Raw genomic sequence first — 123,389 nt, 5'->3', positions numbered from 1 at the left:
CCCAAGGTGATTTTTTTTGCAAAAACAGATAAATTCAGGCCTTGCCTGCCTTCTGAGATGGGTAGAGAAATATTCAATGATAATATTTCTTAAAAGACAACTTTTCCCTGGTGCCCAACAGTAAGCCTCATACCCTCAACCTCCAATGGTTGGAAAGATAGGGCATTAGTCGAATTTTGTTCCCACCTTTTCCTCACCATATTGAATTGCCATAGTCAGCCTTTGACTGACATTGATCACAGAAAGAAGAAGTAGTGCATCAGAGATGCCGCCTACCATACAAACACACTGCCGTTCCCCTCAGGTGGGTGAGAGGAATGTAGTATTATAGAATCATAGAAAACACGATAAATATGTGGATTTCAAATATGTCTGAAATGTTACACCTGGAAGACATGAGATTCCTCCTAGCAGGCAAACCAGACCATTTCCAAAAGATTTGGTCTCCATTTATCGACTTATTACAAGTATAGGGTGCAACATAACTTTGAAAATAAATGGTTTCAGGACCTGTGAGGGGTGAGTAAAAATACGAAGTAGGTATATCCCTTTTATCTTTTTTTACTTTTATATATCTTCTGTTCTCTTTTTCTCTCTTTTTCTTAGGCTTTCTTCTTAACTCTTTTTCGAGTTTTACGTTTCTAAGGGTCTCTCTTGATCACTCTTTCACGCACTTATTATCCTATCTAACTCTCTTTACTTTTCTTCTTTTTAAAGTTTAAAATATGAAGTGGTACAGGAAATGTATTATGTTATTTTTGGCACACACTACTTCTAATAAAAAAATAAAAATAAAAATAAATAAAGAATCATAGAAAACCTACAACCTTCAAGCCTTCAAGTCACAAGAGAGCTCCCCAACCCTAATCCCATATTCTGGCACTGGGTCCAAACCCTGTAGATAACAGCTAATCATGTACAACTCCAAGTATTGTTTAACTGTAGTTATCCAGAGAGCAAGACTCGCTTTATAGCACTGCCAATGACTCCTTCCATTACCCAGTTTTTGATTATGAGTTAATTGATTGGGTAGTAATTAGTTGGATTGGATTTTCCCGCTTTTTGTGAACAAGACATACCTGGGACAATTTTTTCCCATTGTCAGATAGATACCAGAGTCATAACTACACAGGGTAAGCTTGGTGACAAACACGCTTTTTTCTGGTGTGTAATTCTGTTGTCTGGTCCCATGGGTTTTGCTGCATCCAGTGTGCTCAACCCTTTTCAGATAACATATGGAGTAAATGGAATTGGTTGTAGGCTGGCATCTGCGACGGTGACAATCACAGGAAGAATCAAAGATGGATCATCCAGTCAGAGTTTCTGGCTGACTGTGGTCACAAAGATCTCCAGCATTTATACGCTGGGCCCCAATCCCATCAAGGATGGGGATGTTGTTGATGCCTCCTAATCCTGTCCAACACTGTTGTTAAGCTGCAGAGAAAGTGCTGTAAGGGATGGAAAAAACATACGGAATAACTCTGATAGGGTGAGGCCAGGTCAGGTGAGTCAATGGGGCAGTTAGATAGTGAAGATGACAGTGACATGCTTTGTTGATGGCAGGGCTGTAGGACATGGCCAGGAGGCAGCCTGTACTTGGGAAAAGAGAAAAACTAAGCCAGCAATCAAAGGATGGATGCTTCACAGCAGAAATAACATAAATCTGACTTGGATAGGCGACGTTTCAGAAGGGTTCTCATCCGAAAAGTCATCTATCCATGTCTTCCAATATATGCTTCCTGCAATTTTCCTGCAGATTATTCCAGCACTTTTTTTTTTGTAAAATAGCATCTACGGTTCCTTGCGTATACATAAATCTGGCTGACCTAGAGTTAGAACATTTGATAATGAGCCGCGAAGGCTCGAACGTGCCCAGATAGCAGATGATGTGGCGTTTCCCAAGCTTGTGTTGGACCTCACTGTTTCAGTGCTGGAGGCCACTGACAAAGATAACTGTGGGTGTGAGATGGGGAATTAAAGCAGCCCCTCTCCATTGGTCTACAGGCAGGCTTGATGGTCATGTCTCATACAGCATAACAAAGAAGTGGTTGGACAGCTCAGTGCCACAGTAAGAGTTGCTGCCTTAGAGCAAGGGTTTGCTCCTCACTACGGATGCTGTCGGTAAGAAGTTTGTACGTTCTTCTCCCGGTGACCATGTGGGTTTTCCCTGGGCGTTCCGGTTTCATCCCACACTCCAAAGATGTGCAGATTTATCGGTTAATTGGCTTCAATAAAATTGTAAACTTTCCCTTGTGCGTGGGATAATGCTAGTTTATGGGGATCGCGGTCGGCGTGGGCACGGTGGGCTGAAAGTCCCTTCTCCACAGTCTAAAGTACAATCATCCTCCAATTGCTTTATTAACCCATTTGACTTGATCCCACCTTATCATAGATATTCCCTTTGTCCTATCCATTCCTCTAGCCATTTTCTCTCCAATTTTAAAATTATTTCTGCCTCTCTTTTGCAGTTCGTGACAAAGGGTCTCAGACCCAAAACATCAGGGCTGTTTCTCTTCACATAGATGCAGCCTGACCTGATTTTATTCCAGATTTCCTGCATCTGCAGTGTTTTGGTTATTCTCAGAGCTGATTGGCTGGATATGGTGGGACTGCCGACCTTTGACTCTGTTGGCTGTGGAGGTAACTGAGCCGCGACCATCGCAAGATAACAACAGAATAACCCATTCTTCTGATACTCGTTCTCATCACCTCCAATCCCACCCTCCAACTGGGTGAACGATTAAAGGCCCTGTACTTGAACAAGTGAAGGGCTGTAGGGTTTCCAAAGGCACCTGTGGTACATGTGGAACTGCAGGGTGCGTACGCCGATACCTTCCATCTGTACATGTCGGCCAGACTGATGTCGTGGTCAATCTCCCCGTCTTCAAACTCATTGCTGAAACGAGGAAACAACAAGGGGTGAACGTAGAACATAGAACGGTACAGCACGGGAACAAGCCCTTTGGCCCAACATATCCATGCCGAACATGATGCCAAGACCAACTCTTATCTGCCTGCACATGATCCATATTCCACCATCCCCTGCCTATCCAGTGAGTTCCAGCCACCCACCACCCACTGTGCAAAAAAACTTGCCCTGCACTTCTTTAAACTATGCTCCTCTAAAAACATGGAGAATAAAATCAAGCGAAAATTGAGACAAGCATAAACGAATGAATGAGAGATCCTGTTTTCATAGAACACCAGATATATTTGACAATAGCTCAAAGTCATTCACATCTTGAGGTTATTACAACATTCAATGGCTGAACTTTTCAACTCCACTCAATGCGAGATTTTCACCATTGTCCCAAGTCTGGAGATAGTCACTGACCCATCCAGGTCAGGTGGACACTGCCCGAGGTCAGGCAGACATTGCTCTAAGTGAAGCGGTCACTACCCAAGGTCTGGTCACTGCCATAACTCAGGTAGTTACCGCCCCAGGTCAGGTAATCACTGTCTCAGCTCACTGTCCTTTGTCACATAGTCACCTGCTCCATTATTCCAACACTTTGTGTCTTTTGTAAATCAACAATTGCAGTTCTTTGTTTCTACAACCTACTGGAGGAACTCAGTGGGTCAGTCAGCATCTGTGGAGGAAATTGGACACACGATATTTCAGGTCTAAACCCTTCCTTGGGATTGAAAGATTGGCTGGGAAATTGACAGTATAAAGTAGCAATGTTACAAAATTTTGAGATTTAAAAAATCAAGTCTGCAATTTATCCCATCAGATAAAGCATAAAAAGAAAGACACCTAATTCACTTTCATATCTTCAGTATTAAAAAAGTTATGGCCATTTTCATACTCTGAAATTAGCATCTTGTTCCCTATTGCTTTTCCATTGACTTAACTCAAAAGCTGTGATCGAGGACAGTCAAAAGCTCATAACTTTCTTAAAAATTTAGAGAACTGAAAGAAATGTTCAGTTATTATAGATTGAAGCATTCTGAAACAAATATGAAACAATCTTACTTGGATGACCTGAAATTAAAGCATATAATTAGTTAGTTACCCAGTTGTAGCTAATTACAAAATTCAATTACTAGATCTAAACATCTATCCATTTCTTAAGAAAAGGTTAACATTTTTAAATAGCGTAAGTGTCCAAATAACATTCACACAAGGATTCACAATATAACATGATTTTTAAATCTCATTGTCATGAATTTATAGGCCAAATGGAAGGAATTTAGTGTTTAATTCCTGTAAATTAATGGTCATTTTAATCATCTTGCGAGTGGGATTTTGTGGAATGCGATCGATTGGAACGTTGCATTTGCGGTTAATTTGAACCCCATATCGGCAGGAAAAAAACTGCCGGTTTGTATGGGGCCCAAATCACATTTTCGCAACGTGAAATTTTGATTAAAAGCATCCTAAGAAGCAAGTTTATATGTAAAATAAACAACTTACCTTGCTTTGTCCCGTACGTGAGATCCGTCCCGTTATCGGCGTTGACGGCGTTAGAAGTCAATTTTTATTTTACTCCAGCGCTGAAATTGTCCCGCGGTTTAAAAAAAAAAATTCCGAGAACGGCAGTCGGAACGAATTTTGAGCATTAGGTAGCAGCCCAAGAAAATATATCTCGGACAGGCAGGAGAAAACGGCATTTTAATATCGCCCCCTTCCTCAAAGGTGCCAAAGTCGCGCACACGGCCAGTGACAGAACTGCAGCGCCGCTGAAGGTAAGTTTTGTAACATACCTATATAAAGAGGGGAGGGGATGGGGCCAGAAGTGGTATGTAAAGGTAAGGGAGAGCGATCAGTGGAGAATGAGTGGGGCGGAAGAATGATTTGTGGCCAGTGAGAGGGGAGGAATCATGATCAGTGGGGAGCGAGACAGGAGGAAGAGTCAAGTCATTCCTGGGAAAGTCAGTGGGCTGAAGAGTGACCACTAAACAAGCGAGATGGGACTATTGCCATTGAGACAAAGTTTTGCTTTTCTTCAAAGAGACTAGCAATAAACCTTATGAGCTGCTAGCAACAAGGTCAAACTGCACAGAGGGATAAGGGTCACTTCTAATTTCCTTTGTACATATCAGCCTGCAAAATGTGCTGGGATCAAAGAAACCACATGAAAGAATGGGTTCTTTTAAAGACTGCAGTAACAAGCTGACCTCGTTGGTTGTGTTTTGTTGACTTATTTTGCTTCAGATTTAGACTGATAAATGACCTAAAGATTTTTAACGTTCTACTTAAAAGACGAATAAGTGAGCATTTTTCCTGAGTGTTCAATTGTGAACAATTTTGAAGTTAGTTTTGAAAAGGAGGAATTTAATACAGTCTGGAGTTTGGCAAGACCAACTTTATTCTCCTGAATCAGAGACTGACAACAACAGGCTGGTTATTGAGCAAAACCATAAACGACTGTGAGCGGTGTAGCTCAACAAAATGTACCAGCATTGACTAAAAAGCAGGAGTTCTTTCTTTAGGAGAACTAAACAGCTGCTGCCAAAGGAGATAAGGGATAACATGAAGATAAAGGATAGAATGTATTAATGTTTTTTTTTTTAAATTGCAGATCAAGGGCTTAGAGATATAAAGAACAGAAACATTCCCTGAGAGGAACACAAAAGAGAATTGCGAGGGACATCTCGAATGACACGGTAAACCTTGATATCACATCATTGCCGAAACATGCACCACAAAAAAAAGCGAAATTGTCACTCATTTCACTCCAACTATTGGGAAGCAGATTTAAGAATCTGAAAATCATGACCTCCAGGTTCAGGAACTGCTTCATCCCAACCACCATTAGTCTATTGAACAACACAAACCTTATGTGGCATAATAAAAACTAAAAAAGTAAAAACTAAAACTAATAAACAGGCAAATGAAGAAAAATTGGTAGCATTCTCTAAGTCGAAACATAAAATTAAAGAATGATGTTTATAAGCTGCACCAGATAATTTGCCATGGACATCAATCATCAAAGTCGAGGTCAATCCCAACATCTACTGACATAATAATGTTAGGAATACTGGACCTCCAAAGAGATATATGGGTCATATTTGCTGATCACTTAAAATTAGATGTTAGATCCCAAATATAATTAAAAAGCTAGTGAGGGGGGGGGTGAGTTTGCTATACACTTGCAAAACTGCAGATACTGTTGCAATATTTAAGAAACATTTAGACAGATACTAGATTAAGTTGGGTCTGCTCCCTCAACGCATTATTCCACCACTCACCCATTCCCCTAACACAGCCCATTCCCCCGATGCAATATTCCACCACTCACACATAACCCCCAACTGCACAGGCACGGCTCATTACCCCTCATCCCACAGCACTACCTCCCCCTCCTTTACACGCCACGATTGGACCAGTTTTGGGGGGGGGGGGGGGGTGTTTGTTTGTTTGTTTGTTTGTTTGTTTGTTTGTTTGTTTGTGTGTTTTACTCAAACTCCATGCAAACTGCTCGGCCACCATGCATCCAGAGTCTCTCTCTGCCCACTCCGGCCCATCCCCGCCCTGCCCACCCACCTACCTGCCTGCCTGCTCGCTGCTGTCGCTGGGCCGGGACGCGGGGGGGGGGAGATGGAGTTGGTGTTCGTCACGGTGGGCATCACGAGTTTCGACGAGCTGGTGAAGAAGATCTCCTTCGAGAAGCCCATGAGGGTGAGTTACCGCAGCGGCGGCGGAGGAGACGGAGGGTCGCAGCCATTCACCCGACGGGAGGGGTATATGGGACCTCCATTGCTGCAAAGGGCGGGCAGGGTAGAGTGGTGAGTGAGGGAGTGAGAGACGGGACCAGGACCTCCACTGAACCTGCGGCCTCCGCCGGTGGTGGGGAAGACGGTAGCCAAGTTACTGCAAGGAGGGGAGAGAGAGGTTTGTGAGTGAGGCGGGATTAGAAAAGCTAAAAGAAGATATGAGGTTGCTTTGGCAAGTAAGGTAAAGTAAATCCGAAGGGTTTCTACCGCTATATTAATAGCAAAAGGATAACTAGGGATAAAATTGGTCCATTAGAGAGTCAGAGTGGCCAACTATCTGCAGAGCCAAAAGAGATGGGGAGATATTGAACAGTTTCTTTTCTTCGGTATTCACCAAGGAAAAGGATATTGAATTATGTGAGGTAAGGGAAACAAGTAGAGTAGCTATGGAAACTATGAGGATCAAAGAAGAGGAAGTACTGACACTTTTGAGAAATATAAAAGTGGATAAGTCTCCAGGTCCGGACAGGATATTCCCTAGGACATTGAGGGAAGTTAGTGTAGAAATAGCAGGGGCTATGGCAGAAATATTTCAAATGTCATTAGAAACGGGAATAGTGCCGGAGGATTGGCGTACTGCGCATGTTGTTCCATTGTTTAAAAAGGGGTCTAAGAGTAAACCTAGCAATTATAGACCTATTAGTTTGACGTCAGTGGTGGGCAAATTAATGGAAAGAATACTTAGAGATAATATATATAAGCATCTGGATAAACAGGGTCTGATTAGGAACAGTCAACATGGATTTGTGCCTGGAAGGTCATGTTTAACTAATCTTCTTGAATTTTTTGAAGATGTTACTCGGGAAATTGATGAGGGTAAAGCAGTGGATGTTGTGTATATGGACTTCAGTAAGGCCTTTGACAAGGTTCCTCATGGAAGGTTGGTTAAGAAGGTTCAATGGTTGGGTATTAATGGTGGAGTAGCAAGATGGATTCAACAGTGGCTGAATGGGAGATGCCAGAGAGTAATGGTGGATGGTTGTTTGTCAGGTTGGAGGCCAGTGACGAGTGGGGTGCCACAGGGATCTGTGTTGGGTCCACTGTTGTTTGTCATGTACATCAATGATCTGGACGATGGTGTGGTAAATTGGATTAGTAAGTATGCAGATGATACTAAGATAGGTGGGGTTGCGGGTAATGAAGAAGAGTTTCAAAGTCTACAGAGAGATTTATGCCAGTTGGAAGAGTGGGCTGAAAGATGGCAGATGGAGTTTAATGCTGATAAGTGTGAGGTGCTACATCTTGGCAGGACAAATCAAAATAGGACGTACATGGTAAATGGTAGGGAATTGAAGAATGTAGGTGAACAGAGGGATCTGGGAATAACTGTGCACAGTTCCATGAAAGTGGAATCGCATGTAGATAGGGTGGTAAAGAAAGCTTTTGGTGTGCTGGCCTTTATAAATCAGAGCATTGAGTATAGAAGTTGGGATGTAATGTTAAAATTGTACAAGGCATTGGTGAGGCCAATTCTGGAGTATGGTGTACAATTTTGGTCGCCTAATTATAGGAAGGATGTCAACAAAATAGAGAGAGTACAGAGGAGATTTACTAGAATGTTGCCTGGGTTTCAGCAACTAAGTTACAGAGAAAGGTTGAACAAGTTAGGGCTTATTCTTTGGAGCGCAGAAGGTTAAGGGGGGACTTGATAGAGGTTTTTAAAATGATGAGAGGGATAGACAGAGTGACGTGGAAAAGCTTTTCCCACTGAGAGTAGGGAAGATTCAAACAAGGGGACATGACTTGAGAATTAAGGGACTGAAGTTTAGGGGTAACATGAGGGGGAACTTCTTTACGCAGAGAGTGGTAGCTCTGTGGAATGAGCTTCCAGTGAAGGTGGTGGAGGCAGGTTCGTTTTTATCATTTAAAAATAAATTGGATAGTTATATGGATGGGAAAGGAATGGAGGGTTATGGTCTGAGCGCAGGTATATGGGACTAGGGGAGACTATGTGTTCGGCACGGACTAGAGGGGTCGAGATGGCCTGTTTCCGTGCTGTAATTGTTATATGGTTATATGGTTATATGGGATGGCCGTGATGCAGGACGGGGTGTCGCCATCCTGGCCGCAGCGTTGATGGACTGGAGAGGAGACCAATCTGCATGGCGCTGAATGACAGGAGATGAGACCAATCTGCGTTTTTTAAGATTTTTAAACCTTAATAACTTTTAAAACATACCATCGATCGAAACAAAACTTGTTGCACTTGCAGCACAGGAGAATGGTGAGTAAGGTGGTGATAAAATCATAGTGTTATCATGTACTGTTTTTGTGCAAATAGCAAAATCATGCAAACTGAAAGAGCACAAGATCAGTTTTAATTATGTACATATACATGGATAGGATAGATTTAGAGTGATATGGGCCAAACACAGCCAGGTGGAAACTAGTGTACTTGGGACATGTTGGTCGGTATGGGCAAGTTAGACCACAGGGTCTGTTACCATGCTGTATGGCTGTATGATAACCCTGCTTTCACCACACCAGTTCGGGGCATAGCTCAGAAGGGTGATACCGGTTGAGAATGAGTGTGGTGCAGTTTCACCAGATAGGATCCGATTCAAAGGATTAAATTACACAAACAGATTAAATAGTCGTATTCCATAAAATTAGGAGGAGCAAGAGATGACATAATTGGTTTCTTTAAGATTTTAAAGCAAATTGCTATGTATCTCATGAAAAATTGATGTTTATTGGCTAAAACATTAACTGTTGTATTTTCTCTGCTGCCTGAGTGATTCCAGCATTTTCTATTTTTCTTATTAATGGAGGCTTCCAGAATTTTCTATTTTTCTTATTAACAAACAGTGCCTGGTGCACTGTGGTTGCACTAAGGACTTTAGGGTTTTTTCCCCCAATAGTATTGGTGTTATTGATTTTTAGAACATTTATTTATTATATATTACCGACTAGTATTGTGTTTACAAGCCGGGGCAAGTAAGCTGCTGCATGTAAGAATTTCATTGTTCCGTCATTGGTACATATGACAATTATGGACTCTTGATTCTTGGATGTTAAGCATTGGTAGGTTTGTTAAACATGATATGAAAATTTAACTTTCCCTAACTCCGTCAAGCTGCTCAATTGCTGCCCCTGAAAATCAATTTGTTCATCAATCTTCACCAGTTGTAGTTAATACACTATGTTCTTGCTGGCCCAGAGGGGTGGAAATTAAAATACTACATCTGTGTCCAATCTTCTTCTCACAATGTTCAATCCTGCCACTCATCAAATATTCATCACATAGAGAGGTTTTGCCGAGGACAAAAATTCCAAACTCTAGTTTCACTAACTTCACTTGTCATCTAAATTGGAGCTCGTGTCACTGTTGCGCTGTGCTTAAATAGCTGGTTCCTACCACAATATCATGCCCTTTAGCAGCTTACATACAACATCCATCTTAATTTAAGACTTAACAAAAGGAAAATTACAACAAAATCGCTATGGGGAAAATGAAAGAGAACACAAAGACTGGTCTGAACTCCCATACCCCTTTATTTTACATCTGAAGCTCCAATTTCCCACCACCAGCATAGTCTGGTGAACCACCACATCACCTGTCCCACCACCTCTGAAACCTCTACCACCCAGGCTGGCTCTGTCAGCACTGACCTCTTGACATGGCATCTGTAGAAGATGTTCTATTTCCCTTTATAATTCGTCCAAGAAAATTTGTAACGCCTTTCAGTTGGCACAAGGATTGATATTCATATAATGTAACATCAAGTCTATGCTGGCTCACAAAGCAATTCCATCCCTCCACTAACTTCCCACCTAGCTTTAGACTTTAGACTTTACAGATACACCGTGGAAACAGGCCCCTCGACCCATTGAGTCCGCACTGACCAGCAATCACCCCTATACGCTGGCACTATCCTCCTATACACCAGGGACAATTTTTACAATTTTACAAAAAAAAATGTACAATTTTACCGGTTAATTAACCTACAAGCTTATACGTCTTTGGAGCGTGGGAGGAGCCCCCGGAGAAAACCAATGCGGTCACAGAGGGAACGTACAAATTCCAGTACAGACAGCACCCATAGTCAAAATTGAACACGGGTCTCTGATGCTGCAAGGCAGTAACTCTACCACTGCGCCACTGTGCTGCCCCTATTCTCACAGTGTCTCCATCAGCTCTTTCTATCCACCTCTCCCCGATTCTATTATCCACGTACACTAGGGGCAAGTTATAGTTCCCAATTAACATAAACCTGCCTGTACTTGAAGGAGGAAACTGGAGCTCCTGGAAGGAAACCTACGCGGTCACAGAGAGAACGGGCAAACACCACACACACAGCACTGGAGGTCAACCACTCATGCCACTGGACTGGCAACCACTCCATCAACACTGTGCTGCCCATGGATCAAAGATAGATTATTGCATTGGATCCACGACCAAAACAGTCGACGATGCTCTACAAAGTGACCATATTTAACCTATCAGAGCATTAAACAATTTCTCAGCTATGGGTGTTCAAGAAGGAACTGCAGATGCTGGAAGATCGATCCAGCATTTCTCAGCTATGGGTGTCGTTTTCATTTTCGGTCACATTTATTGCTTTTAAAAACATTAGAAACTGAGAATTTGTGGATGTTTGGGAAGAGTGAAGTGGCTGGAGTAGCTCATGGGATGAAACCTTCAAAGATATATTGGACCAGAGGTGGTAACCCTTAAACCACATTACAGAAGCATGGTAAGTGATCCATCCAATGTTGTTTATTAAATCGTCAGGCAGCCACCAAGTTGAGTTTGGGAAGGTGGGGCTCCATAGACAATGGACAACCTTCCACATCAGTGCTTCCAATTCCCTTCTACCATGCCCATGGAAAATCTGCCTTTTAAAAATTATTATGTTCTCAAAGTTAGATCTCTTTCCAAGCTGCTGGCTGACCTGACATTAAGCATGCATTTGACAATGAGTAGCTTAGTGATTTGGGCAAGGTTGATTCGGATTACAATGTTACAACATCAAGGAAGAATGTACGTCTAAATCAGTAATGGCCAATGTAAAGATGACCTCTTTAACGTATGATTGATATATGCTATCATCTCTCACTCTGCTATGTATTTCTCCCTTGGATTTGGATATTAGATTCTGCTGTATATTATTAATATTTATCTGACAAGCTGTGTGCTTAGAAACAAACACCTTCTCCATTTCAGACACACACTGTCACCACAATAGCTACAGGTTAATGTTCCAATAGAGGTCCAACAATCCATAGTCACTATAAGACCATAAGCCATAGGAGCAGAATGAGTCCATTCTGCCCTTCATGTCTGCTCTGCCATTTGATCATAGATGATCTATTTTTGAGCCGGTCTATTCTGAAGCCAAAATTATCACGCTTTTTATGTCATAGAGTAAAACGTGAGGAAATAGGATTAGCTTAGATGGACACTTGGTTGACATGGACTAGTTGGGCCGGAGGACTTATTTCTGAAACGGGTTCAGCCCAACCCATCCATGCCGACCATCCAAGTGCCCGTCTAAGCTAATGTCATTTTCTCATGTTTAGCCTGTACCCCTCTAAAACCTTCTTATCCGTGTGACTGTCCAAATGTCTTTTAAACACTGTTGGAGTACTTGCTTCAACCTTTGGAGATTGGGTCTGAGAAATTCCTGTTAATCATTTCAGATGCTGCCCGGACAAAATTCAGGCACCAAATACTGCTCTCCAAAGCAAACTTGCCAAATGTTGTCCCTAATCATGTTCATACCAGCCTATCAAAAGCTATGTTCATCAATTGATCCACTGATGATAAAATAATATTTTTCAATTATTAATATTATTTGGTCCACTGAAGAGATCAAAATGATATCTCAAATATTAAGGTAGAACAAAAACACCAGTCCACATCTACATTCCTGCTGTTTTCTACAAACAATCCTTAGGTGAGCACTACATTTTCTGCATAATGGTTGCTTTACAGCTGTTACACAAAAGTGGCCTGTCTGAGTCAAGAAAAAAAATGGAAGTTGCCTCTTACCTTTCAGTGTCCGGTGACTGCACTTGTTCAGTTCTGTGGTTATTCACAAAGTTCAAAAGGTGAAACGAGGTGGAGTTGGACAGTGGGTAAAGTGAATCAGTTAGCAGGCTGTAGCTAAACCTTTCCTCAGCTCCAGTGTTAATGCCGGGCTCTGAACCCGTATGAAGCTGTTCAAGAATGCGCTCCTGCTTTGGCTCCTCCAGTTGTTGGCTGTCGAGTCCCGTTTTGGAGTGGCTGGTGAAGTTCTCAGTCCTGAGTCTGGCCGACAGGTTGGCCTGCATCTCCGTACACAGGACAGGCAGAGCAGCGTTCAGAGAGCTATTCCTACACATCTCTCGAAGACTGCTCTGCTGTGAACTGCTTCTAAAGTTACTGTGGAAGTGGGGGTGGTGCAAAGTGCTTGTTGTATTCCAAGGTGTCGGACTTAGACTGATCATGTTGGACTGTAGCGCTGAAGAAGAAACATGGGGTTACATTTATGTTCCTGACATGACTGGTTATCCAAATGCCTGTGCTCTTGTGCAATTCAGACCAATATAACAAATATAACAACATAGGCTCTAAGACCAGTCCCAACATTATTTTACAGTGTAGCTAATTTTAATTCACATGCTTGGTTTGGTAAACCTTGGTGATGATAAATTATATTTAATTGCAGCATTATTTTGACCATTTGTAAATCAGGCTCACCATTCTGAAATGTTTGTTTAAGAGGGGGGTGGGAGGTTGAAAGACAAAGGTTTCTTACTCTAACTTTCCCATCTGTCACTTCCACAAGGAGGTGAAGGATACAACAGACAGACAGTCCACCATTCCATAACACCATCCATTGGAGCATACTGACAAGGTGTACGTGTTGGGAGAAACTTATAAAGGTGTGGAACTTTATACGCATTCAAAAGAGCAAAACACATTGCAAACAATCATACTCTTTACTCAGACTTTACTGGACTATCTTCCACTAAACGTTATTCCCTTTATCCTGTTTCCATTCACAATGGATGGCTCGATTGTAATCATGTATGGTCTTTTCGCTAACTGGATAGCAGGCAACAAAAGCTTTTCACTGTACCTCAGTACACGTGACAATAAACTAAACTAAACCAACTGCTTCCACTTCTTCTGCAATGGTGCAAAAATTGATACATTTGATCAATTGCCAGAAATTAATCAATATATTATCAAAATGTAATGCCATAATTATTTTTTTTTTAAATTTAAATCTCAATTAAGATATTATTTAAATGATGGAATGAGAAATGTTGATTATATACGGCCAGCTAATATACGGTGCATCTAGTAGAGTCTCTCAGTGCCAGATACTCTGGGTCGATCCTGACTTCAGACGCGGTCTGTGTGGAGCTTGCATGCTCTCCATGTTGCTGTGTGGGTTTACCAGGTGTGCTCCGGTTTTCTCCCACAAAGGTAGGTTAATTGACCACTGTAAATTGCCTCTAGTGTGTAGATGAGCAGTAGGCCCTGGAGGGAGTTGATGGAATCAAGGGATCAAAGCAATATTAGTAGAAATAAGTCAACATGGGCTCAGTACCCGTTTCTGTGTTGCACAACTCTACGGGGTCTGTTGTCACAGTAAACAAACATGTAGGTGAGGTAAATAATTTAGAGAGCAAATATGGTATTGGCCTTCATTGCAAAATTGTCAAACTATAATTACACAGGGCCACATCTGCAGTGCAGTCTTGCTCTCCTTATTAAATATTTATTGCTGTAGAGGGAAAGAAAGAAGGATTCCTGAATGGTGGGACTGTCCTATGTAGAGAGACTAGGCCATTAGAGGGAAGATAAGTATACGCAATACGTATACATAGAACATAGAACAGTACAGTACAGGAAGAGGCCCTTCAGCCCACAATGTCTGTGCAGAACATGATGCAAAGTTAAACTAATCTCTGACTGTGGTGATCCATATCCCTCCATTCCCTGCATATCCCATATATACAGTACCTATCTAAAAGCCTCTTAAACATCCCAATCCTATCTATCTCCAATATCACCCCTGAAAGCGCATTCTGGGCACCCACCACTCTGTGTAAAAAAACTTGGCCTGCACTTCTCCTTTAAAGTTTGCCCCATAAACCTTAAAGCATGTTCTCTAGTCTTATTCCATTTCTGACAGGATGGGATGTGAGGAAGATGCTTACTCTGACTGAGGGGATATCAACAACCAGGGCTTTCAATCCCAGGGTGTGGGAAATTTAAGACTGAGGAGAAATGTCTTCACTCAAAAGTTGATGAAACCGCAGAAGTCTCTGCCACAGATCAAGTCACTGAATATATTTAGTTAGATTCACGTAGCACTGAAACCAGACCCTTCGGCCCATTATGTCTATGCTGGCCATCGAGCACCCATCTATACTTATTTCATTTACCAACACTTAGCTTATTTTCTTCGATACTCAATATTTAGTTAAGTCTGAAGAAGGGTCTCAACCTGAAACGACGCCTATTCCTTCGCTCCATAGATGCTGCCTCACCCGCTGAGTTTCTCCAGCTTTTTTGTCTACCTTCGATTTTTCCAGCATCTGCAGCTCTTTCTTAAACTTTTAGTTTAGTTTGAGATACAGCATGGAAACAGGCCCTTTGAGTCCACGCCAAATCGTTCATATTAGTTCTATGTAAAACTGAGTATCAGAATGTCAGGCAAACTGATTCACTGTTTGACTCAATGCTACTGTGCTACTGTGTTCCAGTACTGAGTCAGAACTGAAGCTGATCTTGTTTAGTTTAGTTTAGTTTAGATTAGGTTAGAGATACAGCATGGTAACAGACCCTTCGGCCACCAAGTCCACACTGACCATCGATCACCCATCCACAATCGTTCTATGTTATCCCACTTTCTCATCCACTCTCTATCAGAGGCAATTTACAGAGACCAAAGACCTACATATCTTTGGAATGTGGGAGGAAATCAGAGCACCCAGAGGAAACGCACACGGTTACAGGGGACATCGTGCAAACTCCACACAGAATGCACCATAGGCCAGGATCGAACCAGGGTCTCTGGCGCTGCGAGGCAGCAACTCTATCAGCTGTGCCACCGTGCCGCCTATTGTGAACTTCTATCCATTTGACCTAATTGAAGCTGGTGTAAGCAATAACATTGGGAAGCAATGTCTCACCATTAGGGCCTGAGTGGAGCTTGACTCGATGCCAGCTGTTGTCATTGTCTTCATACTTGGATTTGGGGACATTGAGGTAGAAGGGACGTTGAACAGGCGGCGCAGACTTCAGGACGGGTGGCCGCGGGATCGTGTACTCGTACGTCACGTGAGGCATCTTCCCGTTGAGGTTGTAATACTGGTACAGCACAAAGAGAAGGAATCGTAACCAGACAGTAAATGAACCACCATGCAATAACTTTACACTGCTATGAGACCACTGATACAGGACTAAAGCCAAGCAGATGAGTGGAGATGCAGTGACATTTACAATCAAGAAGACTATAAAGAGTTGGAGAGTGAAAAAGGAAAATTGAAAGGTTGTTAGTTGATCATTCACTTGAGTTCAGTTTTGGTTAGGGATACAACATGGAAACAGGCCCTTCAGCCCACCAGGTCCATGTCAACCAGCAATCACACATACACTAGTTCTATCCTACGCACTAGGGACAATTTACAGAAGCTATTTAACGTACAAAGTCTGCAGGTCTTTGGAATGTGGGAGGAAACCGGAGCATTCTGAAACAGGAGAAACTCCACGCGGTCACAGGGAGAACGTACAAACCCTGAACAGACAGCACCCGTAGTCAGGATTGAACACAGGTCACTGGCACTAATAAGGCAGCAACTCTACCACTGCACCACTGTGCCACCCTTACGTTTTTTTAAAGTCCATGGGCATTAGAAGGGAGAGCAGATGACGAAAGGTTCAAGTGTTTTGTGATATTCAAGGGACTCACTCGCAATGAGTGAAGCATGATTGTGCCCATGTTTAGTGAACTCTATGCAAAAAAAGGAATTCCACTGAACCTGGGCACATGTGACAACACAATACCATTCACCTATTGTGAAGAGGATACTGTGTAACACATTTCAGAAACAGGGAAGAAACAAATTATATTATATCAATATTATAGGACACATGCTACTGGGAAAGCAGAAAATCAAAAGTAAGATTGTGATAGAGATGTAGGTGGCAAACAGATTAACGCTCCATTGACTTTTCTTGTTACATGTCCTTAAGGTGCAAGCAAAGGTCTTAAAGAACCTATCCCTCAACTAACGAAAACACTTCTCCCTTCTCCTAAACAGATGTATGAATATTTTGCTCATTTGCAACAACCTTAGGGCCGTTTGGAGAAATGGTGCTCGAGTGCAAGATTAATTTATTTGAGTCAATTGTAGTTGTGTTTGTGCTCACCCCCCTATGGGTGAGGTTGCAGATTCACATCTCATCACATGCAGCTGAGCAGGGTATCTAGGCTGAACTGCTAGTTCATGCTGGAGGGAATTCCACATGTGATGTCGAACCAGTTCAACATTAAAGATCCCTTGGCATCTTTGCCATCTGTGAACCCATCTGCAAGATATCAAACTTATTGGATGTGCCAGCCACAACCCATTGAGAAAAACATCAGACTTTATGAATATACTGGGTGTGGATAGAGGGCATCGAGAACTTCTCCTTAGTTATTCCTCCTAACCCACCTCACAAAATCATCTGGTCATGACCACACTGCTGTTTGGAGATACAAAGAACTGCAGATGCTGGTTTACAAAACAAGACAAAAAGTGCTAGTCCATCTCTTTCTGCCTTCTTTTGTTGTTTGTAGAACCTTATGCCGCACACAATGAGCCTACCTACATGTTCTTCATTACAACAGTAACTATTACACTCACTGTTATAATGATGTGAAGGAAGGAACTGCTTACACCAAAGATAGACACATAAAGCTGGAGTAACTCAACAGGCCAAAACAAGTTTAGCAGCAATACATAGCTTGTATGACCTTATTCCATTTTAGAGCACTAGTAACACCTGCTTTATTGAGCACTAAATGAATCATTTTAATACAAGCTGAAACCACAAAATATGCAGCTTCTTGATTCCACGATTATTTTTATGGCACAACATAGTGCAGAAGGAGTTTATTTGGCCCATCATAACTGCTGACTCGCTCAAGGAACTATGTGAATGATTCCAGTTACGTTTTCTCTCCCCACATCCCTTCAAATATTTTGTTATCACCTTCCCTTTTCACAGTAATTATTGAATCAGTTTCTACCACTACTTCAGGCAGTTAGTTCTGTGTCACATCCCGTTTTGTGAAATAATTCTTCCTTATCTCTCCAATGGTTCCATTGCTGATCATCTCAAACCTCTGTTCTCTGGCTCAACTAACTGCTCTGTCAATAAAAGATGCTTCTCCTCACTTAATGCGGGTACATAGTTCCTTAAAAGTAGCATTACAGGTAAATAGAGTGGTCAAGAAGGCTTGTGGCACATGGACCTTCATCCATCAAAGTATTGAGTATAGAAGTTGGGAAGTCATGTTACAGTTGTGTAAGACATTAGTGAGGTCACATTTAGAAACATAGAAACAGAAAAATATGTACAGGTGTTGGCCATTCAATATGATCAAGCCAGCACTGCCATTCAATATGATCATGGCTGACCATCTATAATCAGTACCCCGTTCCTGCTTTTCTCCCATATCCCTTGATTCCATTAGCCCTAAGAGCAAAGTCTAACTCTCTCTTGAAAATATCCAGTGAATTGGCCTCCACTGCCTTCTGTGGCAGAGAATTCCACAGATTCACAACTCTCTGGGTGAAAAAGCTTTTCCTCATCTCCGTCCTAAATGGTTTACCGCCTTATTCTTAAACTGTGACTCCTGGTTCTGGACTCCCCCAACATCAGGAACATTTTTCCTGCATCTAGCCTGTCCAATCTTTTAAGAATTTTACTGTATATGTTTCCATAAGATTCCCTCTCATCCTTCTAAATTCCAGTGAACACAGGCCCAGTCGACCCATTCTTTCATCATATGTCAGTCCCGCCATCCCGGGAATTAACCTGGTGAACCTACGCTGTACTCTCTCAATATTAATAATGTCCTTCCTCAAATTAGGAGACCAAATTTGCACACAATACTCCAGGTGCGGTCTCACCAGGGTCCTGTACAACTGCAGTAGGACCTCCTTGCTCCTAAACTCAAATCCTCTTGCAATGAAGGCCAACATGCCATTAACTTTCTTCACTGCCTGCTGTACCTGCATGCTTACTTTCAGTGACTGATGCACAAGCACACCCAAGTCTCGTTGCATATCCCCCTTTCCTAATCTGACTCCATTCAGATAATAATCTGCCTTCCTGTTCTTGCCACCAAAGTGTATAACTTCACATTTATCCACATTATACCGCATCTGCCATGCATTTGCCCACTCACCCAACCTATCCAAGTCACCCTGCAGCCTCTTAGCATCCTCCTCGCAGCTCACACTGCCACCCAGCTTTGTGTCATCCGCAAACTTGGAGATGTCACATTTAATTAACTCGTCTAAATCGTTAATATATATTGTAAATAACTGGGGTCCAAGCACCGAGCCTTGCGGCACCCCACTAGTCACTGCCTGCCATTCTGAAAAGGACCCAGTAATTCCTACTCTTTGCTTACTTTCTGCCAGCCAGTTCACTATCCATTTCAATACCCTATGCACAATACCATGTGCTTTAATTTTGCACACTAATCTCTTGTATGGTATTAAGTCAAAGGCTTTGTGAAAGTCCAGATACACCCCACCCACTAGCTAACACTTATCCATTGTACTTGTTACATCCTCAAAAAAATCCCAGAAGATTAGTCAAGCATGATTTCCCCTTCATAAATGCATGCTGACTTTGACCGATCCTGTCACTGCTTTCCAAATGCGCTGCTATAACATCTTTAATAATTGTCTCAAGCATCTTCCCCACTACCGATGTAAGGCTAACAGGTCTATAATTCCCCGTTTTCTCTCTCCCTCCTTTCTTAAAAAGTGGAGTTACATTGCCTTCCCTCCAGTCCACAGAACTGATCCAGAGTCGAGAGAACATTGGATGATGATCACCAATGCATCCACGATTTCTAGCGCCACCTCATTGCGTACTCTGGGATGCAGACCGTTAGGCCCTGGGGATTTTGGTATTCTTGGTATTCTTGGTATTTTGGTATTTTTGGTATTTTGCATTTTAGTTTTAGTTTTTTAGAGATACAGTGTGGAAACAGAACCTTCGGCTCACAGAAACCACACTGACCAGCGATCCCCGTACACAAGCACTACCCTACACACAAGCGACAATTTAACATTTTTACTGAAGCCAATTAACCTATAAACCTGCAAGTCTTTGGAGTGTGGGAGGAAACCGAAGCATCTGGGGAAAATCCAAGGTATCAACTAAGGAGTCTTATCAGCTTTTTGTGTCTATCTTCGATTTAAACTGTGACAGGAGAACGTACAAACTCCGTACAGACAGCACCCGTGGTTAGGATTGAGCCCGGGTCTCCGGCGCTGTAAGACAGCAACTCTACCGCTGCGCCACCGTGACACCTTCTACTATTAGGTATGAAATATTCCGTAAAATATGTAAATAAGCAAAACAAACCCTTTCAACATCTCGTGTAAGAAGGAACTGCAAATGCTGGTTTAAACCGAATATAGACACAAAAGCTGGAGTAACTCAGCGGGACAGGCAGCATCTCTGGAGAGAAGGAATGGGTGATGTTTTGCATTGAGACCCTTCTTCAGACTAGTCTGAGTTACTCCCACTGAGTTACTCCAGCTTTCTGTATCTATATCTTTTCAACATCTCAACAAATCTACATATATTTTGCCTGATGCGAAATTTACCACTAATTTCATTTGATGCAAAAGGTGGCCACTTTACAAGTTATTTGGAAAATTGATTTTATTATTTTATTACCAATGGGGCACCTATCAAAACCAAAGGTAATGGACTAATATATTAAACCCAGGAATGAAAGACATGTAATAATCACAAATTTACACATTCAAAATCCTCAATATATACCTTAAATTTTATTGCCAAAACAGATGTGGCTCCCCTCCTGTCAAATGAACTGCTCCTCAGGGCTTCTGACCTATAACATCATAAGATGAAGAGATTGTTGTCAGAAGCACAATCGAAGAGTTAATGTTGGATTCACATTGCATGTTAGCTCTTCAGTGGCAAAGGCAACATTCAAAACTTTCCACAAGCTGCATTTGAAATATAGTAGCCGGTTTTAGAGGGGGGTGGACCTACACAAGGAGCTCCTTCCTTGATACGTTTTTGTCTCTCCATATTTTAACAAATCTCTAAAGAATGAAGAGTCAAATCTCTAAATAAAGAGGAGTCAAATGAAAGCTATCTGTCTGCTCTGTCTTAATCTCCATGTGCGACCTGCCTGAAGCATGCATCAGAGATAACAGTTCCAGCCTTAGCAATGGGTAAATCTTGCCTCAACTCAACAAAGAATTCTTCCCCTTTAATTCCAGGCGCCTAGAAGGGCTGCTGTTGTCTCTGACCAGGGCTGTTTATGGGGTTCATGTCTCAGTTAGAATGAAGGACATCTTTAACCACTTCCTATATATTCAACGACTGAGATTCAGGGCCACGCTAGTAAAACTTGCAATTATTGGTGTATGTGGTCATTTTTTGAGTCAATGCTGTTGGTGGGTTCCTTCTTGAACCAATGCAGTCCATACAGTGGAAACCCACAGAGCGACTAGGATACTCTAAGGTACCTGACTGGCATGACCAATTTTGTTTTAAACAGCAGGCTGTCGTTAACTGCATCTCAGTAGAGGTCAGGACAATTAATCCAAATCAGGATTTCTCAAGGCAAATGGGAGAGAGCAGCCATGTGATGGAAAGCATGTATCGATAGCATGTCACTGTCCTGTATTTGTTCCTCTTTAACCTGGTTTACTTGGTGGCTCTCTCACTTTCTGCCACGCTCCTCTCAAATGGTCTCTTCAGCTTTTGACACCATGGATCAATAACCCAGTACAGCAGTTCATTTGACAGGAAGGGGGAGGGGGAGAAAGCAACATGAATTTGGCAGCAACATTTATAATGTGTAAATTCAGCAGTCTGAGCTCAATGAATGTTTGGAACTCATTTATTGGAAAATAATTCTGAAGAACGATATTAGTTGGGGAATCATTTGGCACCAGGTGAGATCTAGCGCTGACATTCCTTCACAATGTTTGCAAAAGTAATGTAAAGTTTTGAATGTTCCATTTTGCCCAGAATCCACTGTTAATAATGGACAAGTCACAGCCTTGTCTCCTTTGTATTTCGCCATGCAGTGAAGTGCACAGATTCCTAATTCACTAATCATGTACCTGAAGGAAAAAACATGGCTGTTACGGAAAGCGTGAAAGATGCAAGTTTTCAATATTCCTCGATGACCTAAAAACGTCCAACTTTAGAACTTAACAATTACTTCTCCAGTGGATTCACTGTTGTAACACAGGCAAACAGAACATCAATTTAAACATAGCAAGGCCTCATAAATGACAAAGAAACAAATCTCGAGTTAATTTGGTTACCTCATAAATGTAGGCCTTGCTGTTCTTTGATTGTGTCACGTTGTTTATTATAACCCAAACAGGAAGATAAACAGTTTTTTTGGGTTAATACTCATATATAAGATGCTTCTCTCCAAAGATGCATAACTCCGTCAGTATCTGTAAAGTGTATCTAACCATAGCAGGGAGCAGTTGAACCTGAAACTGTTTGGTTTAGTGCTAAGAGTGTTATAAAACTGGCATTCTGCATGGTGAAACAGTCAGTGGCTCAGGGCGGGATTGGCAAAACTCTTAGGATGACCCCAGGGACATCAAGAATTACAGCCTAACTTGAGTGCACTGGTTGTATAGGCAACAAAAGAAAATTACTTCTTTAAATTTTAATGTTATAAATTTAAAAAATGATAGATGCCAGGAAAATGGCCAGCTCGATTGAGGTAAAAAACATCCAACCTTAGACAGGAGTCTATTCAACTTTATAATTAGTGTGGGAAGCTGGTTCACCCTGGGCATGGACACACTGGGCAACCAATGGCAGGAATGAGGAGGCAGGAGGTCCTGTGATAGCATTTCCCAAATCCCAGACTTACAACCACAAGCCCACGGGGATATTCCTTGGCATACTCCCCCATTCTTTAGCTAACAAAGGTTAGCAGAATGAAACACAGTGGAAAGTTGGTATTTCTATCCTAAAGGATCACGGTACCTCCAGATTCAGGCACACTTTCTTCCCAGCTGTTATCAGGCAATTGAATAGTCCTTTTATCAGCTGGAGAGTGGTCCTACTGGAGACCTTTGAACTATCTTTAATCAGACCACCTTTTACCCTTTATCTTTTATCTGTACACTGTGGACTGTAATCATGTGTAGCCTGTTCTTTGACTGGATAGCATGCAAACAAAAGTGTTTCACTATACACATGACAATAATAAATTAAACTCTTTGATTAGTCTCTTGAATTAGTTGAACAATGAGATATTGATTGCCATTGCAAACGGCAGTTTTCTGCAGAATAATTGGAATTAACAGATTCCTCACAGTTAGGGAGGTGGTGGATTTTTAATCCCTCATTTTCAGCCAGCCAGTATTATCCCGTCACTCATGGTCTTAAGATAATGCAATATCCCAAATACTTCAACTCCTGGAATTCTGAAATCTGCTATCATCAGCAAATGTTTTAGGTTAACGTAGAAGATAACTGGAGCTTGTAGTCAGATAACCTTACAATCCCAGTGGCATAGAGATAAGCAGCTTACTATCTGTGAGGATGTGGTCAGTCATTTAAGATGTCTTTAGTTTGAAAAACAACCTTTCTTCAAACCTATAAACTTCGAACTACATCGATTTCAAGAGAATTGGCTTCCAGTGACTCTGAAACATCAGTGAGTAGTTGGAGAAACAAGGAACTGGTTTACAAAAAATACACAAAGTTCTGGAGTAACAGCGGGTTAAGCAGCATCTCTAGAAAACATGGATAGGTGATGTTTCAGGTAGAGACCCTTCTTCAGACTGTTTGTGGTGGGGAGTACGAAAGTTGGAAGAATGGTGGGAGCAAGACAAAGCCTGGCAAATGATAGGTGGATATGGGTGAGGGGAGATTTTGCAGATGGTTGGACAAAGGACAGAGATGAAAAGACAAAAGGCATGAGATAAGGATAGAAAAGGTACAAATTGTGAAGCCAGAGGAAGGAACATAGGTGGAAGGAGAGGGGGAGAGGAGAAGTGAGTGGTTGAATGGCTGACCCATACATGGCAACCATATCGGATTTTACTCATTTGATTGTTTACTGATGAAGTGATGGTTAGGGCTTACATAACTTCATAGTACTTAATTGTACAATTAATTTTCTATGACAAATTATACACGTTAATAGATTTGTAAAGGTATGGGGACAAGTTTGAATGGTCTGCATGGGTGCCTGAAAGGGTGGTGAAAGTTTTCAACAACTACAAAAGTACTTGAAGGGAAAAATTACATACTATTGTTAATTATAAATATTGGGTGGGATACAAATAGTTATGCATCCTAAGGTACAGAGAGGATGGGGGGGGAGGCTAGAAAGGATGCTGCACATCAATGCTTGATAGCAATGCACAGTTGGAAAATATGGATTTGTTATATTGTGGTTAAATATTCTATCAAATCAGGAATATAACTTACCAGTTGGAACAGAACCCCTGTAGGGATTTATATTTACGTATAAGGGAAAAGAGAGAAAGTTTGCAAATCAAAAGATGAATAGCAACAATCATTCAAGGCAGTACTCATCTCACCCAGACTTTATAGAATGTCACCTTATCTTCACACATAGTCTACTGACCATTCCTTTGTAATCCTCACCCTCCACTGGTTCCAATACCATGTATTTGTGACCATGACACGGAAGTTTAACTGTGCATTCATGTGACTGGTATTGAGAGCTGACAGGGTACACAATGATGCGGCTGAGGTCATGATGCCTGCTCTAGGCGTTATCTGTGTTACGTACCATTACGTTCAGTCCCTGGTTTGTAGGTCCTTGGGCAATGATGTACTCAAAGCCATCAGACAGTGGGTTTGCAGGCCGCCTGTACTTGAACACTGTTCCCGCTATTCGGAAATTCCGAGGATTATCAATTGCAGTGTTCCCATTAAAGAAGAAGTAGCCCCCTTCATCTGCGAGAGCTTAGGGAGGAAAAAAGGAAAGCAGTGATACATAAACTCATGGTAAATAAAGGATAAATAGGTGGAATGGTTAAGAATGAATGATTTCACAGAATTACCTAAAATATTTTCTGTTTTCCTCCTTTCAATTATTTGAATGTCAGAAGCACCAACTGGAATGTTTGTTATAAAGAGGTAACCTGCAGAGCAAAGAAGAAATGTAGGTAAAGCTTTCATCACCTCCTAATGCATCCATTAGGGGTGCACTTCTGCAATTCATCCCTAGCCGAATGATGGTGACCTTTGGATTTCTGAGTCTCAATTGAATGTTTTCAAGGTGTAGACTAAAATCCCTGTGTGAGGTCCTTCAACAAGTCTTGCAGACAAGCTTTGCTGCGTTTGTGTGACAGATTTGTCAATACCAGTAACACATTTGTGTTGCATTTGCTTCTCAAGAATACCTCACTCCCTTCACCTCAGAGTTGACAGCTGTGCCTCCAGCCATTTCGGATCAACATTCGGGAAATCCTTTCCTCAAAGCTCCCTGCATCTCACCTTCAATTTCTCCTTTTAACCTAAGCATCTGGACACCGAGCCAAACCACACCAGTTTGTTGAGACACAACATTTTGTTCATTTTTTAATCTGTAAATAATCCTGTGAAATGTTGCAGTGTATTTTGCGATGCTCATGGCACTACATACTGTAAATCCAAGCTATTGTTCTTGCACCTGGTGACTTGAGTCAATCCACAGCTTTCATTCAACGCTGATCTTAGATAATAACGTGGAACAAGAGGCCCCACTGAGCCTATGTTGAGATGGTCATGGAAACATCGCCTCTGAGGCCAGCTGCCCCTTTGCTCCCACTGTTAACCTGCAGCAAAACACCAGGCTCAGCTGCACTCCTACCTAAGTGTGTGATGCCTCGTCGGTAGGTGCCTGAGATCCGGAAGCAGGTGCTGCCATCCCCACCGCACAGTCCACATTTATCGAGTCTTTTGGAGGAATACAGGAGACCATCACATCCAATGGGCTGCAAAGAAAATATGTGTAGGAAGGAACTGTAGATGCTGGTTTAAACCGAAGATAGACACAGAAAGCTGGAGTAACTCAGCAGGTCAGACAGCATCTCTGGAGAAAAGGAATAGGTGATGTTTTCGGATTGAGACCCTTCTTCGGACCCAGAAAATAATGTCATGTTTATTGAGATGACTGGACAAGCCGACAATTTATTCAGTACCAATCACCATCCCTCATCCTAATTTCCTGCGGATGATTTTTATTCCATTGTGTCTATTCAATTCCCTTTTGGATCTGCTTCCACCACCATGACAAACGGTGACTTCCAGTGGTAGCGTCACTGAATCATACAGCGCATAAACTGGTCCTTCAGCCCACCGAGTCCCCATTGGCAATCAAGCATCCATTGACACTAATCCTACTATGGATGACATTAACTGCTGCTGTTATACCTCAGTGATGGAGTCAATGGTGGTTGTGGATGGGGCACCAATCAAGTGGCTGCTAGGTCCTCTACAGTATGAGGCTTCGGATCAACGTGACCGTAAGTGTCATCTATCCATGTTGTTCTGAGGTGCTGCCTGACCTGCTGATTTACTCCAGCACTTTGTGTCCTTTTACAGTATCAAGCTTCTTGAATATTTGTTGAAGCTGCACCCATCCAAGCATGTGGAGAGTATTCCACTCATTCCTGAGTAGTTTACTTTAGTTTAGAGATTCAGTATGACGCCAGGCCCTTTGGCACATCAAGTGCGCTTAACCATTGATCACCTGTTTGTACTAGTTTCATATTATCCCACATATCACTGTACCTTAATTGGTACACGTAACAATAAAAGACCTTTGAAACCTTTTCTTGTATAGGGGTCAAGAGAAGAGCGTTCCCGTTGCGGCCCTGTTTCCACCAATCTTTCCACCACTGCGCACAAGAAGCGCAAGACACCATTGTATGCACATGCCTAGAAGTGTGTTCAGCTCTGGCTGAACAATTTCAAATCTTGAGATGTGGACTCGATAAGAAGACTTTCTTATCGACTACATGCACATTAGGGGCAATTTTTACACAGGGCAATTAACTTACAAACCCGCGCGTCTTTGGAACGTGGGAGGAGACCAGGGGATTCCAAACACAAGTTCAAACCTCAAACTTAAATGAGCTTACCTCACATCGTCCAGTGATGCACACACCCTGATAGGTTCTGTCCCGGCAAGAGGTACCATCCTGAGCAGGGACCATTAGCTGCCGCTCTCCATCAGTAGTGGTGCATTGCAAATCGCACGGCTTGTTTGAAATATTAATGTAGTCATCTGTTTGACAACAAAATGGAGTGTTGTACACAGAGTCCGGGCATTCCTCATCATGAAAAACAATTTTCAATCAGCCTTAGTTGGGTGAGTTTTTGACAGTTAGATTTCTTGCTGGATTTCTGACCTTGGCAGGGAGCCAGAGATTTACACGCCACCACCAAACAGCAATATCTCATTCCATCGCACAAAATAATGTTGATGCAGGACCAAGAATGCCCACGCACACACACTCAATGCTTGTATGCACATTGCCATAACATGATTGTTATAAGTGGACACATTGTGAGGTCTATGGCAGGCAAGTAGTATACAATACAATACAATTTATTTGTTGTCATTTGAACCCAGAGGTTCAAACGAAATTTGGTTTCTGCAGTCATACAAACAACAAGAAGAACCAAGACACAACACAATTTACACAAACATCCATCACAGTGAGTCTCCTCCTCACTGTGATGGAAGGCAAAGTCTTATCTCTCCCCTGCACTCCTCGTTCTCCTCCCGATGTCAGAGTCAAAGCCCCCGGCGGGCGATGGTAAATAAGTCCCGCGGCAATTATAAAGCCGGGCCGGGTGATGCAAGGCCCCGCTCCAGGTCTTGGTGTTGGAGCCCCCGGCGTGCGCTAACAAGTCCCGCGGCCATTTAATGCCGCGTAGGGCAATGTAAGGCCCCACTCCAGGTCATCCTCAACCCCGCAACTCGGGCGGGAGAAGTCGCCGTTGCGGAAGCCCCGAAAAGCGGTCTCCCAGCAGGGACCCGCGGGCTCCCGGTGTCACCGTCCACTGGGCCGGCGGTTGGAGCCTCCGAATCTCCTGGGTCGAGCCGCAGCAGCGCGCCACCACCGCTCCTCCCTCTCCGAACTCGGCCAGTGGTGGTGGGTAAGTCCGCAGCTCCGCGACTGGAGCCCCAGGTCGTTCCGGTTGGAGGCCGCTCCACGGTGCTAGGCCCCAACGACAACGGAGACCCGACAGAGAAAAGGCCGGGTTCTCCGTGCAGGGGAAAGATTTTTAAAAGTTTCCCCACCCCCCACACACATACCCAGTTTAAAAAATAAATAAAAACTACATTCAAACGAGACAAAAAAAAAAAACAAAAAAAAAAAAAAAAAAAAAAAAGACAGACGGACTGCAGAGGTCGCTGCGACGTGAGTCGCGCTGCCCAGTAATTGGGCTCATCAAGTCCAAAGTAACATTTAACTGATCACCTGATGCGACCTCTAACAAATTGCCTGCAATAGACCTCACAATGTGTCAGCTTACAGCAAATAGATGTTACGGCAAACATACAAACAAGTGTGCATATGTGTGGGGACACAAGGAATTGCAGATGCTGGTTTACAAATTTAAAAAAGTGCTGGAGTACTCAGCGGGTCAGACAGCATCTGCAGAGGACATGGATAGCCGACATTTTCGGGTGGGGACCAATCCTCAGACTGAAGAAGGGTCTCGAACCAAGATGTCATCAGTCCATTTCCTTCATAGAGGCCAAATAACCTGCTGAGTTTCTTCAACACTTTGTGTGCATGTATGTTCATGATTTTGCATCAAAATTATTTGGTGTAATGCAAATTAGATACGAGCTACCATAACTATCAATCACGTAGCACCTTCAACATACTTGGTCTCATTACAATTGGTGACCCAAGGCTTGATCAGAGAAGTGGATTTAAAGGAGCATCTTAACTGAGAAAGCAGTAGAGTAGCAAGATATTTAAGAACTGTAATTCTGGAGTTCAGGAATTTGGGATTTGTGGAGCTAAATGCTTGTCTGTTAATGGGGGATAAATTTAAATCAGAAGAATGCAGAAATCAAAAAGAGATGCCAGTCTGGAAAAGTTCCGAAGAGTGGTACTTTATATATCAGTTTTAAATTCAATGCACAATGCAACCAGAATCCTATTTGTTTCTATTTTTTATAGTAAATTTACAGTTTCTTACCTGGATACAATGGAACCCAATGATAATATCGGCCACTGAAGGCTTTGGCATTGAAAGCTGAACATTGCTGCTGTTTGAAACTGGCACCATTGTTTGGACAGGGCTGTGTGGAACCAGAAAATTATTATTAATGCAAAGAAAGGAATATCCAGCATTGTTTTAGCACCTTTCACCTTCGCAGGGCACCTTGGACACCTTATGGTAACCAAGTACATCTTCTTGGTTACCATAAGGTAGGGATTGTTGTCATGTGGAAAACACAATGGCTAAGTCGTATGTTACAAGCTCCCACTAAAAGAATGTGATAATCCATTTTTGTAATGTTGTTTGATGGTTAAGTATAGATCAGTATCAGACAGAACGCACAGTTTTATCTGAAACTAGACTAAGTGGGACCCGTTGGGTCCCAGCATCACACGGGAGGGCTGGTCACCAACGCAATATTCCACCTCTCCACCAATTCCAATACTGCTCGCCAGTGGGGGGGGGGGGCTGTCTGTTGCGCTAGTATGGGTGTTGCGGGCTGAAGGTACTGGTTTCCAGAAGGCTAGTATAGACATTGTGGGCTGTATGGATGCTTGGGCAGGCATCCAATTGGGCTGCAGACACCCGACAACCAAAATTATTTTTGTGAACACAAACTTGTTAAAAAAGGCGAGGCAAACAATTGGGCTGCAGACACCCGACAACCAAAATTCTTTTTGTGAACACAAACCTGTTAAAAAAGGCGAGGCAAACAATTGGGCTGCAGACACCCGACAAACAAAATTCATTTTGTGAACACAAACTTGTTAAAAAGGCGAGGCAAACAATTGGGCTGCAGCCACCCGACAACCAAAATTCATTTAGTGAACACAAACTTTAAAAAAAGGGCTGCAGCCACTTTACAGCCGCATCGAGGGGACTCACAGTGGAGTAGACGTGCGTTCAGTGTTATTCGCAGCTCAGAGAGCCGTGACCCTCTCGCTTCCTGGTCTGGCAGAGACCGAGTGAGGCACGACACTTCCTGGTTTTATAGTCCCTCCCCCTGCTGCCAGAGGGGGCAGCAGAGAGAATGGGGAATTTTGTATAAACATTAATATCTCTCTTGTTTTTCATCGACGGAAAAAATCCTCCGCACTCATATGGCGGAGGGGGGCTCTGAGCGAGGTGACCAAAAATGACGGCCGTAGGTCGCGGCGTTCTCTCAGAAATCGCAGCACAGTAGGCCAAAAGCGGTCAAGATCAGAGATTTAGTAATATAGATAATGCACTAACGCACACAATGTTCACCCAGAGAGCATGTGTGAAGCCTCAGTTTAACTTATTCCTACAGCATGGAAACAGGCTTTTAAGGCTACCATATCCACATCAGCCATCAAGTAACCATCTACCCTTTCTATTTAGCAGCACTTTGGTCCATAGCTTCCTATACCGTGACAATTCGAGTGGGTATCTGGGTACTTCATAAGTGTTGTGAAACTCTCTGCCTTCACACACCTCAGGCAGGGAATTACAGATTCCAACCACCCTTTGAGTGAAATGAAAATCGTCATTATATCTCATATGACCGTCTTACCTCTTCCCCTAAACTTAAACTTCAGTTTTAAACACTGCCAGCTAGTTTTAGACACAACTTCCCAATGGTTCTCAACACCACCATTTTTCTGGAGTAAGATCCGTACTGACAACATGAAGGAAAGTGCTATGTTCTGCATGGAGAGAGCTTCACATAATGCATCCCATTCAGCCAGTGAACAATGTTGTCTATTCATCCCCAAATCCCCTTGTCGTCAGCTATAGAGAGAAAAAATAAGAGCCGTCCAATTTTCTGAAGGATGTGAGATCAGTATCTCAGGGCTGAGATACAACTCTAAAACTTCAATGCAGACTCTGCTGTTTTTCAATGGGCCTTTCGTTAAGTACCAAGAATAGGGAAGGGAAAGTGGTGGCTTTACCCGGTCTATCACAGGAACTGACCTTCACATCATTGAACGGAGCTACACAAAGCACAGTCTCGAGAAGGTAGCTAATATGCAATACAATCATACTTCATCATCAAGGGCCTACACCATCCTAGCTAATGTTTCATCTCACTGCTACTATAGGGAAGGTGTAGAGGAGCCTGAGAATCATTATCTCCAGGTTCAAAAACAGCCTCTTGCCATTAACCATTAGGTTCTTGAACTACCCTGCACAACCCTGACTACAACCACTTCAATCTTATCAAACTACAGACTTTGTACCACCACAGAGCATTCCAGACTTCAGCCTCCCTTTAAGTGAAGAGAAATACCTCATTATATCTCATCTGAGCCTCTTTCTGTGCAATTATCATAGAACAGGCCCTACGGCACACAATGTCTATGCCAAATATGAAGACAATCTCTTATCTATCTGCACATGAATCTTATCCTTCCATTCCCTGCATATCCATATGCCTATCCAAACGTATCTAAAATGCTACTTTCGCATTTGCCTCAACCATAGTCCCCAGCAATGCAATCCTGGCACTCACCACCCTCCGTAAAAAAAATTCCCCCGCACATCTCCTTTAAACTTTGTCCCTCTCACCTTAAAGCTGTACTTTCCAGTGATTGATTTTTCAATTCTGGAGAAAAGGTTCCAACTGCCTACTTTATCCATACCTCTCATCATTGTATATATTTCTTTCAGGTCTCCCGCAACCTCCAGCGTTCCACAGAAAACATTCCAAGTCTGTTCACCCTCTCCCTGTAGCTAATACCTCCCAATCCACGATTTATTTTGGTAAACCTCCTCTACACCTTTTCTAAGCCTCCACATCGGTCCTGTAATGGGGTGATCAGAACTGCACACAACACTTCAAAGTCCTATAAAGCTGCATCATGACTTACTGACTCTTATACTCAATACCCCCGACCTATGAAAGCAAACATACCATATGCCTTCTTAACCACTCTGCCTACTTTGTGAACTTGGACCCCAAATCCCACTGGACATCAATGCTATTAAGGTTCATGCCCTGAATTGTATAATTTCCCCTTACATTTGACCTCCCAATGTGCAACACTGCTCACTTGCTTGGATTAAACTCTATCTGCCAATTCTGTGTAAATATCCGTAGCCGATATATAATCCCGCTGCATACATTGACAGCCTTCCTCACAGTCTGCGACCCCAGCAATCTTGGTGTCATCTGCAAATTTAATAACCAACCCATTTACATTTACATCCAAGTCATTTATATATATATATATATATATACAGTGGCTTGCAAAAGTATTCATACCCCTTGAACTTTTCCACATTTTGTCACGTTACAACCACAAACGTAAATGTATTTTATTGGGATTTTATGTGATAGACCAACACAAAGTGGCGCATAATTGTGAAGTGGAAGGAAAATTATACATGGTTTTCAAATTTTTTTACAAATAAAAAACTGAAAAGTGTGGCGTGCAAAAGTATTCAGCCCCCCTGAATCAATACTTTGTAGAACCACCTTTCGCTGCAATTACAGCTGCAAGTCTTTTGGGGTATGTCTCTACTAGCTTTGCACATCTAGAGACTGAATTTTTTGCCCATTCTTCTTTGCAAAATAGCTCAAGCTCAGTCAGATTGGATGGAGAGCGTCTGTGAACAGCAATTTTCAAGTCTTGCCAGAGATTCTCAAGTGGATTTAGGTCTGGACTTTGACTGGGCCATTCTAACACATGAATATGCTTTGATCTAAACCATTCCATTGTAGCTCTGGCTGTATGTTTAGGCTCGTTGTCCTGCTGGGAGGTGAACCTCCGCCCCAGTCTCAAGTCTTTTGCAGACTCTAACAGGTTTTCTTCCAAGATTGCCCTGTATTTGGCTCCATCCATCTTCCCATCAACTCTGACCAGCTTCCCTGTCCCTGCTGAAGAAAAGCATCCCCACAGCATGATGCTGCCACTGTTTCACAGTGGGGATGGTGTGTTCAGGGTGATGTGCAGTGTTAGTTTTCCGCCACACATAGCGTTTTGCATTTAGGCCAAAAACTTCAATTTTGGTCTCATCTGACCAGAGCACCTTCCTCCACATGTTTGCTGTCCCCCACATGGCTTGTGGCAAACTGCAAACGGGACTTCTTATGGCTTTTTTTCAACAATGGCTTTCTTCTTGCCACTCTTCCATAAAGGCCCGATTTGTGGAGTGCACGACTAATATTCTCAGATTCTCCCACCTGAGCTGTGGATCTCTGCAGCTCCTCCAGAGTTACCATGGGCCTCTTGGCTGCTTCTCTGATCAATGCTCTCCTTGCCTGGCCTGTCAGTTTAGGTGGACGGCCATGTCTTGGTAGGTTTGCAGTTGTGCCATACTTATTCCATTTTCGGATGATGGATTGAACAGTGCTCCGTGAGATGTTCAAAGCTTGGGATATTTTTTTATAACCTAACCCTGCTTTAAACTTCTCCACAACTTTATCCCTGACCTGTCTGGTGTGTTCCTTGGGCTTCATGGTGCTGTTTGTTCACTAATGTTCTCTAACAAACCTCTGAGGCCTTCACAGAACAGCTGTATTTATACTGAGATTAGATCACACACAAGTGGACTCTATTTACTAATTAGGTGACTTCTGAAGGCAATTGGTTGCACTGGATTGTATTTAGGGGTATCAGAGTAAAGGGGGCTGAATACTTTTGCACGCCACACTTTTCAGTTTTTTATTTGTAAAAAAATTTGAAAACCATGTATAATTTTCCTTCCACTTCACAATTATGCGCCACTTTGTGTTGGTCTATCACATAAAATCCCAATAAAATACATTTACGTTTGTGGTTGTAACGTGACAAAATGTGGAAAAGTTCAAGGGGTATGAATACTTTTGCAAGCCACTGTATATATCACAAACAGCAGAGGTCTCAGCACAGATCCTTGCAGAACTCCACTGGTCAAAGACCTTCAGCCTGAATATTGTTCTTCCACCACATTATCAGTTAGACAGTCCTGAATCTATATGACCAAGTCCCTATTAATTCTGCGCATCTTAATCTTCTGGATCAGCCTTCCATGGGAGACTTTATCAAAAGCTTTACTAAAATACATGTAAACAAAATGAACCTCCCTACTCTCATCGGTCATGTTAGTCACCTCCTCAAAAAACAAGCAAGTTAATAAGACAAGACCTGCTGTGGTCATCACCATGCTGATCATCCTTAATTAACCTATTCTCTTCCAGATGGGAGTAAATCTATTCCTGAAGAATCCTCTCCAATAACTTTCCATATCATGGTCTAGTTTTCTTGGAATAACTGATAAGTAAAGGGCAGGAAGCTGGGGAGTGTTGGAGAGCAGAGGGATCCAGGGGTGCAGGTAGAGAGTTCCCTGAAAGTGGTATCCCAGGTAGATAGGTTGGTCAAGAAAGCTTTCGGTACATTGGCCTTCATCAGTCAGGGTACTGATTATAGAATTTGGGATGTTATGTGACAGTTGTACAAAATGTTGGTGAGGCAGTATTTGGAGTATTATGTCCAGATATTGTCACCGTGCCATAGGAACGTTGTCGTCAAGCTAAAAGGTTTACGAGGATATTGCCAGAACTTGACGGCCCGAGCTGCAGGGAGAGGTTGGGCAGGCTAGGACGTTATTCCTTGGAATGCAGGAGGCTGAGGGGTGATCGTATAGAGGTGTATAAAATCATGAGGGGAACGGATAACGTGAATGCACAGTCTTTTAACCAAAGTAGGGGAATCAAGAACCAGAGGATATAGGTTTGAGAGAGGGGAGAGATTTAATAAGAACTTGAGGGTTAACCTTTTTTTACACATAGGGTGGTGGGTATATGGAACGAGCTACCAGAGGAGGTAGTTGAGGTAGGTACTATCAACATTTAAAAGACATTTCAACAAGCACATGGATAGGAAAGGTTTAGAGGGATATGGGCCTAACAGGGGTAGGTGGGACTAGCGTAGATGGGGCATCTTGGTCCGCATGAGAAAGTTGGGCCAAAATGTTTGTTTCCATACTGTTTAACTCTGTGACTAAGTTATTGCATATTTATTTTTGTTGTCACACCTAATGCACCTGTAAAGATGCAGGAAATATGAATCTGATTGTTCTGGTTCAATATCGATTGCATATGACAAACAAACAATTTGTACACCTTGAAGAGAAAAGCAATGGAAGGCAAGCCAACAAGTCAGGAAAGGTAACTGTTACCTGGATTTGGCACAAGTGATAGCGTCGTGGTGATCCAGTGCAAAATGTACCATTTTTACTTTGTGAAATTATACGTCTGCAAAAAAAACAAACATGTTTTGATAAACATACTGCAACATAGCTTTGCAATTCCAATCCAAGTTAAGGACTCAGATGATATTCAATATTGTCTGGTTCAAGTGCTTCAGCATCTCACAAACCAGTTTATGCACCATGCTGCTGTCGAGCAAAGTTTTTCTTTCTTTCGTGTGAAGGAATAATTCACACATATTAATTTGTACAAAGAAAACGGCTAATGATTCTTAGAACATCAGGTGCTGGAGTAACTCAGTGGGCCAGGCAGCATCTCTGGAGGATATTTCGGGTTGGAACCCTTCTTCATACTGGAGAAGCTTAAATTGGTGCGAAGAAGGATCCCGAACCGAAACGTTGCATGTCCATGAACTACAGAGATACTGCCTGACCCACTGAGTTACTCCAGCACTTTGTCTTCCACGCTTCAGTCTGGAGAAGCTCAAAATGGTTGAAGAAGGTTCCTGATCCAAAACGTCGTCTGTCCATGTCTTTCAAAGAAGTGCCTGACCCACTGAGTAGTCCAGCACTTTGTGTACTACACTAGATTCCACCATCTGCAGTTCCTAGAGTCTCCACTAATCCTGAGTTACTGCCCATCCTTATTTCTGTTTGAGTTGTTGGTGGTAAGGCAAGTCCTGAACCACAGCAAACACCGTGTTGCAGATATTCGTTTCACAACGTTAAGTTGTAAGTTCCAAGATTTTGCCCAAAGGACCAGCCATATCAACCAAGAAGATATGCCACATTGAAGAGGAAGCTGCAAGGAGGTGACGTGCCCATGCACCTGCTCTTCATGTCATGGTCAGTTAGTGTCCCACATCCAGGAGATGCTATTGAAGGAACCTTGGAGAGCAGCGACTGCCGATCTCATACCTGGATAGACTGCAGTCATGCAACCCTAGAGATGGAGGAAGTGAGTATATAATGCAGCAGATGGAATAGTAATCAGTCTGAAGAAGGGTTCCGACATGAAACGTCACCCATCCTTTTTCTCCAGAGGAACTCACTCTCATCTCAATGCTGGAATTCATCTCATTTGTCCTCAACTAATAATGTTGTCTGGACCCAAATGACTTGCTAACATTTATGTTTATGTTTAGTGAAACAGCATGCAAACAGGCCCTTCAGCCCAGAGGTTACTCCAGCACTTTGTGTCTATCTTTGGAATAGTAATCAAGCAGGTTGCTTTATCATGGATAACATTAAACTTCCCGACTGTTGTTGAAACGGCACATGTCCGAGATGTTCCGTTGTATACGTGCCTCTTACCTTGCAGATCATGAAAAGATTCCCAGAAATCAAGTATTAAAACGATCGGTGCAGGGTACCCAGCTTCTTAGCTGCCTCCATGATCAACATAGTTGTGCCTGACCGGCGGATGACTATTAAAAATCCAATCCAATCCAATCCAACTTTATTTGTTAAGCACTTTAAAACAACCAATGTTGACCAAAGTGCTGTACAGAAGGACATCAATAACATCATAAACAGACAACATAACAGCAAAGTGCTTTACATAAATTAATTAATAAGTTCCATTACAAACCATAGAAAAAGGTTAAAAAAAAATGAATAAAATGGACACAACACATTTTAGAGTTCAACACAAACGTCCCCCCACAGCAGAATCAAAACTTTCCACTGTGGGGAAAGGTACCAGAAAGTTAAGTCCTCTTCCTCTGTGAGACACCCGAGGTCGGGGCCCATTTGTGGCCTTGCAGCCAGTCCGATGATTTTCAGAGCCCTCTTGCCGTGAAGATGGAACTTCGGCGTCGGGTGAAACATTCCTCAGCGGCTTGGAGAAGTCTGGAGCGGCTGCCTCCTCCCTGGGGACCGGGGCACTCGTAGTCCTCAGGCCGCGCCGGTTGTAGCTCCGACCCTGGCGAACTCGAACCCTGGCTTTGCGGCACTCCAAATCCAGCGCCGCCCGCGGCCGGACGCCCGCAGCCCCAGCTCCGCGATGTTGGGATCGACAGCCACAGCGTTCTGGAGCTTACCGCACGGCGACCCGGTAAGGCATCGCCCGCTCCCTGTTGGTATCCCAGCGCTGCACCACCGCCGCCGAAGCTGTGGTCCCGGCCGGTCCCGACAGGAAACGCCGCTCCATTCTCGATGGTAGGCCGCGAGGACGGGGTGAAGAAGCATCTTGGAGGAATGCTGCCTCTCCGACCAGGTAGGGGACTAAGAAATAAAGTTTCCCCCTTCCCCACCCCCACCCCCCCACATAGAAGACCTCCACTAACATTTTTTAACAGGACTTAAAATAAAATAAAATAAAAAAGGAGTAGAGACGGACTGCGGGCAGGCTGCCATACACTGACGGCGCCCACTCCCGCACATCCGGGTCTAAAAAGCCAAAATGTTGCTAAATGATCTCATTGTAGATATTCCTAAGCATGCACTTGGGGGCATGAAGACAACTCGCCACCATCTGAATAATATCTAGATCTCTCTGGAGGTGAGAAGAGGTTGCTCCAACACAAACAGGAGTTGCAAACACAAGCAAGTGTTGCACAAGCATTAACATTTATTGCAGTGGGATGGTCATTCATTTAACAGCGGAAACGTTTGGTCAGCAGGCACTGCTCTGAGAACCCTTCTATGCAGATGTACAGGAATTGAGATGATTGGCCTTCAACAACCACAAAGCATTTTCCATTGGACTCCAACTCCAACACATTAAGACCATTCCTCCTGTATCCTGGTGTCACACTCATGCAAATGTTATCCCAATGTGAAATGGAATCACTCATCTCAACACTGGAATTCATCTCATTTGTCCTTAACTAATAATGTTGTCTGGACCCAAATGAATTGCCAACATTTTTGTTTCTGTTTAGTGATACAGCATGGAAACAGGTCCTTCATCCCACCGAATCCACACCGACCATCGATCACCTGATTACACAAAGTCTATGTTTTCCCACTCTCTCTCTCTCTCTCTCTACACATTAGGGGTCAATTTACAGGATCCAATTAACCTTCAAACCCGCACGTCTTTGGGAATGTGGGGAGAAACCGAGCACCCGGAGGAAACCCACGTGGTCACAGGGGGAACATGCAAACTCCACACAGACAGCATCAGCGGTCAGGATTGAACATGGGCCTCTGATGCTGTGTGGCAGCAGGTCCACCCACTGCACCACTGAACCCTTGCGCAATCCTCCAAACATTATTGGAAAATATGTGGCACAGACTAGTTGGTCATGAGTCCTGTTTCTATGTTATAACCATAAGCTTTCTTAAGACACTATCTCCTATGTCATTTTCTGTTAATTAACCCCCTACATTTTCTCTTGCACCATAACATGTTGAAGCCACCTTAGAGTCGAGTGACCCTGTGGTGAAAATTAACAAATTTCCAAAGAATATCTGTTTGAAATCACCTCTTGTCTGTGAAACATCAAATGTCCAAATGATTAAATGCTTTTGAAAGAAACACAACACAAGGAGCAATTAAGCTGCAGGAAACATCAGCACATGCAACCTTGAATACAAACCTCAGTCTGGCAGGAAGGAGAAGGAAAATCAGACTGTAAAATAATTGTGTTAAATTGGTTTGATTGGCAAGCTCAAATTTTTTGAAAACAATCCAATAATTTAACAATAGAAGCAACATTTAAAATACAGGAAATCCACTGTGTACATCATGCAATTCAGAACAAAATGTTATTCTTCCAGGAACAGTTGTATTCATTGTGTTATTAATTCCTGAAGTATATTTTCTTAGAAAAGCCTAATCCTGTGTCAGGAACCTGGAGCTCGGTATAAAGCACCTGACTAGAAAGTGAATGATTTGGTTGAACTTTGTTCTGTTTTCAGTTTTGTGCCTTCTGTGTATTGGCCAGAAGCCAACATTGCTTCGTTTTGGAGAACCAATCCAATTAACTGTCGTCTGCTGCTTTTAACCCCATTCCCAGCCCCAACTCACCCCAAACACAATAACACAGACCAAGGCTGCCACAGCCCACATTGATTCCTGTGCTGCTTTACACAACACCACAGTGGAACCCCTACCTGCCTCACCGTCAGCCCGACCAACACCTATATTGCTCTTGGTATTTCCCCAACCCAATGAGCTCCCCCAAAACCCAATCAAACAGCCACCCACTCTGAAGAAGTGCTCCGAGCTGAAGTGTCATTGATCCATTCCCTCCCCAGATGCTACATAACCCATTGAGTTCATCCAGCACTTGTGTGCTACCCAGTTGCCTTTGAGGCCAATCCCACACCCCAACTAGCTCTCCACTCTGCCTTTTACAGCACTGCCAACCACCCATCTTCATCACACCTCCATTTCAAACTCACCCACGTCTCTCCGTGCTGCTTCTAAACCCCCCCCCCCCCCCCCCCCCCCCCCCCCGCAACCCTGCCTGGTGGCCTCAAATCCACCCCCAACCACTTTCCAAGTTGCCTTTACACCACCCCCTTCCGTGCTGCTTTCAGACATCCCTCAACACACCCATGCTACCTTCAAAAACACCCCCCAACTCCTCTCCACGTGCCTTCAAACCCAGCCCCAACTCCTCTCTATGTACTCCAAAGATGTGCAGCTTTGTACGTTAATTGGCTTGGTATAATTTTTAATTGCACCTAGTGTGTGTAGGATAGTGTAAATGTGCGGGTAGGATAGTGTAAATGTGCGGGGATTACTGGTCGGCGTGGACTCAAGGGCCTGTTTCCCCACTGTATCTCTAAACTATCTGTACCTTCAAACACACAGCAGCACATCTCTTTCTGCCTGCAAACCCACCACCTGCAAGCTTTCTGCTCAATCCTTAAACGATCCTTGCACCCAATCAATTCTTCGTACTGCTTTTGCAACTAATCCTCTAATTGGTATTTCTTAAGGGGTTGGACAGGCTAGATGCAGGAAGATTGCTCCCGATGTTGGGGAAGTCCAGGACAAGGGGTCACAGCTTAAGGATATGGGGGAAATCCTTTAAAACCGAGATGAGAAGAACTTTTTTCACACAGAGAGTGGTGAATCTCTGGAACTCCCTGCCACAGAGGGTAGTCGAGGCCAGTTCATTGGCTATATTTAAGAGGGAGTTAGATGTGGCCCTGGTGGCTAAGGGGATCAGAGGGTATGGAGAGAAGGCAGGTACGGGATACTGAGTTGGATGATCAGCCATGATCATATTGAATGGCGGTGCAGGCTCGAAGGGCCGAATGGCCTACTCCTGCACCTAATTTCTATGTTTCTATGTTTCTAATTACTTTTAATATCTACCTTTTCTTGTGACTGTTAGCATCCACACCACCTAATCAGCAACATGCGCTACTTTAAACCAATCGTTCAGCCAAGCCTCCATGCTCAGATAACTGTATGCCAGCCCTCCCATCCCATCTCCCTATTCTTCCCTTATTTCTCCATATTCACTTGAGACCCAATCGAATGGGATGGTTGTACACTCCCAGTTGGGGTCCACCACATCTCTAACTCAATGGTCTCTTTTCTGAGCTCACTCTGATGTTCCTTCAGTGCCTGACCTAGAAAGATCCTTTATTACTCCAAGCACCAGATCGACTTGGTTATTTTTCAAAAATAAACTTATTTCGGAATATAAAATATACACAAAACAAAAAATGCAGAAAACTCTTCATACATTCATACAATCTAGTTCAGGATTTAGCTTGCGTGCAGCAAGGTTACACGAATGAAATAAATAACCCGCTAATCTATTTGGTCATTGTTGCGAGACACAAGTGAAATGGGATTAATCCATGAACTACCAACCAAGCGATCTCAGTAAGCATTCTGCAGACATCGCTTGATCTTTCACTGGAAAGTGTGTATTACTATAGACATTATTCCATAGCCCCTGGTAAATGCTGCCATAATTTTCCAATTCTTAATATAATATAATGGCATCTAAAGAATGTCATATAAAGGAAATAAAGGCGTACTTCTAGAACATGAGATAAAAACTTGCCAGAGTAACTAAAGTTCTGCTCACCAATTACCAGTCAGTGGCAACACCACCTGGTACCTGGTCTGCCCTCCCAATGCATGGCTCCTGCAAACACTGCCAATCAATAGTTGGATGGAAAAGAATATTTAAAGAAAATGAATAATGTTTATGCCCCAAGCCTCCCTGTTTGCACTACAATGTAGTTCTAGCCAAGCCACCAGATGTTTATTCCAAGTATAATTAATCCAACTCCGGCCAGTTCATGGAAACCATTAGTACACCGGTTCTTGGGATGTTGAGTGGAGGGATACGGTCGAGGCAGTCATTTATTGTTATGGCAAATCCTGTCTTAATGTTCAATCACATGTGAGTGAGAGATAATCATAGCAGTAGTGGTCTGCACAAGTGTGCGCATAATGCAAGGACCTCAGCATAATGTACAGGTGGATTCAAGACTCAAGTCAAGTGTGTCTTATTGTCATATGTCCCTAAATGGAAAATTAAAATTCTTACTTGTAGCAGCACAACAGTTACAGTATGTGAACATCGTACTCTGTAAAGACCATAATAACCAACAACAAAAAAGTTCAGTTTGGTTATATAGATATGTAGATGTATATATAAAACTAATTCAAACAATTAATATTAGTGCAAAGTCAAAAACAATGTCCATGAGTCTATGTAATTTGGAGCTTCTTTCAAGGTTGCAATGTTTCATAGCCCAATGGTTGTAGGGAAGAAGCTGCTCCTGAACCTGGACGTTACAGTTTTCAGGCTCCTAAACCTTCTTCCTGATGGTAGGAGTAAAATGAGAGCGTGGCTTTGGTGCTGCAGGTCTCTGAAAATACTGGCTTCCTTTTTGATACAGTGACTCTTGTTAATCCCTTCGATGGTGGGAAGGTCAGTACCCATGATGGCTTTATTGAGAGAACACTGGACTGTTGGGAGATTGTCTCCTTCAAGTATCTGAAAGAGGACTTAAATCTACAACCTCCAGATGAAAGGTTAGAATATCACCAATGGAACCACAAAGATCAATCCCTACAAACATACTCTTGAAGAAAAATGATGTGTTGGATGGTCACACAGGAGCTAACCCATGTGGTACATCTGACCGACAATGTCAAAGCTGACACAAAGTGCCTGAGGTGCATCAGGATGGCAAAGAGTTGTCAAAAATGCTAGCTGCACGTGAATTAAAGCGTATGCAGACTGATTTCATCACTGAATTGAACCACAAAGACAGCGTGGGATCAGTTCCCATGCATTTTCAATGGAAGTTTACATGGTTCCCAATCCTTCTTGAACCTTTTAAAACCGGCATGTTGTGTTAATTTTCTTTTATGGTGTGAGCAAACTGCGCCAAAATCAAGGCCATGTGAGATGAACTGCAAAGAGGTGTTAAGTGGGCCACATAAATTTCACATGCAGGAAGCTGCAGGATTTCAACTTTAAAGTTTTTCAGACTAGATTTGATTGCTAGGGATCATGACCAGCTCTGCCCCAGAATTAAGGGGCGAAAATAATCTTGCTGTTGCCAGGGTCTGGCAATGGTGCAGAACTGGGGATGTGGGAATGAATAGTGAATTGAGCGAATCAAGATCTATGCAGAATAGACAAATATTACCTGCAAAATAGAATCTGTGCCTTTCTGTTGTTGGAATTGTTTTATGATTATTCCTTAAGCAACTACTAAGAAAAGCGAGTTCTCACTCCCCTCAGTACTTGAAACGGATCTTAATTTTCATCTTATTCCTGAAGATAGCTTGGCTAAGTATGAAAAATCAATTTTCCTGTGGTAGAAAATCAAAGGCTGTTCAAATATTGCTGTCATACGTGGTTGTACCACTTCCACTGGCAGGTTATTGCACACATCTATCACTTTCTAACTTGCAATTTACATTGCCATCTAAAACTTGAAAGGTAAATATCTTTTAAAGTTTAAACTTTCCCACCTCACCTTAAACCTATATAAATTTGACATTTGCATCCTGATAAAAGAGACTCTATTTATCCTATGTATAGTATGATTTCACTGAATTGTCTGCACAACAAAGAATTGCACTGCATCTAGCTACAAGTAACAATAAAGTACCATTGAACCATTGTCTGCAAACTTACTAATCAGTCCACCATCCAGACAAGGCACAGAAGGCTTACGGGTGTAGTGGAGGTAAATGGGATCTTTGTAGGTGGATACAATGGGTGGCATGGACCTGGTAAACTGAACGGCTCAATAACTCTTTAGCCTCCCAAGAGCCACTCCAGTCAAAATTCACCACATTGTTACCTCGGGTACCGCACTCTCCCTTCCCTCCAAACCCACTTAAATCTTTATTCACAATTGTCTGCCAGCTACTGCTCTGAAAAACTCTCCCAAATACTTATAGAAGGGAACTGAAGCTCATTCTGCACCCTGCACACAGAGCTAACGCCCAAGTGTGTTACCACCACTGACTGTTGACTTTGCAGGAGGGTGTAGGTGAGAGAGAGTTGATAAACCGATGCCTCTCACCATCCAGTCTGGACTCTAATCAAGGCTACAGCAGGGGGCTGTGCAATTCTAATGCTGTTGGCAGTTCAAGACAACTTGCAATTATTGACATGACCAATGCATGAAATTAGACAGGTCGACACAGAGTGTAAAAAGAGTAAAATAAGATTATGGAGGCACAGTAAGGTTGGGAGAGGAATTAATTAAAGAAAGGAACTTTGGAAAGCAGTTAGAGAGAGATCCTGAGTGTGCTGATATAGCAGTCTATACACAGCCATCCCAGGTTTTACACATGTTTGATATATGCATTTTTGGAATAACACACTTGTGTAATTAATACGAAAGCCTAATTTACGTATGTATTTGTGAAATAACACTCAAATGTATGCCTGGCAGCGCAGTCTCGGCCGATGCCTGGCAATGTGCTGTACAGTTGTGCTGCTGCAAATATGAATTTTGTTGTTAGTTTCTGGACTTTTGACGACAATATAACACTCTAGCAACAGTACAACAGTGATGGCATTCAGCCTGCTGCCACTTCTTACCCCTTCCTCAGTTTTAGTCCACACCATCTTCGCTTTGTGTGCTTTTTTTCTTTATTAACTTTTTTTCTTTATTAATCAGTAAGGTATAAGAATAGTGGCAGTCATAAGTGGCAATCACAGTGGCACAGTGGTAGAGCTGCTGCCTCACAGCGCCAGAATTCCGGGTTCGATACTGACTACAGGTGCTGTCCGTGCGGGAGTTTGCAGGTCCTCCACGTGATAGCGTGGGTTTTCTCTGGGTGCTCAGGTTTCCTCCCACATTCCAAAGACGCGCAGGTTTGAAGGTAATTTCCATCTGTAGTGTGTTTTTGTCCCTAGTGTGTAGGATGCAAAACTGAGATAACATAGATCGGTGGTCAGCGTGGATTCAGTCGGCCGAAGGACCTGTTTCCACACTGTTTGTCTAAACTAAACTAACTGAATGGTTTATTCTGTAATGTAGACAGTTTTCCCCAAACCTGTATGATTCTTATGATAAATGTTTAATTTACACCTTTTTGAGATACAGGCAGCTTTTCAAGAACGTAACCCCGTGTAAAATGAGAGGTCAAAGCTGCAGTCAGGCCAGGAGCCGGTGGGAAAGTACAAACCCAGTAGAGAAGTGATGACGGTGCATAAGTACACTCACCATCACCACAGATGCAGCACAGTGACAGTCTGATAAAGAGACCCTACAGAGTGCACACAGAGACTTCAGGATCAGCAGCATTTCAAAAGTAGTACAAAAAACTGGACTTTTTGTAAATGATGCCAAAATATGGTGACTCGTGAATGTGTGATCTATGTAAAATAAAACACCATTGAACCTGGCCAGCTTTAGCTGTGATTGGTGTGCACTGCGTCTGGGGAGCTTACACCTCCTTAATTTGAATCAAACTACATTTGATTTGCAGCAGCAAAAAAAACTGCAAAAAGTGGCGAACACTGCACACTCCATCACAGGTACTGACCTCCCACCATCGAAGGGATTTACTGTTGCTGTCTCAAAGGCAGCCGGCATCATCAGAGACCCACACCACCCGGGCCACACACTCATTTCACTCCTGCCATCGGGAAGAAGATGTAGGAGCCTGAAAACTGTAACATGCAAGCTCATAAACAGCTTCTTCCCTACAGCCATCAGGCTATTAAACACAACAACCTCCAAATATGCTCTGAACTACATAGACTTGGGGGCATTGATTTTCTCTTTTTCTGTCTTTTATTGTTAAGTATATGTGTATGTTTATACATATTCATGCCTCCAGCTTTTTAGATCCTAAATTCCAGAATTAAACCTTTTCACAACGTTATAAGATACTCCTTAAAACCTACTTCTCTGACAATACATTTGTTCACCTTAAGGTGGACACAAAATGCTGGAGTAACTCAGTGGGACAGGCAGCATCTTTAGAGAGAAGGAATGGGTGACCTTTTGGGTTGAGACCCTTCTTCACCTTTTCTGCGACACCCTTTCTTGTGGCCCATCTTTACACTTTGTTAGATAGCACTTCTGTGGGGCACCGTGGGGTATTTTGCTGAGTGAAGAGCGCCATTTAGAAACATAGAAACATAGAAATTAGGTGCAGGAGTAGGCTATTCGGCCCTTCGAGCCTGCACCGCCATTCAATATGATCATGGCTGATCATCCAACTCAGTATCCCGTACCTGCCTTCTCTCCATACCCTCTGATCCCTTTAGCCACAAGGGCCACATCTAACTCCCTCTTAAATATAGCCAATGAACTGGCCTCAACTACCCTCTGTGGCAGAGAGTTCCAGAGATTCACCACTCTCTGTGTGAAAAAAGTTTTTCTCATCTCGGTTTTAAAGGATTTCCCCCTTATCCTTAAGCTGTGGCCCCTTGTCCCAACATCGGGAACAATCTTCCTGCATCTAGCCTGTCCAACCCCTTAAGAATTTTGTAAGTTTCTATAAGATCCCCACTCAATCTCCTAAATTCTAGAGAGTATAAACCAAGTCTATTTAGGAATTACTTGCTGCTTCGTGAGGTGACAGTCAGTGGAGGCTGCGTGCATGTCCGTTGGCAGACGAGATACACAAGGCTCGGTGACTGGGAGGGAAGGGAGCCTCTCCGCTTGTGAACAGACCGAATGGCAACAGCCTGGGAGGTCGGCAGTCACACTACTATGGCAAGGGAGGAAATGAACCTTCACCCTTCCTTTTACATATGAAAATCATCAGAGGGGGGATTTTTATTATCGAGAGTTCAAAGTGGGCCACACGCTGTGAGCAAGTCGCATTGCGTCAGGAGCTTTTCACTTTGAGGCTGCACTAATGATCCCAAAGGCTACAATGCACACAAAGCTTCCTTCCTGTGAACTTCAGAATTATTCCTACTTTATATGGTGCGCTGAAATACGTTTGTATGTCCAAACCTATTTGATTCAATATTTGCATTTCTATAAACCCTTTATACACCACGAGGTGTGTTGTCTTCCAGGAAAAAGACTGAACGATTAGAGATTAACCTTTGACCTGGTAAACTGAGGGATATTTTCTTTAAACCTCTAACAAAGTTCTGCTTTTGATCTCTATTTTGTGCCTTCTTTCTAAACGGTAAAATCATCTAAGATAGACACAAAAAACTGGAGTAATTCAGCGGGTCAGACAGCATCTCTGGAGAAAAGGAAATAGGTGACGTTTCATGTCGAGACCCTTCTTCAGACCGTCATCTCGTTAGCTTCTGTTGCCACACCACCCTGGGAAGAAATTCTGTACAGGTCTTTACAACTAGGGCCAGTGTCTTTGCTACTCTAAAATACTACTTTAAAGGATAGGCAAGTTTGAATATAAAGTGATGGAGTAACTAAAGGGCATGTCCCACTTAGGCGATTTTTTAGGCGACTGCCGGCGACTTCACCAGCTCGTTATGCAGGCGGGGGACAGGGCAAGCAAGGGGAGCGCTGTCTGAGTGAAATTCACACGGTGCAAAGCCAAGGTGATATAGACACACACCGCGATGAACAGAAAGGTTGGCGCTGTAATTAAGACGGCTAAAGCACAGTGTACGGTAAGTCCTATAAAAGAGGGGTGGGAGGGGGAGAGAAGGAGTGGAGACAATTTTTAAGTAGCCAGAGATACACGCTGTGAAGCTCGGAGGACATTTAACATTACCGGTCGGTTATCCTTGGTTCTGAAAACTACTGCTTACCGTTTTATTTTCCCCCAATGAGCTAATGAAATTCACCGGTCAGCACCGGCTACAACCTACGAGAACTTTCGACTTCCTGGCAACCCACTAGGACTTCCTAGCGACCCACCTACGGCACGAGAATTCTCGTTACTCTCCATGGCGGCTTCATTCTAGTCGCTGCTAATTTTTCAACATGTTGAAAAATTCGCGCCGACCATAATGAGGCTGCGACTAGTTCCCAAAATGCGGGAACTCCTCACGACCACGAAGGCGACTCCCCAGCAACCATCCGCGAACATGTGGCGACTGCATAGTCTCCTGCAGTCGCCTAAAAGGGACAGGCCCATCAGCAAGTCAGGCAGTAAATCTTCTCCAGACTGAAGAAGGGTCTCGACCTAAAACGTCACCTATCCATGTTCTCCAGATACTGTCTGACCTGCTGAGTTACCCCAGGGCATTGTCCTTTTGTATATTAGCCAGCATCTGCAGTTCTTTGGTCAACAAGGCTTTCGATATGTTGGCCTTCAGTCAGTGTAATGAGTCTAGAAATAGAGATGTTACAGTTGTACAAGTCATTGATTTCCTCCCGCGCTCCAAAGACTTAAAGGTTTGTTGGTTAATTGGCTTCGGTAAAGGTAGTAAATTGGCCCTAGTGCGTAGGATAGTGCTGGTGTACAGGGATCGCTGGTCGGCGCAGACTTGGTGGGCTGAAGGACCTTTTTCCGTAATGTATCACTAACCTAAACTTTAGCCAATCCGAAACAAAGCCACTGGTACTGAAATCATTAATGAAGAATTTGTGGGGTGGCTCTGTTATAAAGTGACCATAGATTCATTTGCCACTGTTTCAAAGTTGAAAAAAAGACTGAAAAGGCATCCAAGTGGGATGTATTTGCCATTCGGAGCGTACACTTTGCTGAACTGCTCCATCTTCACAATGATCGACCGTCTGCCCCTGTGCCTGGTGTGCGAAACTTGAAAGGCTTTTCACAGTGCGATTGATCATCATGGTGATTAGCGTCTCGACATGTTTCACTCTCTACTGACCCGCTGACTCTCTTATCGCCCACCAGAACAAGTCCCAAACCAGCCAGCAACCCTTGTTTGTAACCCGATGCTCAAAAGTTGCTGCTTGAATAGCTTTTTGTGCTTTGAAGAGCAACAGAAAGAGATTACAGCCTGGGCCAGCTCTGGTTTTAATTTACCAACCCGACTTGTGCATAGTGTGGAATTCTTGGTATTATTGTTGAGCTCCATTTACACTGAAAAATAGGGCGACTGCAAATCTCTTTTCTGAGAAGTTATTTTCTTTTTACTCTCTCACCATTAGCAATGAATTCATAATCAGTGCTGGTCACTGCAGACCCCAAAATTGCAGTAAGCCCTCTGTAACTCCTAAATGGCAGCTTGTTGTTTATGGGCTTTTGACCAAATAGCCCTGTGAGTAGAATTTTAAATCCCAACATTGTGAAACCAAATGCAATAGTCTGGTTAATTTGCAGACTGTTAATTTGTGGGATGGCACCAGGCGAAACCATCAGGAAAGTCTGTCTGGAAACACAGAGTTCTAACTGGTCCATATCTGGTCTTTCAGGGGCATTAATTTATCACATGCTTATAAACCATTACCTGGAAGTTCAAAAGGTATATGAGCAGAATTAAATGATTCGGCCCATCGAGTCTACTCTGTCATTCAATCATGGGTGATCTATCTTTCCCTCAACCCCATTTTCCTGCCTTCTCCCTATAGCTGTTGTTTTCCTGGTATCTGTTATACACCTAATGACTTTGCAAGTCATACCCCAGAGTTTCCACACCTGCATAAGTTGGAGCTTTTGGGTATCAACTACAATGCTGGTTAAAGACTCACAGTAATGGAGCAGCACATTGAGCTGAGATTGCTGATGAGTGATGAGATATCTTGAAAGGGATTCCATGCTGATATCTTTAACATGCATACATTCTCAGTTTTAAATCATGAACCACCTGTTCCATCACTGATTGCAGCCTTTTGATAACGTCTTAATGAACAGAGATGAGCTTCTTAATGAGCTGTGCCCTTGCCCTCACCTTTCATGTCACCCCCCCCCCCCCCACAACCTCTCATCCGGCTTTCATTACCACCCCCCTCCAGCCCACCCCCCCCCCCCCCATATCAACACAATCAGTTAGAAGATGGGTCCTGACCCAGACCATCAGCTATCCGTGTTCTCCCGAGATGATGCCTGACCCGCTGAGATTCTCCAGCACTTTTTTTGTACATCAGCAACTGCAGTTCTTTGTGTCTCCGAAAGCTGAGCCCTCCTGGTTAGGGAGGATGCAGCAGAAAACAATTTTAAATAAAAACACCCTCCACAGGCAGTAGAGCAGATGCTGGAATCTCATGCAGGGAGCCCCAACACCACCTCCACCGGAATCCTCATGCACTCATTTCAACGTTATAAAGGTGCTCCAGAGGAAGTGCAGATAATCGTCAAAAGGAGGATATATCCCTTCACCAATGTCTAACCACCAGTGGATTAGTAGTTTAAAGATTGACTAACAACACAAAATGCAAGAGAGTAAAATCATCAGGCAAACACCTGAATAAAGAATATTTCAGCACAGAAACAGGCTCTTCAACCCACATCTGTGCCGAACATGATGCAAAGTTCAACTAATTTCCATCGCTTTCACGTAATCTGTATCCCTCCATATCCAAGTGCCTCTCTAAAAGCCTCTTCAATGCCACTATTGTATCTGCCTCTACCACCACCCCCGGCAGAGCATTCCAGGCACCCACCACTTTAAAAAAAAAAAAAATCTTGCCCCACACATCGCCTTTAAATGTTTTTCCTTCTCACTTTACTAGCAGCAATCATGCTGAAAACCTTTATATGCTGGGGATTGTATCCAGGACCTCATACACATGAACCATGGGTTCTACTACTGATCACTGGGATTGACCACGAGCAGTAAGTCACTGCACACGAGTTGAGGATTCTGGATGTAATGGTGCTTCCAATTCATGAGCAGGTCTTGCTTCTCAAGGGTAGTCTAATGCACCTCATGCATGCAGTCCGCCACTTCAACCTTTACAAGGCTACATAACAGACAAGTCCACATGTTGTTTCAGCCTGAGGGCATCAAGTAAAGGACGTGAAGGAGTTCTGAAAATTCTGTCCGAGGACAAATTACACAAGGTCTGTGAGAGGCAACCAACTCGACCAGAAGATTTTGTAGGAAGGAACTGCAGATGCTGGTTTAAACCGAAGATAGATACAAAAAGCTGGACTAACTCAGTGGGTCAGACAGCATCTCTCGAGAAAACTGGCAAAAAGCAGCACCTATTCCTTTTCTCCAATACAATTCAATACAATACAATACAATATTTATTGTCATTTGAGCCTCAGTGAGGCTCAAACGAAATTCCGTTTCCACAGCCATACAAACAAAGACAATTTCCTACAGACATACACACCAGAGATGCTGTCTGACACGCTGAGTTACTCCAGCTTTTTGTGTCTATCATCGACCAGGAGATTTCTACTTCTCTTTAATGCAGTGCTGCACATCCAAGAAAAATGGGATTGATTATCCAAATCACTTCTGAGGCCCATCAATGTTTTATTTTATCCAAGTCATTTAGAAAAACATAAATGCAAAGTACTATAAAAAGGTGTCCATGCCAGCCAGAGAACCAATATTTCACTTTCGCCAGGTCAGGAAGCTGTACACTTTTCCCCCCTCATGTTCAGCCTCAATAATCAGTGTACATCAAAATCAGGTATTTATTTAATAGCTATAGGATTACATTTGTTATTGCAAACCAAATATTCTAAAGATTATATTACATGAATATGTCCCACAGACCACATCTGGTCAATAGCATAGGTCTACTCCCCCACCTCCATCCAAGGCTCGTTTCTTGGTGCTCATCATGTAGACTGCCGTGTATTTTGGATACATTTACCAAATTAAACTCCATCTGCCATCGCTTGGCCCATTGGCGCTGTTGGTCAAGATCCCATTGAAATATTAGGTAACCTCTTTCACTGTTCACTATACAAATAGTTCTGCTATATGCATTTTTATAACACAAATTAGATACGACTTCTGGTAGGAAATAGAGAACCGCACAAAAAGGCACTTTGAAAATTGACAAGCAGAAAAGAAAGCCGTCTTGGAAAATAAAACAGTCCAGGGAAAAGAAAATGTTTCAATGTAACCACCCTGCCGTAATCAGACACCATTGTCTTTCAGGAAGACAGTCTTTCAGATTCACCATGGGTGGCCATTGAAATTGACAAAAAATTGCTTCCATTGAGTCATTGTTCCGTTCCGGTACATATGCCAATGAAACACTCTTGACTCGTGCCTACCATGTCTATTAATCAATGTAACATACAGCCTTTAGAAATTTTAGCTTGCAGTTTCAAAAATAAACTATTATTTAATTTTGGAAAATCCTGCAGGGGCCAAATAAAACGGTTGTTATTGCGAGTCTGAAACTCTCCAGACCCTAACTTCCTTTTACCCAATTGACACAATAGTTTTTATAACATTAATGGACCAAGTGGGACCCATTGGGTCCCTGTCACATGGGAGGCCTGGTCCCCCAATGCAACCCATTCCCCCAAACCAATATTCCACCATTCACCCATTCCCCCAACGCAATATTCTACCACTCGCCCATAGACCCCAACTGCGCAGGGTCTGCTCATTTTGCCTTATTCACCCTCCCTCATTTTAACTTTAAAAATAATGCAATTGCACTTGCTAGGGCTGGCAGGACTCAGTGTCCTGGGATGGCAACATTGTAGCGAGCAGCGTAACACTCCCATTGTGACGTCATAACTGTAAGTGTCAGTGCAGAGGGAAGAATTTTTTCTCAAATTGGGATTTTGTAAATTTTAAAATGTGATTAACATGTAAAATATAACACAAGTCTCTGACACTGTGAGGCAGCATCTCTACCAGCTGTGCCACTGCACTGTACCTTTTCCAACTTCCTGCAGATCATCCTGCACTGTGTATTTGCTTCAATTCCTGCCCTCAAGCTCATCAGCAATGACTCAATTTCGACCTCAATATTCCACCTGTCCAGAAGGCTTGAATATTCCCACTAAATTGACCACTCTGAACCTCTTTTCCAGCTCCTGCACTAGAAACTGCACCATCCAGCTCCACCCTCCACCCTTCCTTATAAAGTAGTTTCTATCCAATTGTTGTTTACCAGCTGCTGTTCAAACGAGCAAGAGAAAGGGTGGGATATAACTTGAATTGGGGAAATTAAATGTTCAGACCATTGGGTTGAAAGCTATCCAAGCAGAATACGAGGTGTTGTTCTTTAGCATGCATGAAAGTCTGAGAAGTGAGAACTGGGCAAAACTAACTCTTTCACGAGACCATGAGTGACAAAACTGTCCTGAATTTGCCAACTGCTCTGCCTGTGGCAGCTCAGCACCTTGCTGGGCACACCTCAAGCCACTTGGAATGATTATTTAAGAGAAAATAGTGAGGCCCTACTCGAAAACAGTCTGTATCCTTGAGCCATTATCATCAACCTCTCCAATGATGTAATGCCCCACAAACTGGGGTGTATCAGCGCAGAGGGAGAACAAGAAGGGAAGAGACGGAGACTAAGACTTTGCCTCCATCACAGTGAGGATGTGCTTGGTGAACTCACTGTGGTGGATGTTTAATTTGTGTTTATTGTATGTTTTGTTATTATTGATTCTGTGTATGACTGCAGGCAACATAATTTCGTTCAGACCGAAAGGTCTGAATGACAATAAAGGATCTATCTATCTATCTATCATGTAGACCCATCTGGAAAGGTAAAAGAGGTTGGAATGACCTTGCAGCCTATGCCCAGTGGATGTTTATGGGTGCATGGCGGTTGTTGGGGGGCAGGTTAGGACAAATTTCAGGGTGGAGGGCATTGTCACCGATCTGGGAGTTGATTGAATAGGGCACATTTATGGGCAAGATCAAGAATGTTGGCATGTAATTTATTTAACTTGAAGATCTATCAGCTTGCCACTTAAGATAATATTGGCCAGGGAGCACTGAAAAACAGACACATCTCGCTCAATGCGGTCCAAAGGGAGCATTACACAGGGAACAAAGTCACTCCGACATGAAAATGGTTACAAAGGTGACTGAGAACAGGAAGTGCCCAATCAAATTTTCTGCGTGATGCAAAATGGCCCAGACATCACTGTTACTATATTTCATGCCAAACGAAAATAGATTTCCAATTGCATAATACTGAAAAAAATGATTAATGCAATTCAATTTCCAGGTAACAGCATTTCAGAATCTATTTTCTAGGTATAGGCATTCTCCTGTAATGTTTGTCTTGTCTCTGTTTCCACTGTGTAAACAGTCCAATTTAAGTAGTGAATTAGCAGCATAAATAAAGGAAGATCCAATTTAAACAATTCTAATTCTAGACAATCCATCTTCTGCATATGAGATATGGTGTAAACAATCCGTCTCGCCACAGGGATCACAGCCGAGCAGTATTGAAAGCGAGCACGCCACGAGGAAATGGTTGTTTGAGAGAGCAACGTACGCAAGGTTAATGACATTAGCCACACATGGATATGCAAGGAATGGAGGGATATGGATCATGTGACAGATTGGCGAGATTAGTTTAACTTGGCATCATGTTCAGCATGAACACTGTGGGTCGAAGGGCCTGTTCCTGCATTGTTCTAGCCCAAGGACATAGAATTGTTAATAGTTCAATGATCTGCCTTTAGCTAAAAAGAACTTTGAAATAGCTTGATGTACAGCATTTTATTTTACATCATTTATTATCCTGAATAGAATGGAAATGTTCATTTGGTTATAAAATCTTACCATGAAAAGTTAATGCAAGATGTATCAAAAAGCATTCTAGTTGCTGCAAACAATGTAATTTGGTGTTTGCAGTGCAGAATAGCTAGGTTTCATTTATCAGCCATTTACAAAAGAATTGAAAAATCTGTCTTGCCAACTAAATTGCCGTCACCTGGAGAAACTGCCCTCAGTTGCAGCGCAAACCATGCATGAGTGCATGACTGGAGCTCCACCTGCAGAAAATGGTAGCTCTTTGTCGCCATTACCTTCATAGGTAGGAGCGATCATCCCAAACCAAACCTTGAGGGACAGGCTGTCCGAATCAGTGGCCTTGTCCCCTTCCTTCTTCACCCTCCTGTACAAAAGAACCCATGCCTTCAGTTCTCACTCCTTATCCAAGGTCGCTCCAAAGCCTTAACAACAACAAGTACATTTGCAACACAGTGAACCTTCTAGCTTGATTGACCAAAATGTAAGTTTGGTCACTGGTCAGCCTTCATAACATCCACGGTCGATGCAGCTTCCAAAGTTCACCATAACTTTACCTAGGTGCTACAATGGCTCAGCAATAGAGTTGCTGCCTTACAGCACCAGACACCCAGTTCGATCCTGACTACCAGTGCTGTCTGTGTGAAGATAGTATGTTCTCCCCTGAGCGCATGGATTTTCCCCGGGTGCTCCAGTTTCCTCCCACACTCCTAAGATGTAAAGGTTTGCAGGTTAATTGGCTTTGGTAAAGATTGTAAATTGTCCCTAATGCATAGGATAGTGCTAGTGTACGGGGGTCACTGGTCGGTGCGGTATGATGCCACCAAAGGGCCTGTTTCCTCACTGTATCTCTAAATTAAATAAATGTCCTTAGCAAACCCCCTTCCATCTGGATCTTCAATAATCCTGCAAGCAATTGATGTTGCTGTTGTAAATAGTCCACAGCGTAAACAGTAAAGGACATTTCAGTAGGTTTAGAACATGGGTGGGTGCATGGATGTCAGCGTACATTAGCTGCACATACATATACTAAAAGATCAAGTGACAAATGTTCATTTGAAGATGCAAGGAACTACAGATGTTTGTTTACAGGAAAAGACACAAAATGCTGGAGTAACTCGGCTGTTCAGCTGATATTAATCCTGCATGAGACACAAACTGTTCTTTCAAGATGTACCATGCTCAATAATCAATCAAACACCATTGATTTTACACAGCAATTCAGGCGTCCAAGTATTTAAAACACATAGATATGCAATTGAATTTCTGTGCCAAGGCATGTTAACTGACCAGCGACCAAACCTGTACTTTGGTCACTCCAGCTAGAAGGTTCATAGAGCCACAAAGGTTCTGGGTCACCAACAATACCCCAGCGAATGAATGGGAAGGGGAACGAGGCACATCTATGGGTTGTTATGGCTGCTCTGATTACTTGCACATGCTTCAGAGGCTGCATGTGAAAAACAACTACAGAAATCAGAGATGATCCAGCGCAGTGCAAGGCTGTAATGTCAGGCTTTCCAGCAAGACAATTAGTTAAATTGTCTCATTTCTGCAATTTACTTACTCGAGATTTAAAAAACCATCTGTGTCAGGGGCTCAAGAATCTGCTGTTTGAGAAAATTATCGTTATTGCTTCTTGGTCCACGGTTCTCCTACACCAGTAGAGTTAATTCATTTTGATGGTACAGCCACTGGAAATGGTTACAAATCGTATATCGGGCCTCAAATGGGAAATAGCTGAGTTAGCCAAGACCCTGCGGTTAAATCAAGTGTGATTTTATAAATCTCTTGTTTGGTTTCCTTTCTTTTGTGCCTGTTAGGTATCAACTGGGAAAGGGGTTTTACACAACTTGGGAGAACAGGTGACAGTGTGCTGGCCAGGGATAGGGACAGAATGTTGCCCCTTACCGAGGTAGAGGGACAAAATGCAGTAATTTTTAAAGGACAAAGGACAATGGACATTTATTGTCACATACACCAATTGGTGCAGTGAAATTTCAGTCACCTAGTGTTATCCCCAAAACCTCTCCTACAAGCACCAGGATTATGTTGAGGAAAGAACTATTGGAAAACAACACCAATAGGGCAAACAAAGCACTGACCTACACCAGACTCCTCACACCACAACCGGAGCTGCATCAGCTATCATTCCAGGTCAGAGAGTGAGGAGGGTTGATGAGAACGATGGGGAGACCCGGCAGGAAAGAGGGGAGGGGGTGAGGAAGGCTGCTGCCACATGCAGTGGGTAAGAATGTTCGGCGAACTATTGTTACTTCGCTGGCGCCAAAACGTGGTGGCACTTGTGTGCTGCCTAGGTGAGGACTACTACATGATTTTGCCAAGTTGTATACAAAACAAAGGATTTTATTGTACCTAGGTACATGTGACAATAAAGTATCATTGAATCGTTTAATCATTGAATCTTTGTACCAATGCTGAGCATCTTTTGATGCTGTCTGTAACAAATCAAGATAATCAATTTGCATCCATGATGTTAGTCACAGTTCTGCACAAGCACCACTCATTAGGGGTTGAAAAGTGTGCTTTTCAAAACACGGCAGAGCTTTGAGTGGAGATGGTACACAGAAACACACAGTTACACAACTGCAGAATTAAATTAATATGATAGTAAAGCACTTATCCGAGCCACTTTTCCAGTTGAGTGCCCTAAATTGAATTCTCTTAGACTTCTCACAGAAGCAAATGGTGTTTGCTCATTGATCAATCCAAGCCATTGTACCCATTATTGTTTTTGATATACAGGTCCACCACTTATTTTCCAACACCCTTGGTTCCAGAGCTTTTCTGGATTATTCGTTTTTGCTGGACCTACAGAGGTCACGTTCTTGGGCAGCTGCTATACCTGCAAAGTCGGCCACGGAAGTTGGCTATGGAAACGGATCTGCTGACTCCGGCCGGGCCAGAGATCCAGAGCCCCGGTCACCACCGGCAAATTCAACCCACCGATCGGCATGGAACTCCTGATGAGGTCGGGATCAGCTGCTTCCCCCATCCTAGCTGCTACTTTTTGGGGGGGCACTTCCGTGGTAGGTTTAGTCCAGATTAAAGGGGACGCCAGACCACCTGTTGCCGGAACATCAGTGGTGGACCTGTACCAGGGTGTCCTTGCACCAATGTAGAGAGATAAAACTATTAATTCTTTCTGAAACAATAAGTTCTTCCACTATGCCAAGTCTAGGTCATACCTTTTGACCAAGATCTTTCAACTTCAGCTTTGGAGAGCCAACATCTCCAAACCTTCTGGATATGGCTTCATTAAGGACCTGCCATGGCGGCTGACAAGACCAAGTAATCTTTTCTTTCAGAAGCAGTAAGTAATTCCCTGAGAAACTCGACACCCTCTCCAATGACCAACTGAAGAAAACAATGACACGTACCGCTGTTGTAAACAGTGCCTCTCCTGCGACATAACTCCTCCGCCACAGCTCCGACTGCAGGTCGACCAAGAGCTCCATTCTCCCCACCACTTCGCCACATCCTCTTCTCTGCTTTGGTCCCGGTCCGGGACTTCACTGCTGTCCTGACAAAAAGAAAAAAAGAAAAATCCATTGGCATTCATCGACCATTAAGTGGATCAAATGCTTTTGAAACCAATAGCCAAGGAAGGTGCAGCAAAGTTAGTAAATATAAAGTGCAGAGATAAATAAAAGAATGAGTAGAACAACATGGTGACAGAGCCCCAAGCTCCTTCCACCATTCAGAACATGACTGATGTGTGACCAAATCCATAGATGTGCCTTTGCTCTCTATCCGTGATTATCACTCCATCTCAACTGTAAAGTGATCAACTTCCTTGCATTTACTGCACTTTAAAGGAGATAGTTGCAAATTTCACCAGATTAAATTTTAAGCAAAGCCTTTTCCCAGGTTGTAGCGGCACAATTGCATATTGGCAGAGATGCAGCACCAGGGACCTGGGTTCAATAACTGATCTCGGATGCATCCTGCATGGAGTCTGCATGTTCTCCCTGTGATTGTGTGGGTTTCGTGCAGGTGCTACTGTTTCCACCTATATCCCAAAGATGGGCAGGTTCGTGTTAGTTGGCCGTTGTATGTTCCCCAGAGTACACACATCGTTAGTAGCTGGATCTGGGAAAACAACGGCTTTTTTGGCTACTGCAGATGCAATGGACCAATGTTTACATATAACATCTCTCTATGACTTTATACCTCTATGTTTTTCCTGCAACCATATTTGTTATCTATTATTATTATTATTATTATATATTACTAAAACTCTGATCTTGTTTGTTTGCAGGTTTGTTCTTGTACCTCCATTTGTGCAAAATCAGTACACGATAGTGCTACAATTTTTGCCCCACCTTACTCACCACTATCCTGTGCTGTAAATGAAACGTTTTGTTCAGATTGATGGTATATTTTAAAAGTTATTAACGCTTTAAAAAAAAAACTTAAAACAGCTACCCCACTCGCGCAAGCGCAGTTGGGGGAGGGTTCCCATGCGCATCTTTACTGGCGTCACAAATGGCACCCAATGGGTCCTCAGCCGTGCCTGCGCAGTTGGGGCCTTTCCAGAATTTTTTTCACAACGGCGACACGTGTATTTTTTTTTTTACTGTTGCTCCGGGCCTGCGGGGACATCGCCTTGCAGTTGAGGCTGGAGCTGCATCTGCCAGTGCCAGACACCACCGGCTCCGGCAGCGGGAACAAGCCACGCCAACCGCAGGGATCCACTGCCTTGGCGCTGAGGCTGGCACAACGTCCACCGGCTCTGAGGGCAAGTAAGGCCACGCAGACGATCCAGGGCCTAGGTGCTGAGGCTTGCTCCAAGGCCGACGACTGCTGCTGCTGCTGATCCGGGCCCTTGTGGTGGCCTGAGACCGTGCCGAGGATCCAGGGCATGGGCGCTGAGGCTGGCTCTGAGGCCGACAGCTGCTGCCCCTCCGGGCACGCAAGGAGGGAAAGGACCGGCACCCTTGAGATCCTGGGGAAATGAGGAGGGAGTGTGGGGGGAATAAGGGAGAGGAGGGGGTAAGAAGGGAGGGGGGGGGGGGGAGAGTGGGGGTGTTAATCCCAGCTAAATTGGAGCAACTAGGACTTCAAGATGGGGTTAAGTTTCAGGGTTGCTGGGAGATTTGATCAAATTGGAATTACTCTCTGCACATGAATGATCTACTAAGATCATTCATGTGCTGCACCTGTTGATCAGAGCCTGGCTCTGGAATGTAATTAGGAATGTAATTTAGCCTAACATCATTCATAGCTAATCCGATTTAAAGCATAAATATTGCATTCAAGTGTAAGTTAAAAGACTCACTACAGTATGCACCAGATTGCACAATTTCAAGCTGAAAAATGCAAAAGCTCCATAGCAATGGGAGGGGGGTACACCCTCACCCCTTCCCCCCCCTACCTCCAACACCCTCCCCCCCTTCCACACACACCCCCACACCCTCCCCCCCCCCCCCCGTCCCCTCACACCCGCCCCCCTCCCTCCCACGGGCTTGGTCTTTCGCAATTTCTCACGCCCAACTCTCACCCAATGTTGGCAGCCCTGGGATTAGTGAGAAATAGATAAGAATCACAACTCAATTCCACCTTCAAGAAGCAAGCTCTGCAAGTACTAATGAAAGTGGTTTTACCTTACTTTAAAATGAGATTGCTCTGAACACGCTGGGGGTAGGGCATGCAGAGAGTGACCAAACTGAAGACCAAAATTAAACCTGACAATGTACAAGCATAGAATATACATGCAATTAAGAAGCTACAAGAGATACATGATAACACAAAAATACAGGTTATTATAGTTGCAACAAATATTGATGTATTCAAAATAGAATTGTGAGATGTCAATGGAAGACGTTGTGCAGTTCAGGGTATATAATGTAGTGCAAATACCATGCACATCATTTAGCTTCAATCCACACTACTTGAGCTTCAAAGATGGGCATGGCAAATAATTAACAGGCAAAGTACGGCAACCGTGGTGAATTGATCAGACTAGAAAGGGGAAGAATATGTGGCAAGTTACATCTCAATCATTTTGTTCAATCATCTACATAATGTGTTGCAATTGAGAGATGTCAGTTTATTTTAAGTAAAATGTTATTTATTAAAAAATGTTTCCAAAATAACTAAATTTAGGATGATAAGTCTCTTTTCCCAAATGACTGAATGTTCCATGATTGGAGCACAAATCTGTAGAAAGCAAAGACCATATGCTCTATGATCTTTGGTAGAAACTGACATGTTCTTACAAATTATGATGTATACCACCTTACAGCATTGTGGTTTAGTTTAGTATAGAGATACAGCATGGAAACAAGCCCTTTGGCCTACCGAGTCCGCAACAACCCTCGAGTACTCATACACTAGCATTACCCTACACACTAGGGACAATTTACAGAAGCCAATTAACCTACAAACCCACACATCTTCGAGATCTGGGAAGAAACCAGAGCACCCGGAGGAAACCCTCGTGGTCACAGGCAGAAGGTGCAAACTTCATATGGACAGCACCCGTAGTCAGGATCGAATCTGGGTCTCTGGTGCTATAAGGCAGCAACTCTTCCGTTGTGCCACTGTTCCAACTGTTGTTGAGACAGATTCAAGTTCCACCATGGCAAGCTGAAGCAATTATCTATTTGAGTTTGAGACAGCTGTAGCTCAGAGTTCAACTATACAGCCACTCACAGCTCAGCTTCCAGCAGCGATCACTGCAAGTGGCAGAGTGGCGCAGCTGATACTGGGTGCTCCGGTTTCCTCCCACATCCCAAAGGCGTGCAGGTTTGTAGATTAATTGGCCTCTGTAAATTGCCCCAGGTGTGTCGGGAGTGGATGAGAAAGTGGGATAATGTATAACTAGTGTGAACGGGTAATTGACAATCAGCATGGACTCTGTGGGCTGAAGGGCCCGTTTCCCTCCTCTATCTCTAAACTAAACTGAGTTCATCTATGACCAGTTAAGGTGGGAGGGAAAACAGATACAAAGAGAAGGAAAGATGGGCTATGACAATTGCCTTACAATACAACTATGGTCTTTAAAAAGAAAACTAAAAAATGTAATAGGTAAGGGGAGAATGACAACATAACTGTTCACCCACAGGCCGGAGTGCAATGCCCCATCGGATGCCAAACATCCTTCGCACCACCTCGCCCAGGACTCACAGCAACTGGAACCTCAATACCCGTCATCTCGTCACCCCTTCTCCCGTCACGCAGCGACCCTCGGTGGCTCTGGTTTTAACACACTAGGAGCATGGATAACCAGCTGGGAACAGACTTCACAACCTCCTCAATTCACTGTTGCACCAAACACCACAGCCTCACCTGGCTCGCACCCACCCCGCAAAGAATGGGTCGCCCTTAACCGGCTCTGTACAGGGGTTGGCCGGTTCAACGCCAACATGTATCGCTGGGGGCTGTGTTCATCAGAGGAGCAGACCAGCAAACAGCGCAGCACGTCATTTTCGACTGCGCTGTCCTCCGCCCCCCTGGTGGAGGGGTAGACCTCACTGCCCTCGACAACAGGACATTGAACTGGCTACAGCGCCTGGAGGGCATTACATAACCTCTGCTGCCTCAAACGCAAGAGGTTAGTTTAGTTTATTATTATATGTACCGAGGTACAGTGAAAAGCATTTACTGCATGCTAACCAGTCAGCAGAAAGACTACACCTGATTATGATCAAGCCATTCAGTGTGCAGAGACATAATAAAGGGAATAAAGTTTAGTGCAAGATAAAGTCCATGAAAGTCTGATTAAAGACAGTCCGAGGGTCTTCAATGTGGTAGATAGTATTGGATCAGAGATATGTGCATGCATCTGACTTGCCCATTCAAAACCAGCTACATTTAAGTTGATGCCTTCACTGCACTTCTCATTACTTTGTGGTTGTTGATTGTGTGCAACTTTATGGATAACACTCTGTCATAACAAAACAATGCCAAAGGCCTGAAACAATCCCTACTGTGCAATGTAAATTATATCCATTAAGACTGGTCGTGTTTCTTTGGTCGCCCCTCTAGGTTGTTTCCACTTGAGATCCATGGAATCAGGGGTGGCTCTCGAATCTTATGCAAGATCTACAGACTGTGATGGAGTAGTTGGAGCCTGCTCCATGGTTTGCACTGCTCTTACATTCCTTTCACTGTTCGTACTTGATATCCATTTGCCCTTGGATAGGATCAAAGTCCTTACTTCTCTATCAGTTTGAGCAAGGAAGAAAGTGCAAGGAAACCACACACACACACACACATGGCCATGGCAGATTTCTGAAGAGATACTTTTTTTTCCCCCTAGAGGCTGCTGTCAGCCATACAGACATTGTGGCCTGAAAGAGGACATGGACTTTGGTCTTGAAGAAGTCTGAAGGGTTTCGGCCCGAAACTTCGCCTATTTCCTTCGCTCCATAGATGCTGCTGCACCCGCTGAGTTTCTCCAGCATTTTTGCGGACTTTGGTCTTGTTTGGTTTGTTTTAGAGATACAGCATGGAAACAGGCCCTTCAGCCCATCAAGTCCACGCCGACCAACGCTCACCAGTGCACGTTCTATGTTATCTCAGTCTCGCATCTTACACTCTATGGAGAAGTTACAGAAGCCAATTAACCTACAAACTTGCACGTCTTTGGAATGTGGGAAAAAAGAATAGAGCACGCACAAAGTTCGTACAGAGAGCACCTGTAGTCAGAATCTAAACCAGATCTCTGGCGCTACAAGGCAGCAACTCTACCACTGCACAACCATGCCACCCCATTTTGGTTTTACTCCTGGATGATTTTTGGATTTTTCAGAGAGAGCACTGTAGAAAATCCACCAATATTGAGGAGGTGGAGAAGCTATTCCGGAAACAGAAAAGCCAGAAATCTCCAGGACCGGACAATGTTTCCCCCTCTACCCTCAAACTCTGTGCTGAACAACTGGCACCAGTCTACACAGACATTTTCAACTAGTCCCTGCAAACCTGCACTGTCCCTGCCTGCTTCAAAGTCTCCACTATTGTTCATGAACTCAAAAAGCCAAGGATTACTGGTCTTAATGACTACAGTTGTAGGTTAACTGACCTCTGTAATCATGAAGACACTTGAAAGACTAACACTGGCCCACCTGAAATATATCATAAACCCCCTGCTGGACCCCCTGCAGTTTGCATACCGGGCCAATAGATCAGTGGACGACGCAGTCAACCTAGGCCTGCACTTCATCCTCCAGCACCTAGACCGCCAGGGGACCTATGCAAGGATTTTGTTTGTGGATTTTAGCTCTGCATTCAACACCATTGTGCCAGAGCTACTACACTCCAAACTCTCCCAGTTGACTGTGCCTGAACCCCTCTGTCAGAGGAAGCAGCATGTGAGACTGGGAAATCACATCTCGGCCACGCTGACCCTCAGCATAGGAGCACCACAAGGCTGCGTACTCTCTCCCCTCCTTTACTCTCTCTACACCAATGACTGCACCTCCACAGACTCCTCTGTCAAGCTTCTCAAGTTTGTAGATGACACAACCCTGATTGGACTGATCCAGGATGGGGAGGAATCCACCTACAGACAGGAAGTGACACAGCTGGCGTCTTGGTGCCATCAAAACAACCTGGAGATCAATGCTCTTAAGACGGTGGAATTGATTGTAGACTGCAGCACATCATTCGATCAGCCCAGAAGGTTGTTGGCTGCAACCTTCTCCCCATCGACGTACTGTACTCTACAAGGGCCAGGAAGCGAGCCTGTAAGATCATCTCTGACCTCTCTCACCCTAACCACAAACTCTTTGAAGCACTTCCCTCTGCAAGGTGACTCTGAACTGTCAAAGCCGCCACAGCCAAACAGCTTTTTTCCATGAGCAGTAGCTCTACTCACCAACCAAAAGTCTGTAGCCTCCCTTTGCTCTGGTATTTTATTTCATTCTTCACATGTTTAAATTATATTCAACAATATAAACAATTCTTAATTGTTTACTGTATATCGTGTTGTTACTTGCAAGCAAAGCACCAAAGCAAATTCCTTGTATGTATACATACTTGGCTAATAAAATGTATTCAATTCAATTAACATTTCAAGGTACTTGTGCGCTAGAGTAACCCAATGGGTCAGGCACAATCTGTGGAGAAAAAGGAAGCGTGACATTTCGGGTCGGGACCCTTCTTCAGTCTGAAGACAGGAACTGACCCGAAATATCACCCATCCTTTTCTGTGGAGAAAATGCTGCCCTATCCGCTGAGATAATCCAGCACTTTGTGTCTATCTTTGCTTTTACACTTTCTCTGTTCCGATGGAAAGTCTTCGACCCGAAACATTTCTCTTTCCCCATATGCTGCCTGTCCTGATGAGTTTTTCATGGCACAGCAGTAGAGTTGCTACCTGACAGCACAAGAGAACCGGGTTTGATCATGACCATGGTTACTATCTGTACAGTGTTTGTATGTTCTCCCTGTAATCGCATGGGTTTTCTCCGGGTGCTCTGGTTTCCCCCACACTCCAAAAACATAGGTTAATTGGCTTTGGTAAAAATGTTAACATAGCGCTAGTGCACAGGTAATCGCTAGTCAGCATGAACTCGGTGAGCTGAAGGGCCTGTTTCCACGCTGTATCTTTAAAGTCCTTTCAAAATATATACAAGCAATTTGAAGGCAATACCCTCGCCCTGCCAATTGTGCTGAGAGCCCCACGAGACATTGTTTTCATTATCCATTGGGTTGAAGATGGCAAAATAATCCCATTTGCTATCATGCGACTTTGGTAAAAACAGACAAATCAGAGTTCTGCGGCCCACACACAAACACCTATCGCTGAAGAACTCCATTTATCCCTGACGTTGAATTAGTGATCCTATCCTAGACAGCAATACGGCCATTCTTTCATCATCAGTTAACAACACTCTTCAGTCTGCAGCCCATCTCCATTCTAAATATTTATACCACGCTTCAGTACAACTCAAATATATTCCAAACTGTTAAGCACACAGCAGTCTATATCAGCAGTGTGCCAACCATGAACATGCATGCCAAGATCCCACAAGAAGCAGACTAAATAATTTGTTTGTTGTTGCTGGCACTGATTCAGGAAGATATTGAGAATGCATGCTTACCATTCTAAAGTGCTATGGACTCAGTAACATTTATCTAACAATCATTACCCATACAGATAGGCAAGGCTAAATTCTGGCAGTTAGAGGAACAAGCATTTGGAGGAATTCAACAGGTCAGGCAGCATCTCTGGAGGCAAAGCAGCGATCAACATTTTGGATTGAAATTCAGAGTCTCGCCGTGAGACGTCAACTGCCTCTCGCTACCTCCACAGGTGCTGCCTGACCTACCAAGTTTATCCAGCAGCATTTTTTAAATATTACTCCCAGCATCAGTAGTCTCTTGCGACAGCAATATGAACTCAGTTTTCCCTTTCCTTTCCCACAGATGCTGCCCCCCTTTTCCTGTTTTGTTATCAAGACATATCCCCTTGGGCTGCCATGCACCTTGCAGCACTGCCCATTTTGGTGCAGATCCTCTTTATTTGCCACTTTTTTTGATTAAGATGGAAATAATAACTTTGGTAACAGAAAACTTGGGTCTATTTATTATTTTCCATCAATTCCTTCCTCGCAAACTGCAAGAACAAAAATTATTTCAGTGTGTCTGCTGAGGCCGGTGTGAATCGTGCTCTCTGCTGAAGAATGACTGGCTGCCTCATGACACTTTACAGAAGGGGTGTGTGTGCCTGTGGACCCAGTCAGACAACATATAGAGAGTACAGCAGAAGAGGAAACTACTGCAGTTACCATTTGTGTAAAGGGTCTACCGAAGTAATTGGGAGGAGGGGGGGTGGGATGAAAGGGGGGACACAAAGGGGTAGGGGCAAAGATGGGGAGGTAAGAGAGGGGGATAAGGTGGGGAGGGGGTAAGGTCAGGAGGGGGGTAAGGTGGGGGAGGGAGGTGAGGTGTGGGAGGGGATAAGGTGGGGGAGGGGATAAGAGAGAAGTATAAGGTGGGGGAGGGGGGCAAGGTGGGGGAGGGGGGTAAGGTGGGGAGGGGAGGGTGTCGTGAGGGGCACTCTCCGCTGCTCCCATCTGCTCCTGATCTGAATGCGGATGTTCAGTACTGATGTGGGGGCAAACGCTGTGTTCCGGACGCCGCGCAGCGGTTGGGGAGAAATAGCACTAATATATATATTTTTAAACCACAGCAAATAATCGCTTGTTTTTTTGCCATGGAGAAATATTTAGCTAATCGCTGGAGTTAATGATGCCCGGGTTTGCGCAGGCAGCCAACAATTTAAGTCTTTAAGTGCAGTTGCAATCGCAGTTGGATCAATCACACACTCCTCACCACCCCCCTCCCTCTTTCTCGCTCTCTCTCTCTCCTTCCCCAGTCTAACAGCTTCTCCCTCCTACCCTCGGGGTTTGCAGTTTAAGAGAGAGAGGAGTGAGACAAAACAAATCCCACGTGATGTGCCAGAGTTTTAACACTCAGCCGAGCCGGGCCAGATGAAAGGCCTGACGTTTGCTGCAACGTTAATACGCTTCTGCTCGTCTAGACAAGGCAGAGAGGGGCTACACACACAGTGCCCTGCCCGGCCTCTCAATCCTGCACTGCCCGCCCGGTTCCCACTCGCAACAACCACGCACCACTCCACTTTATTTTAATCTACCAAGGCTTCGACCTTAAAAAATCTTTCACCTCAACCGTTTCCATCCGATCCTATCCTCTCCTTAAATAAAACAAAAACATCTCTTCATTCCAACGGTTTAAAGTCAATTCAAGGTTTTCTTTCCATCTCTCAAATTCCAATTCTCAACTTGTGCAAGACAACTTTTAATGGAACAGCGAGGTCTGAGAGAAACTGCCAGGCAGATGAAGGGTGGGTGGGGGGTAAAGGGTGGATGGAGCATATTTTAAAACAAGAAAGCTGCTGCTGGTTGCGAGAAGGATCTGCCTTTGGAAAGCAGCGGGAGTTAATTCAGAAATCTACATTTACAAACTTCGATGCAGGGAAGTGCGAGTGGAGTTAAACACGGCAATCAGTTCGTGTAGACAGACTCTGTAATCCTAAACACACATACAATGTACATATAACCTGTTTATAGTGAATAACTTGATTTATAAGCTCACTAAAACGTTTTAAATTATTTTTGCCAACAAAAAGCGTTCTTTCTAAAATCTGGAAAATATAAACCTTTTAAGCTCATGCTTTAAAAAATGAAGCTAAAAGCTGAACAAACTAAATTGGAGAATTTCTTCTTAAAATATTTTTGAGACTTTAGAAAAAGAACCATCGAGTCACACACCAAAGATACAAAAATATGTTCTCAGCACCTCGCTCGCTCACTCTCACACACACACTCATTCACACACACGTGAGGACAGTTTCTGCCTGTGCTACTGCCCTGTGAAATAATGCTGTTAGTAAAGTTGCAACGGGAGGAGAGAGAGAGAGAGAGAGAGAGAGAGAGGGGGGGAGAGGAAAAATGCACCAAAGCCCTCGGGTGTGCAGGACAAGGAGTGCTAAAACTTACCTGATAGCCGTGAGCTTCGACCCGCCGCAGAAGCAAAAACACAGAATAGGTGAAAAGCGCAGCAGACCTGTAGCTGAGAGTCCTAACCCTGGCAGCCATTCTCCGGCAGAACTGCAGGAGGAACACATCAAGGGAGAGCTTGATGAAACCTGGATGGAGAGCAATTAATGACTTTACAACCTGTGGGTGCAAGCGAGGGGAGCAGATCGCTCCATTTACCCTGATTTACAAGCTAGCTGAGCAGTGAGTGAGCAAGACCCAAGCTGTAAAGCAAAGACACCAATTCTCTCCCTCCCAGTGCTCAGACTTAGCTTTGTATCACTACACATTCTTTTTGAACGTTTATTCTCCCTCCCCCCCCCCCTCTCTCTCTCTCTCTCTCTCTCTCTAATTCTCTCTCTTACCCCCAAAGCGACACAAAAGAGGAGGCAGACTGCCAGTCAGGAAGAGAGCGGTCGACCTGAATAAGTTACACGCCTGTGGCTGCAAGTCACTCACTCTCCCAGCAAGTCACAAGGGGTTGCGACCAGGAGCTACTTCCAGGCTGCCTGCCTGCCTTTGAAGTTTGCGCAGCAGGTTAAAATAGGAAATGTTTCCTCTTCAATGCCATGCGCTAAAGAGAATGGACAAATCCCTGGGTCTTTATTTCTCATGTGTGGAGACAACCTGGTGAATCAAAGCCAGCAGAAATGAAAGCCACATGGCACCTCTCTTTAAATCGCGCGCCCCTCCCCCAGTCCTCCTGCCCCCATCCACACACACACACACGGATCTAGAATGCATCTTCCTTAAGACAAAACGTGGAAAAAATAGTTTGCGAAACAATCCAACAGTTCTCACAGAAACATTATCTGAAATTGCATGGTAGAGAGCGGCAAGTTCTTGCTTTTAAGAAAAACCTCACCGTTGCCATAGAGGGAGTGCAGAGAAGGTTCACCAGACTGATTCCTGGGATGTCAGGACTGTCTTATGAAGAAAGACTGGATAGACTTGGTTTATACTCTCTAGAATTTAGGAGATTGAGAGGGGATCTTATAGAAACTTACAAAATTCTTAAGGGGTTGGACAGGCTAGATGCAGGAAGATTGCTCCCGATGTTGGGGAAGTCCAGGACAAGGGGTCACAGCTTAAGGATAAGGGGGAAATCCTTTAAAACCGAGATGAGAAGAACTTTTTTTCACACAGAGAGTGGTGAATCTCTGGAACTCCCTGCCACAGAGGGTAGTCGAGGCCAGTTCATTGGCTATATTTAAGAGGGAGTTAGATGTGGCCCTTGTGGCTAAGGGGATCAGAGGGTATGGAGAGAAGGCAGGTACGGGATACTGAGTTGGATGATCAGCCATGATCATATTGAATGGCGGTGCAGGCTCGAAGGGCCGAATGGCCTACTCCTGCACCTAATTTCTATGTTTCTATGTTTCTATGTTTACACTGACTCCATTTACACTTCACGCTGCCTTGGCAAGGCTACCAGCACAATCTAGGACGGGTCTCATCCCAGTCACCCCCTCTTCTCCCCTCTCCCCTCAGGCAAGAGTTACAGAAGTGTGAAAATGCATACTGAAGAAGGGTCCAAACCCAAAATATGACCATCCTTTTTCTCCAGAAATGCTACCTGACCTGCTGACTTACTCCAGCGTTTGTTGCCTACCTCCAGATTCAGGGACAGTTTCTTCCCAGCTGTTAGCAGAAAACTGAGCCATCCTATCTAGTGAGCTGTTCTGAGCTACTATCTACCTCAATGGAGACTTTCAGACTATCTTTAATCGGGCTTTAATGGATTTGATCTTGCACTAAACCTTATTTCCTTTATCATGTATCTGTACACGGTGGATGGCTCGATTGCAATCGTTTATAGTCTTTCCGCTGACTGGTTAGCATGCAACAAAAGCGTGTCACTGTACCTCGATACACGTGACAATAAGTTAAACTAAACTACACTAAACATTGTTCACCATTGAGGCCATTGCTGAGCACAGTTCTCCCTCTATAACTTACACCCTTCAGCCCTCAGCCAAGAAACACCAGAGATCTGAACACGAAATCTGGGTTGATGCACTCAATCCAGTACTGGAGGTGATCTGCCCTGTTGGAGGTGGTGTCTGTTTAATACAGATTCAAATGGCCAAATAGCATCTTTCAGTGACAACAAGTCTACAGAATGATGATGTGTCAAAGCAAAACCTTTTTATCCCTCCCATGTGGATGTAAAACGCACCTTTTAGTATTTATAGTTTTAGCTTAGTTTAATTTCACGTGTATTGATATTGATCTGTCCGCACATTACAAATACATGATAAACGGAATACCGTTTAATGCAAGATAAAGTCTGATTAAAGATGGTCTGAGTGTCTCCAATTAGGTAGATAATAGGTCAGGTGTCTCTAGTTGTTGATAGGAAGGTTCAGTTGCCTGATAACATAGAAACATAGAAAATAGGAGTAGGCCATTCGGCCATTCAATACGATCATGGCTGATCATCCAACTCAGTATCCCATCCCTGCCTTCTCTCCATACCCCCCGATCCCTTTAGCCACAAGGGCCACATCTAACTCCTTCTTAAATATAGCCAATGAACTGGCCTCAACTACCTTCTGTGGCAGAGAATTCCACAGATTCACCACTCTCTGTGTAAAAAATGATTTTCTCATCTCGGTCCTAAGAGACTTCCCTCTTATCCTTAAACTGTGACCCCTAGTTCTGGACTTCCCCAACATTGGGAATAATCTTCCTGCATCTAGCCTGTCCAACCCCTTAAGAATTTTGTACGTTTCTATAAGATCCCCCCTCAATCTTCTAAATTCTAGCATGTACAAGCCGAGTCTATCCAGTCTAACAGCTGGGAAGAAACTGTCCCTGAATCTGGAGGTGTGCACTTTCACACATCTGTACCTCATTATCGTCTTGAAGAAGAGTCGGGAAGAAATATGAAAGAAAATGAAGGAACTGCAGATGCTAGTTTTGAAAATAAAGGTCGCATAGTACTGGAGTAACTCAGTGGGTCAGGCAGCATCTCTGGAGAATATGGACAGGTGGCGTTTCAGATCGGAACCCTTCTCCAGTCTCTTCAGAAATGTATCTATTTCCTCCAGAGATTCTACCTGACCCACTGAGTTACTCCAGAACTTTGTGCCTTTTTTTGTAAACTAGCAACTGCAGTTCATTGTGTCTATATCTCTCAGAAACGAATCCCATTGTTGTTAGTGGCACCTTGATGTGTTTCCTTATTGCAACAGTGTCTAAGCTTTAAAAGGTAGACAAAAATGCTGGAGAAACTCAGCGGGTGAGGCAGCATCTATGGAGCGAAGGAAATAGGTAACGTTTCGGGCCGAAACCCTTCTTCAGACTGATGCTCAATGCCCGAGGCATCCTGTGGTTGTGATTTAAATCACTTACTTTTGCAAGTATCTTTCTCAAAGAGCAGCATAAAAAGTCCACATTAATTGGTCAATTTGTCTAAATAAATGCACGTTCATAAATCACAGGAGCAGAATTAGGCCATTCGGTCCATTGAGTCTACTCCGCCATCCAATCATGCTGATCTATTTTGACCTCTTTACCCCATTTTCCTGCCTTCTCCCCATAACCTTTGACACCCTTACTAATCAAGAACCTGTCAATCTCCGCTTTAAAAATACCCAATGAATTCCACAGATCCACCACCGTCTGGCTAAATACATTTCCTGCCCTGGTGATGACTCTCCCACCAGTGGAAACACCCTCTCAACATCCACTCTATCCAGGCCTTTCATGATTCAATACATTTCAATGAGGTCCTCCCTCATCCTTTCTAAACTCCGGTGAGGACAGGCCCAGGGCCGTCAAACACTCATGATCCCAAAAAGGATCAACTTCTTAAATCAGAGAACATAGAACTTAGAACAATACAGCATAGGGACACACCTTTAGGCCCACAATGTTCATGTCGAACAGCATGCCATCTTTCTATCTTTCCTGTGCCAAGTCACAGTGTGGCAAAGAATTTTACTCAAGGTTTTTTGGAAAAAACTGAAAACTCTTCCACACAAATCTCGTAAGTATTAGCATGATCTTGGGAGTTGCTTGCAGTTTGCAGCCAATCCTTGTTCTTCATTCCAGAAAGATGTGAGGGAGTGACAAAAGCAAAATGGAAATTGTGGAAGTTTGCAGATTGACGGTATGGTGGATAATGAAGAAAGTTATCTAAGATTACAATGACATTTTGATCAACTGTGTCAATGGACTGAGGAATGAAATTAAGTCCTCCCTCCACCACCTCCAGTTTAAATTCCATTTGGAATATTTTGGAGGACCAAGAAACCAAGAACCAAGAATGGCACATTCAGGTAAATGTGAGCTATTGAACTTTGGTGGGACCAATCAGGTTAGAACTTACACAGTAAATGGTTAGGACATGGAGAGTGTTGTAGAACAGGGAAGCCTAGGGGTACAGGTACTATGAAAGAGGCAACACAGGTAGACAAGGCATGAAGACAGCATTTGGCAGGCTTGGTATACACAAGGTATGCAAAGAGTCGCCACATATAGGAAGCCGACAAAGTTACAAAATATTCCATTTAGTCCCCAAATGTCCCTTTTTGTTCTCGGTGGCTTCCCCACACCGGGTCCCCCTTTGTTTTCAGTGATCCCCCCACTAGAGGAAGTATTTCATTAAACTGGAAAAGGGCTCAAAAAAGATTTCTGAAAATGTACTAGGAAGGGTGGAGTTACAAAAAGGGTCTGGAGATTTTATGGAGGTTTATAACATTATGAAGGGCATAGATGAGGTGAATAACCATAAACCTTTGCTCAGGTAAAGGGTTTAAAACTAGAGGGCATAATTCTAGGGTCAGAGGGAAAGAGTTAAAAGAGCCATGAGGGGCAATTATTTCACACAGAGGGTGGTAAATGGAACGAGCTACCAGAAGAAGTGGTAGAAGTGAGAAAATTAGAATATTTAAAAGACACTTGAAAGGACATAGGGATATGAGCCAGGCACAGGCAAGATTAACTAACTTGGATGGGCAACTTGGTCTATAAAGGACCTGCTTCTGTTGTGTGTCATTCTATGTATGAGAGAATTTTGATGCATGTACCCTGAGGTCTGACCCTGATGTCTATATAAATACAGTGTGATAGACTTTGTGTAGGCTGAAGGCCCAACCATGCCAACCATGCGTGAAGACCAAGATGCAGACCAAGCTATGCCGACCAAGCTATGCCAACCAAGCTATGCCGACCAAGATGCCACATTTAAGATTGTCCCATTTGCCTGCACTTGGCGCATATCCCTCGAAACCTTTCCAATCCATGTACCAGTCCAAGTGTGTTTTAAATGCAGCTATTCTTTTGAGAGTTCTTCGGAGGTAAAGAATTTTAGTAGGGGTGGGGAATCATGTTGACATATTGTGTGGGAAGATGTGGTCCTTCAGTTACAGTCATTATTTGTAACCCACCTGGAATACGGCATGTAATTTTTAGCTGTCAAACACTCCTTCGTTCTCATCCAACTCACTCCACATGCAGAAGCTAAAATCAAATGACATCAGGTGTCTGTCCATTTCTGCCAGAAATTGTTGGAGGTGGCTGCGGTTAGACCAGCCTTCCAGTGTTGGAGCAGGAAAATGGGAGCTCTGTGGATTTTCAGAGCTTTGCTGCTCATGCACAGACTTGGAACATGGCCAGTTGGATATGTTTCCAGTCTAAATGTGTGACTAAACCAATGACCACCGAACAAGACCACACAGGACCACATAAGAGGCTCTTAATACAGATTGGCTCATGCATGGAATCCCAGGTACAGTGAAGGAAAGAACTCCAGCATAATTTCAGAAACAGCTGAAAGTAATGAGGGATAAATTGTAGATGGGTTGGGGGAGCGGGGGAGTTTTGACATAGAACAGTAGACCACAAGAACAGGTCCTTCAGTCCACAATGTCTGCCGAACATGATGCCAAAACCAACTCATATCTGTGCAAACAAAGAACTGCAGATGCTCGTTTACAAAAAAGGACACAGAGTGCTGGAGTAAATCCGTGGGTCAGGCAGCTTCTCTGGAGAACATGAATAGGTGACGTCTCAAGTCGGGATCCTGCTGCAGACAACTCTTATCTGCCTGCAAATAATCCATATACCTCCATTCCCTGTATATCCATATGCCCATCCAAAAGTCTATTAAGTCTATATCGTATCATATTTTCCTGAAGGATATGGTGCATAGATATCCACTGAACAATTTTCCTCACACAATTCAATCTTATGATACAGTGTCAATCTTTGTTCATTGGATACCATACTCAACTAAGTTAGGGGTTCTTGAATTTGAACCCAATCCAAAGATGAAAGAAAACAGTCAATGCAGTACTGGGAGATTGATAAACAACTGCAAATGGGGTTCTTCGGGTAAGATGAGATCCTGCTTGCACCCTTACAGGATGGGTAAGATCAAAAAGCAACATTTGCAAAAAGAGAAAGAAGTTTCTCCTAGCATCCTGTGTGTAGGAGCAAAGTGGAAAGGCCACGCAGAGTTGGTGTTACAAGCAACGGTGCACACCAGTTTTATTAAATCGTCCATTACTTCAAACACCAACTCTGCATGGCCTTTCCATTTTGCTCCAACACCATGCAATATTTATCCATCAACAAATGTCATTTTAACAGACTACCTGGCTCAAAACACAAATGACTGGGGGGGTCTAGAACCAGCGGCCACAGTTTAAGAATAAGGGGTAAGCCATTTAGAACAGAGATGAGGAAACACTTTTTCACATAGAGAGTTGTGAGTCTGTGGAATACTCTGCCTCAGAGGGCGGTGGAGGCCGGTTCTCTGGATACTTTCAAGAGAGAGTTAGATAGGGCTCTTAAGATAGCAGAGTTAGGGGATATGGGGAGAAGGCAGGAACAGGGTACTGATTGTGGATGATCAGCCATGGTCATATTGAATGGCGGTGCCGACTCGAAGGGCCAAAGGGCCAAATGGCCTACTCCTGCACCTATTGTCTATTGTCTAAAAATGTAATTTATATTTTTTGTTAGTTTATTGTCACATAATGTTGTGAAGCTGGAATACTTGTAAATCTTTTTGTTGCTTGCTATTCAGTCAGTTGAAAGATTATGCATGATTGCAATCATGCCGTCCACAGTGTACAGATACAGGATAAAGGGAATAATGTTTAGTGCAAGATAAAGTCCAATAATTGTAGGGGCTAGTGGAGTCAAGGGATTAGGGGCTAGTGGAGTCAAGGGATATGGGGAGAAGGCAGGCACGGGTTATTGATAGGGGACAATCAGCCATGATCACAATGAATGGCGGTGCTGGCTCGAAGGGCCGAATGGCCTCCTCCTGCACCTATTTTCTAATAAAGTCTGATTAAAGATAGTCCGAGGATCTCCAATGAGGTAGATGGTAGGTCATGACAGCTCTCCAGTTAGTGATAGGATTGTTCAGTTGCTTTAGGCTCTGGGACATTCTGAGGGTGTCAATGTTCAACATAAAAGTATTTTATTTTTCTTAATTGTTTCTTGACAATTGTCAGAGATTTTAATGAATGGGACATCTTTTGGTGTCTGTGGATTGTCCCCGCCCCCACACAATCCATTCCCTGAGACATTATGGCTGCATGTAACAACAACATGGCTGTAATAATAACAACAAGAGATTGAAGGTTTTAATGTTTCTCACAAAACATTAGTCGTTTATATCTTAACAATGTGCTAGCTGTCCTGCCTTGAGAATATTATAACCTCATAAGCCAGTCTCCAGTTCTGAAAGCTATAAAATTAATTAGGACAGAAATTCAGTTACTTCAGACTTGCAAAAACATCTTTTCCAATTCCTTGTCAGAGATTCAGTGCTCCTAAGATATTAATATAGTCTAACTCACAAGTAAATTCTGAGTAGAATATTAATAAAATCAGCATGGGCCATGGGTCCCCTTGGGACTAGTTCCAGGAATTCCCCTTTGAGTTTTGGGATACGTGAATGGCCTCCCATCAAATGTGGGCCAAGTCCAAACTACTTTACAAAAAATGCACCTCTCCAGACTGGCTGATCTCCAAAAACTCCAAACTGTTCGAAAAATAAGAAATCACATTTTATCCCGGCCCAAACTCTCCTCTTGATTGAAGAGTTTTATGTTGAAGTGAAACAACCAAATAAGCCTTTATATTCAGGCTTGATCTCACTACACACCTAAAATAGATCAGAGTTAATCTGGTGCAATAAAATAGTTTTTTTGTTGAATATAGATTCAAGGAACCACAGATGCTGATTTACAAAAAAAGGACACAAAACTGCTGGTGTAACTCAGCGGGTCCGATAGCACCTCTGGAGAACATGGATAGGAGATGTCTTAGGTCCTTTCCTCAGACTGATCTAGGGGGTGGGGAGTGGGGGGAAGAAAGCTGGTATAGACATCTTCCAGCCCTTCCAGTTGCAGCTTTCTTCCCCCCCCTGAAAGAATCAGGCTGAAGAAGAGTCTCGACCCATAACATCAACTATACATCTTCTTCTTCTGTCGTATGTCTTTTAGACCTGCAGCTCCGTTGAGGCGAGCCAGGCCAACGTGTCATCGTCCAGGTCAAGCAGACCACGTTCACCATTCGGTGGCCGGTGTTTGGGGCAACTGGTGACGATGTGCTCCACTGTCTGTGTTGGGTCCCCACACTCGCAGGAGGCGCTGTCCACGAGGCCCCACCTCTTTATCGCTACTCCATAGCGTCCGATGCCTGTCCTCAAGCGGTTGAGGGTTGTCCACTGCTTTCAGGGCAGGTCCTGGCAGGGACGTCCATGGGGTCATCGATGTACTGGTGTAGCCTAGATGACTCCGCTGACTTCCACTGGTCTCTCCATCTCGTCTTGACCCAAGCGGCCTTAGAAGCGTCAGCTGGTGTTATGCAGAGCAGCTCTTGGGCCTGCGTGGCAAAGGGTTGCTGTGACTTGAGGCGTACTCATCGTGGTGTCTCTGTGACAATCTGATGGAGGAGGTGGGATTCACTGGTCTGTGCCTTTCGAGAGAGGGCCAGCGTGGATGCTTCTTGTCTGATGTTGGCTGGGGCGATGCCAGCGAGGACAGGCACTTGGTTTACTGGGGTGGCTCGTAGGCATCCGGAGACAGTCCGCAGGGCGCTGTTGAGGGCAGCATCCAGCTTCTTGGCGTGAGGGCTACGGCACCAGATCGGGGCGCAGTACTCGGTGGCTGAGAACACCAGGGCCACTGTGGACATGTTCTCCAGAGATGCTACCGGACCCTGTGAATTACTTCAGCACTATCTGCCTTTGTTTGTTGAACACATTATCTATATGGATATACAGTATTATTTGTATTTGGGCGACACAGTGGTGCAACGGTAAAGTTGCTGCCTTACAGCGCCAGAGGCTCAGGTTTGATCCTGACTGGACGGAGTTTGCACATTCTCCCTGTGACTGCGTGAGTTTTCTTCCCTTTCCTCCCACATTCCAAAGACATGTGGGTTTGTAGGTTTCTGCAAAATTGCCCCTATGTGTGTGGGATAGAACTGGTGTATGGGTGATCACTGGTCGACAAGAACTCCGTGGACAATGGGCCTGTTTCCGCACTGTATCTCTAAAACTAAAAACATTTTTCAATAAATTTGTTAGGATAATTTGATAATCAGGTTTCTCGCCCATTTTCCTGCTTTTAACACCCCTGCAGGCGGGGTCACATGTGTTCAAGCTAAGCAGTGTGTCCAGGTGATAATTACAAAGCACCAGATGCAGTGTGGACAGGCACAGGTTGCTGGAGGAACTCAGCAGATCAGGCAGAATTTATGGAGAAAAGGAATAGGAACAGATGCAGTGTGGAGGTCCAGCATGCTCAAACAGCTGACAAACCATTGCTGTTGGGTTGGGACAGGTGGCTTCCCTGGGTGGTAGCAAAGGTGAGAATGTGGTGAATCGCACTAGCGCTAACGACAATGCACCAGATGGATGACGGACGGCAGCAGGAAAGGCCTGATGCTATTCTTGGCCATTGTTTTGAATCACCTGTGGGATTTATTTGCAATGCTCTTGCCCCATGCATTGAAAGACAAACATCGGACTGATCACAGCGTCGATGAGCCAGATTCAATATGCAGGTTATGCTGAAATAAAGGTCAGTCGGGCTAGGAGGGAGGATGCTCGATGAGAGGTAAGGGTCCTTGGATGGAGTCGAGGAGTGAGGTATAGAGACAGGTATTGCATCTCATGCGGTTGCAGGGGAAAGTACCTGGGGATGAGGTGATTTGGGTGGGAAGGGACGCGTTAACCAGGAAGTTGCGGAGGGAACGGTCTCTGCGGAAAGCGGAAAGAGGTGGAGATGAGAAGATGTGGCATAGCCATGGGCACTTATGGGCCCTAGCTATGCCTGCCTCTTTGTAGGGCATCGGACAATCCCTGGCGTACACTGGCCCTATCCCCAAACTCTATCTCGGCTACATTGATGACTGCATCGGTGCTACCTCCTGCACCCATACAGAACTCACTGACTTCATTAATTTTACTACTAATTTCCATCCTGCACTCAAACCTCCATGGACGATCTCCGACATCTCCCTAACGTTTCTTGATCTCACCATCTCCATCACAGGAGATAGACTATCGACTGACATTTATTGTAATCCCACTGACTCCCACAGCTATCTTGACTACACTTCTTCCCACCCAGCTTCCTGTAAAGACTCTATTCCCTGCTCCCCATTCCTCTGTCCATGCCACATCTGCGCCCAAGGTGAGATGTCCTCATTCTTTAGGGACAGGGGTTCCCCTCTTCCATCATAGATGAGACCCAGCTTCGCTCTTGCTCCCCCTCCCCCCGTCGCAACAGCGAGTCAGCCCCCTTAGACCTCAGCTTTCTCCCCATCAGCCATCGCATACAGCACATAATCCTCCAGCATTTTCACCATCTCCAATGGAATCTCACCACCAGCCACTTCTTCTCATCTCCACCTCTTTACACAGAGACCGTTCCCTCCATAACTTCCTGATTAACCCGTCCCTTCCTATCCAAACCACCCCCTCCACAGGTACTTCTCCCTGCAACCGCAGGACCTGTCCCTATACTTCCTCCCTCGTCTCCCTCCAAGGACCCCGACAGTCTTTGCAGGTGACGCAGAGGTTCACTGTACCTCCTCCAACCTCATCTACTGTATCCGCTGATCCAGGTGCGGGCTCCCACAAATCGGCGAGACCAAGCGCAAGCTAAGCGATCATTTCGCTGAACACCTCCGCTCAGTCTGCCTAAACCTACCTGATCTCCCAGTTGCTAAACAGTTTAACTCCCCCGTTCCCATTCCCACACTGATCTTTTTGTCCTCGGCCTCCTCCATTGTCAGAGTGAGTCCCAGTGCAAATTAGAGGAACAGCACCTCATATTTCACTTGAACAGCTTACACCCCAGCAGTATGAATATTGACTTCTCTAACTTCAGGTAACCCTTTATTTCCCTCTCTCTCCATCCATCCACCCTTCCCAGTTCTCTGACCAGTCTGCCTGTCTTTGTTTACATTTTATCTCTGTTTGCTTTGTTGTTACCTTCTCCTAGCTAACAATGATCTATTCTACATTTCCTTGATCTCCATCCCGTGTCTCGTTTTCACACCTAACACTTCCTTATCACTGTATCTCCCTCACCCTTGACTCAGTCTGAAGAAGGGTCTCGACCCAAAACGTCACCCATTCCTTCTATCCAGAGATGCTGCCTGTCCCGCTGAGTTACTCCAGCATTTGGTCAAGCTTCTCACTATACCTCGGTGCACATGACCATAAAGTAAATAAAACTAAACTATTCTTTGTAACACGCACATTTGCACGCTGTGGTCTCAGAAAGTTGGGACAGTCTCCAGATTGTCCTGGAAGAGGAAAGGCCCTGGAGCCTTCACAAAATGGCACAGAGATTTCCAGCTGGTAAAGCTGGACATTGCCAAAAAAAAGCGAGGAATCTCCATTCTTTGCCAAAGCATTGAAGTCTCTTTTGCATTCGACAACAACTTGAAAATGTGTAGTAATAAACATCCATAAAAAAAGGTCAATCATACTCTAACATTGGAACAGTCTGCTGACATCCAGCCATACGGTGAATAATGTTCTCTCACTGGCAGTTCAGTGGGCACAGCCACTCCCTCTTGGGTCGAACACTCTAGGTTTAATGCCTACTCTAGAAACTTGAACAGAAAAATCTAAACTGCATTCTAAAATGAAAAGTAATGTATTTATATGGTGAATAAAACATCTCTTTAAAAATATCCCTTTTTTTAAAAAAAGTCAATGAACCAATGTAATGTTAATAATCACCGAACCAATTTCTGCAGTGTAAACTCCCAGGTGTGCTAGTAACCAAATAACAAGATATTAGAAATGTTTATGGTGAATAAAACATCTCTTTAAAAATATCCCTTTTTTAAAAAAAAGTAAATGTAATGTTAATAATCACCGAACCAATTTCTGCAGTGTAAACTCCCAGGTGTGCTAGTAACCAAATAACAAGATATTAGAAATGTTTATTGTCTATGATTAAGGACACCAGTAATAAATTATCTGTTCTTCTTTGACAGGTTTAAGTGCCTCCAAAAGAAGGGACAGGGCTCTGTTTTGGTTAAAAGCCAAATCAGCATTTTTATACCGTGACCAACACACCGCCAGCAGTGAGGATAGAGGACAAAACATCCTCCATGATAATTCTAAACACTAGTTCCTCAACAAAACATACCCCTAAAGCGACCACTTTTCTGAATTACACCATAATTCAAGGTCAAGTTCAAGTGAGTTTATTGTCATGTGTCCCTGATAGGACAATGAAATTCTTGCTTTGCTTCAGCACACAGAACATAGTAGGCATTTACTACAAAACAGATCAATGTGTCCATATACTGTAATATAAATATATACACACATGAATAAATAAAATGATAAAGTGCAAATGACAGATAATTGGTTATTAATAATCAAAGTTTTGTCCGAGCCAAGTTTAATTCACAAGAACATACAGTATTATGCACTAAACAACTTTCCATTGGGTATTCAAATGACGTCACGCGCACCAGACGGCTGTGCTGACGCATGAAGACACGCGCGACAGTCACTACCGGCCTGTCGCGTAAATGACGGCCAAGTGGGACAGGCCTTTAACAAACAGCTAACAATGGCCTGTTTCCTTTATCATCGTTACTTTTTTGCATATCTTTCATTCATTGTTTTTTATCTCTCTACATAATCGTCTATATTTCTCGTTTCCCTTATCCCTAACCAGTCTGAAGAAGTGTCTCGAGCCGAAACGTCACCCATTCCTTCTCTCCAGAGATGCTGCCTGTCCTCCAGTTTTTTGTGTCTTTCTTCCATTTATTAGCTTGCAGATTATGCCACGGGAAAGAGGTGGATCTTGATCAATGACGAGTAGGAGTACAGGAGGAGATAGAGAACTTAGTAGCATGGTGTCAAGACAGCTACCTCTCTCTCAATGTCAGAAAAATGAAGGAGCTAGTCATTGACTTCAGGAAGCTAGATGAAGTATATGCTCCAATCTGCATCAATGCTGCTGAAGTGGAGATGGTCAGGAACTATTATCTTCATCATCTGGGCCATGTCCTCATCTTGCTGCTATCATTGCGCAGGAGGTAAAGAAGCTTGAACGTCGCACACCACAAAATTGAGAAGGGTTTCGGCCCGGAACATTGCCTATTTCCTTCGCTCCACAGATGCTGCATCACCCGCTGAGTTTCTCCAGCATTTTTGTCTACCTTCGATTTTCCAGCATCTGCAGTTCCTTCTTAAACATGTTCCTACAACTATCAGCTCCTTGGACCAACCCACACAACCTTAATTCTGCATCAACAACAGAACACTACACTCTTTCACTACCATGGACCTAAAAAAAAATCTAATTGTGTTTTGCATCAATGTCTTGTTTTTTGCTCAGTATTTTTTTCTCTTTCTACTCCCTTGCAGAATTTTACAACATAATAATAATAATAATAAATTTTATATTTAATGGGCGCCTTTCATACAAAATCTCAAGGACACCTTACATAGTAATCGGAATAAAAACATATAATCGGAGTAAAACAAGTAATTAAAGACATCACTATGACACAAATTAAAAACAGAATTCAATCCAAAAACAGAAAATCAAAAACACAGTGTGAAGAGAGAGCAGCGGCAACCAATTCGTGCCAGCGTCCACTCTCTCTTCACGGCAGCCATCTTGGACACAGACCTACAGGACTACAATTAGACAAAAAAAAAAATAGAAGATAGAAAGGTATAGCACAGGAACAAATCCTACGGCCCACAATATCTGTGCCAAACACGATACCAAAACTAACTCTTATCTGCATGCATATAATCCATATCCCTCCATTCCCTGTATATCCATGTGCCGATCAAAAAGTATCTTAAATGCCACTATTGTATCTGCCTCCACCACCACTGCTGGCAGCGGGTTCCAGGTACTCACCACCCTCTGCGTACAAAATGTGCTTGCACATCTCCTTTATACTTTGCCCTTCTCACCTTAAACCTATGCCCTCTAGTATTTGTTTTCTCCATCCTGGGGAAAAGGTTCTGACTATCACCCTATCTATGCCTCTCATTATTTTATATACTTCTATCCAGTCTCTCCACAACCATCAGCTTTCCAGAGAAAACAATCCTAGTCTATCCAACCTGTCCCGATAACTAATACGCCCTATCTAGACATCATTGTGGTAAATCTCCTCTAAATCTTCAAAGCCTCTACAGCCTTCCTGTAATGGGGCAACCAGAACTGCATGCAATACTTCTAATGAGGCATAACCAAAGTCCTATAAAGCTACATCATGACTGCCTGAGACTTACATTATATTCAATGCCCCGACCTATGAAAGCAAACATATGCCTTCTTTACCACCCTATCTACTTGTGTTGCCACATTCAAGGAGTTATGGACTCTGTACAGCAATGCTTTTAAGGGTTATGCTATTAATTATGTATTTCCCCCCCTACATTAGACCTTCAAAACCTCACACATGCTCGGATTAAACTCCATTTGACATTATTCCAGCCATTTCTATGGCTGATCTATATCCCGCTGTATACTTTGACAGCCTTTTTCGCAGTCTGCAACCTCAGCAATCTTGGTGTCATCTGCAACCTTACTAACTGATCCATGAACATTTATGTCCAAGTCATGTATATATAGCACAAACAGCAGAGGTCGCAGCACAGATCCTTGCAGAACTCTACTGACGGCAGGTGGCATTTAGGGCTTGATCTTGGTTTATATTTAGAAATCTTTTTATTTTTTAAATGTGCAGATGCTGGTTACACCAAAGATATACACAAAATGTGGGAGTAACTCAACGGGACAGGCAGCATTTCTGGAGAGAGCTATCTTTCCAGAGATGCTGCCTGACCCACTGAGTTACTCCAGCATTTTGAGTCTATCTTTTTAAAATGGATTGCTAAGTGGTTTTGGTGTGCAGATTATTGGAGCCTTCAACTGCAAATGAAGTTGAAAAAATTGTAGATGCTGGCAATCTAAAATAAAAACAGAAAATTCTGGAAACACTCAACAGGTCAGTCAACATCTGTGGAAAGAGAACCAGACAACATTTCAAGATGGTGGTGTTTCATCAGAACAAGGAGAGCGAAAAACATCTAAACGAGTTTTACGTTGTAGAGAGAGTGAAGGAGGAGGGTTGGGTAGAATGTTTCTACAATGCTCTCTATCATACAACCTAATAGCACAGTTGTAAATCTTATGGGGTTGGGTGAAAAGTGATACTATTTCACTAAATTAACATTATCTCCTTCACAATGCACCTTTTTCAAGTGTCAAGAGTGCTTTATTGTCATATGTCCTAGTTAGAACAATGGAATTCTTACTTGCTGCAGCACAATAGAATATGTAAACATAGTACACTGTAAATAATATTATAAACGAGAGAGAAAGAAAAAAGTTCAGTGTGTATATATACACACATACTCACCAGTACACACACATACACACACACATATACATATACACATATATATATATATATACATACTCACATACATGCACATATGCAAAAAAACAAACAATAGTAGTGCAATAATAATAATAGTAATAATAATGTAGTCTATTGTACTTCAGAGCTTATTTGAGGTTTTAGTATTTAATAGCCTGATGGATGTGTGTAGGGAATAAGCTGTTCCTGATCCTGGACGTTACAGTTTTCAGGCTCCTGTACCTTCTTCCCGATGGCAGTGGTGAAATGAGTGTGTGGCCAGGATGGTGTTGGTCTCTGATGATGCTGGCTGCCTTTTTGAGGCCACGACTCCAATAAATCCCTTCGATGGTGAGGAGGTCAGAGCCAGTGATGGACCGTGCAGTGTTCACAACTTTTTGCAGCCTTTTCCGCTCCTGGACGATCAAGTTGCCGAACCAGGCCATGATGCAACCAGTCAATATGCTCTCTACTGTACACCTGTAAAAGTTCAAGAGAATCCTCTTTGACTTACCGAATCTCCGTAACCTTGTCAGGAAGTAGAGCCATTGATGTGCTTTATTTATGATTGCATCAGTGTGCTGGGTCCAGAAAAGATCATCGAAAATATGCACGCCCAGGAATTTGAAGCTTTTGACTCACTCCTGGTATAAATTCCCCAACTAGCTATGCAAAATAAAAACAAACAGAAGAATGAGGCAGCAAATTTCTAGCTGGTAGTGGCAGCAATTCTGGTGCTATGCCTGCAACTGACTTGCTTACAATTTGGTTTGTTAACCTGAGACTGCATTTTTAGCAGACTGTGCCATTCAGAAAATGGGGTAATAATACTGGAGCAACCCAGCACATTGGAAACCATAGTAAATATGCAACTTATGGTACATGTTAATTGTTCTATTTCTTGTGTTCTTAAATGCTTTTACACAAGAAGCGTACTGATTTCCAGCAGAATAGTATATCCCAACTTTGCTATTTATATAGTCATGCATGAAGTAGACTGGCAAATGATGTTTAAAGGGTTGACGGTGGATATGCAATGGCAAAGATTTAAAGATCGCATGGATGAATTACAGCAATTGTTGATCCCTGTCTGGCATAAAAATTAAACAGAGAAGGCGGCTCAACCGTGGCTAGTGAGGGAAATTAGGGATAGTGTTAAATCCAAGGTAGGCCATTTAGGACTGAGATGAGAAAAAACCTTTTCACCCAGAGAGTTGTGAATCTGTGGAATTCTCTGCCACAGAAGGCAGTGGAGGCCAATTCACTGGATTTTTTCAAGAGAGAATTGGTTATAGCTCTTTGGGCTAACGGAATCAGGGGATATGGGGAGAAAGCAGGAACGGGGTACTGATTTTGGATAATCAGCCATGATCATATTGAATGGCGGTGCTGGCTCATAAGACCGAATGGCCTACTCCTACACTTATTTTCTATGTTTCTATGTTTCTAGTACAGAAGCACCCGGTGGCGCGACTCACCCGTTGCAGCGGCCCCTACAGCCTGTCTGTCTTTTTTTTTATTTTTTGTCTAGTTAAATGTAGTGTTTGGTGTTTTTTAATACTGGTTTTAAATGTGTATATGTGGGGGGCGGGGGGAGGGAGGGGGAAACTGTTTGAAATCTCTTCCCTGTCCGGGAGACCCGACCTTTTCCCTGTCGGGTCTCCGTTGTCGTTGGGGCCTAGCACCGTGGAGCGGCCTCCAACCTGAACGACCCGGGAGACTGAGGAGCTGCGGAGCTGCGGGCTACTCACCATCGTGGGGCTGGCCGGCCTCGGACCGTGGGGAGCGGTGGTGACTCGCTGCTGCGACTCGACTCCTGGGGCTCGGAGGCTCCAGCAACGCAGCCGCAGGTCCGGTGGACTGGGACATCGGGAGCTCGCGGGTCCGGGGGGAGAGAGAGACCGCTTCCCGGAGCTCCCGCAACGCGACTTCTCCAGCCCGTGTCGCGGGGTTGGAACGACCCGGAGCGGAGTCATACATCACCCGGCACGGCTTCATGGCCGTGGGACATTACAGTGCCCGCCGGGGGCTCCAACTTCGAGACTTTTAGACCGGGAGCGGGGCCGTAAATCGCCCGGCACGGCCTAAAATGGCCGTGGGACTTATCATCGCCCGCCTGGGGCTTGGACATTGGGAGAGACATGGAGAACAGGGGAGAGAAAAGACTTTTGCCTTCCATCACAGTGGGTTCACTGTGATGGATGTTTGTGTGAATTAAATTGTGAGTATGTCTAGGAATTGTCTTTGTTTGTATGGCTGTGGAAACGAAATTTCGTTTGAGCCTCACTGAGGCTCAAATGACAATAAAATTGTATTGTATTGTATTGTATCAAGTCTGCAAGCCATTAATTGTGTACTTACACTAATCCCAATTTTAATTCCCCTCACATTCTCATCAACTCTTCCCAGATTCTACCATTCACCTACACATCACGATGGGCCAAATGGCCTAATTCTGCTTGTTTGTCTCATGGTATTTTGTTGCAATAGGTGAGCAATTGTCCGTCAGACTGGATCAACCAGTATTTCAATGCAATTCTCACATCTCAATGCTAAATTCTTTGCAGACTTGTCTCAGATTAGAGGGCCTGGGTTATCAGGAGAGATTGGATAGATTTGCCTTTTTTCCCCAGGGCAAAAGTGGCTGAGAGATGACATGATAGTTTATAAAATCAAGAGGCATAGATACAGTAGATAGCCATAATCCATTTCCCATGGTCGGAAAACAAAAGCGTATAATTTTAAGGTGAAAGGGTTTTTAGTTTAGTTTAGTTTAGTTTAGTTTAGAGATACAGCGTAGAAACAGGCCCTTCGGCCCACCGAGTCGCACCGACGAACAATCACAGTAGACTTGTTCTATCCTACAGACTAGGGACAATTTACAGAAGCCAATTAACATCTTTGGAAAGAGGGAGAAAACCGGAGCACCCAGAGAAATCCCAAACGGTCACAGGGAGAACGTGCAAACTCAATACAGACACCATACCTAGTCAGATTCGGAGGGGTACATTTTCATTCAAAGCGTAGCTGGTATCTGGAGTAAGTTGCCAGAGGAGGTGGTGGAGGTAGGGACTGCAACAAAATTGGAGAGGTATTTAGACAGGTACTTGAATGAGAAAGGCATAGATGGATATGGAATGAATGCAGGCAAGTGAGATTAGTATAAATAGATCTGATGGTCGGCATTGACACAGTGCGCCCAAGGGCCAGTTTCGCTGCTTTTCAGCTCTAAGACTCAATAACCTTCCCCATCTCCTTAATACTTTGCTCATATCATTAGGTATGCTAACAATGCTCTGTTGTGCGTGCTTTGTCTGCATGCCTGTCCTATCGCGGTTCTCATCTGGATTCCCCTGAACAGAAATTGTGTGCGGCCTTCCTAACCAGGTCATGGTGGTCGACCTAACCTTAGCTCTGCCCAGTACAGCAGCCAGTGGCTCACATTTGCATGTCCCACATGTAAACTGTCCAATACCATGTGTGAACTGTCAGGTTGTGTGATGGGATACCTTCTCTTAATGGACAGTTTAGTGAGCCAGTGCACATAGTTACAGTTCAAGTACAGAAGATAGAGCAAAAGGGAAGATACAGGGTGCAGAATACAGTTCTTAGAATTGTAGAGCATCAGTTCCATCGGCAAAGTCCAATGTCCGCAATGACATAGAGGTGAAATGGACAGTACCCAAGTCGACCGTTCAAAAGCCTGATAACAGATGGGAAGAAGCTTTTTCTGAGTCTGGTGGGTGCACATTTCAAGTTTCTGTACCTTCTACCAGACATGAGCAGGGAGAAGAAGGAATGATTGGGGTGGGATAAATCTTTGATGATGTTAGCTGGTTTTCTGAGGCAGCGTGATATGCAGTTGCAGTCACTGGTGGGGAGTCTGGAATGTGCGATGGACTGGGTTATATCTACAACATTGCAATTCTTGAGATCTTAAGCAGAGCTGTTCCCAAACCAAGCTATGTTGCATTCCGACAATATTTTTTCTATGGTGCATCTGTAAGAGTCATTGGAGACATGCCAAATTTCTTCAGTCTCATAAGGAAGTAGAGGCATTGGTGTGCCTTCTTGGCATGGCAGTCACATCCATGTGGTTGGTCCACAACAGATTTTCTTGATTAGTAATGGTGCCAAAGCTTACGGGAAGGTCAGGAGAATGGGGTTGAAAGGGAACCAAAAATCAGCTATGATTGAATGGTGGAGTAGGCTCGATGGGCCGAATGGCCTAATTCTGCTCCTATGACATGAATTCTATGGTGCATCTGTAAAAATTTGTAAGAGTCATTGGAGACAAGCCAAATTTCTTCAGTCTCATAAGGAAGTAGAGGCATTGGTCCACAACAGATTTTCTTGATTAGTAATGGTGCCAAAGCTTACGGGAAGGTCAGGAGAATGGGGTTGAAAGGGAACCAAAAATCAGCTATGATTGAATGGTGGAGTAGGCTCGATGGGCCGAATGGCCTAATTCTGCTCCTATGACATGAATTTATGAGAGCATCAATAACCATTCAGTAATTGGAAGTCTACCTGTGACCAATGTCTCTGGAGTTCTAACAGTGTGAATCTTTTAATGATATCTCTGACAATTACCCAAGGAGCCCAAGAACCAGCTTCAAGTTCCTTGGTTGAAAGCCTAAAATTCCTTGGTGTTAATACGACCAATTAACTATCATGAACCAACCACGTTGATGCAACTGCGAAGAAGGCATGCCAATGCCTTTACTTCCTAGGAAAGCTGAGGAAATTTGGCGTGTCTCCAATTACTCTTATATTAGGTATGTTACAATACTTACCTTCAGCGGCGCTGCAATTCTGCCACTGGCCGTGTGCGCCTTTGAGGGGGGGGGGGGGGGCAGGGTTAAAACCTTGTCCTACCTTGTCCTGGATTATATTTGGTTGGAGTGCAAGCTTTTGCTGAAGAATCGTTCCGACGGCCGTTCTGTGTTTTTTTTTGTTTTTTTTAAATCGCCCGACTAGTTCAGCGCTGGAGTCATTTTAAAATCAGCTTCTAATGCCGTCAACGCTGACAACGGGGACGGATTTCATGTAGGTGACAGGTAAAAGAAAGCCGTTTATTTTTATGTTTAAAAGTGGTCCTTAAGATGCCTTTAGTTCACATTTTAAGTTGCGAAACGGTGATTTAGTCCCCATATATGATCCGGCATGCCGATATGGGGGTCTAAATCACCGCAAACCGCAACGTTCCAAATGATCGTGTTCCAGAAAAACCCACTCGCAAGTTGATTTAAATGGCCATTAATTTACAGGTATTAAACATTAAATTCCTTCCATTTGGCCTATAAATCCATGACAATGAGATTTAAAAATTATGTTATATTGTGAATTCTTGTGTGAATGTTATTTGGACACTTAGGCTATTTAAAAATGTTAATCTATTCTTAAGAAATTGATAGATGTTTAGATCTAGTAATTGAATTTTGTAATTAGCTACAATTAGGTAACTAACTAATAATGTGCTTTAATTTCAAGTCATCTAAGTAAGATTGTTTCATATTTGTTTCAGAATGCTTCAATCTACTGAAACTGAACATTTCAGAAACTGAAAATTTCTTTTAGTTCTCTTAATTTTCAAGAAAGTTATGGCCATTTGACTGTCCTCGATCACAGCTTTTGTGTTAAGTCAATGGAAAAGCAATAGGGAACAAGATGCTAATTTCCGAGTATGAAAATTGCCATAACTTTTTTAATACTGAAGATATAAAAGTGAATTAGGTGACAAATTAAACTTCTTTTTATGCTTTATCTGATGGGATTAATTACAGACTTGATTTTCTAAATCTCAAAATTTTGTGACATTGCTACATATACTTCCACAGATGCACCACAGAAAGTATACTGTCGGGTCACGTCACGTCACGTCACAGCATGGTTTTGGAACAGCTCTGGCTAATTGCTAATCTAATCCAAAAATATAACTTTTACTTATGTAGACCTAATGCTAATGACAGTGAAACGCTGATAATCTAACTTGTTGCAAACTCTAATACTGCAGTAGGAGTTAGAACGTGCACAGCAGAGTTATGAATAACCTGATCTTAATCGACGGCAATAGATGGAAACACAGCCCTCAGTGCATTGGAGTAGGCGAGTCTAGAAGTAGAAACAACATGAATGCGGGTTTCAGCAGCAGATGAGCTAAAGCATTGCAGAGTTGGATAATGCTACACAGGTGGAAGTAGACAGTTTTATTGACATTGTGGATTTATGGTCGGAAGCTCATCCTAGAGTCGAGTATGACGTGACGTTGCAAACAGTCTCAAACATTTGCTAAGGAGACAGACAGAGTTGGTGACTAGGGACTAGAATTTGTGGCTTTGGCTTTGGCTTTCTCCATTATTATCTGGCAGATATTTCTGCTCATCCTGTCTCAGATGCCTGAAACGCAGTGTAACCGTCCAGGGCAGGTGCTGACAATGTTTGGTGGGTGTCATCAATGTGCATCGTGTCTCCACTATATTTCACAGGATGTTGCCAAAAGACAACATATGAAGATCAGAAGTAAGGATTTTGAAATGGGGTTGAAAATCTTTGCAAATTATTCCTAGGCTGGGATATCAGGGACCTCTGTGGAAGAACAGTATCTCCAATCGATAGAGCAGTTGGTATTTCTGACAGTATCCAGCATTCCATTTCTCCGTGAACTTTGATTCTAAAACCCTATTGCTCTTGGATGTGAGTATATTCAGCAACTGAGCATCACAGAGTTCTTGAGTAGGAGCTTCCCAACTTGGGTAGAACTTTTTGCAGCTTTATAAGACTTTGGTTAGGCCCCATTTTGGAGTATTGCATGTAGTTCCAGTTACTCCATTACAGGAAGGATGTGGAGGCTGTGGAGAGGGTGCAGAAGCTATTTACCAGAATGTTGCATAGATTAGAGGGTATTATGTGTAAAGAGAGGTTGGGCAAATATAGATTGTTTTCTCTGGAACATCGGAAGTCGAGGGGAAACGATAGAAAATCGAAAATTATGAGAGGCATAGATAGGGTGAACAGTCAGAACCTTTATCCCAGGGTAGAAATGTCAAGGACGAGAGAGCAGAGCTTTAAGGGCCTGTCCCACTTAGGCAATTTGTTCGGTGACAGCCGGAAAATAGTCTGTCACCACATGGTTGCGGGGAGACGTGGGTTGACGCCTGCATTGTTGTGAGTTGTCTCCTCAAGTGTCGTAACTTTTTTCTTGTCGCCGCTGGATTTTGAAATGTTCAAAAACTTTCGGCGACAGTGGGCTTGATGTTGCCTGTCTTCCCCTGTCGTAGGTGCTGTCATAGGTTGTCCCCATGATGACGCCACGTGACGTTGGTTGTCGCTGGGTGCTGTCTTCGGTGAATTCCATTGGCCATCACCTACGTCAACCAGCGACAGGTACCGGCGACTGAATTGTCTTCAGTTGTCTTCAGTTGTTGCCGACAGGGTCGTAGCTTGTCGAAGCTTGTCACGGGTGGATGTAGGTTGACTTCGGTTGTTATAGGTTGTCGCCTGTGTGATCGTAGGTTGTCGTAGGTGTGGTCATAGGTGGACGTCCTATGTCGCGATGATTGGGTCGCCGGTTGTCGGTAGCTTGCCGTATTTTGCGTCGACTAGGTGGTAAGTTGTTGTAGACATTGTCGTAGCGGGGGGGTTCCAGTCGCCGCTTTTTCGGTGACCTGCTACGACTGTGACAGTCACCGAAAAAAATCGCCTAAGGTGAGAGTTTAAAGGAGGTGAATAGGGCAAGTTGTTTTTAAACAGAGCATGGAAGCTGCCAGAGGTGGTGATGGAAGTATATACGATAGTGGAGTTTAAGAGGGCACATGGATATGCTGGGAATGGGGGGGGGGGGGGGATATGGATCATGTGTAGGCAGGGGAGATTAGTTTAACTTGGCATCATATTCAGCACAGACATTGTGGGCCAAAGGGCCTGTTCCTGCGCTGTACCATTCTATGTTCAAAGGGCAATTAAATTTCTCCTGACTTCAAATCTAAATGTGCAACTATTAATCATTAGGCTACACCATCAGAGGCCTAGATTATCAAGCCAAATGAAACCATCTATTAGCATCACCCTGCCATGATATCTTGTAAACTTCAATGAATCATCATTCATTCTTTTAAACTTGAGAAAATGTTGGCCCATTCTACCCAATTCCTCTCCCCATCTTATCGCAGGAATCAATCTGGTAAATATTTGCGGCCATTGGTTTTCCTATTTCCTTGCTATAGCTGCCAGCTAACTTTCTGCCATTCAAGCACCAGGATGCTCAAATCTCTCTAAACGTTAAAAAATTGAGCAAAATATAAAGTATTGTTAGAACTCAATGGGTCAGACAGCATCTGTGGAGGGAAATGGATAGATGATATTTCAGGTCGGAACCCTTCTTCAGACTCTCCTTCTTATCTTGTGTCTACTATGTTTAATTTTAACTCTTCATTTAAAAAAAATTGTTTTGTATTCCAATCTAGAATTCTCAAATAAAAACAAAATCTGCTAGAAGCACTCCGATTAGGTTGCATCTGTTCAAAAGAAAGCAAATTATCGTTTCAGGTTGAAGACACTTCAGCAGAACTGGGAAAGAGAAATAAAAAACAAGTACATTTTAAATTATAGAGGTAGAGAGGCATGGATGGGACAATGGGAATATCTATATAACGCCAGGTTGGCAAGGGAATAAGAAGTGGTTGTAGAAACAAGGCACTGCAGATGCTAGTTTACACAAAAGGACACAAAGTGCTGGAGTAACTCAGTAGGTCTGTCAGCTTCTTTGGAGTACATGGACAGACAGCGTTTTGTTTCAGGACCCTTCTGTCTGATTGTGGAGGTGGGAGTTAAAGAAAGCTGGGAGACGGTCGAGTGGGCAGGAGACGGGATAAGAAGTGGTTAACGGGTTAATGATGATAGTTATAGACAAAGGAGTGTCAAATATTGGATATGCAGGGCCGCGTGACATACAGTATCCATAAGGTCAAGCTGTGCTAAAAGAGAGACAAATATCAGTCAAAATTTCAGATGGATGACTTACAGCAGAAAGTTAATGTCTTTGCTGATTGATTTGACCCCCAGTTAGTCTTTTCCCTCACTTTTAAAAGGTTCACCCTTGCTTTCACCTCTCTGTCTTTGTAGTCTATTTCAATCATACAACCTTCAAACATTCTTAAAATCTCTATATGAAGCTCCTGCAATCCCACCACTTTACAATCTTTATGACCACTCTAACCACCACCATTAACCTATTACTTATTCCCCTGGCAATTCTGAAATCACACTAACACTATTTTTGATCCTTGAAGAATTATTAAGGGTGGCGCAGCAGTAGAGTTGCTGCCTTATGGGCCTGTCCCACTTAGGCGATTTTTCAGGCGACTGCCGGCGACTGTCAAGTCGTAGCAGGTCGCTGAAAAACTGGCGACTGGAACGGCGACTGTCAGAGAGGAACACACACACACACACACATACACACATCGCTTCCTTCACCAGCCAGTTATGCAGGCAGGGGACAGGGCAAGCAGGGGACCGCTGTCTGAGTGAAATTCACACGGTGCAAAGCCAATGTGATACAGACACACAACCCGATCAACAGGAAGGTTGCCGCTGTAATTAAGACGGTGAAAGCACAATGTATGGGAAGGGTCATGTAAGTCCTTTAAAAGAGGGGGGGAGAAGGGGGAGACATATTGAAAAATTAGCGGCGACCAGTATGAAGCCGCGACTACTTACGAGAATGTGGGAACTACTCACCGCCATGCAGGTAACACCCCAGCAACCTCTGTGAACATGTGGCGACCTTGTGGCGACCTCAGTCTCCTGTAGTCGCCTAAAAAGTTGCGTAAGTGGGACAGGCACATTACAGCGCCAGAGACCCGGGTTCGATCCTGGGTTTGTACGTTCTCCCCGTGACTACATGGGTTTTCTCCAGATGATCTGGTTTCCTCCCACATTCCAAAGACATGTATGTAGGTTAATTGGCTTTGGTAAAGATTGTAAATTGTACCTAGTGTGTAGGATAGTGCTGATGCATGCGGACCACTGGTTGGGGTGGACTCTGTGGGCCGAAGAGCCTGATCCCACGCCGTAACTCTAAACTCTAAAAAACATCCCCTTTTTGCCATCTACCATCACTCCCCACTCCCTGAATTTTTTAATTGGAATTAAGTTCTATAAGTTCCTCCTGATGTGCTACTTGGTCCCTACCCGATCTGAAATGCCCTTCGTATCCTCTTCTATGAAGACAGAAACAAAGGTTATTTAATGTCTCAGCCAGCTTGAAATAGATGAGCACAGAGCAAGGAGCATGATAGCAAAACTTGCACGTTTTAGTGTCCTTCACAAGTGGGCCATTCCAAACCTTTCATTCAAATATGTACTTTTGATGCACACTAACTGTTGTAACTTCAGAAAAGCAGCAATTTGTTTGTTGCAAAAGAAGTATAGAGAGAAAAGCTAAATGATTTGTTTTAGTCATAGAGCCATACAACATGGAAACAGCCCATTCAGCCTACCATGCCCATGCTGACACACCACCTCCATATAGCACCCATCCCTTTTAATTCCACCTTCCTTCACTTGGCCTGTAGTCTTCTGCAGCTGAATGATTTAATGCCTGTCTAGACACTTCTTAATCTCTGTCTAGACACTTCTTTAATGCTTCTAGCAACTCTGCTTCCACCGCGCTATCCGACAGTTCATTCCAGGTACTCACCACCCTCCAGATGATAAAGGTCCCCCTCTCAACACCTCTAAATCTCTTACTCCTTACTGTTAGTGATGTTGATGGATGAGTAAATATTGGCCAGCACATCTTGGAAAGCTTTTGGTGTATCTTTTGTCCCACCTGAGAGGACAGGCAGGGGGTATAGAAGGTCCTCAGTAGAACAATGTTTCTGGAAATCAGCACCTCAAGAATACAGCACTCCCTCAACATTGCATTTGAGTTGCAGTCTGTGTTTTATGTTCAAATCACTGGAGTGAGGCAATAATCTACAATCTTTAGACTCTGAGGTGCAAGTTATTTATTGAACCACAGATTACTACAGGTTAGACCATAAGACATAGGAGCAGAATTAGGTCATTCAGCCAATCAAGCCTAATCCACCATTCAATCGTGGTTAATCTATTTTTCGCTCTCAACCCATTCTCCTGCCTTCACCCTGTAACCTTTGACGCCCTTACTAATCAAGAACGACCAATATCCGCTTTAAAAACACCCAATGGCCTCCATAGCCGTCTGTGGTAATGAATTCCAGATTCACCACCCTCTGACTAATAAAGTTTCTCCTCATCTCCATTCTGAAAGTACATCCTTTTATTCTGAAACTGTGCCCTCTGGTACTAAACTCTCCCATTAATGGGAACATCCTTTCCAGGTCCAGTCTATCTAAGCCTTTCGTTATTCAATGAGATCCCTCCTTATCCTTCTAAACAACGAATACAGACCCAGAGCCATCAAACACTCAATATTATCTTCCACAGATAGCATATATTATGTATCCCTCTTCCACATCCACTTCACACACACCAGGAGTGACTTAGTGGTGAATTGACCTCCAAACCCACATGTCTTTGGGATGTGCTCAGAAATGGAACTGTTGTGAGGTCACAAGGGAATGTGCAAACTACACACGGACAGCACCCAATGGTCGGGATCAAACTCGGTCTCCGGTGCTGAGGCAACAGCACCAGCACATGCGCCATTGTGCCACCCCAAATAAGTACACAACACACTATGAATTCATGACCTTGACAAATCAATTAAAAATCATCCAGCAGGATTGCAGCAGTAAGAGATTCAAAGGTTTTGATGTGTTAAATTCTGAAGTGAATAAAGTACTGTGGTGAACGGGTTACTGATTGAACAGGGATTGGCTGCATTCCCAGCAGTAACAGCCACTCAGACATGTTTCCTGCTGGAGAAGGTTTTGTACAACACGTCTGGAGAGCAGACTGTGTGATAACAGCTATTTAATATAAACCATACCAGGCCCTCAATGGTCTTGCTTTAAAACCGCACAATCATTCCCTTATTACACTTTCCTGTCAATCGTCTAAGCATGTGGCAAGTGAACTGCAGTGCAGGCTCTCCTAGTCGGTTGTAATTCCAGTGATGTTACCCGTTTTCATTTTCTTCTTAAAATGTACTTGCCTCCACAAGCAGAAATGTTCTGAACAAGGTGACCCCATGCCAAGGTTGCAGAGTCAGAGCCAAGAGGTGCTTCTGGCGAGTCTCAGCAAGTAACTATGTTCGTCCCCGAGTGTTGGCATGAACTGTTCTGGCAGGAGTTTGGATTGCAGGGGCATCACAGCCCAATGTTAGTGAACGTTGCCCCATAATAGGAAGGATGTGGAGGCTTTGTGGAGGATGCAGAAAAAGCTTATTGGTGGGGATGCAAAGGCTTTGGGCAGGGTGCAATAGAGGCAGAAGAACAGAAGAAGGATTAGGGGGTATGAACAATAAGAAGAGGTTGGACAAATGAGGATTGTTTTCTCTGGAGCAACCAAGGCTGAGGGAGACCAGATAGAAGTTCATAATATTATGAGAGGCATAGATAGGGTAGATAGAAAAAGGTAGTCAAAACCTTTTTCTCAGGCTGGAAATATCAGACTAGAGGGCATAGCTTTGAGGTGAGAGGAGAAACGTTTAATGGAGATATACAGGGCTTTTTTTTTACATGGAGAGTGGTGGGCACTTGGAACATGCTGCCAGGAGTGATGGTGGAGGTAGATACGAGAGTGGCATATTGATAGGTTTATGGATATGCAGTGAATGGAGGGATATGGATCATATGCAGGCTCCTCGATGTGGATTATATTTTGTGGTGAGCATTGTGGGCTGAAGGGCCTTTCTCTGTGCTGTACTGTTCTATGTTCTGTGAGGTATGGTTCGATCCACAATGTACATCCATCAGTACAAATTTCCAGCAGAGGATCCTGGATCCCAATGTGGAATAATTTTGCCCCTGCAAGACCAGAGTGCAAAACTAGGTTGTTGTACATCAACCATTGCCCTGTTGTTGTGAATCAGGAAATCATGGGCTTGGAAACCATTGTAGAGGCGTGAGCACCTAATTCCGGCTGATGTTCTAATTCAGGCTCCACATTACTGAGGGTATTGTGTATCAGATGGGGTAACTGCCCTTTCTGTTACAGTCGTAGAGTCATGCAACACAGAAACAAGAACTAAAACTGAAAGATGCTGGAAATGGAGACACTAAAAGCTACAGACGCTATAACATTGTACAAAATACAAGGAGGAACTCAGCAGGCTAGTCAGCATCTGAGAAAGGAATGAGATCCTTGAACCCAAAATATTGCCTGTCTACTCCCTCTCAAGATGCCGCTAACCTGCTGAGTTCCTCCAGCATGTTGTGCCTTGCTCCAAATGCTGCAAATATTCATCAAGTCAGGCAGCGACTGCAGATGAGAAACAAAGTCAATGTTTCAGGTGAAAGACTCTTTGCCAGAACTGTAAAGGACACAAAAAAAGCTAATTACACTGCAGGGAGGATATGGGAGGGTATGTCCCTGATAGAGTAAAGCTGAGGTGACTATGGGGAGGTTATCTGGTCAGCTGGAGTGTGCGCACCAAAGGCTCTTTGGGGGACCAGCAACCCAACTGGAGGCTCGACCGACTGCTAGGAGGAAGCTGGAGACATCGGGCACGAGGAGCAAGGGCCGGTAGGAGGTTGAACCGGGGTAATGCCTCCAGCGCCTTCAAGGTCACTGCACGAGGTGCCCGCGGGCCACATAGACGGCCAGGTGAGGAAAGGAGAGGGATGTTGGTTCGCGGGAACTGCCCGAACGCGCAGGCGAACTGGGCTTTCGACTTTGAATAATGCAGGCACGTGCCGTGAGTAATTACTCAAGGTAGGCAGTCAGTCGGCTTTAAAAAAACCTTAAACTGCGCATGCGCAGATTGTTCTCCTCTCCGTAAAAATAAAGAATAAAAATAAAGAAAGTAACAATCAATTTGCCCAAGGCTTCCAAATCTCCTTCATTCTGAATTACTGAATAGGTGGGGGGTGGAGGGTGACAGCAGGTGGAGAGATGGTGGTAAAAGCTGGAGCACACCGGGACAAGTTGAATCAGTTGTGATCTTATTGAATGACAATACTAGTTCAAGGGACCAATTGGGGGGAGAGTTCCTTTCGCAGCGTGCGGTGAGTCTGGCCAGGGATAAAGTTGCGGGGAGGGCAGGAGCATTGAGAAGGAGGGGGTCGGGGATCATGCCAGCAACTCACTCACTTACCGCTTCCGCGGCGCTTCGGGGGCGGAGCCACAGCATAATAGCCAGGCAGGAAAGTAGCTCGGGTGGCTGCGAGTGGCCGCCGGGACCTCAGCACTTTCTGCTGGCCCGCTCACCTCTGGCAGTGCTCTCCGTCTGAACAGTGAGGGGACCAGCTCAAGAGCAAAGATTATAGAGCAGAGCAGGTCAGCGGGCGATGGATAACAGGAGTGGACTCTCCTGTGTCAGCGTGAACAAGGGACCAAATGAGGTTACTCGCACTGACATATGGAGTAAGCTCCACCGCCCGCTGTCCTGTTCTCCATCGCCCGCTGACCCGCTCATGAGCTGGTTGCTGGCATGATCCCCGACCCCCTCCTTCTCAACGCTCCTGCCCTCCCGCAACTTTACCGCTGGCCAGACTCCCCACACACTGTGAAAGGAACTCTCCCCCCGCCCCCCCCCCCCCGCCACCTCCCCCCGTGACGCTGTCTTTTGACAGCCGCTTCCCACTTTACAGCCGCTTGCGCTGAGCATGCGCAGTACACGGTCCACGCTGCAAAGGCAGAATTTCAGCTGCCTTCAGCTCTGCTTGAAATTGATGGCTTGAAGCAGCGCCCACGGCACATGGGCTGCACACACTTTCCCGTATTACATGTACTGCACATGAAAGGCACGGATAATTATGCCTACGTAAGAGATCAATCTTAGAATTATGCCTACCTAAGAGATCAATCTCTTAGGTAGGCATAATTCTCCCGTGCCTTTACTATTTATATTTAATAATTATCATTTTATAATTTTAGTCAGGGTAGGCAGTGCCTACCTTGCCTACCCTGACGGCACGTGCCTGGAATAATGGCACTAAACATGGCGGTGCCTATATGGGTAATATATGCAAAAAGAATTTCACTGTACAGTTGCATATAAGCACCATTGAACCATTGAGACAAAAGAATGTGGGAGATGCAACGAAAGTATTAGCAATGTTACAAAATGTTGAGATTTAAAAAATCAAGTCTGCAATTTATCCCATCAGATAAACCATAAAAAGAAGTTTAATTTGACACCTAATTCACTTTCATATCTACAGTATTAAAAAAGTTATGGCCATTTTCATACTCGGAAATTAGCATCTTGCTTTTCCATTGACTTAACTCAAAAGCTGTGATCAAGGACAGTCAAAAGCCCATAACTTTCTTAAAAATTAAGAGAACTGAATGAAATGTTCAGTTATTATAGATTGAAGCATTCTGAAACAAATATGAAACAATCTTACTTGGATGACCTGAAATTAAAGCATATAATTAGTTAGTTACCTAATTGTAGCTAAATACAAAAGTCAATTACTAGATCTAAACATCTATCCATTTTTTAAAGAAAGGTTAACATTTTTAAATAGCCTAAGTGTCCAAATAACATTCACACAAGAATTCACAATATAATATGATTTTTAAATCTCATTGTCATGAATTTATAGGCCAAATGGAAGGAATTTAATGTTTAATTCCCGTAAATTAATGGGCATTTAAATCATCTTGCGAGTGGGTTTTTGTGGAACGCGATTGATTGGAACGTTGCGGTTGCCGTGAATTTGAACCCCATATCGGCAGGAAAAACACTGCCGGTTCGTATGGGACCAAAATCACATTTTCGCCAATGAAATTTGGATTAAAGTCATCCTAAGAAGCAAGATTATATGTAAAATAGACGACTTACCTTATGTTTTGTCCCCTACGTGAGATCCGTCCCGTTGTCGGTATTGACGGCGTTAGAAGTAGCTTTTTATTTTACTCCAGGGATTAAATTGTCCTGCGATTTTTTTAAAAACTTCCGAGAACGGAAGTTGGAATGATTTTTCTGTAGCAGCTGAACAGTCTGAGAAAGTTTGACTCCGACAGGCGGGAGAAAACAGCATTTTAATCCCGCCCCCCCCTCAAAGGCGCCAAAGTCGCGCACACGGCCAGTGGCAAAACTGCAGCGCCACTGAAGGTAGGTATTGTAACATCGCTAGAAGTATCCCCCTTCCTCACCTTCCCCACAACTTTATAGCTTCAGTTGTCTCCATTTCCATTCTGACAAACACCTTGAAACTTTGACTGTTTCTGTCCCCATAGTTGCAGCCTGACCCATTGAGTGTTTCCAGCCTTCCTGCGTCTGTTTAACATTTCCGACATCTGCAGTTATTTATTTACTTTCACAGCACAGAAACAGGCCCCTCAGCCCGCTTCAGCAATGCTGACTATCGAAGACTCATCTATACTAACGTCATGCAGAGACACAAGAGAAGGCAGATGCTACAAACTGGCACAGCAAACAAGTTGCTAGAGGAACTCAGCGGATCGAGCAGCATCTATCGATGGGAAGGGTTTGTTGTTGGTTTGGATCAAGACAGTGCATCAGGACTGTCCTTCTTTGAAGAAGGATTTCTCTGGTCCTGACGCAGGGTTACAACCTAAAATATTGCCCATTCGTTTCCCCCATGGATGCTGCTCGTCCCTCTAAGTTCCTCTGACAGATTGTTTGTTACACTAATTCCTCTCGCATCTCCATCAACTCCCACCTATGGTCAGGGATGCTCCACAGTAGCTAATGACCCAACTGTCTTTGGTATGTGGGAGTAAACCAGAGCACCTGGGAAAAACTACTCAGAGCTTCCAAGGCCAGGATCTAACCCAGGTCCATGGAGGTGCAAGGTGGCAGCGGTGCTCCATAGAAATGCATTACTGATCCTATTCAGACACAAGAGTCGAGACCCTTCTTTCGACTGGAGAAGGGTCTTGACCCAAAACATCACCCACTCCTTCTCTCCAGAGATGCTGTCCCGCTGAGTTACTCCAGCAGTTTGTCTTTGGTGTAAACCAGCATCTGCAGTTCCCTCCTACACTGACCCTATTCGCTTCTCTTCTGGTATTGCAAACAATAATCATCCAACACTCCACTCTACTGGGTGATTTGGTCATTATCACACAGCTGCTTGGCTGTTGTAGTTGGATTGAAAAATACAGCATGGATACCGTCCTTTCGGACCACCAAGTCCACGCTGACCATCGATCATCCATTCACACTAGTTCTACTTTATCCCATCTTCACACCCACTCCCTACACATTAGGGGTAATTTACAGAGGGCTGTTAACCTACAACAAACCACATTTGGACATGGGAGGAAACCAGAGCCCCCTGAGGAAACCCAAGGAGAACGTGCAGACTCCACACAGACAGCACCCCAGGTTAGGATCAAACCCTGGTCTCTGTCGTTGTGAGGCAGCAGCTCTACCAGCTGTGCCACTGAGTACATTACAACTGAGTACACATTACTTCATTACAACGGAGTACACATTTCAAAAATACTTCACTGCTCTGAAAGCATTTTGGGGCGTGCTAGGATTATGAAAGAAATGTATGTAAATCCAATTCTGCCTTTCTTTCTTTGATGCAACTGAAATTAGGTCCCATGTACCAAAACTGTAAAAACATTGTGTCTTTATAATCTTTTATTTGCATCTTTCTCATATCAGTGGAAACTGTTACATTCATCTTAGGTTAACAGCAGTTCTTCAATTCCTTTTTAGCTTAAACTAGGAGTGATTGGTGACAGAAATGGGAACAGTGTAAATGTGAAATTAGCCATGACGTTCCACCTACATTGGTAGGAATGCTGCACAGATTGCTAGGATACCTACTTGCTCTACGTAGCTTTTGAAGTCTGAACCCACTTCCCAGTTAGGGATGAGATTTCCTTCTTTCCACCCGAGTTCAGTTAGAGAGGTCACAGGCTGACTGCTGTGACATTGATGAGGTAGTGCACGCTTGAAATTTGGGGCTGAGGCCCATTGTTGTTGGGACTGAATGACGGTCTCCCTTTGAAAACGGTCCCGACGAAAGTCTGGTTAGAATGAATGTGGAGAGGATGTTTCCAGTAGTGGGTGAGTCGAGGACCAGAGGCCACAGTCTCAGAATAAAAACATACCTTTAGAATGGAGATGAGGGGGAATTTATTTAGCCAGAGGGTGGAGAGTCTGTAGAATTCATTGCCACAGACAGCAGTGGAGGCCAAGTAATTAGGTATTTTTAAAGCAGAGATTGATAGATTCTTCATTAGTAAGGGCGTCAAAGGTTATGGGAAAAAGGCAGGAAAATTGGTTTGAGAGGGAAAAATAGATCAACCATGATCAAATGGCAGACCAGACTCGATGGGTTGAATGGTCTATTTCTGCTTCTGTGTCTTATGGTTCTTTGGTTCTTATGGACCCAAAGCAGCCTATTCATGTCTTCCAGAGATGCTGCCTGACCTGCAGCATTACTCCAACACTGTGTGTGTGTTTTTTCCTCTCTATCTATCTGTGCTGTTCCTGATCTGAAAGCTTGTTGCCAATTGTGAAATTGAAAATTTAATAGCATTTCGTCCTACAGAACAAAAAAATGCAATTACAATTGTTTAAACTGACTAAATGTGTGGTTAGATGGTAAATTTATAACAGCTTTCCCTCACCTACTTCCCAGACATTTTCTCATTTTGAATTTTCCACATTTTTCTTTGCACTTTCAGGAGTTCAGCAACAACACCTGGGATTCATGCAGGGCTTGTCTCCATTTTTCTGGAATTAGTTCTGCGATTCAATTCACCTCTCAGGATGTCTTATTTCTTAACAGTTTTGAGTTAAGCCCCAACGTAATGAAGTAATTTCACTGTGAGGAGTTCAGATGTACAACTCATTATTATCTGGATGTTGCTGATGGGTGGAAGGTGTAGAAATTGAATGCTTTTCGAAACTGGGGTTATTGGGGTGATTTTACAAGAGGTTTAGTTGAGCTTAGAGATATAGCATGGAAGCAGGCCTTTCAGCCCACCAAGTTCATGCTGACCAATGATCACCCGTACACTAGTTCCATGTTATCCCAGTTTTGTATCCTACACATGAGGGGCAATTTACAGAAGCCAATTAACCTACAAACCTGCACGTTTTTGGAATGTGGGAGGAAACCGGAGCACCCGGAGAAAACCCATGTGGCCAAACGGTTAACACACAAATTTCGTACAGACAGCACCCGTGGTCAGGATCGAACCCAGGTCGCAAGTGCTGTAAGGCAGCAACTCTACTGCTGCACCATTGTGGCTCCCTTGTTATACAAGAAAAAAACATACACCTTCTCAAGCATAGTACATTGCACTATTGGCTAATATTAATTCATGGTACAATTGATTCACATCCTTATATATATTTGTAGCAATGTTACAAAATTTTGAGATTTAAAAAATAAAGTCTGCATTTTATCCCATCAGATAAAGCATAAAAATAAGTTTGATTTGACACCTAATCCACTTTCATATCTTCAGTATTAAAATAATTATGGCCATTTTTCATACTCTGAAATTAGCATCTTGTTCCCTACTGCTTTTCATAGAAAATAGGTGCAGGAGTAGGCCATTCGGCCCTTCGAGCCTGCACCGCCATTTGATATGATCATGGCTGATCATCCAACTCAGTATCCCATCCCTGCCTTCTCTCCATACCCCCTGATCCCTTTAGCCACAAGGGCCACATCTAACTCCCTCTTAAATATAGCCAATGAATTGGCCTCAACTACCTTCTGTGGCAGAGAATTCCACAGATTCACCACTCTCTGTGTAAAAAATGATTTCCATTGACTTAACTCAAAAGCTGTGATCGAGGACAGTCAAAAGCCCACACCCTTTCTTAAAAATTAAGAGAACTAAATGAAATTTTCAGTTATTATAGATTGAAGCATTCTGAAACAAATATGAAACAATATTACTTGAATTATCTGAAATTATAGCATATAATTAGTTAGTTACCTAATTGTAGCTAATTACAAAATTCAATTACTAGATCTAAGCATCTATCCATTTCTTAAGAAAAGGTTAACATTTTAAATAGCCTAAGTGTCCAAATAACATTCACACAAGAATTCACAATATAACATGATTTTTAAATCTCATTGTCATGAATTTATAGGCCAAATGGAAGGAATTTAATGTTTAATTCCCATAAATTAATGGGCATTTAAATCATCTTGCGAGTGGGTTTTTGTGGAACGCGATCGATTAGAACGTTGCATTTGCGGTGAATTTGAACCCCATATCGGCAGGAAAAACACTGCTGGTTCGTATGGGCCAAAAATCACATTTTCGCCAATTAAATCTGGATTAAAGTCATCCTAAGAAGCAAGTTTATATGTAAAATAAACGACTTACATTATGTTTTGTCCCCTATATGAGATCCGTCCCGTTGTAGGCTTTGTAGTTAGAAGTAGCTTTTTATTTTACTCCTGCGATTAAATTGTCCCGCAAATTTTTTTTTTTAACTTCCAAGAACGGAAGTCCAGTCGATTGTTCTGCAGCAGCTGGCAGCCTGAGGAAGTTCGCCTTCGACAGGCAGGAGAAAACGGCATTTTAATCCAGCCCCCCCCCCCTCAAAGACGCCAAAGTCGCGCATACGGCCAGTGGCAGAACTGCAGCGCCACTGAAGGTAAGTTTTGTAACATCGCTAATATTTGTGTAACAATAATCTCTCAGCAACCAAAGTTTCTACTGATTCAGTATCACATAGTTTTAGGGAGCATATTCCAGATGACCACAATGCTCTCTTTTACCAAGTGTTTCATAATTCTATCCAAAGATCTTCTCTCTAGTTCTAAAATTATTATCCCTTGTAATCACATGGCTTTCTAATGACCAAACTGATCTTTCCCAATGGCTACGTCAACTTTGCCCCCTCTGTCAATTCTGTAAACAAAGCCCCAACACATCATCCTCTGACATTTTTGTCACCTCCTTAGGGATCCCACCACTAAACACATCTTCCCACCTCCACCCCTTTCCGGCATTCGCAGTAACCGCTCCCTCCATAACTCCTTGATTCATCCTTTCCCACTCATACCACTGCCTCCCCTGGGTACTTTCCCCTGCAACCGCGGAAGATACAACACCTCCTCCCTCAACTCCATCCATAGTCCATTCACATGTACCTCTTCTGACCTCATCTACTGCGTCCAATGCTCCCTATGTGGGTCCTGTACATCAGTGAGACCAAACGTAGACTTGAAAACCGTTTCACTGAACACTTACACTCGTTCTGCCTAGGCCTGTGAGACCTCTCGGTTGACAACTATTTCAATACCCCTTCCCATTCCCATAATGACCTTTCCGTTCTGGGCCTCATCAACTGTCAGAGTTAGGTCACATGCAAATTAGAGCATCAGCATCTCATTGCTTTAGCTCACAACCCAGCAGTATGAACATTGAATTCTCTAATTTTAAATAACTTTATCTCATCCTCTCCTCCCTACTCCCCCTTGCAACCTTACTCCTCACTTGTTGTTTTACCAGGCCCACAATTCTCAACATGTTTCTCTTGAGCTCACACATTCCCTAGCCAATAATAGGCCTATTAGGCACTGTCGGAGGTGATTTGTGGCTGGTGCTGATTGGTCCTGGTCTTTTCTCACCACCAGCTCTTCACCTCCTTGCACCAACCCCTACTTTCAATCTAAGGAAGGGTCCTGACCCAAAATGTCCTCCATACTTTTTCACCAGAGATGCTGCCTGACACTTTGAGTTACTCCAGCATTTTATGTGTATCTTTGGTATAAACCAGCATCTGCAATTCTTTACTCCACTGTGATATCCTGATTGTCCTATGATGTTCTTAATATCTAACGCTTTTCCCTATGTTTCGATCCTTAACCTAATGTTTCCTCCAGTGACTTGGTATCAAATATTGTTTGATGATGTTCCTGTCACATAGATTTGCTGGAATTCCTGCTTTAAAGCCATTTAATAAACACAAATTCTTGTTCCTTTGGATTCCTTAATCAATGAGAAAACGTTCCTCCATTAACCTTAAGAACTTCCTTTGTCATTTTAAACATCTCAGTTTAAACATATCCATAAGCAGATCGCTGATAAATTCTGGGACAATCCTGGAAAGGAACTACAGATGCTGGTTTATCGAAAAAGGCAGAAAGTGCTCGAGTAATACAGCGGGTCAGGCAGTATCACTGGAGAACAAGGATAGGTGACGTTTCAGATTGGGACCCTGCAAATAATGAGTTAATTCATGTGAAATTTGAGACCTCACCATTTAACTACAAAAACTGACATAAACACTCCCTGGAGATGACTTGAATCTGACATGGGTAAGAAAAGTCAAACACCTGAGCTTGATTTTCCACAGCTTTACACTTGATGTTCAGTTTTCAATTCAGATCAATAAATTTGTAAAATAGCACAAGATCATCCATGGACAAAGGATTTGCATGAAAATCAGCCATGCAAGCAAAGTAGGCAAGACAGACCTCTACTTGCGAAGATTGAAGCTGGCAAAGTGTACTGACAGAAGCAGGAATAGCAACACAACATGGCAGCAAGGTCTGTAACAGTGAGTGACACATGAGGGCCGCTGATGGGTTACAGTCACAAAGGAGGGAAACACCCCCATCCAAAAAGAACTCACTGTCACTTTTGACCATGCTCTCTGTTACCAACAGAAAACTTTGATCATTCTATTAAAAATACATCAAAGTCATTGGGTAATAAAAAATTCTTAGATATGGTGCATCCAACACATACTCGAAGCTGAAAAATATCCTTTCCCCTTGCTATTTCTTCACCATGCAGCTTCATTTCTTTGACATTCATAAAACGTCTTTTATGAAATTTCCCAAGGAGACTGAGGAAATTCGGCATGTCTCCAATGACTCTTACAAACTTCTACTGATGCATCATAGAAGCCAAACTGTAGGATTGCATCACAGCTTGGTTTGAGAACAGCTCTGTCCAAGACTGCAAGAAATTGCAGAGTTGCAGATGTAGCCCAGTCCATCACACAGACCAGACTTCCCACCACCTGACTCCATCTACACTTCACACTGCCGCAGAAAAGCAGCCAATATAATCAAAGACTTGTCCCACCCTGGTCATTCCTTCCACTTCCTGTTCCTGTCTGGCAGTAGGTGCAGGAGCTTGAAACAGCTTCTTTCCCTCTGTTATCAGGCTTCTGAACAGTCCTTCTGAATGGTACTGTCCAATTCACCTCTACATCATTGCGGACATTGGACTTTGCCTATAGAACTGATGTGCTACAATGCTGAGACCTATATTCTGAACTCGGTATCTTCCCCTTTGCTCTATCTACTGTACTTGAGTTTGAAATGGTTGTATTTATGCATAGTATTATCTGTCCTCTTTCCATAGCATGTAGCAATGTTACAAAATTTTGAGATTTAAAAAATCAAGTTTGCAATTTATCCCATTAGATAAAGCACAAAAATTTGACACCTAATTCACTTTCATATCTTCAGTATTAAAAAAGTTATGGCCATTTTCATACTCGGAAATTAGCATCTTGTTCCCTATTGATGTTCCATTGACTTAACACAAAAGCTGTGATCGAGGACAGTGAAATGGCCATAACATTATTAAAAATTAAGAGAACTGAAAGACATTTTCAGTTATAGTAGATTGAAGCATTCTGAAACAAATATTAAACAATCTTACTTGGATGACCTGAAATTAAAGCATATAATTAGTTAGTTTCCCAATTGTAACTAATTCCAAACTTCAATTACTAGATCTAAACATCTATCCATTTCTTAAGAAAAGATTAACATTTTTAAATAGCCTAAGTGTCCATATAACATTCACAAAGAATTCACAGTAAAACATGGTTTTTAAATCTCATTTACATTAATTTATAGGCCAAATGGAAGGAATTTAGCGTTCAATTGCTGTAAATTAATGGCCATTTAAATCAGATTTCGAGTGGGATCCTGTGGAACTGTGGAACGCGCTGGTTTGGAACGTTCCCATTGTGGTGGATTTGAACCCCATATGTCCAGAAAAATACTGCAGGATTTAATGGGCCCCCAAATTAGCTACTCGCAACATAAAATTTTGTATAAAGGGATCTTAAGAAGCCCTTTTTAATGTAAAAATAAACAACCTACCTTCCGTTGTTCCCTGCATGAGATCTGTCCCGTTGTCGGCGGTCGCAGGTTTAGAGGATGTTTTTTAACCTACCATAACAATTAAATTAACCAATATAGTTTAAAAATACCTGCAGCGAACGAACCTCGCAGTGATTTTTCGTCAGCAACTAAGTAGGCTGAACAACCTCGATTTGAATAGCAGAGAGAAAATCGCGTTTTAAACCTGCCCCCCTCTCAAAGGCGCCACAATCGCGCACACGGGCAGCGACAGATCTGCAGCGCCGCTGAAGGTAGGTTTTGCAACATACCTATAGCATGCAAAACAAAACTGCTTTAAAAAAAAAAACAGACCTTGCTGTTCAGATTAATTTATGCTCTGTTAGCTCTATCAGATACTGTGCGATACAAGCTATCTGGATCTGATAACTTTTTCAGTCCATCATTTTCTCAAAAGATTGTCTCCCACCTCTTAAGTTACTTCACCAGTTCCTCAATCCTACCTTTACATACAAAACATCATGTAAAATGAAAAAGTATCACTGATCCTGAAGAAGGGTCCTGACCTCAAACATCACCTAACCAAGTTCTTTAAGGATGCTGCCTGACCAATGAGTTACTCCAGCATGTTGTGTCTTTCCTTGGTAAACTAGCACATGCAGTTCCTTGCTTCTACATACAAAATTTGCTTCCTCATTCTCCAATTTTCTCTAATATTAAGGAATCAGTACCCTTTGGCTTCTAGTCAATTAATGAATCCCTGAGGATTAATCAGTGTGTTGTAAATAGATACTATTTTCAATATATTCTAGGCCAGTGCAGTGATGTTATAAGATATGTGACAGGGCACTACATCAAGCAGTGCTGATGTGTCACTGGTTGTCAAGAACAAAGACTAGAAATGCCTCAGAGAGTTCAGCACAATTGCTTTAGTGGCATCTAGTGCTTCGTGCATAGTACTGCCACCTTTAGGTCAGAAATATGTGAATTTAAGTCCCACTGCGAAAACTAGACCACAAAATCTCAGAGATATGTTTGTGCAGATTTGAGGGGACAGGCACTGTAATGTCTAAACATGCCTTCTTTCAAATAAGGTGTCGAACCAGGATTAGTTTAGTTTAATTCAGTTTAGAGATAAAGCGCGAAAACAAGCCATTCGTCCCACCGAGTCCGTGCTGACCAGAGAACCCCGCACATTTACACAATCCCACACGCACTAAGGACCATTTACAATGTTATCAAGCCAATCAACCTAGAAACCTGTACGTCTTTGGAGTGTGGGATGAAACCACAGCTCCTGAAGAAAACCCACGCAGGTCACAGGGAGAACGTACTAACTCCGTACAGACAGCACCCATAACCAGGATCAAACCCGGGTCTCTGGCGCGGTAAGGCAGCAACTTTACTGCTGCGCCACCCTGCTCTCTTGGGTGGATTTAATAGATTTTGAAAAGATTGTGCAGTGAAGCAACAAATGGAGACACAAAAGGCAGCAGATGCTGTAATCATGAGTAAAACTATAACATCTACTGTCTTTAGTCTCTCTACTTAATTAACTGTAAAGCTTTTGGGACATTATAGGATCACAAAATAATTATATAAATATAAGCCATTCTTTATATTTTAATTTGAATAATGGCAAAAATAAGTGATATCTTAAATTAAAATGTTTTCCATTTTACATAGGTTAAAGAATCAAGCACTAATGATCAAATATGAAACCGAATGAAATCCATGGTCACTCACATTTGATTCCCCTAATAAGCAGAGAACCAGGATAATATGAACACTCCCCAAATGGGTTCATACCTGCTGAAGTCTGACCCATGTTTTCAAGTGCATATCATGCCCCCATTTAGTCCAGCCAAAGATTCTAATTGAAACAAGGTTTATTAAGTGCTGTGCTGTTTTATAGTGTAAAGGCATCTGGTATGTGTTCTCTTTTCCTGCAAGGCTCCTGCCCAACTACACAGCTACATCTAAGTAGACAGGAGGAAGCTGAAATTTGACCATAAGGGTGAAGACTGGCCTATTTAAGCAGCCTGCAAAGCACTCGTGTGGAGCCCTCCTGGAGATTTCATACCAGATAACCCAGGGCAACGGTGACAAAGGCTGGGGAAACCAATTCTGAACACAAGTTATGGAAGGTCGAGCACACTGGAGGAAGTGAAGTGTCAGGTCATGAAGCCCATTGCCATTGCTGCTTGAAAATGAAAAGGGAGATATCACGACCGTGTGCTTTGTCAATAAGCAACACCCTCCGATAAACACAAAATGCTGGTGTAACTCAGCGGGTCACACCATCTCTGGAGAAAATGGACAGGTGATGTTTCAGGTCGGGATCCTTCTTCAGACAGATAGTAGGGGGGAGGAATTGGAAGCAAGAAAATACAAGATTGCCTATTTGTGGACAGGACTGTACAAATCATATAATGATCCGAGGTTAAAGTCTTAGTCTGCATGCAGAAGAGAGAGAGCATAGGAAATTAGGGTTTTCAGTATTGATGCAAGTTGTTCCTTTACTGGTGAAGGGGTGAATAAAACATATCTGCTTCTCTTGATCATGATCCCAAGACACCTGGGTGAACACAAACACTAGGTAAGAGTGGGATATATAATCCAGGACACAAGTGTGTTTTTATATTAAGTTTGGAATGTGACTGGCATGTTCAGCTTCTATTGCCCTGAGAAGATGGTGAAAAGTCACCATCTTGAAACATTGCAGTGATCCCAGGGACGTCACCCTCACAATGATGTTCATAGGGTGTTCCAGAATTTACTCTCAATTACGATGAAGGATCTGCAAAACAATTTTAAACCAGGATGGTGTGCAAATTTAAAAAGGAATTACACAGGGCCTGCTGTCCTTGCCCATTGTTAAAGTAAAAATTATGGGGCGTACTTGGTCACAGCTAGTCACTCTCACTTCACCTCCGCCATTCAACCTATCTGGTCCCTATTTGGACCAGGGTAGCGATGAAGTCTGTAGCCAAATGGTCCTGGTGAAACCGAAGCTAACATTGGTGAGCAAGTTACTGGTGGTTAAGTGCCAGTCGATAACACTTACATCACATTTCTGATGATCGAGAGTATGGTAATTGGATAGTAATTACTAGATTACATTTGTCCTACTTATTTACAAATCCTACCAATCTGCCAAGGTGTCATAGAGGCAAGAGAGGCCTTTAGACTCTGGTCAGAGGCAGGTAGGCCTAGACAGGGAGTATTGCTAGATATGAAAAAACGCACAAATGCTAGAGTTAAATATGCACTTCGTTTTATTAAGAAAAATGAAAACACAATGAGAGCAGACTCGCTTGCTAGGAAGCTACAGAATAACAACCTTACTAACTTCTGGAAAGAGGTCAGAGTAATGAATAACAGCAAAACACCCCTACCGTCTGACATTGAAGGTGTTAGTAGCCCAGAAAAAATAGCTGAGAGTTGGCGTGAGCACTACTGTAACCTTTTTAACTGTGTTAAAAGTAACCCAGTTAGAATCAATCCTGAACATATTGATCTCTCTGTAGATATGGTAGTTAGGGCAGCTGATGTCTATGATGCCATTAACATGTTGGATAACAACAAAGCCTGTGGTATGGACTGCATTACTGCAGAACATCTAAAATATGCCAGCTATAAGCTCTGCCCTTTGCTTTCCATGTGCTTTAGTGGCTGTCTGGTTCATGGTGTCTTGCCAAATGATATTATGTCTGTAATGCTAGTGCCTGTGATTAAAGATAAGGCTGGTAGGCTCAACAGTGTTGATAATTACCGACCTATTGCACTAGCCAGTATCTTATCTAAAGTACTGGAGAGAATACTGCTGACAAAGCTAGAAATGTATGTCCTTACTACTGACAATCAGTTTGGGTTCAAAAGAAAACATGGAACTGACCTGTGTATCTATGCTCTTAAAGAGATTGTGTTCAGGTACACAAGCCTGAATTCATCTGTATTCCTATGTTTTATTGATGCGTCCAAGGCATTTGATAGAATTAACCATGAACACTTGTTTGTAAAATTGCTAAATAGAGGTGCCCCTAAATTCTTAGTGAGAATCTTAGTGTTCTGGTATGCCCATCAAACGTTTTACGTTAAATGGGACAATGTTGTATCTGCTCCATTCTGTGTTAGTAACGGAGTGCGGCAAGGAGGAATTTTGTCTCCTATTTTATTTAATGTTTATATGGACGAATTGTCAAATCAGTTAAATAGGCTAAAAACTGGCTGTCTTGTGGGCAACACTATTGTTAATCATCTGATGTATGCAGATTACCTGGTCCTGCTCTGTCCATATAGTGCTGGGCTGCAACGTTTTGGCTCCTGAGTTACTCCACAACTTTGTGCTTTTTGCTCAAGATTCCAACATCTGCACATCCTCGTGTCTCTACATTGCAGTAGATCTGGTCCACCATGTGCATGTCATGCACCAATTACTTTGATGGATTATCTGAAGTAAACTTTGGATGATATGAAACAACATCACTCCATAATTAGGCTAGATCGGTTGAATGATAGTCATGACAAAAAATAATGCCTCTGCTTCAATCCTGAAAACTTAAATAGGGCTACTAAATGACAGTTTTAACAATGATTGAAGATGCACCAACAGAGTTCTCAAATCTTTATGTGACTCAATATCCAAAATGGATCTTGAACATTTGTCACATCTCTTTCAGATAGATTTTTTTGGAAGCATCTTATTTGGAATTAGCTGAGCTGTAATTTTCCAACTAAAGATGCATAAGTTGGCGGGTGCAAGAATAGAGGTGTTTTTATTGCTAGTTTTGAAGAAATATTTTAAATGTTGATCTGAGAGCAGGATTAATACCTGCAAAAACTTTTTCATGTCAATGCATTATTGCCAAAATTAAATTCACAAACAAGAAAATAAAATTGGTGGAGTATTTGTAATGAAAGAAAGGACTTGATTCAGCTCCAAACAGAGATACTCTTTGGAGATACATATCTTAAACTGATGTTGTAAGAAAACAGTGGCTGTTTGGATGTGCTTTATTTTAACAAAATGGCTTTCTCTTACTTCAATCAAACGAAATAACATTTCTCAGAGATTTAATGCAGAAAGGTATGGGGTATTTCTAGAGAAAACGCTAAGAATTTGCATCAGAGTGACCTCATGTCATGGTTCTCAGTGCTTAATCCCATGGGAAAATTAATTGTATTTTAACCTGTATTTTAACGTATTTTAACTTGTTATGTATGAAAGCGTGGTGTTATGTTTGTCTTGAAGCTGTCGTGGCACTGTAATTTCCTGAAAAGGATTATTAAAGGAATAATCTAATCTAATCTAATCTAAAAGATAGCCTCCATTCTGATAAATCTCAGCCAGAGAAGCAATAACATAAAATGAATGACCAGTCCCATGTAGCAAAGGCATTAGCAGCTACTGAGACAAGATGGGCATTGATCACATGAAAAAAAATGTTGCAATCATGTTCACTTTTAATAATAGACAATAGATAATAGACAATAGGTGCAGGAGTAGGCCATTCGGCACTTCAAGCCAGCACCGCCATTCAATATGATCATGGCTGATCATCCCCAATCAGTACCCCGTTCCTGCCTTCTCCCCATATCCCCTGACTCCGCTATCTTTAATAGCCCAATCTAGCTCTCTCTTGAAAGTATCCAGAGAACCGGCCTCCATCGCCCTCTGAGGCAGAGAATTCCACAGACTCACAACTCTCTGTGTGAAAAAGTGTTTCCTCATCTCCGTTCTAAATGGGTTACCCCTTATTCTTAAACTGTGGCCCCTGGTTCTGGACTCCCCCAACATCGGGAACATATTTCCTGCCTGTAGTGTGTCCAAACCCTTAAGGGCCTGTCCCACTTGCATGCGATTGCATGCATTTGGCGCGAACAAACGGAAAGGAAGTTCGCGCTAAGTTCGCGCGTGACGTCATTTGCGTCATACTTACCAATCAGCTGGGCAGTAGGTGGGCCGACTGAATTTGGGCATCGCACACTGTCGGGCGGTGACGTTATTTCTCCCATCTGCAATGTTTAGTTAATACCTTTTCAGTGTTTATCATGTTCACTATCCCAGACAATATCATAAATACAAAGAGCCAATAAACTCTTCCCACTAAAGTAGTACCATTTTACATAGAACTGTACAGGCAGCACAGTGGCACAGCAGTAGAGTTGCTGCCTTACAGTGCCAGTTGGTTCTTGACTACGAGTGCTGTCTGTACTGAGTTAGTATGTTCTCCCTGTGACCTTGTGGTTTTTCTCAGGCTTCATCCCACACTCCTAAGAAGTATAGGTTGTTCGATTAGTTGTAACATTATCCCCAGTGTGTAGGATAGTGTTAATGTACGGGGTGATCGCTGGTTTGTGCGGGCTCGGTGGGCCGAAGGGCCTGTTTCTGCACTGTATCTCTAAAGTCTAAAAAGTACAGCACAGGAAAGGGCCCTTCGGCCCACATTGTTTGTGCAGAACATGATGCTGAGCTGAACTGATCTCATCTGCCTGTAAGCAGGGCTGGATTTACGTATAAGCTTCATAAGCTTAAGCTTAGGGCCTCGAGTTCTAGGGGGGCCTCGCCCTTGCTCCGCCAAGGTGTATAAAACTTTTGACATAGTGGCGTTGTTACAAAACCTACTAGGGGCGCTGCACTGGCAGCAGCCTCTACCTACAGCCAGTCTGTTATTTCTATCTTTTTAAAAACATTTTAGTTAGTCTAAAATCTTGTGTTGGGGGAAACTTTTACTTTTCTATGTGGGGGAGGGGGGCAGGGTAAGGGGGAAACCGTTTCCCAGTCTCTTCCTGGCAGGGACGCGACTATTTCTCCGAGTCGCGTCCTCGCCCCCCACCTCGCGGCCTACCAGCTGGATCGGAGCGGCCTTTCCTGCTGGGGACCGGGAACCGGACCAGGGCTGCTACAGCGGCAGGGCAGCGCTGGAGTCACCGCGGAGCGGGCGATGCCTACCTGGGTCGCCGTTTGGAGCTCCGAAGCGTGGAGCTCTGGTGCGGAGAGCTTCCAACGCGGGCGGCGCTGACCGTCATCGTGGAGTCCTGGGGCGCCTTGCAGAGGGTCTGCAGCAGCAGTCTCCACCCGGCGCGGCCTGCGGACTTTGGAAGCCGCCGATTCCGGTAGGAGGGGGCCGACTCTGGTGTCCACGCCGCTGAGGACTTCCCGCAGCCCCGACGTCGGACTTACAACACCCCAGCGAGCGGTCCTGAACATCGGGCCGCCCGTAGCGGCAACTGCGGAGGGCACGGTGAGGCCCTGACCATGGGGAACAATGGAGGAAGAGACTGACTTTGGTGCCTTCCCACACAGTGGGAAACTTTGATTCTGCTGTGTGGGGATGTTTTATGTCAAACCCTATAGTGTGTCGTGTCCCTTTTTTTATTGTATGGCTGTATGGGAATTTCATTTCACTGTGCCATCTGGCACATGTGATGAATAAATCTATCTTGTATCTTGTATCTCTTGTACCATCAGTGGCGCTGTGCTTGCGATTCCGGAGGCTTTGGTGGTGTGGAGGGGGGCGGGATTAAAATACTGGTGAGGTTTATATTCGTTGTCGGAGAGGAATTTGATCCAAAGATCCTTGGATCTTTGACATCGCAGCCCCACTGGGGCCTACCCACCTCGCCACTGCAGCGAGGCCGCCGAACATCGCCACCTCACTGGGGCCGCCGAACATCGCCGCCGCACCGGGCCCATCGAACATCGCCGCCGCACGGGGCCCATCGAACATCGCTGCCGCACGGGGCCCATCGAACGCGCCACCGCACCGAGTGAATCAAACAACGCCGCCGTACCGGGCCCATCGAACATCGCCACCACACTGGGCCCATCGAACATCGCCGCCGCACCGGGCCCATCGAACATCACCACCGCACCGGGCCCATCGAACATCGCCGCCGCACCAGGCCCATCGAACATAGCCGCCACACGGGGCCCATCGAACGTCGCCACTGCACCGAGTGAATCAAACAACGCCGCCGCAAGGGCCCATCGAACATCGCTGCCGCACCGGGACCGCCGAACATCGCCGCCGCACCGGTCCCATCGAACAACGCCGCCGCACCGGGCCCGCCGAAACTTGCCACCGCACTGGATCCCTCCTAACATCGACGCCACACCGGGCCCATCGAACGTCGCCGCTGCACCGGGCCCATCGAACATCGCCGCCTCATCGGGCCCACCGAACATCGCCACCGCACCGGTCCCATCGAACATCGCCGCCGCACCGGGCCCACCAAACGGGCCGACCGACCATCCGCCCATTGGGACCTCCTATGCTTCATCCGCTGACCCGGACTCCACTCCCCGCGGTCTTCCACCATTGACTCCACCGACCCTCACCACTCCACTGCTCTCCAGCAAACCGCAACCATCGCCTTACCTGAATCCTGGGCTCAGCACTGGGCCTGAAGTTTCCACGCTGCAGACTTCAACTCCCCGGGTTTGACTGCGCTGGGTCCTAGTGCCAGTCCCCTCAAACCCTGGTAACATCAGTGGCTGTTCCACTGGGTCTTCCCCATCCCCCTCAAACCATGTGACCCCAGCTCTTCCCCACCCACACTACAGTCCTCATACTCCCCTCCCCCCTGACCACCCACCACCCCACCACCAGACATCGCCTCAGCCTCAGTCCACTCACCTGCCTTCCTCCGGCCCCAACCCCCATCCTTGCCGTGTGTTCACCATCCCCCCTGACCTCCCCCTCTCAGATACCGAATGGTCTGTCCTCAGCGGAGGCCTCACCTTTGTCCCCCTCCGTCCCCACCTCAATGAGTTCTGCACCCGCCGCGATTTGGAGCTCTTCTTCCGTCGCCTCCGCCTCACAGCGTTCTTCCATGGGAAGGAGTCCTCGCCCCCCCTATTGATGATTCCCTTTCCCGTCTCCAACGGACCCCCTCCTCTCGAGCACCCCGCAATCGCCGCTACGGGCGGCCCGATGCTCAGGCCCTCTCGACGGGATGATGGAACTCCAACGTCGGAACGGAAGAACACCCTCAGTGGCTTGGACTTCCAAACCGGCCACTTCCTATCAGAGGCCTGAGGATGAGAGCTCCGCAAACCACAACTCTGATGTTGAAGCAGCAGGCCCAACACGACGGAGCTTCAAATGGCGATCCAGGTAAGTCATCGCCAGCTCCGCGGTGAATCCAATATGTATTTTAAAGCCAACTGTTTAACGACAACATACAGTAGGATCTAAAAGTGTCACACTGTCACTGTCGGGTAGTCATGGTCCTCTAGTCGGGCGGGGGCGATTGAGAGGGGGGGCCTCACAAGTGAAATAGCCTCGGGCCTTTCTTCATCTAAATCCATCCCTGCCTGTAAGTGATCGATATCCTTTCATTCCCTGCAAATCCACGCATCTATCGAAGAGCTGCTTACATGCCACTACCGTCTCTGCGACCACCACCACCCCTGGCAACTCCAATACCACCGTCTGTGTAAAAAACCTTCCCAATCCAATTGAAATTGGCAGTCAAATATTTGATGGGGGGGGGGGGGGGGGGGATAGAGACAGGTATGGTGGGGATGTTTAAAGAATCTAAAAAGTGAAGGCGGTTATTTTACAAAGTAAGTTATAACCTGCAATGCACACAGTAGAACATGCTGTACACCATGAAATCACAACAATCAGCCCAACTAGTCCATGCTGGAAATAATATTTAACTTTGAATTTAATGATGTCAGATCGCCAGCCTTTCCACTCTAGAAATTATGACATATTTGATTTCTGTCCTAGGGCCATTGTTCTGAAGCATTAATTTGGTTCATCTATTGTATAAATGCTGCCCAACCCAACTATTTACAGTCACCTCTACTATTTCCAGTACTTGAGAATCTATATGTAGCAATGTTACAAAATTTTGAGATTTAAAAAATCAAGTCTGTAATTTATCCCATCAGATAAAGCATAAAAATAAGTTTAATTTGACACCTAATTCACTTTCATATCTCAAGTATTTAAAAAGTTATGGCCATTTTCATACTGGGAAATGCATCTTGTTCCCTATTGATTTTCTATGGACATAACAAAAAAGCTGTGATCGTGAACAGTCAAAAGCTCATAACTTTCTTAAAAATTAAGAGAACTGAATGAAATTTTCAGTTATCATAGATTGAAGCATTCTGAAACAAATATAAAATAATCTTACTTGGATGACCTGAAATTAAAGCATATAATTAGTTAGTTACCTAATTGTAGCTAATTTCAGACTTCAATTACTAGATCTAAACATCTATCCATTTCTTAATAAATGATTAACTTTTTAAATAGCCTAAATGTCCAAATAATATTCACAAATAATTCACAATAAAACATGATTTTTAAATCTAATTTACATTAATTTATAGGCCAAATGGAAGGAATTTAGTGTTCAATTGCTGCAAATTAAAGTCCATTTTAAATCAGCTTTCCAGTGGGTCCCTGTGGAACGCGCTGGTTTAGAACGTTCACATTGCGGTAGATTTGTGCCTCAAATGCCGAGAAAAATACTGCGCGATATAATGGGGCCAAATTGAGCTACTCGCAATATTAAACTTTGTATAAAGGGTTCTTTAAAAGCCCTTTTTAATGTAAAAATATACAACCTAACTTCTGTGGTTTTCTTTATGAGACCCTGCGGTTGCTGGCTGTCGCGGGTTTAAAGATTGATTTTTAAACTACTATAACTATTATTCAAGGCCTTTAAAACTAATAATAGCTTTTGCGACGGGGTCTTCCAGCGATTTTTCGTTAATAATTAACTAGGCTGAACATTTTCGATTGGAACAGCTTAGAGAAAATCGCGTTTTAAACCCGCCCCCTCTAAACGGCGCCAAAATCGCGCACACGGGCAGCAGCAGATCTTCAACGACGCTTCAGGTAGGCTTTGCAACATACCTACTATATGTTACTGGTATAACTCAAGTGGCGGTACGCTGGCGCAGAGTTGCTGCCTTACAGCGCTTGCAGTGCCAGAGACCTGGGTTTGATCCAGACTATGGGTGTTGTCTGTATGGAGTTAGTATGTTCTCCCCGTGACCACATGGGTTTTCTCCAAGATCTTCGGTTTCCTCCTACACTCCAAAGATGTACAGGTATGTAAATTGTCCCTAGTGTGTGTAGGATAGCGTTAATGTGTGGAGATTGCCGATCGGCGCGGACTCAGTGGGCCGAAGGGCCTGTTTCCGCACCGCATCTCGAAACTAAACTCTGTAAGTACTGGAAATAATAGATTTTAAAAACTAGATTTGTATTTTTTTTGCATCCTTTCCGCAAAGGACCATAAAGATCAGCTTTAATACCAACTTTCAAAACAGAATTACTTGAATTCTTGAAAAGGGAAAATCTGTGCGATTAGCCTCCTCCTAATCCAAGTAGCCACCTCCTAATCTGTACGATTCACTGACCACCTACTCAATGGTATGGGCAACGGTATTGGCAACTATGCCAATAATACACAAATCCCCGAATTTAAAACAAAAACTTGATTGTATATTCACATATTCTGTATATATATGTTTACACTATATTGTGAGTAGATAGTTGGACAGAAAATCAGTGAGCAGGAATGACATAGATATAATGATGGATATATCCAAAATATATGACAAGAGAAAAGCTTAGATACATTATATAGATCAATAAGAGTGTAGGTATAAAGATAGAGGTGGATTGTGTGGAAAAAAAGGGGTGGCACAGTGGCGCAGCAGTAGAGTCAGTGCCAGAGACCTGGGTTCGACCCTGATTATGGGTGCTGTTTGTATAGTTTGTACATTTCGCCCTGTCATTGTGTGAGTTTTCTGCGGGTACTCCGGTTTCCTCCCACACTCCAAAGACATAAAATTTTGTAAGTTAATTGGCTTTGGTAAATTGTCCCTATTGTGTGTAGAATAGTGCTGGTGTGCAGGGTGATCGATGGTTGACGTGGGCCAAGGGGCCTGTTTCCGCACTGGATCTCCAAAGTCTAAAGTATACTAGACTGGTGCTTCAGATCCATATGGGCGAAGATCTCATTCTTGTATGTACTCGTCAACAGTCTGTCTGTCTTTTTGTGTTTCTTTTTGTTATTTTTAGTGTATGTTAAAAGTTTGCGGAAATGTTCTCTGATTTGTTTTATGTGGTGGGTGGGGGAGAGGGAAGCACGTTTTCAGTCTCTTACCTTACCGGAGATGCGATTGTTTTCCAGATCGTGTCTCCAGTAGCTCTGCTGCCTAACATCATGGAGCTGAAGGCCTCTCTCGAGACTGACTTTGAGCCACACCGCGTGGGCATGGACTTACCATCGGAGCCGACCCCTTGCCTGGGATCACTCCAACCGCGGACTTTACCATCGAAAGCTCGCAGTCTTGGGAGAGAGCGAGTTGTGAATTCCAACAACGCAGAAGGTTCGACCAGCCCCGACCCGGGATACGATCGCCGGCGCGGGGGTGCTGAGATTTCCCCCCGATGCGGGAGCTGGATCGCCCCGATGTGGAGGGCCTGACCGCCGGCTACGGGAGTAAGATCGTCCCATCAACGGAAGGCTCGAGGCCCCCGACCGCGGGAGAACAAAGAACAAAGGGAAGAGATTGAACTTTTTTTTTTACAGTGAGGAATGTGGAGGAGTCACTGTGGTGGATGTTTATGTTAAAATGTATTTTGTGTGTTCTGTTGGTTTTTATTTGTATGACTGACTTGGCAAATTAAATTCCTCATATGTTGCAAAACATACTTGGCTAATAAAGTATTATTGTAATGTATTGTATTGTATTGTATTGTATAAGAGCCAGTTAAGTTAATGATTTCAATTAGGACCACGAAGAACAGGACAGCACAAGAACAGGCCCTCCACCCCACAATGTCCGTGTCGAACCTATACTTCTATTAGGTCTCCCTACAATGTATGGCGTTCCAGAGAAAACAATCCAAGTAATTCCAAACTCTCCCTGCAGCTAATACACCCTAAACCAGTCCTTATTATGGTTAACCTACTCTGCGCCCTTTGCAAAGCCTCCAATTACCTTCCTGTAACGGAGTGACCAGAACTGCATGTAATACCCCAAATGTGGCATACCCAAGTCCCATAAAACTGCATCACGACTTCCAGACTCAATATCCTGACCTAAGAAAGCAGGTGTACCATCTAAACCACCTGTAGCCCTAGATTTCTCTGCTCCCTAACACTCACCAGGGCTCTCCCATTTACCGTGCAAATCCTGCCCTGGTTTGGCATGTTAAAGCGCAACACCTCACACTTGTCAGAGTTAAATGACATTTGCCTTTCCTTGGTCCACCTTATCTAGATCTTGCTCTAAACTTAGATATCCGTCCTCACTCCCCACTATATGACCAATTTGGGTGTCATCTGCATAGTTACTCAATGCTAACTACATTGCCATTCAAATTGTCAATGTACACAACAGACAGCAGACCCAGCACTGGCCCCGTGGTACACCACTGGTCACTGGCTTACAGTCAGAAAAATTAACCCTCCACAACTTTCTTCCCTCCCTTCCTAAAGGTCCGAAAGATGCACTTTACTTTAGTTTAGAGATAGTGTGGAAACAGGCCTACGGCCTACCGAGTCCACAACGACCAGCGATCCCTGCACATTAACACGATCCTACTCACCAAGGACAATTTACCTTTTTTTTTACCGAAGCCAATTAACCTACAAACCTGTACATCTTTGGAGTGTGGGAGGAAACTGGAACACCCGGCGAAAACCCACGCAGGTCACGGGGAGAACGTACAAACTACGTACAGATAGAACCTGTAGAACCCGGGTTTCTAGTGCCACTGCACCGACTGTACTCCTGACCAGGCTCTGAGGATTTATCCTCGATGAGCTTTTAAAATGGCGAGATCTCCTCTACGGCAATGTGTATATAGTCTAACACGTCACAACTTTTATGCCTCAATTCCTTAGATTCCATGGTCTTCTCTACAGTAAAAACTGATGACAAATATTCATTTAATATCTTCCCCATTTCTTGATGATTTCTATGGGGACTTATTCCCTCCCTAATCACACTTTTATTTTTAATATACCTGAAGAATCTCTAATGATTTTCCTTTATCTTGCCGCCATTCCATTTCCTGTCCTCTTTTGGCCGTTCAGGTTGCCTTTGTAAGTGTACTCCGACACAGGCACATCGATGGATTTGCCTGATCCTGATTGCCTAAATCTGACAGATGTCTCCTTTTTTCTGATTAGAGCCTCAACAGCTCTCGTCAACCAGGGTTCCCTAAACCTGCCAGCCTTGCCCTTCCCTCAAGCAGCCACTGTCCTCTTGGTATCTCCCTTTTGAAAGCCTTCTACTTGCAAGCTGGCCTGGACTCACCCAATCCACCTCTTCAGGTTCCTGCCTAATGCCTCCAAAGTTGGCCTTGCCCCAATTAAAGGGGCTGTCCCACTTGGGCGACCTAATTGGTGAGTATAGAAGAGTTTGAGAAAATGACATGTTGAAGACCTCCTTCAACTATGTAGAAGACCTCCTTCGACTATGTTGAAGACTAACTTCGACTAGCTACAACTAACTTCGGGAAAATTGGACACCGAATAGTGGAGAGTGAAGACGACCTCCCTTCGACTATGACGAAGACTATCTACGACTACCCTCGATTACCTATGACTAACATGCTGACCTACTAAGACCTACTACGACTAAACCTACGAGTAAAAAAGGAATCGATTTTTTCCATGGCAACTTTTTTTACTCGAGGGCATTTTTTAATATATTGAAAAAAACGCCGTGACCTAGCTGAAGCCTTGAGTACGCGGAGACCACTCTCGAGCATGAAGGAGAGTTACGAAGACCTCCTATGACCACGTGTCAATCGTGCTGCGAGTATAAGTCGAGGGAAAACTCGCCAGAACCCGCGGTTTAGGTCGCCCAAGTGGGACTGGCCCTTAACGGAGACCACAACATTTTGTAGAAGCATTTTTTTTTTTGTACCACACCTGTTCAGAATCTATTCTACTTGACAGAAAGGTCACGTTACAAAACACATGCAGAAGATGTGTAGAAAGGAACTGCAGATGCTAGTTTATACTGAAGATAGACAAAGTGTTGGAGTAACTTAGCGAATCAGGCAGCATCTCTGAAGAAAAGGAATGGGTGATGCTTCAGGCAAATAGGGCCAATGTTATTGCACAGGATAGGGCAACAGTGAACTCATTGACCCTACCCCTCTTTATTTTCGCTGGCAGAGAAGGTGAGGGAAGGGGAGGAAAATTAAGAGCCAAACACATAAATTTTCCTGAAATCAAAGGAAATCGTCAATCATAATAAAATGCAGAATTCGTCTTTGATTCAAAAGATCAAAAGCAACAATAAATTGGTTGTCAATGTAACAATGCTTTACACATTAACATGTAATTTAAAACCTCGTAAGTAAATTCTCTTGTGTGAGAACCCTTTTATCCCAAGCCTTAAATGTGACTGATGTCAGGGTTTGATTTCTTGAAGTAAAAGTGAGGTTTAGACATTGTCCTCAGAAGCAAATGGCAAACATAGCAAACAACAATGGCA

The 123,389-nt window shown here is 43.7% G+C and overlaps 1 protein-coding gene across 6 annotated transcripts; it reads right to left on the bottom strand.

Annotated features, from left to right (window-relative positions):
• Positions 1 to 2,186: 2,186 nt before the first annotated feature.
• Positions 2,187 to 68,432, bottom strand: LOC116977714 (ADAMTS-like protein 2). Of its 6 annotated transcripts, none has more exons than XM_033028417.1 (12): positions 68,186 to 68,430; positions 67,782 to 67,930; positions 57,690 to 57,832; positions 35,309 to 35,384; positions 29,162 to 29,264; positions 27,079 to 27,224; positions 25,806 to 25,929; positions 25,015 to 25,095; positions 24,741 to 24,916; positions 15,856 to 16,033; positions 12,716 to 13,166; positions 2,188 to 2,896 (listed from the first exon to the last, which is right to left on the bottom strand). In XM_033028417.1, exons 2-12 carry the CDS (start codon positions 67,878 to 67,880, stop codon positions 2,581 to 2,583), a joined length of 1,893 nt encoding a protein of 630 aa, XP_032884308.1. In that variant the 5' UTR covers positions 67,881 to 67,930; positions 68,186 to 68,430; the 3' UTR covers positions 2,188 to 2,580. The 6 variants fall into 6 exon arrangements, with proteins under 6 accessions (XP_032884314.1, XP_032884308.1, XP_032884309.1 ...); XM_033028418.1 differs by having other exon boundaries at positions 67,782 to 67,892; XM_033028421.1 differs by having other exon boundaries at positions 67,782 to 67,892; positions 68,280 to 68,430.
• Between the last annotated feature and the right edge of the window lie 54,957 nt (positions 68,433 to 123,389).

This window comes from Amblyraja radiata, chromosome 10 (genome assembly GCF_010909765.2).
Source record: "Amblyraja radiata isolate CabotCenter1 chromosome 10, sAmbRad1.1.pri, whole genome shotgun sequence".
Taxonomy (NCBI): Eukaryota; Metazoa; Chordata; class Chondrichthyes; order Rajiformes; family Rajidae; genus Amblyraja; species Amblyraja radiata.
This window is presented reverse-complemented; position numbering and strand designations above follow the sequence as displayed.

What these genes read in the sequence shown, in the direction of transcription:
- LOC116977714 (XM_033028417.1), bottom strand. Translation starts at nt 67,880, where the DNA reads ATGGCTGCCAGGGTTAGGACTCTCAGCTACAGGTCTGCTGCGCTTTTC. An exon ending in TCGAAGCTCACGGCTATCAG is followed by an intron (nt 57,833 to 67,781) that starts GTAAGTTTTAGC and finishes TCTTTTTGTCAG; the next exon opens with GACAGCAGTGAAGTCCCGGA. An exon ending in ACCAGGGACTGAACGTAATG is followed by an intron (nt 16,034 to 24,740) that starts GTACGTAACACA and finishes GTGCTGTACCAG; the next exon opens with TATTACAACCTCAACGGGAA.